Raw genomic sequence first — 116,254 nt, 5'->3', positions numbered from 1 at the left:
AGAGGGAAGAATGAATAAATATTTGAAGAAACAATGACTGAAAACTTGCCAAATTTGATGAAAAACATCAACATAGAGATTCAAGAAACTCTAAACAGGATAAATCCCAAGAATCCATGTCAATACACATCATAATTAAACTTTTGAAAACTAAAGACAAAAATTCTTGAAAGCAGCCAGAGAAAAACAATGAAATCCCTGTAGGGAAATACCATATGAATGGATTTCTCATGTGAGATCATGAAAAAGGAAATGTCAAATTTTATTTTTTAAGTCCTGAATGAAAACAACTATTGACTCATAATTTTGTATCTGGCAAAACCAGTTTTTAGAAATGAAAGGAAAATAAAAACATTCACAGATGAATGACGACTAGATTTTGTGACTAGCAGATAAATCCTGGAAAGACTGGATAGAAGTTCTTCAAATAGAAAGAAAAGGACAAAAGGAAACTTAAGCATCAGAAAGCAAAAGAAAAAATAGGTTAGAAATATGAGTCCATACAATAGACATTCTTTTGAGTATTAGTATTATAATTTGTTTCCATCATAAAATATGATTTATAAAACCCCAAAGAGGGGGAAAAAATCTCACAAAAGAAATGGGAGTTATACAGTGAGTTAACAACAATAGGTAAAGGTGAGGAAGGTAAAGAAGCCTAACTGGAAGTGATGTTTCTATACTTCATTTTAAGTAGTAAACAGTGTGATACAAAGTACAGAATTAGAAGTAGTATCCAGAGCAACCATATGAAAACTACAGAGATGAACTTAGAAGTGCTATAAATAAATCCAGATGAAATCCGACAACATGTTCAAGAAACCTGCAGAAAGGTAAGAAAGAAAATAAACAACAACGACGTCCAAAAGAAACAAGTAGGAAACAATAAAATAGCATCCTAAAGTGCTAATAACATATCAATATTTGCCTTTGTTGTAAACGGTCTAAATATGCCTATCAAAAGACAGATTAGCAGAGCAGATTAAAATATTTTTTTAAAAAACTAAATCCAACTATATGTTCCATATAAGAAATTCACTTTGTATTCAACCACAGGTAGCCTAAAGTAGGATGGAAGAGATACACCATGTACACATTGATAATAAAAATTAGAAGGAGTGACAGTATTAAAATCTCCTAAAGTAGACTTCATAGCAAAGAAAATTATCAGAGACAAAAGAAATATTATATAATAGTTAAGGGATCACTCTGTCAGGAAGACACAATATACTAATGTGTATAAACTAAAGCATAGAGCTTCAGATACATGAGGCAAAACTGTTAAAGCTGAAAGGAGAAAGAGAAGACTCTACAATTATTGTTGGGAACCTTAACACTGCTCCCATTCAGTAACTGGTAGAAGTATTAGGCAAAAACATCTGAGCAACACAATCATCAAGATCTAATTAACAAAACAGACCATCCAACAACAGTAGAATATAGTTTTCTCAATTTCTGTCGAACATTCACCAAGTAGAAAAGAAAAAAAAAAAACCATAAAATATACCATAAAACAGACCTTGACAAATTAAAAAATTGAAATCATAAAGCTTATATGTCCTGACTACAGTGGAATCAAACTGGAAATCTGTTAACAAAGACAACAGGAAACTCTCAAAATACTTGGAAACGAAGCAACACACTTCTAAATAATTATGGGTAAACAATAAGCCTCAATGAAAATTAAAAAGTATATAGAACTAAATAAAAATTAGAACACAAAGTATGTAGGAGGCAGCTAAAGCAGTATTGAGAGGGAAATTTATAGCACCAAATGCTTACATTTAAAATGAGGAAAGGTGTAATATAATTTAAATTATTTCCTCCAGAAACTAGAAAGCACAATAAACCCAAAGCAAGCAGAAGGAATGAAATAATAAAGAGCAGAAAATAAAATTGGAAATAGGAAAACATTACTGAAAAAAAAAAAGCCCAAGAAAACAAAAAGTTGGTTCTTCAAAAAAAAAATAATAATAAATTTGATAAACCTCTAGCAAGACTGACAAAAATAGAACACATATCACCTGTATCAGGAATGAAATAGGATATATCATTCCTGATAGTGCAGCTGTTAAAATAAAGGAATACTACATACAACTATATGTTCATAAATATGACATTGTAGAAAAAAACAGAACAATTCCTTACGCACCACAGACTGCTACAATTCAAGACGATGCAATAGAAAACCTGGATAGCCCCATGACCATTAAGGAAATTGAATTTTTAATTAAAAAGCTTTCCAAAATGAAACTCAAGGCCCAGATGGTTTCACTGGACAATTCTATCAGACTTTTAAAGGGTAATTAAAACTAACTTTATACCTCTTCCAGAAAATAGAAGAGGGGGAAACATTTTCCACCTCACTCAGGAAGACAGCAGAGCCAGACAAAGATATGGCCAGAAAAAAAGAAAACTGAAAACATTCCTCCTGAACTTAGGTGCAAAAATCCTTAACAGAATATTACCAAGTATTTTAATACACAAAAATAAGTATATACCATGAACAACTAGGATTTATTCTAGGTATGCAAGACTAATTACCAGAATAGTCAAAACAATCTTGAAAAGTACAATTGGAAGACTTATATCTTCTCATTTTAAAATGTACTACAAAGCTATCATAATTGAGATAGTGTGATACTGACATATAAGGACAGACATATTGGTCAATGGCAAATAACTAAGAGCCCAGAAACAAATCCTTACATTTATGGTAAATTGATTTTTTGCCAAAGCTATTTAGGCAACTCAGTAGAGAAAAAATAGAAAAAATACAAACTGCTGCTGGGTCATTTGCATAGCCACAAGCAAAAAGGTGGAAGCATTGCATACACAAGCAGTTAACTCAAAATGGACAGCAGACCTAACTGTAAGGGTTAAAACTACAACATTTAGAAAAAACTAGTCAGAATCCTTTGCGTCCTTGGATTAAAGAGTTCTTAGATATGACATCAGTAGTATAACCCTTAAATGAAAAATTTATAAATTAGACTTCATCAAAATTTAAAACTTTTGCACTTCAAAAGACACCATTAAGGAAATGGAAATACAAGTTACAACTTAGAGAATATGATGACAAATCATATTTTTTTTTTTGCAATTTGTCTCTTTTTATTATTATTATTTTTTAATTAAATTTATTTATTTTAATTAGAGGCTAATTACTTTACAATATTGTATTGGTTTTGCCATACATCAGCATGAATCCACCACGGTGTACACGTGTTCCCAATCCTGAACCCCCCTCCCACCTCCCTCCCCATACCATCCCTCTGGGTCATCCCAGTGCACCAGCCCCAAGCTTCCTGTATCCTGCATCGAACCTGGACTGGCGATTCGTTTCATATATGATATTATACATGTTTCAATGCCATTCTCCCAAATCATCCCCCCACCCTCTCCCACAGAGTCCAAAAGACTGTTCTATACATCTGTGTCTCTTTTGCTGTCTCCCATACAGGGTTATCGTTACCATCTTTCTAAATTCCATATATATGCGTTAGTATATTGTATTGGTGTTTTTCCTTCTGGCTTACTTCACTCTGTATAATAGGCTCCAGTTTCATCCACCTCATTAGAACTGATTCAAATGTATTCTTTTTAATGGCTGAGTAATATTCCATTGTGTATATGTACTACAGCTTTCTTATCCATTCATCTGACAAATCATATTTCTAACAAAATATTTAGAAAGAATAAAGAAACAAAGAATAAATCTCAAAACTCAAGAAGATAAACAACTTAATTTTTAAAAATAGGTAAGATTTGAATAGAGATTTTACCAGAGAAAAGAAAGATGGCTAATAAGCACATGAAAAGATGCTGCTTATTAGTAAAATAGAAATTAAAATGACAATGTAACACTACTTCACAACCACTAGAATGATGATAATAAAAGACAATAATAAGTGAAGGCCTAGACATGGAGAAGTGGAAATTGCTGATTGAAATGTAAAATGATGTAGCCATTTTAAAATGCCTTTTGGCAATCAAAAAAAACATATCAAACATAAATTTACCGTGTGACCCAGCAGTTTCATTCCCTGGCATATATCCAAGATGAACACTCTATTTATGTGAAGACTTATACTTGAATGGTCATGGGGGTCTTATTTTTAATAACTAAAAATGCAGTTAAAAAAAAACACAAAACCTAAATTTCCCTCAACTGGTGAATGGATGAACAAAATATAGTATATCCACACAATGGAATTCTATTCTGTAGTTTAAAAAAAAAAATAACTGAGAGGTGCTACAACATGGATAAACTTCAAAAACATGCTCAGTAGAGGAAGCCAGATGCAAAAGACCACATATCATATGATCCAGAACAGGTAACTCTACAGAGACAGAAAGTAGCTTAATGGTTGCCTGAGCCAGAGGTGGAACAGGAATTAACTGCAAGTGGACAAGAGGTTCCTTTTGGGGGTGATGGAAGTATTCTAAAATTGGATTATGGTGATGATTGTACTAAAAATCATTCAATTGTACACTTATAAGGAATGAATTCAATGATAAATCTACTATGCCTCAATAAAATTCTTTAGTAAATGAATATTATTCCAAAATGTTTTCTATGCATATATAGAGTGATAAAAATTCTTTTAAAATGTGTTCAGGTTTCCGAGGTGGCTCAGTGGTAAAGAATCTGCCTGCCAGTGCATGAGACGCAGGAGTTGCAGGTTGGATCCCTGGGTTGGGAAGACCCCCTGGAGGAGGAAATGGTAACCGACACCAGTATTCTTGCTTGGAGAATCCCAAGTTCAGAGGAGCCTGGAGGGTTACAGTCCATAGGATCACAAAGAGTCGGGCATAACTGAGCACGTACGCAACAGCAACCCGTATTAAGAGAGATTCTGACCCACTGTTGCATATCAAGCAAAGAATATTTTTCAGAATTGGAAAAACAGTTGTGAAAAGTCTGGACTATGCCCTGTGAAGAGTCATGAAAAAAGCTGAGAATCTTTAGCTTGATGAATGCTTACTTGAGGCAACATGAAAATTCTCCCCAAATAGCAAAGAGAGTACTGCATAAAAGAGAGGTTTATGCTTATTCTAATTAGCCATAAAGGAAAGAACCATGGTAGGCAGTTTCATAAAGAAAGCTTTTAGTTCAACATAAAGAATTGTCTGCCAGTTTTTCCCAAGTCACTATAACTTATGAGGCTCAACAAAGAGTCTTATGTTTTTGCTGAAGGATTTCTCAGAATCTTTAATATCAGGTGTTAAGAGGATGTAATAAAAATAATTTGTCTGAAGAAACTATTAGCACTGTTAATATCTCTGAGACAGTAGTTCATAGAACAGATGGAGTTAAAGCTGCTGAAATGGGGACAGAGTATTTTCTGAAGAAGCAAAGTCAGGTTCACATCAAGATATTTGAGGAGGGACTTGCCTGGTGGTCCAGCAATTAAGACAACACACTCCCAATCCAGGGGGCCTGGATTCAATCCCTAGTCAGGGAACTAAATTCCTCATACCATGACCAAGAGCCAGATTGCCACAATGAAGATCCCAAGTGCCAACTCAGACCCAGCCAGTCAAGTAAATGAATAGATAGACATACATCATTTTAAAAAGGTTATCTGTGGAAACTGGGTAGTGTTGCTGTCACTTTGGCACTTCTGAAAACTTGGTAACCAGGACCAGAGTATTAAAGCTTGGGAAAATGGAGCAACTTTTCTTGTTGTGTTTACAATGTGAGACTGATTCAAAACAGTTCTAGATGAGAATAACGGAGCAAAACAAATGGAAATGAGACTTTCTAGGACAGTTATTCTGAACTTTTCCCCCAGCAATACTTTTCCCCAGAAGTCATTATATTCCCATGTCTGTCCACTGAGTCATTCACTGTGTGCAAGGTATTATTTCTCAACTTTTTCCACCAACACAGCAACAGACAAATAAAACCCTGTCATATTCTATCACTTCTTCCTTCAACTCCAGATTTTCTTAGAATCCTGATATGGGACCATGTCCCACATTGAGCACTGCCATTTTAGAAGCTCAAACCTAGAGTACTGGGTTTACTAGAGTATTAACTTTTTTTTTTTTTTTTAATAAATAGGGCATTTAAAATTTGGGGGGAAAGTAAAACAGGAAAAAATATCAAAACAGATCCACTACTTTGAAGCTGAAGGAAATACCAGTAAGAAAGGAAGTTGTTTTCATAAAAAATACTGTTGTTATTAAATATTTGTAGCAATAAATACAGAGAAGGCAATGGCAACCCACTCCAGTACTCTTGCATGGAAAATCCCATGGACGGAGGAGCCTGGTGGGCTGCAGTCCATGGGGTCGCTAAGGGTTGGACATGACTGAGTGACTTCACTTTCACTTTTCACTTTCATGCATTGGACAAGGAAATGGCAACCCGCTCCAGTGTTCTTGCTTGGCGAATCCCAGGGACGGGGGAGCCTGGTGCGCTGCCGTCTATGGGGTTGCACAGAGTCGAACACGACCAAAGCGACTTAGCAGCAGCAGCAATGAATAAGATAATATAATAAGAAAAAGGTGGGCCAACAACATTGAAAATGAGGGTTGGAAAATGATAATTAGTGTCTATACAGTTGTCCACAGGTGGGCATAATCTAGAGTTAAAACATTATAGTCCCTAAGAAAAGCGTATACTGTACAAGAATTGTTCATCAGGACTTCTACAGTTTATACTTTGCTGTTTTGCAGAACCATGTTTACTGTCTTTAATTTGGTTTCCAAGGACCTATCAATACTGAGAAAGGGGTTTTTTGATTAGTAGATAAAATACTGTAATTATCAGAAAGATATATCTTATCCTGTGTGTTAATAAAATACCATTTTGTCTTTTATTATTTGTACTGAAAATTTTACTACAGTCTTAGTGAGCCTGAATAGCTGACAAGTCAGGCCCTGGATGAGATCACACCAGACATACCAATTCTTGAAGTCCTTATAAACAACAAATACACTGTTAATGAAGACATTTGAAAATACCATTTTTCTGTTATTCTGAAATTTGGCCCTAAATCAGCACTTCAAAAGGTGGGGTCATCTGCTCTAAATGGCAGGTAAAAGAATTCATACAGAACTTTGAAACCACAAAGATCAATCTCAATTATACATTTGTGTTTTTGGAGATGCCAGGCTAGCTGCAGCAAAACCACATAAGGTTTACTGAGTTCAGTGACATATAGGAAGACATAAAGTCTCAGGGACCTTGCTTTAATGTACTGAAAAACCCAGTCCTAGAATTGCCTCTATCATCAGAGAAAAGTGAAGGAGATCAGTTCATTGTGATGCTACTTCTCTCTTCCAACCAAGTTGCAGTAAAAAATGCTTGAAGATGGTGATGGCCAAGACCAGAGGCAGGAACTGGGGTCTGGGCAGAGTCTAGGGAACCATTAGAGCCTTGTCTTCTTGGTTTCCAGGTTGATCATATTTCCTTGGATTTGGGGGGTCTGCTTATTTGCTGACCCCTGAACATCCTCTGGCTTTAAAGGAACATAGTAGTATCCCATGATGGAGAAGATCAGGCAGACCACCAGCATGAGGCAGGAAAAGAAAATGAATTCGGCCCACTGTAGGAAGAAATACATATAAGAGAAAATATGGAAAACCTGATACTAAACTGATCTTTCTAAGATGAAGACTGAAGAGCAGACTGACCCAGGGTCACCAGTTTTGGAAGAGCTTTGGTAGGAAAAGACAGGACTAAGTGGCCTCTCCTCACATGGGCCTATGGTGGCCATTATTGCAGCTTACATGCCTATTTTCATGGCAAAGTCTATGTTTAAGACAGAGGGCTGAGTGGGGAATGTGGCAAACAGAGGGGTGGGGGAAGGGCAGCAGAGGAAAATGGAGGGAAATCCTTGGGTAGACACGTGCTCCTGCTTCTCTTAGTACATACCTGGGCCAGGCCACTGAACTGTGCCACAATAATCACGATGATATTCCCAAATGCTATAGTCAACAACCAGGCCGCCTAGAGTACAGACTTCATGCTAGAGGGAGCCTAGAGAGGACACAAATCTGTGAGTAAAGAAACTGTCTACACCACCCTCTTATACCAAGCATCTATCCAGAAAAGGTCTCCCACCCAAACTTCCAGATTTGAACTTCCCCCTCTAAGTTCAGCATTCACATTGATTCAGGGAATATGTTTATAGTAATTGAACATAGTAAAATGATTCAGGTAATAATGTTCATAGTAACAACAAGATGGCACTCTTAACCGAATATTTTAATTTATTATATCATATAAACTTCATTATAACCCTAAGGGAAAAGTTCTATTACTATTCTTATTTTACACATAAAAATAGCTTTAGAGAGCTGAAAATTCACTGCTGAAGGTTACACAATAGGTATGCAGCCAAAATTTAAACATGGGCAGTTTGATTCCACAGTCCTTATTCTTAATGTTTAAGTATCCCTTTCTGGATCCCAAACAGCATGGATCCAGCCTGCCATGTTCCTGGAGGTCAAGCTGATTCTCTGCTTAAGATCATAAGGAAGCTAAGGCCCCAAATAATGGAAGTCTTGGCCACGGTCACATAACTAAGACAGTGTCAGGATTAAAACTCCATCCTCTGAGCAATAGCTCCACCTCCACTTTCCACTTGCAAAAACCTACCTGAGATTTTTTGTATTTCCATACAAATTGTGAAATTATTTGCTCTAGCTCTGTGAAAAATACCATTGGTAGCTTGATAGGGATTGCATTGAATCTATGGAAATACAAAAAACCTCGAATAGCCAAAGCAATCTTGAGAAAGAAGAATGGAACTGGAGGAATCAACCTGCCTGACTTCAGGCTCTACTACAAAGCCACAGTCATCAAGACAGTATGGTACTGGCACAAAGACAGAAATATAGATCAATGGAACAAAATAGAAAGCCCAGAGATAAATCCATGCACCTATGGACACCTTATCTTTGACAAAGGAGGCAAGAATATACAATGGATTAAAGACAATCTCTTTAACAAGTGGTGCTGGGAAAACTGGTCAAAAACTTGTAAAAGAATGAAACTAGAACACTTTCTAACACCATACACAAAAATAAACTCAAAATGGATTAAAGATCTAAACGTAAGACCAGAAACTGTAAAACTCCTAGAGGAGAACATAGGCAAAACACTCTCCGACATACATCACAGCAGGATCCTCTATGACCCACCTCCCAGAGTAATGGAAATAAAAACAAAAATAAACAAATGGGACCTAATTCAACTTAAAAGCTTCTGCACAACAAAGGAAACTATAAGCAAGGTGAAAAGACAGCCTTCAGAATGGGAGAAAATAATAGCCAATGAAGCAACTGACAAACAACTAATCTCAAAAATATACAAGCAACTCCTACAGCTCAATTCCAGAAAAATAAACGACCCAATCAAAAAATGGGCTAAAGAACTAAATAGACATTTCTCCAAAGACATACAGATGGCTAACAAACACATGCAAAGATGCTCAACATCACTCATTATCAGAGAAATGCAAATCAAAACCACAATGAGGTATCATTTCACACCAGTCAGAATGGCTGCAATCCAAAAGTCTGCTGCTGCTAAGCCGCTTCAGTCGTGTCCGACTCTGTGCGACCCCATAGATGGCAGCCCACCAGGCTTCCCCATCCCTGGGATTCTCCAGACAAGAACACTGGAGTGGGTTGCCATTTCCTTCTCCAATGCATGAAAGTGAAAAGTGAAAGTGAAGTCGCTCAGTCGTGTCCGACTCTAGCGACCCCATGGACTGCAGCCTACCAGGCTCCTCTGTCCATGGGATTTTCTAGGCAAAAGTACTGGAGTGGGGTGTCATTGCCTTCTCCGTCCAAAAGTCTACAAGCAATAAATGCTGGAGAGGGTGTGGAGAAAAGGGAACCCTCTTACATGTTGGTGGGAATGCAAACTAGTACAGCCACTATGGAGAACAGTGTGGAGATTCCTTATAAAATTGGAAATAGAACTGCCTTATGACCCAGCAATCCCACTGCTGGGCATACACACCGAGGAACCAGAATTGAAAGAGACACGTGTACCCCAATGTTCATCGCAGCACTGTTTATAATAGCCAGGACATGGAAGCAACCTAGATGTCCATCAGCAGATGAATGGATAAGAAAGCTGTGGTACATATACACAATGGAGTATATGCAGCCATTAAAAAGAGTACATTTGAATCAGTTCTAATGAGGTGGATGAAACTGGAGCCTATTATACAGAGTGAAGTAAGCCAGAAAGAAAAACACCAATACAGTATACTAATGCATATATATGGAATTTAGAAAGATGGTAATGATAACCCTGTATGGGAGACAGCAAAAGAGATACAGATGTATAGAACAGTCTTTTGGACTCTGTGGGAGAGGGAGAGGGTGGGATGATTTGGGAGAATGACATTGAAACATGTATAATATATATGAAACGAATTGCCAGTCAAGTTTCAATGCATAATACTGGATGCTTGGGGCTGGTTCACTGCGACGACCCAGAGGGATGGTACAGGGAGGGAAGAGGGAGGGGGGTTCAGGATGGGGAACATGTGTACACCCGTGGCGGATTCATGTTGATGTATGGCAAAACCAATACAAGATTGTAAAGTAATCAACCTCCAATTAAAATAAATAAATTTATATTAAAAAAAAAAACAAACCTACCTGAGAATAAGAAAACTCAAGTCCTGTGACAGAGAACATGACCTCCCCAGCTGTAACAAGGGCATATTGTGGTAGCTGCCATGCGACAGACATTTTGTTGGCTGGGATGTATTCCATCTTCCAGGCCTGAGGACCCTGACTGGTTCTCTTAGTGAGGGAAACAAGAAATGGGCTTGTTAGGAGTCTCAAGTAAATATTCCTGGCCTATGGCATTTATGGTCTTGTATCCATCTCCTCATTGTATTGTCATTCTTGTGGTACCATGAAGAAACTGAGCAATTTCTACACAGTTTCAGGTTTTTGAAATTCCTTTTGGTAGCACCACTCACTTGGCTGGCTTCAGTCAATCAGATACCATTATTGCAGAGATCTTAAATGGCAGATTATTTGATACTATAGTATCCCATCATTTTTACCTACTGGGTATTTTGATTCTGGCTAACATTTTAAATGTAAAATGGCATCTGAATTATATAAACAATGAATTTTTAGAAAAGCATGTACTTAAAAAAGTTTAATTCTTTGTTCAATTTTTTATGTAAGTACAATTAAAATATTTCTCACATTTCCATTTAAATATTTATTTTACTAAAATTACTTTTATCAGAATATTATAATATCAGAATAATATCAGAAATTATTTTCTTGGTAACTCTTACAATGAAGATTTTCTTGATAAATTTTTAAAAATCCATATCAGATACCATCTACTACTTTGTATCTTATTTACTGGCCATTATTTTTAAACTCAAACATAAAAATTTTGTCAAAAAGATGCAATTTTCCTATAAAATTTTGGTCAAAAAGAATCTTTTCAGGGTCAATATTTTGTTACTAATGTTACCAAATATACATGATTCTACAATCTTTTTTTAAAAATACTTTCACTACATGAAGGTTTTTAGCTGAGTTGGTTTTCTTGTATATAGATTGTATTTAGTAATATTTATTATAATAAATAAAATGGAATTTTTGAAATTATATATTTTCCTTGGAGTAAAACCAAGTTATTAGGTAGTTAATGTTATTAGATAGTAGGTATAATATCTGGATATATCATAAGACTAATAATAGCAGAGACAGAAGGTAGACAAGTGGTTGTTTAGAACTGGGGAGTTTGGGAGGAAATGTTGAGTGACTGCTAATGAATATGTGGCTTCTTTTTGGAATGAGGAAAATGTTCTAAAATCATACAACTCTGAATTTATTAAAAACCACAGAATATATATTATTAAAAATATATTCTGTGTGTATTGAATATACAATATATATTAAATATGTTACCTTTACATTTAAAACCATTATATACTTTAAGTGGGTGAAATGCATGATATGAATTATATTTCAATAAACTATAATAAAAAATGGAATACTAAAGATATCATGCTAAACTAATTACAATTAATAAAACTTTATAGATGAATCTCATCACACTTTGAGAAATTTTCATCTTTTTCTTATTCATGGTCCTCTTTTTATATTTAATACAAAGTCAAAAGTCATGAATTAAAATTGGAATCAAGGTTGACATCAGAATTAAAATTCAGAGGTATCATGCCTAATTGCTGACACAATTGCTTTTGAGGGACCATAGCTACCTTTGTGGGAGAAGGTAATGGCACCCCACTCCAGTACTGTTGCCCAGAAAATCCCATGGATGGAGGAGCCTGGTAGGCTGCAGTCCATGGGGTCGCACAGAGTCAGACATGACTGAAGCGACTTGGCAGCAGCTACCTTTGTGTAGAGATTGACATTTGCCACCAGTCTTGGTATTTAGTCGTGTCCAACTCTGTGTGACCCCATAGACGACAGCCCACCAGGCTCCCCCATCCCTGGGATTCTCCAGGCAAGAACACTGGAGTGGGTTGCCATTTCCTTCTCCAATGCATGAAAGTGAAGTTGCTCAGTCATGTCTGACTCTAGTGACCCCATGGACTGCAGCCTACCAGGCTCCTCCATCCATGGGATTTTCCAGGCAAGAGTACTGGAGTGGGGTGCCATTGCCTTCTCCGTGTGATACGCTAGCAGATAAGTTTTCTAGGAGCTAGGGAAACCACATGTGAAGTCAGTCAAGAAGACCAAAATAATTTTTGTTTTCTTGGTGGCATAATGAGACTGGAGCAGACCACGTCACCTCACAGCAATGACTCAAGGTAAATTATGTCTACCATTCCCCAAGACTTTGGGCCTCTTGCCAGTGTTTTTTTATGTCCTTTAGTAAGATCTTAGGAGTTTTTTAAAGTCACTATAGAAGCTATCACCCTACACTAGAAATAAGTGAGACAGTCAATTCCTAGGTAGGTTGATAAGAAGTCCAGGGTCTCCAAGGAAATAGGGGTCTGGAGTTCTCAAGGAGGAGAAAAGGACAACCTTCCCCCTCCCCCCTTTTTTTTTCTTTAAGCCGGCTGATGATTGCACTACAAAACAACTCATGTTGCTCAAGGATATGTTTTTGCTTCAACTCTGTAACAACAATGTATCCTGCTTGAGGACCTGTTTCTCCTTGAGAACCTTCTGACTAATTCTGTCATTTTAAAATGTATATTATGGGAGTGGGTCTGGTAGGTCTTTCTGTTGTTAGTTCTAATCCCATTATCTTAAAATGTAAATTGCAGAAGTGGGTCTGGTAAGACCTTTACAACCTTGAGACATTCTTTTGATTTACTGTAATAACCAATTGAAAAAATATATAGCTTCCTTGCTAAGATTAGCAAGGGGGGAACTCTTCATCCCCCTTCTGATGTCTATGTCAGAAGCTTTCTCTGTCCCTTTTTCACTTTAATAAATCTCTGCTACACTAAAGTTCTTGAGTGTCCTGAAGCTAAATCTTCTTCTTCAGAGATCACGAATCTGACACTGTTCACCATAAGCCATCATACGTATGTGATGCTGTCTTGCCATAGAGTAAGATACAGATAGATATAGATTATATATAAATTTAGATATGGTATAATTACATAGATATAGATACAGATAAATGGAAGAATAGAGTGAGAATGGTCATGAGCTACTTACATTTGTAATAACAAACAGATAAGCTGCACCAAAGTCTAGTAGACCCAAATTCAGTGAAAAATCCTCATTTTTTGTTCTACAATGCACCACAGGATATCTGGAACAGGACAAATTTAGATTAGAAGAAACATTACAGTTTAGAAAAGCACTTCCATTTCTGGTGGAAGGAGTGATTCCGTCTCTCTCTTGATGGCGAATCAAGCAGCAAAGCTACCCTTTATCTTTGAGGAAAGGAGTCTCAGAGTGAATTATTTTCATACTAAGTTCTTTTCTATGCCTGATCTGAGATTTCATTGCCTGTTTGGTATGCTTTTTTAACCTTAAACCTGAATGCAAAATGCACAAATTGCCTTCTATTGGGAACTTCAGACTCTAAGTCTTCTCATCTAAGTCTTATGAATTTTTCTCTTCTGAGTATTATGAATTAGTGGAATAGCATAAAACAGTGAATCTGAAAGGATAAGCTCAAAGTAACAAGGTGTTCATAGGAATTACCAAAGGGTAGGAGTGGGAGCCAACGATAAACTGGAAAACCTCTGGGAGATGGTCTTGTTAGGTATTCAGTATGGCCTTCACTGAGGCAGGAATCCCTCAGAAGAAATGGAGTAGCCATCATGGTTACTCCAAAAGAGTCCAAAATGCAGTACTTGGATGAAATCTCAAAAACGACAGATGATCTCTGTTCATTTCCAAGGCAAGCCATTCAATATCACAGTAATCCAAGTCTATGCCCCAACCAGTAACGCTGAAGAAGCTGAAGTTGAACGGTTCTATGAAGACCTCCAAGACCTTTAGAACTAACACCCAAAAAAGATGTCCTTTTCATTATAGGGGACTGGAATGCAAAAGTAGGAAGTCAAGAAACACCTGGAGTAACAGGCAAATTTGGCCCTGGAATACGAAATGAAGAGGGCAAAGACTAATAGAGTTTTGCCAAGAAAATGCACTGGTTATAGCAAACACCCTCTTCCAACAACACAAGAGAAGACTCTACACATGGACATCACCAGATGGTCAACACTGAAATTAGATTGATTATATGCTTTGCAGCCAAAGATGGAGAAGCTCTATACAGCAGCAAAAACAAGACCAGGAGCTGACTGTGGCTCAGACCATGAACTCCTTATTGCCAAATTCAGACTGAAATTGAAGAAAGTAGGGAAAACCACTAGACCATTCAGGTATGACCTAAATCAAATCCCTTATGATTATACAGTGGAAGTGAGAAATAGATTTAAGGGCCTAGATCTGATAGATAGAGTGCCTAATGAACTATGGAATGAGGTTTGTGACATTGTACAGGAGACAGGGATCAAGACCATCCCCATGGAAAAGAAATGCAAAAAAGCAAAATGGCTGTCTGGGGAGGCCTTACAAATAGCTGTGAAAAGAAGAGAAGTGAAAAGCAAAGGAGAAAAGGAAAGATATAAGCATCTGAATGCAGAGTCCAAAGAATAGCAAGAAGAGATAAAAAAGCCTTCCTCAGCGATCAATGCAAAGAAAAAGAGGAAAATAACAGGATGGGAAAGACTAGAGATCTCTTCAAGAAAATTAGAGATACCAAGGGAACATTTCATGCAAAGATGGGCTCGATAAAGGACACAAATGGTATGGGCCTAACAGAAGCAGAAGATATTAAGAAGTGGTGGCAAGAATACACAGAAGAACCTTACAAAAAAGATCTTTACAACTCAGAAAATCACGATGGTGTGATCACTGACCTAGAGCCAGACATCCTGGAATGTGAAGTCAAGTAGGCCTTAGAAAGCATCACTATGAACAAAGCTAGTGGAAGTGATGGCATTCCAGTTCAGCTATTTCAAATCATGAAAGACGATGCTGTGAAAGTGCTGCACTCAATATGCCAGCAAATTTGGAGAACTCAGCAGTGGCCACAGGACTGGAAAAGGTCAGTTTTCATTCCAATCCCAAAGAAAGGCAATGCCAAAGAATGCTCAAACTACCGCACAACTGCACTCATCTCACATGCTAGTAAAGTAATGGTCAAAATTCTCCAAGCCAGGCTTTAGCAATATGTGAACCATGAACTTCCTAATGTTCAAGCTGGTTTTAGAAAAGGCAGAGGAACCAGAGATCAAATTGCCAACATCTGCTGGATCATCAAAAAAGCAAGAGAGTTCCAGAAAAACATCTATTTCTGCTTTACTGACTATGCAAAAGCCTTTGACTGTGTGGATCACAATAAACTGTGGAAAATTCTGAAAGAGATGGGAATACCAGACCACCTGACCTGCCTCTTGAGAAACCTGTATGCAGGTCAGGAAGCAACAGTTAGAACTGGACATGGAACAACAGACTGGTTCCAAATAGGAAAGGAGTACGTCAAGGCTATATATTGTCACCCTGTTTATTTAACTTATATGCAGAGTACATCATGAGAAACGCTAGACTGGAAGAAACACAAGCTGGAATCAAGATTGCCAGGAGAAATATCAATAACCTCAGATATGCAGATGACACCACCGTTATAGCAGAAAGTGAAGAGGAACTCAAAAGCCTCTTGATGAAGATGAAAGTGAAAGTGGAGAGTGAAAAAGTTGGCTTAAAGCTCAACATTCAGATAACGAAGATCATGGCATCCGGTCCCATCACTTCATGGCAAATAGATGGGGAAACAGTGGAAACAGTGTCAGACTTTATTTTTCTGGGCTCCAAAATCACTGCAGATGGTGACTGCAGCCATGAAATTAAAAGACACTTACTCCTTGGAAGGAAAGTTATGACCAACCTAGATAGCATATTCAAAAGCAGAGACTTTACTTTGCCCACAAAGCTTCGTCTAGTCAAGGCTATGGTTTTTCCAGTGGTCATGTATGGATGTGAGAGTTGGACTGTGAAGAAGGCTGGGTGCCAAAGAATTGATGCTTTTGAACTGTGGTGTTGGAGAAGACTCTTGAGAGTCCCTTGGACTGCAAGGAGATCCAACCAGTCCATTCTGAAGGAGATCAGCCCTGGGATTTCTTTGGAAGGAATGATGCTAAAGCTGAAACTCCAGTACTTTGGCCACCTCATGCGAAGAGTTGACTCATTAGAAAAGACTCTGATGCTGGGAGGGATTGGGGGCAGGAGGAGAAGGGGATGACAGAGGACGAGATGGCTGAATGGCATCACTGACTCAATGGACGTGAGTCTGAGTGAACTCCGAGAGATGGTGATGGACAGGGAGGCCTGGCGTGCTGCGATTCATTGGGTCGCAAAGAGTCGGACATGACTGAGCGACTGAACTGAACTGATGGCCTTCACAGCAAGCATAGTTTCAGTATATCTGTGCAGAAAAACAAGAGACTGAGGAAAGGAGGCAAAGGCTGAAACAGAGCAGGAGTATGTGTATATTTACAATTAGCTGAGATATACCTAATCTGTCCACCTATACACAAAGAAAGTATTTAAAAATCAGTTGTCAAGGTAGTTCCCTTACTCTCCTCTTTGCACAGTTCTGTAAGCAGACACACCATAGTCTTCATCAACAATGAGGGATGCATCTGTAGCCAGGGAGACATTGACTTCTTCATGCAAAGTGTTAACAAACCTAAGGATAATAGAGACATTGTTAGAGATCAGACAAAATCTCCCACCTGATAAATGGGCAGGGCCCTTTTCTGTTTTGTTTATTGCTATATGCCTAGTGCCTAGAACAGAGGCTGGCACATAAAAGGTACATGATATATATTGTTAACTGAATGAATAAATGAACTCACACATAAGTAATTAGTAGTCTTAGCTGTCCCTATCTTTTTCTTTCCTTGGGTGTTAGCTTTTTGTCTGCTACACTCTTACCTGATCTCGGCTAGGATAACACTATTGTGATCACTCACAGCAGTCTGAATCTCCTCAACTCACCACTGGTGCAACCAATTTCTCTCCCTTTCTAATGATAGAATTCATCAATTGAGACTCCATAAGAAAAATAATTATGTATATATAAATACATACTAGTATTTATATAAAACTGATACTTCATCCTCTTATAAATGAAGTCTGATTGCTTTATGCAAAACTCAGACTCCAGCTCACAGCAGGTTGAGCTTTCATTGTTTTGAGTCTTCAGACAAACTTGAACACTTCCAGAACCACTTTTTTAGTCTTTTGAACCTGAGCCCCTAAATTGGTCCCTCAGTTTGGGTTTTCGGCAGCATTTGTGTTAGTCCCTGGCCCATGGGATTAAAAGGGCAGTTCCCTCTAAAACCCTTGATGTTGATTCCTGGGCTTTCAATCATCCTGCACCAACCCAGAAATTGCTTCATTTCATCCTTTCTGGAGGTTCCCATTGCTCTTTGACTCAGGGAAGTCTTGGCCCCACTGTTGTATGACTTACTTGGATCTGTTTACTTTTTCTGAAGCATATGTGCTGCTGCTGCTAAGTCGCTTCAGTCGTGTCCAACTCTGTACGACCCCATAGATGGCAGCCCACCAGGCTCCCCTGTCCCTGGGATTCTCCAGGCAAGAACATTGGAGTGGGTTACCATTTCCTTCTCCAATGCATGAAAGTGAAAACTGAAAGTGAAGTTGCTCAGTCATGTCTGACTCTTCTCGACCCCATGGACTGCAGCCTACCAGGCTCCTCCGTCCATGAGATTTTCCAGGCGAGAGTACTGGAGTGGGTTGCCATTGCCTTCTCCCTGAAGCATATGTAAAAGCAGATTAATATGACTGTTCCAGCCTTCAGTGACTTTCAACTTTTCATTAAAAGTTCTCCTCTAAAATGCTGTTCTCTACAGCAACCATCTAATCTTGATGGCCATAGACACATGCATCTATATCATGTCAGATTCCTGCCCCAGTGAGCAGGTGACCTCTTCAGGGCTCCATCTCTGTAACTGTCCCATGGTGCCTAACAAGACATTCAGCTTTATCTAGATTCAAAACCAAGCCTTTTGAATCCCAGTATGTTACCTTTACTAAACCATGATGCTTGTATATGTTTATTTTAAACTTTACTTTAAAAACACAGTACTATAAAAGATGTTCAACTACCAGTAATGAAGGGAGGATTATTTGCTTACTTCTAAATTTCTCTCTGGTGATCACAGAGAGAAGAGTACTCAATTATTTTCTTAAGAGCCAGATAAGTGGATAATATGCAGCAGAAGCAATTTATGTGGCAGAGCACAGAGGGCGTTCATAGACATAGGGTCATCTTTGAGTACCACATGAAAAAGCAAGCCAAAGACTTGGTTTTGAATCTATGCCTCTTGCTTCCCTGGGAAATGTGTTCTGACACCAATGCTCCTGATATTCTAGGAGAGAGAATCCTAGTACGAGACAAGCAGAATGTGAAGCTTTTTTATGTGAAGCCCTACAACTCAGAAGAGACCCCAGATTCAAGAGAACAGAGAGGCCTGGGTCTCCTTGACATCCAAACCTCATGGCTGTCATCCCATCGGTTGTTTTGTTTTCTTCATCCTTCACCTACAATAGAGGGAAGTAAAAATTAGTTACAGGTGACTAGAGGGAACTGATAATCATAAAATTTGATCATCAGATATATCCTTGGTAAGATATTGATGAATCAGTCTTCATACTCTAAGATAATTAGAAACTAGGCCATTCTTCAACTTACCATCATGCTAGAAATACTTTCCCCATCTTCTCGAATGATCAGAGTGTACCACATTTTCTCCTCCACAGAATGCTCAGTGTAGACAGACACATTGTGATATTTCAGTTGAAAGTGGAAATTCTGGCTTTTTGTCTTCAGGTGGAGTTTGGAATAGTGTGGCATATTCTGCAGAATAAAGAGCCTGTCACATTCACCTTCCTCCCCACCTTGAACACGGCAGTCTCATAGTAACCCAGGGCAGGTGACCTCATCAGATACTTTCAACGTTACCCTTTAACCTCATAATTCCATTTTTAGGAATATACCATAGGAGTAATTAGAGGCATGAATGAAGATTTATGAGTAAGGATATTCATTATAGAAATATGTATAATAATAAAAAATTAAATGCCTATTAAGAAAATATTTTACTAAACAATGATATATCCATAGAATGGAATATTATGTATCTATTCAATTCACATTCTCAAAGTTTATCTGAGGACATTGGAAAATCCTTTTAATGACAATCGTGCTAAGGAAAAAGTCAAGGTCAATACAGCATATAGTGTTTCAAGACTTTTAAAAAAGTAGTTTGTTTACTCATTTATTAAAAACACGCTAAAGCTAACTATGGTTATCTCTGTGTGATGGATTTATAGGTGATTTTTTGGTCTTTTGACACAGTCCCCAGTTTTCAACAGTAAATGTATATTACTTTTATTATTTAAAATATTTTTAAATGAATATTTCAGAATATGTATAGTATAGAAGTGAAAATATGTAAGCCAAACTCTTCAACAGGGTGTGTGTTAGGAGGCAGTTTGAAATAATAATACAAATTACAACCTACTGAGAGCTTACAATGTTCCAGACACTATGCTAAACACTTTATATATAATTATTCTTATACAGTTTATGACATAAAAAGTATTGCCATTTTACAGATGCTAAAATTGAGACTTATAGATAAAATAACTTCTTCGGGGTCTTACAGTTAGGGAGTGGCAGAACCAGGAGCTGGACTGGGGCACTTTGCCTTCATAGGTGCATGCTGTAAACAAAGCACTGTATATGCTGCTGCTTTGGCACATAATCTGAATGTGTTTCTAATTCACTCATGTCCATACGTCACCTGAAAGGATTTGATGGACTCTGCCAACAGAGTATTATTTTTGTCACCCTGCACTGTTACTGTGATCTCATCATCTGCCAGATTCAAGACTTGTAGGAAAATCTCTTGGGAATTTGGCTGGCATGTGGCCATTTCCTTAGGAGAGAGAACATGTATTAGAAATACTAGAAAATAACCCTTCAAATACAGTGAGAACACATACTTCAGTCCTATTTCGATAGCCAAGTTTATCTAGTCAAGAGGACACAGTTTTCTATCTCTAAAGAGCATTTGGCTTTGAAGCCTCTAAAGGCAGTTTGGAGGAGGAAATTCCAGCTCAGTGTAGCAAGCACTGATGCCAGGTAACAAACTCCATGCTTTTCGACTCAGTTGTGGCCCCGTACATCACTTCCCAATAGTGGCTACTCAATCTGCCAAAATATATTTAAATGTCTGGTAAGGTATTAAAGAAACGGTTCTGTATCTTGTATACTGGTGTTTGGAAATTCCTAGACAATGTACTCTACATCACTTAGGTGGGAGGTGGGCTTCATTTTGCACTGCTGCTCTACCTCTGTATCTACTCATTTACCACAAACACCTATTATGCACCTTTTTAAAAACAGCTACTGTGGTAGGGCCCAGTGAATCAAGATTGAACAAGTCAGAGAAATGAACAAAACAGATTTCATCCTGCCCTCATGGAGCTTAAGATTTACTGTACTCACATTAATTTTTATCTCTACAGCAGCAGCAACTGCAAAGCCCAGGCATGCTAGAATCATACCAACAGCCATTTTCCTAAGCGATCTGAAGAGGAAACAGAGAGGCAGTCATACCTAAACTGCAGACTCTAAAGAATAAAATCTAAACTTCCTAAGCTTACTTAATTTGTTCTCAATTACTTTCAAAGTATTTCCTAGTACTCCCCTTCATATATCCTCCTTTCTACCTTTACTTGAGTCACACTGAACTGTTCTTTGTAACACGCCAATTTTTCCCTCTTTGTTTATGATTGTTTTTCTATCCACTATGTCATAATTACAAAAATAATAGTAATATAACCAGATTCATGGAACATTTACCATATACCTGTCACTGTATATTATTACCTTCTTTTCCTCTTCTTCAGAAGACTTTCTTGACCCTAGCCAGTCTCTTCCATCTCTGCATTTCCCTGGCACTTTGCTTCCATTCTTAGAGCACTTAACATAATTCATCATTTCCAATAATTAACCTTGCATATTTTCTAGCTCCTTTACTAAAAAGTAAATTCGTAAGGAGCAAGATTTGTGCTTCTACATTTCTGTAGCACTTGGTACTGAACTCAATAAACTGCTCAATGAATGAGTAAATGACAAAAGGTCATTTGAATATGGTAATGGCTATCAAAAGGAAATTGCTACTAAATCAGAAAATATAGAAGACTTAAGATCCTCCTCTGTCAAACTTTCCAAAGAATAACACTTCTATTTAGAATGGGGGAAAGCAGTAATTAGGGATAATTCTGTCCTCTTCTGAGGTCCCTCATTTGTTTCATAGGGACAGTAGGAGATTTAAGGGGATTAGTTTTCATCAAAGGCTTCAGACTTCTTTGAAGAGGCAACTTTCAAGAACAAAGCAACAAGTTGGTTTTGGAGCCTAATCTCGTATATTTTTGACTTTTCATAAAGTATAGCCCTAATTCTTCAACATCATGTATGTAAGTCTGCAGTAATGGATTGGACTCTCTGTGAGAAGTATTAATTAGATCTAATTCCTGTTCTCCAGTATTGTGATTGTACTTAGTCACTCAGTCACGTCTGACTCCTTGCAACCCCATGGACTATAGCCCGCCATGGGATTTTTCAGGCAAGAACTACTGGAGTGAGTTGCCATTTCCTTCTCCAGGGGATCTTCTTGACCCAGGAATCGAACCCACAGCTCCTGTATCTCCTGCATGCAGGCAGACTCTTTACCTGCTGAGCCATCAGGGAAGCCCTGTTCTCTGGCATTAATAGGCATTTAATTTATCATGGATAAACAGAGGCAGAAAAGTGATAAAACAAATCATCACAGAAACGATAGTGACACGTTATCAAACTGGACAAATATTGAGTCAGGCTGGAGCAACAAAGGGATGGTGAGCACTTACGTGAAGTTAATGCCACACTTGGAGACCAGACGATAAATGACAAGGTCAAACAGTGGGATGAAAATAACAATCAAAGAGGGACTTAGCACCTGTAATGCCATGGTAAAAAGATTAGTTCCAAGTGTTTTTCTATGATGAGTGTGAGCATGTGCTCTCATTCACATGTGTGCACACTCTCTCACATTCAAACACACTTTCATCAATGATGTACAGAATGACTCCACATCTTTCAGTCCCTTTACACCCAAGACTCTATTTCCCCTGCATAGCACATTAGCTTCCAAATATCCCAAGGAACCAGTTTCACTCTAAACCTACTTCTATCAATTGATTGGGAGCTCTTCCCTCCCATTTCATTTATCTCCCCCAGTTCCACAGCTAAGAGGAAAATGTCATAGTCAGGAGAAAGGAAGGAAAGAAAGAAGAATTGAGATTGTTGAAGAAGCAGTTAAAAATAACCAGGAGTCACCAAGAAGCAGAGACTCTGAATTTGTTGCTTACACAACTAAGTTGTACACTTTATTTGACAATATTGCCATGATACTTGACATGGAAATAAATCCAGTGTCTACACTTTCCTTGTGAGCTCAAAACTCAGTCTCCCTGGAGTTGAGTGGGAGCTACTTACTAACAGAGAATGTAGAAGAGAAGTGTAGGGCTTAAGAATATTTTCATCCCTATGTTTAGCCCTCCTCAGCATACAAGGAAAAAAACATCAAATTATGGTTGGTAATCCTCCTACTACATGTTGAGTTATAGATGAGGGAAGAAATAAGTACCTGGGAATATAGAGAAGTCTCTTACCTGTATCTGGTCAGGCTGAAGCACAAAAAAACCCTGAAACATGATAACAAATCACATTAAGATAATGGCCTAAAGACAAACAAAGTCTAATCAACAAAATCAACAATATTGATAATTAGCAGGTGAGAAGCATAACATAATATCCATCAGGTCTTTTGTTCAGGACCACTATTATCCTCGTAAGGGTGTGTGGGGGAACAGGCTAGAGATGGCTTTAGGCTATGGCTTCTGAAGGCAGATGGGCATAAGGGAGAATCTTATTTTCTGTGAGCTATGCTTTCTTTAACTTGAAAGAGACTAGAGTTAGTGTGTTTTTATTAATCCCATTAACTGCAGTCATAGGCGGTAATAATGTGAAGGACAAAAAGGTATGATGGTTAGGTGACGTCTCTCATTGATACAGTGTTTCTAAAGTTGTTCTCCAGAGGGTCAAAAAAAAAAGACAACCAGGTAAGTCCTGGACAGTCAGAGGAGGGGAAAAGGTGAAATTATATTAGGGAAGCTTCAAACAGGCCGGCTGATAAAACCCTGGCGTTATTCCTCTCCACCCTCTTCATAACTGAGATGGCAGGAGAACAGACAATAATCTAGACAGTGGGAACGAATGAGGGAAGAGTTTGTCAGTGTATGGAAATTAGAAAAATTTTTAATTATGTTTAAAATTTTCCCACTATTTCTGTATCTATGTACTAAATATCCACCTCTGGATCCTCTGTTGTGAGCCCTGCCTGAGGTGGGTCAATTGTGTTGTGTTCCTATTGCTCAGTCGCTAAGTTGTGTCCAACTCTGCCACCTAGTGGACAGCAGCACGCCAGGCTCCTCTGATCTCTGTCTCCCAGAGTTTGCTCAAATTCTTGTCTATTGGGTTGGTGATGCTATCTAACCATTTCATCCTCTGCCCCATTCTCTTCTTCTTTTGCGTTCAGACTTTCCCAGCACCAGGGTCTTTTCCAAGAAGTTGGTTCTTTGTACCAAATGGGCAAAGTATTGGAGCTTCAGCTTCAGCAACAGTCCTTCCAATGAATATTCAGGGTTGATTTCCTTTAAGAACTGATTGATTTGATCTCCTTGCAACCCAAGGGCCTCTCAAGAATCTCCAGCACCGCAATTTGAAAGCATCAATTCTTTGTCACTCAGCCTTCTTTATTGTCCAACTAGTTGTGTTGTAGCAGCAATCAAACCTGCTGTGCCCTGGTCAGGCTTAGATAAAATATCCATGGCCAGGCTTTATCACTTCATTTGCTATCCTCTCAATGCTTCCTGTATACACTGAAACCTTTCCATCCTTACATTTCTGATTTCTAAAGATAAGATTCTGTCTTTTATTTCCAGACTCTCTTTACTTTGTCTACTCACTCAGTATCTTCATGCTAAAGTCATCTCTTTTATAATTTTATGTCAGTTTTCAGGCAAAAACATAAAGAAATTTTTCCTTAGTGTGGATTAAAAAGAAAATGATAGACTTTGGAAAAAAAATGTCTTCTACTCACCAAATTCCCATTCATCCTGGTGGCTTGCAAGGTCCATCGTGAGCCCTACAGCAAACAGATGCTATTAGAGGAAATCCCTTTCCTTTGAAAGAGAAGGGGCTGGAAGAGGTAGTTTTCAAAAGAACTATTCTTACCTGCTGATCCAAAAGCGCCCAGAACATGGGCAATGGGATATAAAGGAACAGTACCCTGGTCAGTGCCTTCACATCCATAATGAGCTGCTTCTGCAAAGAGGAGGAAGAAGGAATAGGCTGAATTGGCAGTTAAGAATTTCTTGCTTAGTAGAAATGGCCCAGAACAGTAAGAGAAGAGGTCAAATACAGTAGGAGAGAATCAGTTTGGTTATTAAGAAAAACTTTATGGAGGCATCAGATGTTTCTGCAGTTCAACTTACTGGGTATTTCTCAGCTGCCCAGTCCAGCCAGTGCTCTCGCTTGGGATTGTCCCCAGAATGGTTCTTGAAACGGCTGGAAATGGCAAACTAGGGCAGAGCATAGATATCAGAAGAGAGGAAAAAGCAAACAAAAAACCCATCCCCTGCCTTTTCCACTTCACTTTATCTTCCCTTAGACACACATACTCTTGAGTGACTTAATCTAACCTTTTGATTTCATCACACATTGAATTTCAGAATATTTGAAATATAATTTCAACATATATAACTACATTTCAGAAAACTTTTGCCAGTTTTTAAAAATGATTATATTATTTTTAGCTTAAAGGTTAAATAGAGGCATCGAGTGATGTTTGATCAATCCCACTTTCTAAAAGTCACAGAAGCAGCGCAGAGGTCATTGAGAAAAGTGTATAGCCATGTTTAAAGGCCTATAGGCTCAGAACAGCATTTCTTTTCTTGTGATTGAAAAAGGCAGGCAAACAAGTCATGAACTTACCCAGATACATTTGACCACTTGATTCAGTATGTTTCCTTCAGGAGGTGATTTTCTGTATAGTTTACTTCCCATTGCAAACACAACTGCAGTAGATGAACAAAGTTCTTAGCTTCTCATTTAGCACATTTAGTTGTCAACACTAAGGACACACTGCTGAAATGTAGGAATGATTGACACATCTCATAAAGGGTGGAAACTGACTGATGCTCCCTGACTTTGGAGTCATAAAAACTATGGGAGCAAGGGAAAAATAAAATGATCAATGTGTAGACTTTCCTGTAATCACAGAAATGAAAGTCACCTCTGAATTTATACTATTCTTCTCCACCTCTACATCTGATACACTACCAGCTTTCACCAACCCTCTCTTTTGAGTGTGTTTCCTGCCTGTCCCTTCTCTGCATCACCAGCAGTATGACTCATTTTGAACCTCACAACTTCTACCCCGAATTTTCAAAATGGCCACCAACTAGTTTTTCAATCCCTGTTTGCTTCTCCTCCTTCTAATCTACTGCCAAATTAAAATGTTGTTTCCAAGACCTATCTAATAAGCCCAAACTCCTGATATGGAAGGCCTTCCCAAATTCATTATTATCCTGATGGATATTATTATCATTAACAATCTCTTGAAGGTTTATTATTATATGTAAAGTGTTAAGCATTTTACATAATAGTACTGATTTAACCTGACAAAGCTTTTACACATGAAAAAAATCAAGGATTAAAGAAGTCAAGCAATTTCTACAAAATTTTACAACTGTGAAGTGCCAGAAACTGCATTTTTTACCTTAGGCCTGTTGCCTCAAAAATTTATACTCTTAACCAACATAAAGCATGTCAGTCATTCATTCTTGCATCATATACTTTGCTGGACATTTTGTTGTTTAGTCAGTCAGTCTGACTCATTTGTGACTCCACGGACTGTAGCCCACCAGGCTCCTCTGTCCAAGATTTCTCAGGCAAGAATACCGGAGTGGGTTGCCACTTCCTCCTCCATGGGATCTTTTCAACCCAGGGATCCAACCTATATCTCCTACATTATAGGTGGATTCTTTACCAGTGAGCCACTGGATAAGCCCTTTGCTGGATACTACAGAGAATGAAGATATAAAAGACGTGACCCTGTCTGCAATGGAGCTCCTCTCAACTTCCCACTTCCTGCTTTTCCCTCATCACTCACCATTTGGTACTCTGTCCTCTAACTACTGTTCGTCATTCCTACTAATAATTCTGTTTTATTTCTGCTCTTGAACTCATTCTCTTTCCTTTAACCCTCATCTTTAATCACATCTCCAAAGCTATCTATAGATGAATTTAATTTTCTTAATTTCTCCTTTATTTTCCAAATTGCCAAAATAAGAAATTACTTTTACAATTATAAAAAAATAATTTTGTTCATGTTTGTCAATTTTAAGTAAAATCTGTGGGAAACCTCCACCATGGTACCATCTCCAATGTACTTTCCTCCTGAATGGATTTCCCAGCTCCAGCAAGATGCCTCTCTAGCAGCTACTCTATCAAAGATGCCTTCCTCAGTGACCAGTAGCAATTTCCAATGTCCTTACATCTAGAAGGCCTGAATCACTTTACTTTTCTCTATCTCAGCTTTTAAATTTCTCCAGTCATCTCAGTCAGATTCACTCTACCACTTTTACTTTATTCATCCTCTCAGTTTCACCAAACTTCCCCAAATAGTATGCTTTACCTACCACAGTCTTCTTATTGTTGATAGAAAAAATAGTTCCGAGAAAGAATTCTAATCCTGTGAGACATGTCTGCGATAAAGAGGCATCTAGACAAGTGGAAGTTTATGGACAGGAAGTAGACTGCTCTTGAAACTAAGAATGATCCTAAAAAGGGGCTGAAATTCTCAGGAATTCTGGTCTAAAAAGTGACAATGAGTGATAAAAAGAGACCTTGACAGGGTTACCCTTAAAGTTCAAGACCGCTTAACTACAGAAGGTAAATAGGGACCTTGAGTTTCTTTACCATCTCCTCCCATGAGCGGACACTGTTGCCTCTTACTTCACAAACAAAATGGAAGGCTTCAAATGTAAACTCCTCAGCTTCTTGCCACCACATCTATGAGTTTCTGTAAGCACATCTATTCCTTCCTCTCAGTTAGGTGAAGGCGATGTTCCTCCTCCTGTGTAAAGGTAGTTGTGCCATATGTGCTTTCATACTGCTTACACTGTCTCATCTTACATCTTCAACATCTTTCTTCACTGGAGTGTTTCTAATAATATTCAAGCATTCTCAACATCCTCTCCTGACTTCATGTCACTTACAGTTATAAATACTTACCATCTTCCCTTTCATCCCTCTATTCACTTCCCAATCTGCTTTAATTAGTCTTGAATCTCCACCAATCTACCATAACTGATATCATCAAATCAGTGATCTTTGTGTCCCTATATTTAAAAGACATTAAAGCTGGGAAAGCATTATCTTGCTTTCCCAGTCAGTAACATTTGTTACTCTGAATGATTCCCTTCTTGAAATCTTGTTATCCAAGGCAAAACTACTATCATTTTGGCCATTTATTTTTCAGTATTATTTATGGGTTTTTCCTCTTTGCTTATCTTTTTTTTTTTATTAACCCTTTACCTAGTTCAAACACAAAATTCCCCTCAACACATTTTTGTTGTAAAGGAAATACAACAACTTATAAGTAAAGGCTGACTTGTATAAAGGTATGCTTAATACTGAATAATCTCATTTAATATGAATAATATAAACATATCAAAGACTTGACAATCCATATACTGGAGAAAATAATCAATATTAAATTTTCACTACATTAAGACTCATTCGCATACAATTTGAAACATTATTCCAAAGATTTATGTCAGAGGTTGTCCCCTAGACATTTGATTCTGGCATTATTGAAATCACAGTGGTTCTTAACAGTTTTTTCCCTACCTGGACAGTCCTTCCCCAACTTTTCTTTAGTGAATCTTTATTTGAATAGTTACTCATACCTTTGCTGTACCTCCTTTTAGATATGTTTATTTCTGCATTTATCAAGTGAAGAAAATTTAATTGTTCACTTTTCTGTATCTTTACCAGGACAACAAAATTTCTTGTGAAACAATTACTATGACCTGTTTATAGTGCCTAGCTCATTTGCTTATCTTTTAAATACCTGGGTTCCCCAGGGTTCTATCCTTACTGTCTCAGTTCAGTTCAGTTCAGTTGCTCAGTCGTGTCCGACTCTTTGCGACCCCATGAATCACAGCACGCCAGGCCTCCCTGTCCATCACCAACTCCTGGAGTTCACTCATACTCACATCCATTGAGTCAGTGATGCCATCCAGCCATCTCATCCTCTGTCGTCCCCTTCTCCCCCTGCCCCCAATCCTTCCCAGCATCAGAGTCTTTTCCATAGAGTCAACTCTTCACATGAGGTGGCCAAAGTACTGGAGTTTCAGCTTTAGCATCATTCCTTCCAAAGAAATCCCAGGGCTGATCTCCTTCAGAATGGCCTGGTTGGATCTCCTTGCAGTCCAAGGGACTCTCAAGAGTCTTCTCCAACACCACAGTTCAAAAGCATCAATTCTTCGGCACTCAGCTTTCTTCACAGTCCAACTCTCACATCCATACATGACCACTGGAAAAACCATAGCCTTGACTAGACGGACCTTTGTTGGCAAAGTAATGTCTCTGCTTTTGAATATGCTATCTAGGTTGGTCATAACTTTTCTTCCAAGGAGTAAGCGTCTTTTAATTTCATGGCTGCAGTCACCATCTGCAGTGATTTTGGAGCCCAGAAAAATAAAGTCTGACACTGTTTCCACTGTTTCCCCATCTATTTCCCATGAAATGATGGGACCGGATGCCATGATCTTCGTTATCTGAATGTTGAGCTTTAAGCCAACTTTTTCACTCTCCACTTTCACTTTCATCAAGAGGCTTTTTAGCTCCTCTTCACTTTCTGTCATAAGGGTGGTGTTATCTGCATATCTGAGGTTATCGATATTTGTCCTGGCAAACTTGATTCCAGCTTGTGCTTCTTCCAGCCCAGCGTTTCTCATGATTTACTCTGCATAGAAGTTAAATAAGCAGAGTGACAATATACAGCCTTGACGTACTCCTTTTCCTATTTGGAACCAGTCTGTTGTTCCCTGTCTAGTTCTAACTGTTGCTTCCTGATCTGCATACAGATTTCTCAAGAGGCATGTCAGATGTCTGGTATTCCCATCTCTTTCAGAATTTTCAGTTTATTGTGATCCACACAGTCAAAGGCTTTGGCATAGTCAACAAAGCAGAAATAAATGTTTTTCTGGAACTCTCTAGCTTTTTCCATGATCCAGCGGATGTTGGCAATTTGATCTCTGGTTCCTCTGCCTTTTCTAAAACCAGCATGAACATCTGGAAGTTCATGGTTCATGTATGGCTGAAGCCTGGCTTGGAGAATTTTGAGCATTACTTTACTAGCGTGTGAGATGACTGCAGTTGTATGGTAGTTTGAGGATTCTTTGGCATTGCCTTTCTTTGGGATTGGAATGAAAACTGACCTTTTCCAGTCCTGTGGCCACTGCTGAGTTTTCCAAATTTGCTGGCACATTGAATGCAGCACTTTCACAGTATCATCTTTTAGGATTTGAAATAGCTCAACTGGAATTCCATCACCTCCACTAGCTTTGTTCATAGTGATGCTTTCTAAGGCCCACTTGACTTCACATTCCAGGATGTCTGGCTCTAGGTCAGTGATCACACCATCGTGATTATATGGGTCATGAAGATCTTTTTTTGTACAGTTTTTCTATGTATTCTTGCCACCTCTTCTTAATATCTTCTGCTTCTGTTAGGTCCATACCATTTCTGTCCTTTATCGAGCCCAGCTTTGCATGAAATGTTCTTTTGGTATCTCTAATTTTCTTGAAGAGATCTCTAGTCTTTCCCAGCCTATTGTTTTCCCCTATTTGTTTGCACTGATCACTGAGGAAGGCTTTCTTATCTCTCCTTGCTATTCTTTGGAACTCTGTATTAAAATGGGTATATCTTTCTTTTTCTTCTTTGTTTTTTGCTTCGCTTCTTTTCACAGCTATTTGTAAGGCCTCCCCAGACAACCATTTTGCTTTTTTGCATTTTTTTTCCCTTGGGGATAGTCTTGCTCCCTGTCTCCTGTACAATGTCACAAACCTCCGTCCATAGTTCTTCAGGCACTCTGTCTATCAGATCTAGTTCCTTAAGTATTTCTCACTTCTACTGTATAATTGTTAGGGATTTGATTTAGGTCATACCTGAATGGTTTAGTGGTTTTCCCTACTTTCCTCCATTTAAGTCTGAATTTGGCAATAAGGAGTTCGTGATCTGAAACATAGTCAGCTCCTGGTCTTGTTTTTGCTGACTGTATAGAGTTTCTCCATCTTTGTCTGCAAAGAATATAATCAATCTGATTTCAGTGTTGACCATCTGGTGATGCCCAGATTAATTGTGATTAATTGCTGTTAATTCTTTAGGTCTTATCTTCCATTTCATTTCTTTAGGCCAAGCTTTTCTGAGCCTCAAAGCCTTAAATATCCCTCCTATTTATTCCTATAGCTTCCTCTGTATTTCCCCAGTTGTGACAGTGATCATACTATACTGAAAATTCCTGTTTACATGTCTGTTTCCCTTCTCCTGCTAGACCGCATATATTCTTTGAAAGCATGAATGCTGTAGCTATCTAATTCACCAACGTGATGCCGATAACTAGAACAAAATCTAACACATAAAGGCTCATTAAATAAATGTTTGTTGAATGAATTAATGAGTGAAAAAATCTAATGAATAAATTATAGTGAAATGTCAGAGAACTGAATTATTAGTACCCAGAAAACTGAAGTAGTTGACTAACAATGACAGCTAATACCTGTTTGAGTGAGTGAAGTCGCTCAGTCATGTCTAACTCTTTGTGACCCCATGGACTATAGCCTGCCAGGCTCCTCCCTCCATGGCAAGAATACTGGAGTCGTTTGCCATTTCCTTCTCCAGGGGTTCTTCCTCACCCAGGGACTGAACCCAGGTCTCCTGCATTGCAGGCAGACTCCTTACCATCTGAGCCAACAAGTACTTGTTTAATATTTCATAATTTATAGAACATTTCCATTATAATATTTCTTTTGATCTTCATAATTACTCTGACATGTAAATAATATTATTGTGCAATGATTCAAAGAAAAGGGCATAGTACTAATCAGAGGAAAACTAATCAGAGGAAGATAATTTGGCTTTGAATAGAGAAGCAAACAGAGACTGTATTATCACAGGGCTCCTAGAATAATGCATAAATTTCTTGGAATTGAAATTTCAATCTGAGTAATACTATTAGCCCCATCCCTTGGTTGAAAATAATCAGATGGAACATTGAGCTTTTGGGCTCTTTATCCTCTAATGAGCTTTTTATGTGTTTGGACTGGATATCCTCCAGGGGGGATGTCACCCAAAGGCTCAGTGTGAGAACAAGTCTCCAGGTCAATAATTAGAAACAATCATGTCCAAGTTTTCCCTTAGACTGTGTAAACTAAGCAACACACACATTCCTCTTCCTCTTCCATTGCTGGGTTCTTGGTGGTAAAGAGAATAAATGCCATTTGATCTATGTAGCATCAGTTTCCCCCTATTTATACAAGTCCTATTTATTTATTTGTTTTTAATTTGAGTATAGTTGCTTTACAGCGTTGTGTTAGTTTCTGCTGTACAACAATGTGATGCAGCTAAATGAATACATATATCCCCTCCTTCATGAGCCTCCCTCTCACCACTCCCACCCATTTAGGTCATCCCAGAGGGCTGAGTTGTGCTGCCTACGCTATATAGCAGCTTCCCACTAGCTATCTATTTTACACACGGTAGTGTCTATACATATGTCAATACTACTCTCTGAATTTGTCCCACTCTCTCCTTCCTCCTCTGTGTCCACAAGTCCATTTTCTATGTCTGTGTCTCTATTCCTGCCCTGCAAAGAGGTTCATCAGTACCATTTTTTCCCTATATTCCATATATATGTTATATATATGCATTAATATACAACATTTACTTTTCTCTTTCTGACTTACTACATGCTTTATGACACACTCTAGGTTCATCCACATCACTACAAATAATTCAGTTTTGTTCCTTTTTATGGCTGAGTAATATTCCATTGTATATATGTATCTTATCTTCTTTATCCATTCATCTGTCAATGACATTTAGGTTGTTTCATGTCCAGGCTATTGTAAATAGTTCTGGAATGAACACTGGGGTACATGTGTGTTTTTGAATTGTGGTTTTCTCAGGGTATGTGCCTAGTAGTGGGATTGCTGTGTCCTATGGTAGTTTTAGTTTCTCAAGGAAACTCCATACTGTTTCCCTCATGGCTGTATCAGTTTCTATTCCCACCAACAGTGTGAAAGGGTTCCCTTTTTTCACACCCCCTCAAGCATTTATTGTTTATAGATTTTTTGTTGATGGCCATTTTGATAGGTTTCCCCTACTTATCCAACTACTCTTATTCTCTTTGCTCAAAGGAAACTTCTTGGGAGCATTGCAGAGCAGGGCAGAAACAGCTAAATCCAGAAACTTTAAAAGGCCCAAAGAATTTAAAACACCTTCTAATTACTAGATAAATAGTTATCAGATAAAATAAGCTGGTTTGAGTGGAAGGATTATTTTCTTTGCTTCACGATATACTGCAGTATAGATGAGTACGTCTCAACCATGCCTACAATTAGAATCACCTAAATACTTAAAAATTTACAGATACCAAGGCCGTATCCTACAGAGATCCTCCTTTAATTGGTCCTACATGGGGCATCCAAGGATCAGTCTTTTTAAAAGATCTCTAGGAAACTTAGTTATGTAACCTTCAGTATTTTTTTTTTTTTTGAGATTTCTGACTTTATTCAGTTAATTTATCTACAATGTCTAGGTGAAACCCCTAAAATGACATTTACCTAATAATGGCCATCATCAAAAATTCTAATAGGTTAGTGTGAGTACTGAATGCAAAAGTTTGTGAAAAGTGCTTACATCATGCTTTCCATGTGGAAGGCATCAGTGGTTATTAGTTTCCTTCACTGTACTTACCAAGAGCTATCAGCATAAGCAGTCCTGGAACTCCAAAAGCCAGTGCATAGCAGTCCTTCCCAAAACACTGCACATCTCCTACAGGAAAAAATAAAGCCAAATTATTCCTGAATCTTAAGTCTTTGATATTCTATTCCATAAGCTCAGGTTTTTGAGGTCATAGACATAGCCATCCTCTTTCCTCCCATCACCTAATCTGTAATCCTTCTTTTAGGGTAGACAATTCAAGATTAAAAGAAATACACTCAGATTTTCAAGCCCTTATAAAAGAGGATGGACAGTAAGAAGCCTTGAACAGATTTCTGGCTGGCCAGAATAAAACTTATACAGAGGTCCTCAGAAAAGATCCCAACCTCTCAGCATGGGTGTGACAAATGTAGAAATCAAGCTCCCTGCATTGATAGAGAGGTAGAAGACTGAGAAGTATCTAGTCCGTTCCTCTGCCTGAAAAAATAAATAAAAAGGACAAATCATCAGTTCAATGTGCCTACTCAGTCCCTCCCCACCTCATGTTCAGACTAAGTGAGAGGTACATACACTGATTCAGATATTGCCTCCATGGTTTGTGACTATCATATTAGATATTTTAATTAGATATCTTGCTGACCCCAGACAAATATTTCTCTATCTTTCAAACACTAGTATAAGCAAGCATCTTTAATATTTTTTATCACTTTATCTTGGCAAAAATGGTTATCTTTTATGAAAGTGAGTGCAAGCGTTAGTAGCTCAGTTGTGTCTGACACTTTGCGACTCCATGGACTACATATAGCCCACCAGGCTTCTCTCTCCATGGAATTCTCCAGGCAAGAATACTGGAGTGGATTGCCATTTCCTTCTCTAGGGGATCTTCCCAACCCAGAGATCAAACCTGGATCTCCTGCATTCCAGGCAGATTCTTTGCCATCTGAGCCACCAGGGAAGTCCTATCTTGTATACTACATCTATGCTTTGTGTTAAGTAAGTAAGTAAGTAAAGTCGCTCAGTCGGGTCTGACTCTTCGTAATCCCATGGACTGTAGCCCACCAGGCTCCTCCGTTCATGGGATTCTCCAGGCAACAATACTGGAGTGGGTTGCCATTTCCTTCTCCAGGGGATCTTCCCGACCCTGGAATCGAACCCAGGTCTCCCACATTGCAGGCAGACGCTTTAACCTCTGAGCCACCAGGGATGAATTGTGTTATATATGTATTTTTGCATTAAATGTCTGTTTCTTTCAGTAGGTTGAGAGTTCTAAGAGGCCAGAAATTGTATCTTACTATTTTCTGTAATCTCAACTATCATTACTATTATAGCACCTGATTTATATTACAGACTCAGTTCAGTTCAGTCACTCAATTGTGTCTGACTCTTTGTGACCCCATGGACTGCAGCACATCAAGCCTCCCTGTCCAACACGAACTCCCACAGTTACAGACTCAGTAAATATTTTTTAATGGAATTAAGTGAATGAATAACTGAGATAAAAATTAAATAGATTTTGTGGAATGTGTGGTAGGAATAGGACTAGAACATGATTCTAGTAAACTGTTGATCAAACAGGATAATTTTCCTAATGCTTCCCTAATGCTTATGGGAAGTCTGCCAGAGAGTAGAAAAGGAAGTCTGTGGGCTTGAAAGTGACTGGTGGAAACTTGAATGTGGGTTTGTCATATTTCTGGAATATCTTTGTGGAGAGCTTACAAAATTAAGTAACTTTCAAATAAAGTTGTTGACACTTTATTTATTATGCACATCTGTGCTTCATTCTGACTTCCCATATCTTTTTCTGACACATTAGCACAATCTCCATTTTCTATATATGGTGTATTATGCTTCCTCTTCTGGTCCCCACTTAAATCTGTTCTACTCACCCATGTGTATAGTTCATTATGCATAGAATTCCACTTGCCAGAGGCTGGTTATTTCTCCAGGTTAGCAAGCAGTTATATTCTATGGACCCTTGGGCAGATGAAGAATATAAAATAACTCAAATGTTCTGATGGGTTAGAGGAAAGAAGGAGGACAAATCACAGAGAAAGAACAGAAAAACAGATACATGATAAATAGCTATAGAAGAGGAAATAATACATAAACAGAATCAAAAAGGAAAACTGAGAGGTAAAAAGAAGTTAGAAATGTTGTCTGATCCAAGAATAGACTACTTCCCTTTCCTGGTTGTCACTGCTTCCTTAACAGACCCATTTTTACATTTATTCATACTGATTTTTCCCCACTGACAATGGAAAGTATTTAGGAAAAGAAGAAATGATTATCCAGACATGTTCATCTAGAGAAACTCATTCTGTTTTATCCCAAATGGTCATTTTCCCCTTTCATAGAATCCTGAAGCTAGAGATGCTCAAATCATCTCCACACTACTCACCATCTCCCATTCCCAAAGTGATGACCATGTATTTTCTAAAATACCTCAAGTGAGAGCAAACTCACTACTTTTAACTATTTGAAGTTTTTCTTTCCATCAAGCAAACAGCTGATTTTCTATAGCTTTCTTTTATTGATCTTTGGATTAATTACTGACATCCTTCCAATATCTATAGACAGTTGTAATATTCTCTTTAATCTTCTCTTATCCAGGCTAAATATCTCCTTTTCCCTCAACCTTTCCTCATAAGATACACCTTTTAGTCCACTTGCCACCTTGGTCACTTTCCTTTGAAATGTTTCCGTTTTTCTCTCTATTAATGACCAGTACCCAGCACTGAACACAACTCTTCAGATATGATCTGATAGTGAATTACTTCATTCTTGGCAAATGGCTACCTGTCATTTAATGCCTGCTCTACTTTTTTTTTTTTTTTTGCTCTACTTTTTTTAAAACATACAAATGACAGGACTCTTACATGTTTTTCTTCAAACTGGTCTCCACCAAAAGCTGCCACGCAGGGTTTGATACCTCCTGTTCCCAAAGCTATTAGACTCAGGCCGACCATTGACAGGACTCTGAAATGGAAAGGTGAGAGTACTAATCATACTGATACTAAATACAACTGTAGAAATGGAATATAGAGCTATAAGAGAAAAAATATGTGTACAAGGGCACGACCTCCCTCACATTTCTATACTAGGAGAGACTAGGGAGCATTTACAACCTTCATAATCCTTGAGTTTCTGCCAGAAAGTATCATTACATGGGAAGATTTTGTCTCTGATACTTTCATTTATGTCATGTGTGCAACATATAGAAGCAGATACTCAAAGAACTCCAGAGTTAAGGCACTGGTTCTCAGTTTCATTATAGTCAAAGGACACTTCCATAAAAGTCCTTGTGAACTTTTATCCCACATATCCTTAGTAACTACAAAATAAAATTTTAAGTTAGTCATAACTAATAGGAGATATGTCAGTGATTTCTGATGGGACAACAATAATAAGGTATCTAACATCCTAAATCTCAAACAAAATTCTTAACTCATTGGAAAATACATATATAAACATATGATAAACAAGAATATATATTATCTGCTTCTTGGACAAGACTAATTCTCTCTACTAACTGAACCAACAGAAATCAGAACCTATCAAGAGTTTGGCATCATAAGCATCAATAGCTTAATAAAGAGGAACAGAGCAACTGGAATACATGGACTACACAGAAACAGAAATAACCTGAGCTTTGAATGTGAATTCTACACTATATTATAAGGAAATATCACAGGCATATTTTTTTGACTGTCTCAAAGAACAAAGTGTGGATGGGTGAATAGGTGAGGGAATATAGAGGACATGAAGGTTTTTGTGTCTTCAAGCATATGAATAGTTTTCATGGAAAGGATACTAACTGGGCATCCTACAAGTCCCCAAATATTTAATAAAAACAAATGAGCTCAGATAACACAGGAAGGAGTTCAACTGATCAATTTTTTTTCTTAATCAATTTGGTAATAAAACAGTATGTTAGAAATAAAGGGACATCTCTGGTAAGAAGATAAACATCTGTAATGAATGCATGAGACATTTATCTGTCCAGTGGAGAAAAAGTGGTTCAGTTTTTATTCCATGATTTTACTCACATGTGTAAATTTTGTCCCCCCAGTATTGGTAAGGCACTCATAGACTTGATCACATGGCCAAGCACATACACCAAGGAGAGATAGATGATTGTCCTGTTGAAAGAGTTAAATCAATCAGTCTACAAACAGAATTCAGATATTTGAGTAATATAGACTCAGAATTTATACTGTTCTCAGTGCCAGAATAAATGAAGCAGGAGGAGGAAGAGTTGGAGGAGAAAAGAATTATCTGAGAAATGCAAACAGATTTTCCCTCAGAGATTTTTAATATTAATTACTAAGTTCAAGGCTACAAGAAATCATGCAATAAAGATACTTTTTATCTTTATTCAACCTAACATTTTCCCAAACTTATTTAACTATGAGAGCTTTATATTCCTACATACCATTCACCAGATCCTATGCAATCAATTTTCAACAAAATGGACTTTGAGAAATGCTAATTTAGACAATTCCAGAGATGACAACTCCACAGAAAATATCTGAGTGATGGATACCTGAGATCCATCTCTGGTCCAAGAGGATGATGTTATAGGGGACAAGTATAACATTATCCCTAAACATCTCTTGGTACTATTTTCAGAGACTTAAAATATATTGAAATGAATAGACCGTTAGTCTAACTCATGAAAATATTTATTGTATTCTTAAGAAAGAAACTATAGAAAGAAGTCAGAAAAGAGAAAGAGATGGTAAAAGAGCTGCAAAGAGGGACTTATAAGAAGATACTAAAAAGGTTGAAATGACTCAATCTGGAGGAGAGATGGATAGTATATCAAATTACTATTAATACATTGAATTTTACATTTTGTGGTCAACTATCTCTGTCACCTGAGATCAGAACAAGAATTGGTCTTAAACTTCAGAATGGTAGGTTAAAATTAGATACAAGAAAAAACCCCTCCTGATGGAAAAGGGGATAAAAATATTGGAAACATTGGTTATGAAGAGACAAAACCTTTCTGTATTGTCAGTCTGACAGAGATTCTTATTTGTCATGGATGACACAAGTATATTCTTGCTTGGAAGCAAGAGGCTAGAAGTGATAGTCTCTGCGCAATTATTTGATGAAACTTCTTGGAACATGACATCCTATTGTCCTTACTTGAATTTTCCCAACCATGAGTCAGCAATGACTGCTCCCAAGATGGGAGTGAAATAACAGAGGCTGCTGAAGGCGTGGTACACAGACATGGATGTGTCTTCACTCCAGTGCAGGTAATACAGGAAATACAGGGTCAGCACAGCTAAGCAAAAAAAAAAAAAAAAGAGAGAGAGAGCCAAAACAAAATAGATACATTAAAATATTTATGGAGGAAAAGAACATTTGATAAGATCTTTGAAGGTGATCTTGACCTTTAACAGTCCAATCTGTGAAGCAACTGAGGAGTGACTGTTGGGCAGTAGAAGGGCCCTTGGGAGTTGTGGTTGTAAAAGGGGCTGTGCTTAGTCTACAAACACAATACTGCCTTCAGTCTTTGTGCATATATCACCATTTAGGTCAATCTGAAAGATAAAATGGGGCTTCTAATATCCCTTCCTTCTCCTTCCCCCCAAAATTGGACATGACTTAGTGACTAAACCACCACTCTCTTTCCCAGCAACAGTGTAATCCATAGACCTGAAGGACAGAAATAAAGAATGGAATGCCCTTGATGAGAGTTTTTCCACTTATATTCTCATAGGCTGTATTCTGGTTTCCAATACTCCTTTCTGGTTTTGGTCTTTATGAGTTAGTAGGTGAAATCCCATCAGGCATTTGTGGGGACATCTTCACCAAAGGAAAGGACAAACTGGATGAAGGCAGAAAGAATAGACATGGGAAATAAGTGCATATAAGATAGGTTGTTACAAACATAGGGTGAGAGTGTGTGGAGAAAAGTAGGACTTGGGGACACAAAATTACCTTTCATGCCATAATAGGAAAAGCGCTCACAGAATTCGTTCACCACAATGAAGACAATACTCAGTGGATAGTTGGAGCCACAGATTTTCTAGGAAACAAAAAGACACTGGTTCAAGCATGAACAATATTTCCCCGCTTAGACCATTATACTGTTTCACAACAGAAAAAACCATTTAAGTCACCATGATAGGTCATGCAAAGCAATGGTCCCTACTCTTCATGAAATAGCCAGTATCATACTAAAAGTGCTTGCATTGCTGATCCAGTAGTCAGAGAAACCATTCTGAATACTCCTCTGTCCATCATTCATTTAATATGGAACTGCTCAGGCATTTCTTGATACTAGACACCAGGACTTGTTCATCTTTCCACAAGCACTAAATGGAAACCCTGGGGCACTGGGCAAGAGAATAATCATCCTTATTTCTAGGAATATAACAAAGAGTTGGCCTCTAGAGCATGTGATATCCAGGAAGTTACACTCAGATGTTAGTACCCTGCTTAGCTCCACTGTATAGATTAATCTTTCCGTCTCCACTTGCGCATTCATTGTGCTGGGAAGAATCTTAGCAATATGAAGACTTCCTGCCAGGCACAGAACCCAGTACATATTCCTAAAGGTAAGATGATTGGTTCCCTTGCCCTTGGGCAGAGAATTCCTAAATCATGTCAAATCAAATGTCCATTCTTTCTATGAAATAGAGATTCTGTAACATTTTCACACTAATCCTTTTGGGCATTAAAAGTGAAGTCGCTCAGTCGTGTCTGACTCTTTGCGACCCCATGGACTGTAGCCTACCAGGCTCCTCTGTCCATGGGATTTTCCAGGCAAGAGTGCTGGAGTGGATTGCCATTTCCTTCTCCAGGGGATCTTCCCGACCCAGGGATCGAACCTGGGTCTCCCACATTGTAGACAGACACTTTACCGTCTGAGCCACCAAAAGGACTATGCTATTCAATGCACTGTATCAGTCAGAATAAAAGGAATACCATGTTTTATTTCAAATCCCTACCCATTATGATAGTCCAACCAATATGAGAGATGGAGGTATGTGTCCTTGGTTCAACTGAATCTTGTCATGAGATTTTCTTTTAGTTGCTTTTTCAAATACACAAGATGTATGTATCTATATATATGTATAAGTAATGTATAAGATGTATATGTACATACATCTTTGTAAGCAGCCTTAAATTCTTTGGGACCAGAAGATATATGACTAACTAAATGAATGATAAATTAATAAATTAATGTACTCATTCTTTTATCCATATGGATATATAAACAGCCCTCCAAAATATGAATATATATTAATATATAATAAAAAGTTGCTTGAAAGACATAATGAATAGTCTTTTTATTTTTCCAGTTCACAGCTTAAGAATAATGCAAGCTGAAGTTTACTTAACACGCTTCTACTAGCTATGTAACACTGTCACTAGCGGTACTCAGATACTGATCCAGTCATTGTCACTACACCTGCCTTTCTATTTTAGTTTTATTATTCAAAAAAACTACCATATCTAGGATACTGCTTAATACTACTTCTTTGCTTGTAGTGAGAACTCAGTAATACTTGCTGTAGGCTCTCTTCTTATAGGATTTTGATATGCGGATTAAATCCCAAGTGTATAAAGTAAAACATTATTGTTACTTCCTTGCTTCTCTGTCCTTTTGCCTATTGTAAACTGGAACACAGTAAGAGAGGCCAGATCTATTCTTAAACTTCTCTTGGTATCCAGCATAGACTCTGTGTATAGGGGAAATTAAGGGCTGAGTTTTGGAGTTTTTTTTGGTAAAGAAAGAACAATCATGTACAGTTCTCTAGAAAGAGTACTTGCCAAGTTTTCATGGATATGCAAATTGTTTTTTCTTAGAAACTCAGAATATACAATGAAACAACAGCCAAGTCCTGGATACCCACTGAAGAACTCTGACCACCTCCTGCTGCCGCTTCCTCTCCTAAGTTAAAGAAACTCCTGTTTAGATCTGGTTTACAGGTTCAGTCTAACTCCAAGAGAGAAAAGTTTTTAATATCTAATACAGCTCAACCTGACGCTGCAGGGACCAAGGAGGAGAACCAACAGACTACATCTGTTCCTGTCAGAGGCAGAGATGAATCCCAGGACTCACAGGAGATAGTTTCTTTGGAAAGTTGGAGGATTGAGGTGGTACCTCTTCAGTAGAGACAGGTAAAAAAAGAGTGTCCTTGGATTCATTTTTCTGGAAGGGATTCATGGTTGGCTCCTCACTCTCTCTCTTCAAGCATTTGGCTTTGGTAGGCAGTTGGGACAGCTGCCAGCTACTGTGAAAAAGGAGGACTAGGCTTAACCCTGTGTCCAGTGAGTGTCCCGCTTCAGAAGCTGCCTGCAAAGCAAAAAGCTGTAGAAGAAAGGATTGGGTCTCAAAGGCTAATTTAAAAGAATTTTTACATAAAAGGTAGAGGTCAGGAAAGTGAGACTAACAAATCATGGAATGAGACAATATAATGCTGGAGAATTGCAAATAAGGGAAAATAGTTAAGAATACAATGCCTGAAGCATAGCCTGGAGCATAGATTTCTAAAATCGATTTCAGGGTGATAAGAGCTGCCATTTACTGCACAGCTACTGTGGGTTTTTCCAGTAGTCATGTATGGATGTGAGATTTGGACTATAAAGAAAGCTGAGCGCCAAAGAATTGATGTTTTTAAACTGTGGTGTTGGAGAAGACTCTTGAGAGTCCCTTGGACAGCAAGGAGATCCAACCAGTCCATTTCTAAAGGAAATCAGTCCTGAATATTCATTGAAGCTGAAAATCCAATATTTTGGCCACCTGATGTGAAGAACCGACTCATTGGAAAAGACTCTGATGCTGGGAAAGATTGAAGGCGGGAGAAGAAGGGGACAACAGAGGATGAGATGGTTGTATGGCATCATCGACTCAATGGACATAAGTTTGAGTAAACTCCAGGAGTTGGTGATGGACAGGGAGGCCTGGTGTGCTGCAGTCCCTGGCGTCACAAAGAGTCAGACATGACTGAGCGACTGAACTGAACTGTGGGGAAGGTTTATACACACACACATTATATCTACATATTCTAATTCTAACTATCCTCATTTTACAGGAAATAATGTCTCAAGAGGTTGTGTAATTAGTCCAAAGTCAGGTGGCCAGTAAGTAGCAGATCTGGAATTTTCACTATGCCATTACAGATAAATTAGTACCAGTAATGCTTAAGGTCATTACTTAAGAATGACATCAATGGAGATAGAAACAGAAGAACATAGACGAATTGCACTGAAGAAGGAAAGTTATTTCCAAGCTGAATTTGGACAGACCAAAAAATGTTGATTTTTGGTTTTCAATATTATAAAGTTCAGCTAGAAGGAAAATGGAGACTAAACCAAAAATAAGCCAGGAAACAGGTGAATCCATTATTTTATTTTAGAATAGGATATCCTAAGACTTTATCCATCATCAGAGATGGAAGGAATCCTAAATCTAAAGGAGAACGTGTGTTTAGCAAGGTGTATGAATACAAAATCATCACATAGAAATTAACTGTATTTAAATATCAGCAAAAACAGATAGAAGAGAGAATTTAAAAAATTATACCAGCTAATGGCATAAAAAATACCAAGGAATAAATCTATTAAAAGACATTGATACTAAACACTAAAACATTATTGAAAGAAATTAAAATGTCTAAATAAATGGAGAGACATACCATGTTCATGATTTGGAAGGCTCAGTAAAGATGTGAGAAATTCCCAAACCAATCTATGTTTGCAAGACAAAATTCAACAGGTTTGTGAGTGTAGAAAATGATGAGTTGATTTTTAGAATGCATATGGAGATACAAAAAGCCAAGAACAGCAAAGGCAATCTTGAAGAACAATAATGGCAGATTTGCACTACTCAGTAGGAAACCAATTATAAAGCTATAGTAATTATAACAGAATAATACCTCAACTGGAATTCTATCACCTCCACTAGCTTTGTTCGTAGTGATGCTTTCTAAGGCCCACTTGACTTCACATTCCAGGATGTCTGGCTCTAGGTCAGTGATCACACCATCGTGATTATATGGGTTGTGAAGATCTTTTTTGTACAGTTCTTCTGTGTATTCTTGCCATCTCTTCTTAATATCTTCTGCTTCTGTTAGGTCCATACCATTTCTGTCCTTTATCAAGCCCATCTTTGCATGAAATATTCCTTTGGTATCTCTGATTTTCTTGAAGAGATCTCTAGTCTTTCCCATTCTGTTGTTTTCCTCTATTTCTTTGCATTGATCACTGAGGAAGGCTTTCTTATCTCTTCTTGCTATTCTTTGGAACTCTGCATTCAGATGCTTATATCTTTCCTTTTCTCCTTTGCTTTTCACTTCTCTTCTTTTCACAGATATTTATAAGGCCTCCCCAGACAGCCATTTTGCTTTTTTGCATTTCTTTTCTATGAGGATGGTCTTGATCCCTGTCTCCTGTACAATGTCACGAACCTCATTCCATAGTTCATCAGGCACTCTATCTATTAGATCTAGGCCCTTAAATCTATTTCTCACTTCCACTGTATAATCATAAGGGATTTGATTTAGGTCATACCTGAATGGTCTAGTGGTTTTCCGTACTTTCTTCAATTTCAGTCTGAATTTGGCAATAAGGAGTTCATGATCTGAGCCACAGTCAGCTCCTGGTCTTGTTTTTGCTGACTGTATAGAGCTTCTCCATCTTTGGCTGCAAAGAATATAATCAGTCTGATTTCGGTGTTGACCATCTGGTGATGTCCATGTGTAGAGTCTTCTCTTGTGTTGTTGGAAAAGGGTGTTTGTTATGACCAGTGCATTTTTTTGGCAAAACTCTATTAGTCTTTGCCCTGCTTCATTCCATATTCCAAGGCCAAATTTGCCTGTTACTCCAGGTGTTTCTTGACTTCCTACTTTTGCATTCCAGTCCCCTATAATGAAAAGGACATCTTTTTTTGGTGTTAGTTCTAAAAGGTCTTGGAGGTCTTCATAGAACCGTTCAACTTCAGCTTCTTCAGTGTTATTGGTTGGGGCATAGACTTGGATTACTGTGATATTGAATGGTTTGCCTTGGAAACGAACAGAGATCATTCTGTCGTTTTTGAGATTGCATCCAAGTACTGCATTTCGGACTCTATTGTTGACTATGATGGCTACTCCATTTCTTCTGAGGGATTCCTGCCTGCAGTAGTAGATATAATGGTCATCTGAGTTAAATTCACCCATTCCAGTCCATTTTAGTTCGTTGATTCCTATAATGTCGACATTCACTCTTGCCATCTCCTCTTTGACCACTTCCAATTTGCCTTGATTCATGGACCTGACATTCCAGGTTCCTATGCAATATTGCTCTTTACAGCATCGAACCTTGCTTCTATCACCAGTCACATCCACAGCTGGGTATTCTTTTTGCTTTCATTCTTTCTGGAGTTCTTTCTCCACTGATCTCCAGTAGCATATTGGGCACCTACTAACCTGTGGAGTTTCTCTTTCAGTATCCTATCATTTTGCCTTTTCATACGGTTCATAGGGTTCTCAAGGCAAGAATACTGAAGTGGTTTGCCATTCCCTTCTCCAGTGGACCACATTCTGTTGGATCTCTCCACCATGACCCGCCCATCTTGGGTTGCCCCACGGACATGGCTTAGTTTCATTGAGTTAGACAAGGCTGTGGTCCTAGTGTGATTAGATTGACTAGTTTTCTGTGAGTATGGTTTCAGTGTATCTGCCCTCTGATGCCCTCTTGCAACACCTACCGTCTTACTTGGGTTTCTTTTACCTTGGGCGTGGGGTATCTCTTCATGGCTGCTCCAGCAAATTGCAGCCAATGCTCCTTACCTTGGATGATGGGTATCTCCTCACCGCTGCCCTTCCAGACCTTCAACATGGGATGGCTCCTCTAGGCCCTCCTGTGCCCGCGCAGCCACGGTGTGGGGTTGGTTCTCCCGGCCACCGTCCCTGGCCTCAGGTGAGGGATGGTGGGCCTTAGAAAGCATCACTACGAACAAAGCTAGTGGAGGTGATAGAATTCCAGTTGAGCTATTCCAAATCCTAAAGATGATGCTGTGAAAGTGCTGCACTCAACATGCCAGCAAATTTGGGAAACTCAGCAGTGGCCACAGGACTGGAAAAGGTCAGTTTTCATTCCAATCCCAAAGAAAGGCAATGCCAAAGAATCCTCAAACTACTGCACAATTGCACTCATTTCACACGCTAGGAAAGTAATGCTGAAAATTCTCCAAGCCAGGCTTCAGCAATATGTGAACCATGAACTTCCTGATGTTCAAGCTGGTTTTAGAAAAGGCAGAGGAACCAGAGATCAAATTGCCAACATCCACTGGATCCTGGAAAAAGCAAGAGAGTTCTAGAAAAACATCTATTTCTGTTTTATTGACTACGTCAAAGCCTTTGACTGTGTGGATCACAATCAACTGTGGAAAATTCTGAAAGAGATGGGAATACCAGACCACCTGATCTGCCTCTTGAGAAACTGTATGCAGGTCAGGAAGCAACAGTTAGAACTGGACATGGAACAACAGACTGGTTCCAAATAGGAAAAGGAGTACGTCAAGGCTGTATATTGTCACCGTGTTTATTTAATTTATATGCAGAGTACATCATGAGAAATGCTGGACTGGAAGAAACACAAGCTGGAATCAAGATTGCCAGGAGAAATATCAATAACCTCAGATATGCAGATGACAGCACCCTTATGGCAGAAAGTGAAGAGGAACTAAAAAGCCTCTTGATGAAAGTGAAAGTGGAGAGTGAAAAAGTTGGCTTAAAGCTCAACATTCAGATAACGAAGATCATGGCATCTGGTCCTAACACTTCATGGGAAATAGATGGAGAAACAGTTGAAACAGTGTCAGACTTTATTTTTCTGGGCTCTAAAATCACTGCAGATGGTGACTGTAGCCATGAAATTAAAAGACACTTACTCCTTAGAAGGAAAGTTATGTCCAACCTAGATAGCATATTCAAAAGCAGAGACATTACTTTGCCGACAAATGTCCATCTAGTCAAGGCTATGGTTTTTCCTGTGGTCATGTATGGATGTGAGAGTTGGACTGTGAAGAAGGCTGAGCGCCGAAGAATTGATGCTTTTGAACTGTGGAAAAGACTCTCGAGAGTCCCTTGGACTGCAAGGAGATCCAACCAGTCCATTCTGAAGGAGATCAGCCCTGGGATTTCTTTGGAGGGAATGAAGCTAAAGCTGAAACTCCAGTACTTTGGCCACCTCATGCGAAGAGTTGACTCATTGGAAAAGACTCTGATGCTGGGAGGGATTGGGGGCAGGAGGAGAAGGGGACGACAGAGAATGAGATGGCTGGATGGCGTCACTGACTCGATGGACGTGAGTTTGAGTGAACTCCGGGAGTTGGTGATGGACAGGGAGGCCTGGCGTGCTGTGATTCATGGGGTAGCAAAGAGTCGGACACGACTGAGCGACTGATCTGATCTGATCTGTGATCTGAATTATAACAGAGGGAACCAACACTAAGATAGACAAGGCAACCAATGTAACAGAGCAGAGTGCAGAAAAAGACAATTGAGGCATCACTGAGGACAAGCATGACACTGCAGTGCAGTGCGGAAAGTGACAGTGTTTTCAGTGAAAAAGAACACCATCTGGATACTCATAATATATTTACCCTTATTTTACATCATGCATAAGACTCAGTTCTATATAGATTATAGATCTAACTGTTAAAGTTTAAAAAATAAAGCTTTTAGAGGAAAACAACAGAACATCCTTATGACTGTATAAGCCAAGGTTTTTTAAATAAAACATTAATGGCAATCATAAAAGAAAAACAACGGATATATGGAACAGTATTAAAATTAATAACCTTTTTTCCCACTTCAGTCGGTTCAGTCGCTCAGCACGCTAGGACTCCCTGTCCATCACCAACTCCCGGAATTTACTCAAACTCATGTCCATTGAGTTGGTGATGCCATCCTGAGAGAGTCAATTCCCAGGCAGGTTGATAAGAAGTCTGGGGTTCCCCAAGGAGGAGACAGGGGTCTGGGGTTTTCAAGGAGGAGGAAAGGACAAACTTGTTCTTTTTTTTTTTTTTTTCTCTACATTCCTTAGTCTTAGTTATGTAAAATGTTTTTTTTTCTTTAAGCCCAGAACTGATAATCGATTACACAACAAACAACTCAGTTTAAACTTTGTACTAAGGATTATATAACAACAATGTATTCTGCTTGAGGACAGTTTCTCCTTCCTGAATACCTTCTGACTGACTAATCTTGATATCTTAGAATGTATATTATGGAAGTGGGTCTAGTAGGATCTTTCTATTGTTAAGTTCTAATCCTGTTATCCTAAAATGTAACTTGTGGGGGTGGGTCTTGTAAAGTTTTCACAAACTGGAGACATTCTTTTGATTTATTGTAATAACTAATTTTAAATGTATATAACTCCCTTGCTAACACTGCCGGGGGTGCAGGGGGCCACTCTCCGTCCCCCTTCTGATGTCTATGTCAGAAGCTTTCTCTGTCCCTTTTCTTTAATAAAACTCTGCTACACAAAAGTTTTTGAGTGATCAAGACTGGTCCCTGGTCCCAAAGCTAAATCTTCTTCTTTGGAGATCATGAATCCAACACTGTTCACCATAAGCTATCAATCTAACCATCTCATCCTCTGTCGGTCCCCTTCTCCTCCCACCTTCAATCTTTCCCAGCATTTTTTCCACTTAAAGATACCGTTAAGAGTAAAATGAAAACTCACAAAGTGGGAGAAAATATTCACATTACTTTACATATAATGTCAAAGGATTTGTGTCCATACTTATAAGTCACTTCAAAAATCAATAACAAGATTCACATTCAGATTTTCAAGTCTTTTGCAATTATAAATAATACTGCAATAATAGCCTTGCAAATAAGTTGAATGTATCTGTAGAACGAATTTGTGGAAGTACGATTGCTGTGACATAAAATGTTTTTTAAATTTTTAGAACTGCCGATTCATTTCCTATTTTCTATTGAGTTGTTTGTTCCCTTCTTGTAAGTTTGTAAGATTTACTTTTATATTAGTTCAGTTCAGTTCAGTCACTCAGTCGTGTCCGACTCTTTGCGACCCCATGAATTGCAGCACGCCAGGCCTCCCTGTCCATCACCAACTCCCGGAGTTCACTCAAACTCACGTCCATCGAGTCAGTGATGCCATCCAGCCATCTCACCCTCTTTCGTGCCCTTCTCCTCCTGCCCCCAATCCCTCCCAGCATCAGAGTCTTTTCCAATGAGTCAACTCTTCTCATGAGGTGGCCAAGTACTGGAGTTTTAGCCTTAGCATCATTACTTCCAAAGAACACCCAGGACTGATCTCCTTTAGAATGGACTGGTTGGATTTCCTTGCAGTCCAAGGGACTCTCAAGAGTCTTCTCCAACACCACAGTTCAAAAGCATCAATTCTTCAGCACTCAGCTTTCTTCACAGTCCAACTCTCACATCCATACATGACCACTGGAAAAACCATAGCCTTGACTAGATGGACCTTTGTTGGCAAAGTAATGGCTCTGCTTTTGAATATGCTATCTAGGTTGGTCATAACTTTCCTTCCAAGGAGTAAGCACCTTTTAATTTCATGGCTGCAATCACCATCTGCAGTGACTCTAGAGCCCCAGAAAATAGTCTGACACTGTTTCCCCATCTATTTCCCATGAAGTGATGGGACCAGTATGCTACTGGAGATCAGTGGAGAAATAACTCCAGAAAGAATGAAGGGATGGAGCCAAAGCAAAAACAATACCCAGTTGTGGATGTGATTGGTGATATAAGCAAAGTCCGATGCTGTAAAGAGCAATATTGCCTAGGAACCTGGAATGTCAGGTCCATGAATCAAGGCAAATTGGAAGTGGTCAAAGAGGAGATGGCAAGAGTGAACGTCGACATTATAGGAATCAACGAACTAAAATGGACTGGAATGGGTAAATTTAACTCAGATGACCATTATATCTACTTCTGTGGGCAGGAATCCCTCAGAAGAAATGGAGTAGCCATCATAGTCAACAATAGAGTCCGTAATGCAGGACTTGGATGCAATCTCAAAAACGACAGAATGATCTCTGTTCGTTTCCAAGGCAAACCATTCAATATCACAGTAATCCAAGTCTATGCCCCAACCAATAACGCTGAAGAAGCTGAAGTTGAACGGTTCTATGAAGACCTCCAAGACCTTTTAGAACTAACACCCAAAAAAGATGTCCTTTTCATTATAGAGGATTGGAATGCAAAAGTAGGAAGTCAAGAAACACCTGGAGTAACAGGCAAATTTGGCCTTGGAATACGAAATGAAGCAGGGCAAAGACTAATAGAGTTTTGCCAAGAGAACGCATTGGTTATAGCAAACACCCTCTTCCAATAACACAAGAGAAGACTCTACACCTGGACATCACCAGATGGTCAACACTGAAATCAGATTGATTATATTCTTTGCAGCCAAAGATGGAGAAGCTCTATACAGTCAACAAAAACAAGACCAGGAGCTGACTGTGGCTCAGACCATGAACTCCTTATTGCCAAATTCAGACTGAAATTGAAGAAAGTATGGAAAACCACTAGACCATTCAGGTATGACCTAAATCAAATTCCTAACAATTATACAGTGGAAGTAAGAAATAGATTAAAGGGCCTAGATCTAATAGAGTGCCTGATGAACTATGGAATGAGGTTTGTGACATTGTACAGGAGACAGGGATCAAGACCATCCCCATGGAAAAGAAATGCAAAAAAGCAAAATGGCTGTCTGGGGAGGGCTTACAAATAGCTGTGAAAAGGAGAGAAGTGAAAAGCAAAGGAGAAAAGGAAAGATATGAGCATCTGAATGCAGAGTTCCAAAGAATAGCAAGAAGAGATAAGAAAGCCTTCCTCAGTGATCAATGCAAAGAAATAGAGGAAAACAACAGAATGGGAATGACTAGAGATCTATTCAAGAAAATCAGAGATACCAAAGGAATATTTCATGCAAAGATGGGCTCGATAAAGGACAGAAATGGTATGGACCTAACAGAAGCAGAAGATATTAAGAAGAGATGGCAAGAATACACAGAAGAACCTTACAAAAAAGATCTTCATGACCCATATAATCACGATGGTGTGATCACTGACCTAGAGCCAGACATCCTGGAATGTGAAGTCAAGTGGGCCTTAGAAACATCACTACGAACAAAGCTAGTGGAGGTGATGGAATTCCAGTTGAGCTATTTCAAATCCTGAGAGATGATGCTCTGAAAGTGCTGCACTCAATATGCCAGCAAATTTGGAAAACTCAGCAGTGGCCACAGGACTGGAAAAGGTCAATTTTCATTCCAATCCCAAAGAAAGGCAATGCCAAAGAATGCTCAAACTACCACACAATTGCATTCATCTCACATGCTAGTAAAGTAATGCTCAAAATTCTCCAAGCCAGGCTTCAGCAATACGTGAACCGCGAACTTTCTGATGTTCGAGTTGGTTTTAGAAAAGGCAGAGGAATCAGAGATCAAATTGCCAATATCTGCTGGATCATGGAAAAAGCAAGAGAGTTCCAGAAAAACATCTATTTCTGCTTTATTGACTATGCCAAAGCCTTTGACTGTGTGGATCACAATAAACTGTGGAAAATTCTGAAAGAGATGGGAATACCAGAGCACCTGACCTGCTTCTTGAGAAACCTGTATGCAGGTCAGGAAGCAACAGTTAGAACTGGACATGGAACAACAGACTGGTTCCAAATAGGAAAAGGAGTAGGTCAAGGCTGTATATTATCACCCTGCTTATTTAACTTATATGCAGAGTACTCATGAGAAACACTGGACTGGAAGAAACACAAGCTGGAATCAAGATTGCCGGGAGAAATATCAATAACCTCAGATATGCAGATGACACCACCCTTATGGCAGAAAGTGAAGAGGAGCTAAAAAGCCTCTTGATGAAAGTGAAAGTGGAGAGTGGAAAAGGTGGCTTAAAGCTCAACATTCAGAAAACGAAGATCATGGCATCCGGTCCCATCACTTCACGAAAATAGATGGGCAAAAAGTGTAAACAGTGTCAGACTTTATTTTAGGGGGCTCCAGAGTCACTGCAGACCGTGATTGCAGCCATGAAATTCAAAGACGCTTACTCCTTGGAAGCAAAGTTATGACCAACCTAGATAGCATATTCAAAAGCAGAGACATTACTTTGCCAACAAAGTCAAGGCTTTTTCCAGGGGTCATGTATGGATATGAGAGTTGGACTGTGAAGAAGGCTGAGCGCCGAAGAATTGATGCTTTTGAACTGTGGAAAAGACTCTCGAGAGTCCCTTGGACTGCAAGGAGATCCAACCAGTCCATTCTGAAGGAGGTCAGCCCTGGGATTTCTTTGGAAGGAATGATGCTGAAGCTGAAACTCCAGTACTTTGGCCACCTCATGAGAAGAGTTGACTCATTGGAAAAGACTCTGATGCTGGGAGGGATTGGGAGCAGGAGGAGAAGGGGACGACAGAGGATGAGATGGCTGGATGGCATCACTGACTCGATGGACGTGAGTTTGAGTGAACTCTGGGAGTTGGTGATGGACAGGGAGGCCTGGCATGCTGCGATTTATGGGGTAGCGAAGAGTCGGACACGACTGAGCGACTGAACTGAACTGAACTTGAGAACTCGCTCACGGCTGTCAATATTGGAAGGTCCAGCTGCTCCATTCATGCTTCTCCTGTGGCTCTGACTTTGCCTCCCCCGTTAGTGCCCACTGCCGCTGCTGCTGCTAAGTCGCTTCAGTCTTGTCCGACTCTGTGCAGTCCCATAGAGGGCAGCCCACCCGGCTCTCCCGTCCCTGGGATTCTCCAGGCAAGAATACTGGAGTGGGTTGCCATTTCCTTCTCCAAAGTACGAAAGTGAAAAGTGAAAGTGAAGTCTCTCAGTCGTGTCCGACTCCTAGCGATCCCGTGGACTGCAGCCTACCAGGCTCCTCCATCTATGGGACCTTCCCGGGAAGAGTACTGGAGTGGCTTGCCATTGCCTTCTCTGTCCAGTCGCCAACTCAGCCTGAATCAGCTGCGCTTGCTGCTGCGAGTGCAGTCACTACGGACTCCGCCCCGCGCCAGCCGAGCGCCGTCCCACTGGGCGCTGATTGGCTTCCTGGAGAAGGGCGCCCCGCCCCTTGGCCGCAAGGCTCCTTGTCCCTGCGCCAACTTCACGCGGTGCGACGCACGTAGCCTCCGGGAGGCCACGCCTCTGAGGTAACGCGCGGGGAGACGAGTTCTTTGGTGGAGCGACGCGAGGTGGGAATGAAGTAGCCTACTTCAAGTGGCGTGGGAAGGAGGAGGCCCCGGGATACCCGGAGGGCAGGACCACAGGCTTCTGGACCAAGCAGCCCGGCTTTCAGGGGCTCTTTGAAGGAGAACCGGCCTTTTTGAGGAGATGTGGTGTGGAAACTGAGGAGGGGGAGGGCCGGAGCGTGGGCGTGAGGCCTGATGTCCGAAGCCTGGTAGCGCCAAAGCCGAGTCTAGAATCCGGAGTAAAGAAGCCCGTGGCCTCAGAGCGCAGTCTATGGACCTGACTGGAGGCGACGCTGTTACCTCAGCAGTTGTTATTTGGATGGGGGGGGCGGGGGGGAGGGATTGAAGTGGGGAAGGGGCTGTTAAGAAAGGTGAGTAAAAAAGGTTCAGAGTTAGGATCTGAAGATGCTTAGAATCAGTTGCAGCTAGATTACGTTGGGTTGCCTGCCTTCATTTCTTTTCTTCACAGACATCCTTGGCGGCATTAAGGACACGGCCTCTTAAAAAAGATTGAGTAGATCAAGGTCAGAGCGTGTGGCAGGGTAGTAGCAGTAATCATTGAAAAATAATTGTCTTTTTTTTCCCCCCGTCAAAAGTTCATGACTTTAAGGGTAAAGAAGAGAGATGTGCTATAGTAGAGGAGAAACACAAAAGAAAGTTTACAAATGGTTGCCTTAACAGTGGTGGCTTTTAAAGGTGATAGTGTAATCAGAAAACTTCCTTACTTAACTGCTGTCTTCGCCAAATTTTTCATTTATTGTTCCAGGCAGGTAGATGAACGTGGCTCCCTCAGCCCATCTGCTTCTCTAAATTCTGCTTTTTAAAAGTATACTTAGATTGTTTCCTGTGGTATTAAGCACTCAGGTTCTGGACCCAGAATCTTTCAAACTTTACCCTCATACTCTACAGTGTGACTTGTACAAACCAAAGTTTAGTATGCTCATCATTAAAATTGGGGGAAAAAATAATAGTACGTATACTTTACAGTTGTTGAGAGATTAAATGAGTTAGTGAAGAAGTGAAAGTTGCTCAGTCGTGTCTGACTCTTTGTGACCCAAAGGACTCTTTTCGAGCCCACCAAGCTCCTCTGTCCATGGAGTTCTCCAGACAAGAATACTGGAGTGGGTAGCCATTCCCTTCTCCAGGGGATCTTCCTGACCCAGAAATCAAACCTGTGTCTCCTGCTTTGCAGGCAGATTCTTTACCCGTTGAGCCACCAGAGAAGCTCAGATGAGTTAGTATAAGAAAGCATTTAAAATAATTTGTGCCATAAATAAAAGCTCTGAAAAGTTATTATTTTTGAGACTTTAGTGTCATGCAACATTAAAAGCCATCTTTGGTGGCTGCTTTCTTTTCTAAATCTTGAATTATTTTATGAGGTAGGAATTATGATTTTGTTTACAGGTAAGAAGACTTGTTCATGGAAGCCTAGTCCTCTGACTCTCTGGTCATTATTCGTATCTATTTGGCATTTAACATATATATGCATATTTTATTTTACCTATGTGTATATATGGGTGTGTGTGGACACTTTTATTTCCTAACCAGAATGTGAGTGGGGAATCTGTACTATATAAAATCCTAGACTTTTACATCTAACATAGAGCCCTAGGCATGTTTGGTGACAATGATGATATTTCAGTGATGTTTTATTATGGTAGCCAGAGAGCAGGAACAGTGTTTTAAGCTGACTTTACTTTAAAAAGGCTTCCAACCTTTTTAAATCTGAGGTTTCCATTTTATAACGAGGAGGAAAGTAGAGCGTCAAGAAATTGAAGTTTTGGAATACCCAAGTTTGTGCATTTAATCATTCTTTCAACCTGTATAAATAATAAGTACATACCACATTCCAAGCACTAGTCTAACCTCTGGGAATATAGCAGCGAACCAAAGAGATAAGAAGGCAGCCACCAGGAATGGTATGAGTTTTGCCCTTGTGAAGCTTACCTTCTAATGTGAATTTTCTCTAAACATATATTTAGATGAACAATATTGTTTTAGCCCAGGAAGAAACAAATAAACTAAATAAAATTAAAAATATATTGAGGTGATATTTCAGGTTGCTTCTCTTGTATCCATTCATGATAAATTACCTCAGGAATTTATGACAGCTATGTGCATTTGTTCTTTTTTCACCAATCTGTAACCATATCTCACTTTATAGCTTCCTATCATAAACCATTCAGAAAAATAACTTACATATGCATTGAAGATAAGTTGTAAATAAATGAAGATATAAGTAAAATAAAATCATAAAAAGAGTATAAAAATTTAGGAGATTATATTTTAGCTCTTAGGGTAAGGAGGACCTTTCTAAGCATGACACCAAAGGCAGAAGTCATAGAGGGAAAGATTGTTATGCTTGACTATATAAAAGTCACATGATGCTGGATGCTTGGGGCTGGTGCACTGGGACGGCCCAGAGGGATGGTATGGGGAGGGAGGAGGGAGGAGGGTTCGGGATGGGGAACACATGTATACCTGTGGTGGATTCATTTTGATATTTGGCAAAACTAATACAATTATGTAAAGTTTAAAAATAAAATAAAATTAGAGAAAAAAAAAAAAAGGAAAAAAAAAAAAAGAAGGCTTGGGGTGTTTTGTTATTTATTTTTAACATGTGAACTTGACTTTTGAAAATAACATTAAGGGGTGTGGGTAAAAAAAAAAAAAAAAAAAAAAAGTCACAAAGGTATGGTAAAACCATACAGAAGATATTATGGCTTAAACTGAAAACTTGTTAAAATGTATATATATGTACACACATACACGCATCCATGCATACATCTATGTTGTTCAGTCACCAAGTCATGTTCAACTCTTCGCAACCCCATCGACCACAGCACATCAGGCCTCCCTAACCCTCATCATCTCCCGGAGTTTGCCCAAGTTCATGTCCATTGAATCAGTGATGCCATCCAATCATCTCATCCTCTGTCTCCCTCTTCCCCTTCTGCCTTCACTCTTTCCCAGCGTCAGGGTCTTTTCCACTGAATCGGCTGTTCGCATCAGGTGGCCAGAGTATTGGAGTTTCAGTTTCAGCATCAGTCCTTCCAGTGAGTATTCAGGGTGGATTTCCTTTAGTATTGACTGGTTTGATCTTCTTGCTGTCTAAGGGACTGTCAAGAGTCATGCATATATATATGTACACACACACACACATACATACATATTTTATATGTAAGAATAGAAAAACACCTGTGCCAGAATTTTGTAGTTACTTAAAGGTAAATTTTCTTCACCAGTCTCAGAGGCCATGAATTTATGGGTGACATTATCTAATGGGCTTTTAAGAGAAAGTAATAAGTATAGGAGTGGAGCACTATCCTTTGAGGTTGGAGCAATGAAGATTACATGCCCTTTCTTTCAGTGAAACTGGCCAAGGTAGTTTATTGGATTAAAGGGATTCTTTTGATCTAATGTGACACATTTCTTTTTTGATTATAGTTATATTTGTTTGTTCATGTCTATTTAAGCGCCTATCTAACCATACGCTAGAATAATAGGAAGAAAATACTTTCATTATTATGAAGAGTAACTACAGCAATCAACTTTTTGCTGTTGTCGTTACTTTTATATCACAGTATATTCAGAACATGGATAAAATTAATGGCCTTTATACAACTTTCCCCTAAAATTACATAGCTAGTAAAAGAATTATGAATGTAATCTCTTTCTTATTTCCTGTTGTGACACACACTCTCATCTAGAATAATTTTCACCCTACTTTCCAGAAGTAAAGAAGCAGAGAAATTGTCATTTATTTATCAGATAAATACTAATGGAACATTTACTGTGTGTCAGCACTATTTTAGACACTGTGTAGTGGAGAGCTAAATAACATGGTCTCTCCCCTCATGCAGTCACAGAGTAGAAGCTGAAAATTTTTCTTTATAAACATTTCAACTAATAAATAAAAAGGGTATGATAGAATAGTGCTGTTTTGCAACCTTTAGTAAATTATCCATCACTGTAAACATATCAAAAAGAGAGACAGCTAGATATTAAGTACCTTATCATAATGGCTCATCATAACCTCACATATTACATGTATATGCCAAAAATTCAAGCAAGAATCATTTTGACCCTGGATCACCAACTACCAATTTGTAGAAACTCAGAAGAACATTTAACTCCACCCCATGAATGAAGTTAGCAAAGCTAGACTATGGGACGTTCATAGGACAATTGACATAGTTTCATCAACCAATAAATCGCGAAGGGGAGAAAAGGTAGAGTAGAAACCCATAGATGAAAAGAAATTTAAAAGGTAACCAATTATAATTTGTGGCTTTTATTTGGATCTTGATTCAAATAGTTTTAAAACTTCAAAAAAATTGGAAATGGGAGCACTAACTGGATGTTTATAAAATCAGGGAATCATGATTATGTAGGTTAGATAGTGGCTATATTTTATTTTTTTAAATCTATAATCTTTTGGGAATATACTTTGAAATATTAGAATCTTAAAAAATCAAAAGCTATTCTGGTCTTTAATAACTAGAGTAAAATGATGCACTTTTCTTGGGATGGTGTCATGGACACAGAGTTCTTAGTGTTCATTTTAAGATCTGATACATCAAGACAGGAACCATACTTCTTTTCATTATCTCAAACATATTTCACAATTCTTGACACACATAAAGATTTACATTTCAGATGAGACATTAAGACAGTTTGACAGCACAAGAGAAATTTCTTACCTTGACTAGCAGGTAAATACTGCTGAGAAATTGTAGGTAAGATAGAGCATAGTCAGGTTTTGTATTCATGAAGACCTCATCTGAACCTCAATTAGTCAGTAAATACAACCGTTCTTTAGACTCTCAGGTCCTAAATATACTATACTCTCTAGATTCTTTTATCAGAATAAAAAGTGATTTACAACATATTGTCTGAATAAAGAATTTTTAGGACCCTTTATTGATCTTGTTTAGTTTCCTTTTAAATTAACAGTAATGCCCTTCCTAAGGAGAGGCTCAAATTTTGGTTTATATATTTCAACACTTAGAGATGAGATATATTATTCTATCTGTATTTAAGTAAATATTATTTTATCAAAGTTTATAATCTGCTTTACAATCATCATTCTCATAATTAGTGAGCTTCTCCATTCCCAAGTTCTTTGTTTTTATTCATCATTTCTTATCTGGATTTCATCATCACAGCTTTTGCAAGAGGTTCTCTCTCAAACAGGCAGTCTTCCTTAAGTTTATGAAAGCTATCAGTGGTCTTAAAAATTCAACCATATTTTGGTATAATTTTTTCTTTAGAATATGTTAGCAACTGCTCCATTATCTTCTGCTATTGAGTGTTGCTGTGGAAAAGCATGACAATCTGGGATTTTTGTTTTTTCTCTTCTCAGTAGGTCACTGGTTCTTACTGTATGGTCCCTGGATCAGAAGCATTAACATCACATGGGAATATGTTAAAATACAAATTTTCAGGCCCTGTTTTATAGCTACTGAATTGGGAACTTTTATTTCCTTTTTCTGCCTGAACACTTGAAAATTTCTTACTTTGAAATTCAATAGCCTAATCCAAGATATCTTAGAATTGAAAGGTATCAAAATTTCCTGGATTCATCTTTCAGTGTGTACTCTGGCTGGTCACAAATACCTAGTAAACAAATTAATCACTTGGCTTTTATGACTGGATGGTCATATATCTCAGGATAGTTTTAATTTATGCCTGTTATCCCAATATGTTTATTACTAGTGCCCACTTTTACTCTCAAGACTGTCCTAGTTTGAATGATAGATGATTATTTGTGATCAGTGAGACCAATAGTTTGCAAAATACCTATGACTGATAAAGATGCTATATGAATTCTGTGAAAGCCCTGATAGGAGATTCAGAGTAGAGGCTCATAGGGGTTTTGAGCAAAATCGTGCCTATTTTGAAAAGTAATCATCCTCATTTTGAGAGAACTCTTGACTTGCTAGTGGGCTGTGGTAGAGACTGAATCCTCATTTGACTGTAGAACACCAGCTGCCCCACATGAATTGAGTGTCAATCTACCAAGCCATAGAGTCAGGCTTGCCCAGTAACACTCCTGAATCATGTGGTATATTTGAGACTGGGCTTGAGCAAGTGTAAATTGTATGAGCAGGCAGCTCTCACTCCTGGTGTGCTACTCCCATTGCATTGCCATCCTGCCCTCACTCTATGCTTAAGCCACATGGAGTGTTCTCCAGGGCCAGTTAATTGAAGAATAAAAAAATCAGCCTGATTTAGACACAGGTTTGAATGAAAGCTGGAGATGACTTCTGCAATGCAGCAGGCCCACCAAAGAACAGCCCTTCAGTAAAAGTATAGGAAATTCTGTCCAATGGAGAGAATTTTAAATAGGACCTCTCATTGCTCATTTTGCCTGCAGGAAAGCTGGCCTATGGAGCAGCTCTTATACTAAAGCATGGACGGGGCAAATGACTTGGCAGGGTAGTCAAGGACATGAACAAGATACTGATGACTGGTAACAGTTTGGTCTGGTGAAGGAGGTATGTGAAGGGATTTCTCAGAATGAACTCAGGTTGTGAGATAGGTCCTATGTAAATGCTCACCAAAGAGCCTTTACTTCAGAGAAACTTTGTTTACCCAGGTAAGCAATGATGACCCTCCTTATTTCAGATCTAGGGAACCTGTGATCAGTTATTCAGCACCAAGAATTCCTATGGGTCAAACTGTTATGATTACACATATCAGCCCTTCTGCCTATTAAAATAACCAGGGCAAATTTTTTTCTGGTAATTTGATGCTCTGTATCATCTATGCTACTACATGCTGTCATCATCCTTATTTAAATCATAGAATCTATTTCAATATCAGTATTTTCCACCTTCCTCTCTGATCTATAGAAGACAGCCACTATGGCATGTTTCAAATATGTTGTCATTACCTTCATTAATGTATTTCTCAATGTTCTTATGACGACCAGGTCCTTGGGGTAGGGATAACTGAGAGGGTAACACATAACAAATCCACTCTGGCATTCTTATCTCCCTAAATCTTTCTATTCCTTCCTCTATTGTGGATTCCTGGCATCTCAACTCAGCCTAGGTGAGAAATAAATGTAATTTTCAATCTACAAAATGATAAAATAATTAGAACTCTACCAACTGCTTTTGATAGTACATGAATGCAGAATCTCTGGTAAGTGCACCTATATAATAATTTTTGGGCTTCCCTGATAGCTCAGTTGGTAAAGAATCTGCCTGCAATGGATGAGACCCCGGTTTGATTCCTGTGTTGGGAAGATCTGGAGAAGGGTTAGGCTACCCACTCCAGTATTCTTGGACTTCCCTTGTGGCTCAGCTGGTAAAGAATCTACCTGCAATGTTGGAAACCTGGGTTCAATCCCTGGGTTGGGAAGATCCCCTGGAGAAGGGAAAGGCTACCCACTCAAGTATATACTTTTAGCCTAATTAAAATTATTTCCCCCTATTTCTAGTGTAATACCCTCATAATTCAGTTCCATGTATATTCCACCAGGGTTTTGCTGATAAGCAGTAGTGGAATTTGATAATTCTGGCATGCAAGGCTCTTGCTCCCAAAATTGACTGGGTAGTTGGCACCACAAGCATTTTAGGATCTGCTTCTCACTGAAGATGTGGAGGAGTAAAGGAGAGTTCGGCAGGGAATGAGCTGGCCTCATTCCCTGGAGATTTCCTGGTAATCTCAAGTGGGTCATTTCAGGATCTTCAAGCAAGGCTGGCACCATCAGTCAAGGGTAAAGGGACTAGACTTCTGGTAGCAGAGCTCATTGGTATCTGCAGTTAACAGATTCCTGGAGTCATCTGAATTCTCCTAGAATGATCATTCCAATTCCTGTGTTCCTGATATCCTCTTCTCTTTTCATTCTCACTTTTCCCTGTTTGTTCTCTTTTCTGTTCTTGTCTCTTTCTGTTGCTCTTTTTGTTTCACTTCTAAGCTGTGTGTCCTCATGCTTGAACTTTTCTCTCTGTATTTGCTCATCTGTTCTCTCAGCTGACCACATTCTTTTACAGGATTCTAATCTCACCCGTGTGTAATTTTTGCTCACACAAAAGTTTCCATACCTCCACCACCACTGACCCCTTAAAGCCTACACATCATTCAGTTTGAGTGTCCTACACCATATGACTCCCTGAACCTTTGTGTCCATTCTAAATTGAGAGATTTTGATGAGCCCTGCTTGGGCAATGTTCACCCTTGGTCCAAACTCCAAGGATAGTAGAGTCACTTATTACCCAGGGCTTTCCCTCTTCTGGGTTGTTGTTGGTCAGGTTCTCTAAGAGAGAGGTTTGGGCAGGGAGAATCTTGTGGAGAATGTAAAGGAAATATAAGATATGATCCTAATCTTTAGGGAACTTAATATCAAAGACTCAGAGCCTGCTGGGCCTCAATAGAATTCTGGCTCCTTTTGAGTTTCTGTAATTGAATATTGCAGAGAATATAGATGAAGTTAGCCCAACGGAAGTTTACACCAATAACGTTCTGACTTACTGAAGACCTGAACTTCCTTACAGATTAAAACTTAACATAGTGATTGTAGTATTTATGGAGTACTTTGTGTATCCTCAATGCTTTGCACACATTTTGTTTTAGTCTCTTCACTGAGAAACTCTATTGACAGTTATTATGACCATTTACTTTAGTCTCTGACATATTAAGAAACCTTGCAAAATACCCACAGTAGTAAATAGAGATTCAAAGTAGAGTTTACTACTCCAGAGTCCATGTTTTTTGTAGTAATAATACAAAGCTGTCTCCCTAACCAGAGCAATAAGAAATTTACCTTTATAATCCATCTCAAGTCCTGGCACCTCTAAGGGCACTAGAGTAATGCAGAAACCTGACGTGTTAAAGGCAAATGTTCTGGCTTTCTTTGGTATGGCATAACCTAGGAAGGAGTACTCATGCCACCATTCAAGCTACATGTTGCAGCACAATCTACGTACCACCATACAGGACTCCTAATTTCTCAGGGACTCCACAAGACCTTATAAACCCTAGATGCCAAGCATTAATCTCACTGTTACTAAGACCTCTAGTACAGACTGTTAAATAAAGGAAAGGTCAAAAAAAGGACAATTACATTGTATTTGAGTTTTTAGAAAGTAAACTCACAGGAATCCCTAGGTTTTCTTTTCTTTCCTATATATCTCAGCCAGGGTCCTGGAGAACCTACAAACTGGAACCACCAATGGTGCAGCCAAAAAAGACCCCCATAATGAGTGTTCACATAGCCAAGGAACTAGAAAAAGAACAAGATAGCAGAATAGAAAACGTTTTTTGCAATACCAACCCTACTGCAGCCAAACACCTCCATTATGGTGTCTATGGGACTGCTGCTGCTGCTGCTGCTGCTAAGTCGCTTCAGTCGTGTCCGACTCTGTGCAGCCCCATAGACGGCAGCCCACCAGGCTCCGCCGTCCCTGGGATTCTCCAGGCAAGAATACTGGAGTGGGTTGCTATTTCCTTCCATTTCATGGAGTGGGTTGCCATTTCCTTCAATTTCATGGAGTGGGTTGCCATTTCCAGAGTGGGTTGCCATTTCCTTTCCATTTCATGGGACGGAGTATGGAGTTAAACTTTGATCCCTGAACCAATGCTGGAATCCAATTCTCCCACTAGCGTGTGTTCACAAGGTCAGTGGTAGGTAGCAAGCAGTATTCTAATTCCACTACCTCTAGGGTAGTGTCAGCATGACCAAGCAAGGAGCTGAGAGCTTCCACCTTAAGCTTCCTCCTTAAGCTAGGAAGCAAAAGGAGGTGGTTGAAGCTGATACAAGTCAGCACTTGTTTTCCCTTTTGCCCTTGTGTTGGAAAGCCCAGAGGTTTGCTGAACTTCTTCCTCTACCAGGCAGCAAAGAGATGGAATGAAGTGGGCATATTGGCTGTCCACTTTCTCCATTCTTACCATCTTTCCATCCCTAGTTTAAGTAGAGCTCATCAGAGAACTGAAGTTCAACACCCACCCAGTAGCAAGAGGTGAAAAGGGTGGTGTTAGTGGCACTCTAGTCTCCCCTCTGCTGTCATGGGGCCCAGAAGGGAGCTGAACTTTAAACCCAACAGCAATGAGATAGTACTCATTGGTATCATAGGAGCCAGGATTGTCATAGGACTATTGGGGAGCCAAAATCCACCCCCCACCTGACCTGAGCAGTACACCTAAATAAGGTAAATTCTTGTCAAAAAAGAAAAAGATTAAGTAGCATGCATAGTCTAACAACAAAAATGTACAAGATATAATTGAAAATAACTCACCAATCTAAGAACCAGGAAAATCACAACTTTAATGAGAAAAGACAATTAGGAGATGCCAACAATGAGGATCACAATAAACTGTGGAAAATTCTGAAAGAGATGGGAATACCAGACCACCTGACCTGCCTCTTGAGAAACCTGTATACAGGTCAGGAAGCAACAGTTAGAACTGGACATGGAATAACAGACTGGTTCCAAATAGGAAAAGGAGTACGTCAAGGCTGCATATTGTCACCCTACTTATTTAACTTATATGCAGAGTACATCATGAGAAACGCTGGGCTGGAAGAAGCACAAGCTGGAATCAAGATTGCCGGGAGATATATCAATAACCGCAGATATGCAGAGAACACCACCCTTATGGCAGAAAGTGAAGAGGAACTAAAGAGCCTCTTGATGAAGGTGAAAGAAGAAAGTGAAAAAGTTGGCTTAAAGCTCAACATTCAGAAAACGAAGATCATGGCATCTGGTCCCACCACTTCATGGCAAATAGATGGGGAAACAGTGGAAACAGTGGCTGACTTTATTTTTCTGGGCTCCAAAATCACTGCAGACGGTGATTGCAGCCATGAAATTAAAAGACACTTGCTCCTTGGAAGGAAAGTTATGACCAAACTGATAGCATATTAAAAAACAGAGACATTACTTTGCCAATAAAGGTCTAGTCAAGGCTATGGTTTTTCCAGTAGTCATGTATGGATGTGAGAGTCGGACCGTAAAGAAAGCTGAGCACCGAAGAATTGATGCTTTTTGAACTGTGGTGTTGGAGAAGACTCTTGAGAGTCCCTTGGACTGCAAGAAGATCCAACCAGTCCATCCTAAAGGAGATCAGTCCTGGGTGTTCATTGGAAGGACTGATGTTGAAGCTGAAACTCCAATACTTTGGCCACCTGATGCGAAGAGCTAACTCATTTGAAAAGACCCTGATGCTGGGAAAGATTGAGGGCAGGAGGGGAAGGGGATGACAGAGGATGAGATGGTTGGATGGCATCACCAACTCAATGGACATGGGTTTGGGTGGACTCCAGGAATTGGTGATGGACAGGGAGGCCTGGCATGCTGCGGTTCATGGGGTCGCAAAGAGTCGGACACTACTGAGCGACTGAACTGAACTGAACAATGAGATGATTCAGATGTTGGAATTATCTGACAATGACTGTAAAACAGCAGTTGTAAAAATATTTTAACTAGCAGTTACACACATTTTTGAAACAAATGAAAAAGTAGGAAGCATCAGCAAAGAAATAAAGCTATAAAAGAGAAATTATGAAACTGAAAATTACAGTAAATGACACAAAACTCACTAGATGTGCTCAACAATAGACTAGAGATGACAGAGTAAAGAATCAGTAAACTGAAAAACAGATTAATCTTAGCTATCCTGTCAACAAGAGCAAATGAACAGAGACTCAGGGGCATGTGAGACAAGAAAGAAAAAATCTAACATTTATGTCATGAGAGACCCAGAAGCAGAGGAGAAAGAGAGTAGGGCTGAAAAATTATTGAAAGAAATAGTCAAAGGATGAAAATTTTTCAAGTTTGATTAAAGACAATAATCTACAGATTTAAAAAGATTAGGAAATCACAAAAAGGATAAACTAAAATAAAAAATTCAAGTCATGACACATCATTAACCAAACTTCAAAAAGCCAGAAAAAAAAGAAAAAGAAAAAATTTTGAAAGCAGTTGCAGAGAAAATGACACATTGTCTATAATGGAAAAATGGTTCAAATGACAGCAGGTTTTTTTGACATGTTAAGTTGGTTATGCAAAGTGATTCTACCCAGGCTGTGCAGCTCAAACTCATGACTGCAGCGTCTGCACCCTGGATAGTAAATTTTTTTTAACCTGAAACAAAAAATAAAGTAGTACAACATTTTCAAAGTGCTGGAAAAAAAAACTGTTAATCTTACATCTATATATAGGGAAAATATACTTCAGGAATGAACAGCAAATAAAGGCATTCTTAAATGAAGAAAAACTAAGAAAATTTGTCACCAGCAGACTCACCAGTAATGAATGACTTAGAAGTTCTGTAAACAGAGAGGAAATGATGACCAAAGGAAGCTTTAAGATATAGTTGAGTTTGAGGATGACTGAATTATCCCAGCTAAAATAAAATGGAGATCTTTGGCAACTTAAAAAGGTGTCAAAGAATTGGTGTTAATGTTTATGTCTATGGATGTGGACGACTCCAACATATTATATACTTCTACAGCCTTATCTCCCACTACTTCTATGCACACACTCTGCTCCACACAAATTAGGCTACTCATCATTTTCCCAATGTTGTGTTTTCCTGCCTCTTAACCTCTGCTTGTGCTGGAACCTTGCTACCTGGAATGCTCTCTTATCCCTCACTTCCATGTCCAAATTCTAGTCACCTTCAAAGTGAAGCCTAAAACGATATCTGTTCCATGAATCCTTCCTCAATTCCTGTGGCCAGAAGTAAACTCTCCTTATGAATTTTTGTAACATTTTGTAATTTCCTTGGCGTAGGTGACATTCTGTCTTCAGTAAACAGGACTGAAATAATATACATGAAAAGTAAATTGCTAAACAAATGAAATTAATTTATTAAACTGGTTTTTATTTACATGATAGCTATTTATGTATATGCCTTCTCTTCCTTCTGCAGGCTCCTTACGAGTAAGGACTCTATTCCCATTTAGTTCTCCCATAGCTTCTGATATAATGTCTCTCAGGTTAAAAGAAAAGAAAAAAAAAAAAGGTCCATTACATTGAATTAAACCATGGAACCAAAAGGATTCAGGAAAACTTACATAGAAATTAGCAGAACCCAAGTTTCCATGTGCTTCCTTTAGGTAAAAAAAATTTTTTTCATTTTAGTTTTATCTACTTGTAATGAAGAATGTATAATCAAATCACACTCTCCTGGTTTTCCTTTTACTTCATAAATCACCCATTCTCAAAATTTTCTGGATCCTCCTCTTCTAGATCTCTAATGTTGTGAAACTCCAGGAGTACTCCTTGAAGCCCTTCTGTATAACATTTATTATAACATTCTCTATGACATTTAGTCTATCTCCTCCCATGGCATGCCTTTAAATACCATTTATAAGCTGATGACTTTCAAGTTTACATACCCAGCCCCAGTTGGATACCCTATTGGGATCTGAAGTTCGACATGCACAAAACTCTTAGTTAGTTAATACCCCAAATCAATTTTTACCCTAGTCTTCCCTAGTCTCAGAAAATTGCACCAATATTCATCCTCATTACTTGAGCCTTCAAATCTGTCAGAATTTCTCTCTCTTTCAAATCATGTATGTAGACTATACTCAATTCATGTCTGTCCTTCCTTAATGATAAATTCCAAGTCAAACCACTTCTCTCCACCTCCACTGCTACCACCTTGTCCAAATAACAATCATTTTTACTTAGACTCTCTTTGTTTACAATATTTCCTACTTACAGACAATTCTGTACTTAGCAACCAGTGAACTGAGAGAATCAGATTATGTCACTCCCATGTTCTGAACCTCCAATGGTTTCACACGGGACTTAGAATAGCATCATAATGTCTTACCATGGCCACAAAGTGCCACATGATCTGGTCCCTAGCTTCCTGGGATGGCATCCTCTACCTGTTCATACTTGACTGACTTACTCCAGTCCTGTTGTACTGTCCATATTGCTCTTCCTCAATACTCATGACTTCCTCAAGCCCCATGCAGTCTCTAAGACAGCCAGTCAAGATAAGTGAGGTAAGCTTGCACACAGGTATAGCAGATTATTCATCTTTTTTTCCCTAACACCTATATGAATGGAATAAATGAAACTCAAAAATGAATTTTAAAAAACTCTAAATTTTTGAGGTTTAACCAACACGTGTTTAAAATGTAAGCCTATATTGTAACATAGTTGCCTAAAACATCTAATGTTACTTAAGGCTGCATAAAACAGAAGTGTATTGTTGGGAGAAAGACAGGTTCTAGTTCTTCTGGTCCAACCTCGTCTGGAATGTTGTATGTATTTGGCTTCAGATAACACATATTAAGAGGGATTCTTATCTACCATTGAATTTCAAGCAAAGGATATTTTTCAGAATTGGAAAAACAGTTGTGAAAAATATTCAGTTTGATGAATACTTAATGACTGATATAATGTCTCTCAGGTTAAAAAAAAAAAAAGGTCCATTACATTGAATTAAACCATGGAAGCAAAAGGATTCAGGAAAACTTACATACAAATTAGCAGAACCCAAGTTTCCATGTACTTAATGAATACTTAATGGAGGTGACATGAAAATTCTCCCCAAATAGCAAAAAGTCTGCTGCATAAAACAGGGGTTTATGCTTATTCTTGTTAGCCATAAAGGAAAGAACCAATGGTGAGGGGTTTCAAAGAAAAACCTTTTAGTTCAGCACAAGGAAGAATTGCCTGCCAGTGTTTCCCAACTCCGTGTTCTGCAGAACACTATACCATGTGAGGCTAAATGAGGTGTTTTATGTCTTTACTGAAGCATTTCTCAGAATCTTTAATATGCAAGTCTTAAGAAGAGGATAGAATATGCTTCATTTCCAAAATTTATTTAACCACAGAAACTTTTATTCACAGAGCACTGTTAATATCTTTTGAGACAGTAGTTCATAGAATAGGTGGAGTTAAAGCTGCTTCAAAAATGAACATATTATCTTCTGAAGAAGCACAGTCAAGTTCACATTAAGGTATCTGTTGAAAATGGAGTGTTGTTTTCACTTCTGTACTTCTGAAAACTTGGTAACTGAAACTAGAGTATTAAAGCCTGGGAAACTGGAACGACTTTCTTTGTTATGTTTACAGTCTGACTGACTCAAAACAGTTCTAGATGAGAATAATAGAGCAAAACCAATGGAAATGTTTGAACTTTTCCCCCAGAAATACACAATAGTCATGATATTCCCATGTCTGTCCACTGAGTCATTCATTGTGTCTAAGGTAATAGTTCTCAACTTTTTTCACCAACACAGCAACAAACAAAACCCTGTCATGTTCTACCACTCTAACCCCCAGATTTTGTTAGAATCCTGATATGCGACCATGGCCTTCATTGAGCATTGCCATTTTAGAAGCTCAAATGTAGTGTTAAGATAACCTTTTTTAAAAAATAAGTCATTTAAAATTTGTCAAAACAGTAAAAGTTATCAAAACAGATCCACTGCTTTGAGGCCAAATGAAGTACTAATAAAATGGAAGTGAAAGTCCCTCAGTTGTGTCCGACTCTTTGCGACCCCATGGACTATACAGTTCATGGAATTCTCCAGGCCAGAATTGGAGTGGGTAGTCTTTATCTTCTCAAGGGGATCTTTCAGGGCTTGAACCCAGGTCTCCCACATTGCAGCCAGATTCTTTACCAGCTGAGCCAAATATTGTTGTTATTACATACTTGTTGCAATAAGCAAGACAATGTGATAATAAGAGAAACCTTGCCTGACAACATTGAAAAGACAGAGTTGGAAAGTTATAATTAGTGTCTTCTATACAGTTGTCCACAGAATGGTATGATCTAGGGCTGAAACAATGTAGTCCCTAAAAAGAGTGTACACCAGAAGACTGGCTCATCAGGACTTCCACAGTTTATACTTGTTCTGTTTTCCAGAATCATGTTTATTCTCTTTAATTTGGTTTCCAAGGATGTTATCAGTACTGAGAAAGGGCATTTGGGTTAGTAGATAAAAGACTAATTATCAGAAAGATGTATCATCTCCTATTTGTCAGTAAAATTTAATTTTTCTCCTACTATCTGTACTGAAAATTTTACTAAGGTCTTATCAGACCTAGATAGCTGACAAAGCAGGTCCTGGACCAGATCACACCAGACATACCAATTCTTGAAGTCCTTGTAAACAGTACAATTAACTGCTAATGAAGAACATTAAAATGCCATTTCTCTGTTAATTCTGCAATTTTGCCCCTGAATCAGCACTTCAGAGAGCTGGACAATCAGTTCTAAATAGCAGATAAAAGAATTCCTACATAACTTTGATAACCACAGAGACCAATCTCAATTATACATTTGTGTTTTTGGAGACAGCAGGTCAGCTTCAGCAATGCTACACACTGTTTACTGAGTTCACTGACAGATGGGAAGACATAGAGTTTCAGGGGCCTTCCTGTAACGCACTGAAAAACCTAGTCTTGGAGTTGCCTCTATCATGGGAGAAAAGTAGAGGTGATCAACTTGGATATGATGCTATTTTTCTTCTAACCAAGCTGGAGTTAAAAATGCTTGAAGATGGTGATGGCCAAGACCAGAGTCAGGAACTGGGGTCTGGTCAGAGTCCAGGGAGCTATTAGAACTTTGTCTTCTTGGTTTCCAGGTTGATCATGTTTCCTTGGATTTGGGGAGTCTGCTTATCAGCTGACCCCTGAACATCCCCTGGCTTTAAAGGAACATAGTAGTATCCCATGATGGAGAAGATCAGGCAGACCACCAGCAAGAGGCAGGAAAACAAAATGAATTCGGCCCACTGTAGGAAGAAATACATTCAAGAGAAAAATATGGAGAACCTGAAACTAAAGGGATCTTTATAGGATGAGGAATGGAGAGCAGATTGACACAGGGTCACCAGTTTAGGAAGAGCTTTGGTAGGAGAAGACAGGGCTCACTGTCCTTGACTCACATGGACCTATGTGGGTATTATTGCAACTTACATGTCTATTTTCCTGGAAAAATCTGTGTCTAATTCATCTCAGGTCAGAGGGTTGAGTGGGAGACAGAGGGGTCAGGGAAGGGCAGCAGAAGAAGATGGAGGGAAATCCTTGGGTAGATACGTGCTCCTGTTTCTCTTAGGTACATACCTGAGCTAGGCCACTGAACTGTGCCACAATAAGCACGATGATATTCCCAACTGCAACTGTCAACAACCAGGCTGCCTGGAGTACAGACTTCATGCTGGAGGGAGCCTAGAGAAGACACAAATCTGTGAGTAAAGAAATTCCCTATACCACCCTCCTATCCCATGCATCTACCCATAAAACTTCTCCCACCCCAACTTTCAGATTTGAACTTCCCCCACAAGTTCAGCTATCACATCGGTTCAGGGAATGGTAATAATGTTCATAGTAACAACAAGATGGAGCTCTTAACTGAATATTTTAATTCATTGTATCATATAATCTTCATTACAACCCTAAGGGATAATTTCTATTACTATTCTTATTTTACACAAAAATAGCATCAGAGAGATGATAATTCACTTGCTGAAGATTACACAATAGATATTCAGCCAAAATTTGAACTTGGGCAGTTTGATTCCATAGTCCTTATTCTTAATGTTTCAGTATCCTTTTCTGGATCCCAAATAGCATAGGGATCCAGCCTGCCGTGTTCCTGGGAGTCAAGTTGATACTCTGTTTAGGGTCATAAGAAATCTAAAGCCAAAAACTATAGAGGTCTTGGCCATGGTCACATATCTAATTAAGGCAGTCAAAGTGTTGGTTGCTCAGTTGTGTCCAACTCTTTGTGACCCCAGTGACTGTATCCTGCCAGGCTCCTCTGTCCATGGAATTCTCCAGGCAAGAATACTGGAGTGAGTAGCCAATCCCTTCTCCAGGGGATCTTCCCAACCCAGGGATTGAACCTGGGCCTGCAGCATTATAGGCAGATTCTTTACCATCTGAGCCACCAGGGAAGCCCAGGTGAGGCAGTATCAGGATTAAAACTCCATCCTCTGAGCAGTAGCTCCATCTCCACTTTCCACTTGCAAAAACCTACCTGAGAATAAGAAAACTCAAGTCCTGTGACAGAGAACATGACCTCCCCAGCTGTAACAAGAGCGTATTGTGGTAGCTGCCATGCGATGGACATTTTGTTGGCTGGCATGTATTCCATCTTCCAGGCCTGAGGACCCTGATTGGTTCTCTTAGTGAGGGAAACAAGAAATGGGCTTGTGAGGAGTCTCAAGTAAATATTCCTGGCCTATAGCATTTATGATCTTACATCCATCTCCTGATTGTATTGTCATTCTTGTTGTACCATGAAGAGATTGAGCACTTTCTACACAGTTTCAGGTTTTTGAAATTCCTTTTGATAACACTGCACTCACTTGGCTGGCTTCAGTCAACCAGATACCATTATTGCAGAGCCCTTAAATGGTAGACTATTACACAATTTCAGGTTTTTGAAATTCCTTTTGATAACACTGCACTCATTTGGCTGGCTTCAGTCAACCAGATACCATTACTGCAGAGCCCTTAAATGGTAGACTATTTTAATACTGTAGTTTGGAGTCCAAACATTTGACCTACTGCATATTTTGATCCTGGTCAACATTTTAAATGTAAAATGGCATCTGATATATGAAAAATTATCAGAAAAGCATGTACTTAAAAAAGTTAAGTACAATTAAAATATTTCTAACATTTTCCATTTAAATATCTTACTAAAATTACTTTATCAGAGTAAATTATTTCTTGGTAACCCTTACATTAAAAGTTTTCCTGATCAATTTTTAAATACCTGTATCAAATACCACCTGCTATTTTGTCTTCTATTTTCTGGCCATTATTTTTAAACTCAAACTTACACATAAAAATTTTGTCAAAAAGATGCTATATTCCTATAAAATTTTGGTCAAAAGAATCTTTTCGGGGTCAATTTTTTGTTATCAATGTTACCAAATATACATGATTCAACAGTCTTTTTCCCCTAAAACTACTTTTACTGTATGCAGGTTCTCAGCTGTATTTGATTTTACTGTACAATAATTGTAATGAAATTTTTGAAATTATATATTTTTATAGGAGTAAAACCAAGTTATTAGGTAGCAGGTGTTATTAAATAGTAGATGTAATACACGGATATGTCATGAGATTAAAAATAGAGATAAAATATCAAGTTCAAAAGTCCTGAAATAAAAAGTTCTTGATGTTGAAATGCCTTTGATTTCCTTATTTGGAAATAGAGTTGTTGCAGATATAATTAGTCAAGTTATAATTAAATCATTGGTATGGGCCCTAATCTAATGACTGATGTCTTCGTAAGAGTCAGAGTCACTGCATTTAAAATGCAGTAAGGGAAGTGTTGCTTTCGTTGATATTGTGAACAATACTGGGCATATATTTGGGTTTTCTTAGCCTCAGAGAAGACCATGACCTGAGGTTGTAAATAAAAGTCACATTCTTAAATACTCACAGACAAATATAATAATTAAGTAAACAAAGTAGATTGAGTGGGAATGATACAGACTATAGTAAACTGTCTAAAGCATACAGCCACTATAGCACCAGCCAAGTGACATGGTAATACTCGTTACAAAATTTTCTGATCTAATAACAAAGAAATGTTAGGAATCCAGTTTCTTTGGTGAAATTGCTTGAATTTTAAATATTGTCAATTAATAATTATTATCATTTTTGTCAAGACTGCAACCAGACAAAACAGAACTACGTGAGGAACTGGGCCCTCAGTACCTCTAATTTATGATCTCTACTCTAGATGGTTATTAGATCCTCACATTCAGAAACAATATATATAGCCTCTAACTTGAGCAGTATACTATAGACAGGACAAAGAAAAACTGAAATAACACCAGGAATGCAAGTGTTATGAGTTGAGTTGTGTCCCCCTAAAACTCATATGTTGAATTCAAACCCCCATTACCCACCTGAGAATGTGACCTTATTTGGAAATAGAGTTGTTGCAGATATAATTAGTCAAATTATAATGAGGTCACTCAGGTGGGCCCTAATTCAATATGACTGGTGTCTTCATAAGAGAAATTTGGACATAGACAAACATACAGGGAGAATTCCATGAGAAGATGAAAGTGAAGACTGGGGTGATTCTTCTATACACCAAGCAACACCAAACATTGCCAGAAAACCACTAAAAACTAAAGGAAGCTAAATGAAATGGATTCTTTCTCACAGCTCTCAGAAGGAACCTACTCTACCAACACCTTGGTCTTGGACTTCTGGCCTTCATGACTGTAAGACAATAAATTTCTGTTGTTTAAGCCATTCAGCCTGTGGCATTTTGTTACAGTGGCCCTAGAAAACTAATACAGCTAGGCTGCTTTAACAGCAGAAAATCAATTAATGAACCATATCAATAGAAAATCACATGATTTTCAGTAGACAAGGAAAAAGCATATGACAAAATTCAATGCCTCCTCCCACTTTCTTGTAAAAAACATACAAACAAAAAGCACAACAGACTAGGAATAGAAGGGAACTTAACCTGATACCCAACCAATGACACCTGTGAAAACTCCACAGCTAACGTACTCAGTGATAAAAGACTGAATGCTTTCCCCCTAAGTGGATGTCTACTCTCAACACTTCTATTCAGTATTTTATTGATGGTTCAAGCAAGAGCACTTCATTAAGAAACAGAAGTAAAAGTCATTCACTGAAAGAAAGAAGTAAAGCTTCTTTATGCAGATAACATGATCTTGTATGTATAAAGTCCTAAGGGATCCACTAAAAATCTATTAAAACTAACAAACGAGTTCAGTAAGGTTGCAGGACGTAAGATCAGTATCAACTGTATTTCTACATATTTCCAATGAGCAATTTAAAAATGAAATTAGGGAAATGATTCCATTCAGTTCAGTTCAGTTCAGTTGCTCAGTCTTGTCCGACTCTTTGCGACCCCATGAATTGCAGCACGCCAAGCCTCCCTGTCCATCACAAACTCCCAGAGTTCACTCAAACTCATGTCTATCGAGTTGGTGATGCCATCCAGCCATCTCATCCTCTGTCATCCCCTTCCCCTCCTGCCCCCAATCCCTCCCAGCATCAGGGTTTTTTCCAATGAGTCAGCTCTTCGCATCAGGTGGCCAAAGTATTGGAGTTTCAGCTTCAACATCAGTCCTTCCAATGAACACCCAGGACTGATCTCCTTTAGGATGGACTGGTTGAACCTCTTGCAGTCCAAGGGACTCACAGGAGTCTTCTCCAACACCACAGCTCAAAAGCATCAATTCTTCAGTGCTCAGCTTTCTTCACAGTCCAACTCTCACATCCATACATGACCATTGGAAAAACCATAGCCTTGACTAGATGGACCTTTGTTGGCAAAGTAATGTCTCTGCTTTTCAATATGCTATCTAGGTTGGTCATAACTTTCCTTCCAAGGAGTAAGCGTCTTTTAATTTCATGGCTGCAATCACCATCTGCAGTGATTTTGGAGCCCCAGAAGATAAAGTCTGACACTGTTTCCGCTGTTTCCCCATCTATTTCCCATGAAGTGATGGGACCAGATGCCATGACCTTCATTTTCTGAATGTTGAGCTTTAAGCCAACTTTTTCACTCTCCACTTTCACTTTCATCAAGAGGCTTTTGAGTTCCTCTTCACTTTCTGCCATAAGGGTGGTGTCATCTGCATATCTGCGGTTATTGATATTTCTCCCAGCAATCTTGATTCCAGCTTGTGCTTCTTCCAGCCCAGCATTTCTCATGATGTACTCTGCATAGAAGTTAAATAAGCAGGGTGACAATATACAGCCTTGACCAAGCACTCCTTTTCCTATTTGGAACCAGTCTGTTGTTCCATGTCCAGTTCTAACTGCTGCTTCCTGACCTGCATATAGGTTTCTCAAGAGGCAGGTCACGTGGTCTGGTATTCCCATCTCTTTCAGAATCTTCCACAGTTTATTGTGATCCACACAAAGGCTTTGGCATAGTCAATAAAGCAGAAATAGATGTTTTTCTGGAACTCTCTTGCTTTCTCAATGATCCAGCGGATGTTGGCAATTTGATCACATGGACCACAGCCTTGTCTAACTCAATGAAACTAAGCCATGCCGTGTGGGGCTACCCAGGACGGGGGGGGGGGTGGTGTCATGGTGGAAAGGTCTGACAGAATGTGATCAAACTGGAGAAGGGAATGGCAAACCACTTCAGTATTCTTGCCTTGAGAACCCCATGAACAGTTTGAAAAGGCAAAATGATAGGATATTTAAAGAGGAACTCTCCGGGCTGGTAGGTGCACAATATGCTACTGGAGATCAGTGGAGAAATAACTCCAGAAAGAATGAAGGGATGGAGCCAAAGCAAAAACAATACCCAGTTGTGGATGTGACTGGTGATAGAAGCAAGGTCTGATGCTGTAAAGAGCAATATTTCATAGGAACCTGGAATGTCAGGTCCATGAATCAAGGCAAATTGGAAGTGGTCAAACAGGAGATGGCAAGAGTGAACGTCAACATTCTAGGAATCAGCGAACTAAAATGGACTGGAATGGGTGAATTTAACTCAGATGACCATTATATCTACTACTGTGGGCAGGAATCCCTTAGAAGAAATGGAGTAGCCATCATGGTCAACAAGAGTCCAAAATGCAGTACTTGGATGATTTTGTTAGTAACAGCAAAATAAAGAATAAAATACTTAGGAGTAAATAAAACAAATGTAAAACCTATATTCTAAAAAGTATAAAAGCATTGTTGAAAATATTTACATCTTGAAGAAGACCTAAAGATAAATGGAAAGACACTTCATGTTCACTGATCAGGAGACAATATTGTTAAGGTAGCAAAACTCCTCACAATAACCTCACAAATTCAACGCAATCTTTATAAAAATTCTCAGCTGGCTGCTGATTCCAAGTTGATCCTAAGATTATATGAAAATTCAGGGAACCCATAATAGCCAAACCAGTCTTGAAAGGGAAGAATGAGCAAAACTGAAAGACTTATACTTCCTGATTTTTAAATTGACTACAAAGTAATAGTAATTAAGAGATTATGGTATTGGAACAAGAATAAATATATAGGTAAATGGAATAGAATTGACTCCAGAAATAAACCCTCACATTTTTGGTCAGTTGACTTTTGACAAGAATGTCAAGACCATTTAGCGGGAAAAGAAGAATCTTCAACAGATTGTGCTGGGACAACTGGATGTTCACATACAAAAGAATGAAGTTAACCCCCAAGCTCATACCATATGCAAAAATTAACTCAAGATAGATTAAAGTCCTAAATGGTGATTTAGTTGCTAAGTCATGTCTGACTCTTTGCAGTCCCATGTACTATAACCCACCAGGCTTCTCTGTCCATGGGGATTCTCCAGGCAAGAATACTGGTGTGGGTTGCCATTTCCTTCTCCAGGGGATCTTCCCAACCCAGGGATCGAACCCAGGTCTCCTGCATTGCAGGCAGATTCTTTACCAAATGAGCTACATATAGAAGTCCTAAATGTAAGAGGTCTGTCTAGTCAAGCTATGGTTTTTCCAATAGTCATGTATAGATGTGAGAGTTGGACTATAAAGAAAGCTGAGCACCAAAGAACTGATGCTTTTAAACTGTGGTGTTGGAGAAGACTCTTGAGAGTCCCTTGGACTGCAAGAAGATCCAACCAGTCCATCCTAAAGGAGATCAGTCCTGGGTGTTCATTGGAAGGACTGATGTTAAAGCTGAAACTCCAATACTTTGGCCACCTGATGCGAAGAGCTGACTCACTGGAAAAGACCCTGATGCTGGGAAAGATTGAGGGCAGGAGGATAAGGGGATGACAGAGGATGAGATGGTTGGATGGCATCACCAACTCAATGGACATGAGTTTGGGTAAACTCCGGGAATTGGTGATGGACAGGGAGGCCTGGAGTGCTTCGGTTCATGGGGTCACAGGTCACAAAGAGTCAGACACGACTGAGCAACTCAACTGAACTGAAATGTAAGAGGTAAAAACAATAAAACTTAGAGGTAAATATAGGCATTAATCCTCAAGAGCTTATATATGGCAATGGTTTCTTAGATGTAACACTTAAAGCATATGCAACCAAAGAAAAAGTTGATAAACTGAACATCATATAGATTAAAAGTGTTTGTACTAATTCAGGGGGCACCATCAAGAAAGTTAAAAAGACAATCTTATGAATGGGAGAAAATGTTTGCAAATTGTATATCTAATAATGGACTTATATTTAAAATACATAAAGAATACTTGTATGCTAAGTTGCTTCAGTCTTGTCCAACTCTTTGTGAACCCTATGGAATGTAGACTGCCAGGCTCCTCTGTCCATGATTCTCCAGGCAAGAATACTGGAGTGGGTTGCCATGCCCTCTTCTAGGGGATCTTCCCCAACCAGGGATCGAACCTATGTCTTTTATGTCTCCTGCACTGACAGGCAGGTTCTTTACCACTACCATCACCTGGAAAGCCCTTACAAGTCAATAATTAAAAGACAACTCAATTAGAAATTGCACAAAGACTCTGAATAGACATTTCTCCAAACCTGATTACAAATGGCCAATAAGTACATTAAAAGGTGCTCAACATCATTAGTCATCAGGAAAATACAAATCAAAACCACAGTGAGATACCATTTCATACCTACTAGAATGGCTATAATTAATAAGACAGAAAAATAAGTGCTACAAAGAGAATATTGCCACTTTCAACTCATGGGAATGATAAATGTGCATTCACTTTGCAAAAGGGCTTCCCTGGTGGCTCAGATGGTAGAATCCACCTGCAATGCAGGAAACCTGGGTTTGATCCCTGGGTTGGGAAGATTCCCCAGGAGGAGGGCATAGCAACCCCCTCCAGTATTCTTGTGTGGAGAGTCCCCATGTACAGAGGAGCCTGGCAGGCTACAGTCCAAATGGTCGCAAAGAGTCAGACACAACTGAGCGACTAAGCACATGGCAGTTCCTTAGATGGTTAAACACAGAATTACCATGTGACCCAACAATTCCACTCTTAGTTATATACCCAAGAGAAGTGAAAATATATGCCCACACAAACACTTGTACATGAATATTCACAGCAACATTATTTATATCAGTCAAAAGGTGAAAACACCAAATGTCCATATACTGATGAATACATAAACAATATGTGTTATATCCATGCAGTGGGCAATAAAAAGAAGTGAAGTACTGTTATATACCCTGAAAAGACCCTGAAGCTGAGAAAGATTGAGGGCAGGAGGAGAAGGGTACAACAAAGGATGAGATGGTTGGATGGCATCACCGACTCAAGGGACATGAGTTTGGGTAGGCTCCGGGAGTTGGTGAGGGACAGGGAGGTCTGGCATGCTGCAGTTCATGGGGTCGCAAAGAGTCAGACATGACAGAGCAACTGAACTGAAGTGTTATATACTGCAATATGAATGAACCTTAAAAATAAGCTAAATGAAAGAATCCAGACACAAAAGACCACATAGTATATCATTCCATTTATACTAAATGTCCACAATAGGCCAGTGTATGAAGAAAGTAAACAAGTAGTTGTCTAGGGGTAAGGGGTTTGGGAGGAAATAGTGAGTGACTGCTGATGAATATGAGGCTTCTTTTTGGAACGAGGAAAATGTTCTAAAATTACACAACTCTGAATTTTTTAAACACCACTGAATATATATTATTGAAAATATATTCTACATATGTATTGAACATACAATGCATACTGAATATGTTAATACATTTTAAACCATTATGTACTTGAAGTGGGTGAATTGTATGGTGTATGAATTATATCTCAATAAGGCTATAATAAAAATGGCATACCAAAAATGTCATGCTAATTAAATTAATTACAATAAATAAAATGTTACAGATTATTCTCATCACCCTTCTAGAAGTGTTCCATCTTTTTCTTATTCACTATCTACTTTTTATATTTAATACAATGTCAAAAGTAATGGAATAAAATTAGAATCAAAATTGACATCAGAGGTCTAAAACCCTGATGGCTAAACAACTGCTTTTGATGGGCCACAGTTAATTGATCCCCCAAACTTTGTGTAAAGATTGACATTTGCTACAAGTCTTGGTATTTCAGACTGTGATATAATAGCAGATCAATTTCCAAGGAGCTAGGAGAACCACATGTGGAGTCAGTCAAGAAGACCAAAATAATTTGTGTTTTCTTGGTGCCATAATGAGACTGGAGCAGACCATGTCACCTCATAGCAGTGACTCAAGATAAGTTATGTCTACCATTCCCCAAGATCCTGTGCCTGCTACCAATGTTATCTATTTTAAGTCCTCTCTGGAGACCTTAGTAGCTTTTCTAAAGTCACTATAGAAGCTATCACCTTACACTAGAGATAAGTATGTGATACTGTCTTGCCACAGAGTCTTCTTTGGATCCAGGATATATATATAGATACATATAGATACAGATACATATAGATATATATAAGTTTAGATATGATATAGTTATATAGATACAGGTATATGGAAAGAAAGAGTGAGGATAGCCATGGGCTACTTACATTAGTAATAACAAACAGATAAACTGCACCAAAGTCTAGTAGGCCCAAATTCAGTGAAAAATCCTCATTCTTTGTTCTACAATGCACTGCAGGATATCTGCAACAGGACAAATTTAGGTTAGAATAAACATTACAATTTAGAAAAGCACTTCCATCTCTGGTGGAAAGAGTGATTTCATCTCTCTACTGATGGTGAATCAAGCAGCAAAGCTACCATTTCTCTTTGAGGAGTCTTAGAGTAAATTATTTTTTTGCAAGGTTTTTTCCACACCTGATCTGAGATTTCATCGCCTGTTGGGTATTTTTTTTTTTAACCTTAAACCTGACGCAGAAGGTACAAATTGCCTTCTGTTGTGTACTTCAGACTCTAAGTCTTCTCATCTAAATCTCATGAATTTTTCTCTTCTGAACCTTATGAACTAGTGGAACAGCTTAAAACTGAATCTGAATGGATAAGCTCAAAGTAACAAGGTGTTAATAGGAGTTACAAAAGGGTAGGAATGGGAGCCAATAATAAACTGGAAAACCTCCAGGAGATGGCCTTCACAACAAGCATGGTCTCAATATGTCTCTGCAGAACAACATGAGACTGAGGAAAGGAGTCAAAGGTTGCAAAAGAGGAGTCTGGGTATATTTACAATTAGCTGAAATATATTAGGTATATAATTAGGTGTAACTTCTATACCTAATCTGCCCACCTATACACAAAGAAAGTATTTAAAAATCAGTTGTTGATAAAAGTAAAATGTCCACAGGGTAGTGCTCTTACTCTCCTCTTTGCACAGTTCTGTAAGCAGACACACCATAGTCTTCATCAACAATGAGGGATGCATCTGTACCCAGGGAGACATTGACCTTTTCATGCAAAGTGTTAACAAACCTAAGGATAATAGAGACATTGTTAGAGATTAGACAAACTCTCCCACCTGATAAATGGGCAGGGGCCTTTTCTGTTTTGTTTATTGCTGTATGCCCAGTGCCTAGAATAGAGGCTAGCACATGAAAGGTACATGATATATATTGTTAACTGAATGAATAAAGCAACTCACACAGAAGTAATTAGTAGTCTTAGCTGTCCCTATCTTTTTCTTTCCTCAGGTATTAGCTTTTTGTCTGCCACATCATCACCTGATCTCAACTGGGATGACACTATCGTGATCACTCATGGCAGTTTGAGCCTCCTCAATAACCCAGCTTAGGTGCACCTATTTCTTTCTGTTTTCTAATGATGGAATTCATCAATTGAAGCTCAAAAAGGAAAATAACTATGTATATATAAATACATATTAGTATTTATATAAAACTGATACTTTATTTTATAAATGAAGTCTGATTTGCTTTACACAAAACTCAGACTCCCAACCCACAGTAGGTTAAGCTATCATTGTTTTGGGTCTTCAGACAAACTTGAACTCTTCCAGAACCATCTTTTTAGTCTTTTGAACCTGAGCCCCTAAATTGTTCCCTCTGTTTCAATTTTTGGTACCATTTGTGTTAGTCCCTGGCTCATGGGATTAGAAGGGCAATTCCCTCTAAAACCGTTGATGTTGATTCCTGGACCTTTGATCATCCTGCACTAACCTAGAAATTGCTCCCTTTCATCCTTACTGGAGGTTTCCATTGCTCTCTGACCCAGGGAAGACATATTTTGATCTGTTTACTTTTTCTGAAAATCATGGAAAGGCAGATTATTATGACTGTTCCAGCCTTCAGTGAAATTCAAATTTTTCATTAAAAGTTCTCCTCTAAAATGCTATTCTCTATAGCAACCATCTAATCTTGATGGCCATAGGCACATGCATCTGTCTATTTTATGTCAGATTCCTGCCCCTGTGAGCAAGTGACCTCCTCAGGGCTTCATCTCTGTTAACTGTCCCAGGGTATCTAACAAGACCTTCAACCTTATCTAGATTCAAAACCAAGTTTTTTGACTCCAAGTATGTTACCTTTACTAAACCATGATGCCTCTATAGGTTCATTTTAAATTTTACTTTAAAAACATAGTAACTATAAAAGATATTCAACTTCCAGTAATGAAGGGAGAAATATTTACTTCTAAATTTCTCTCTGAGGATCACAGACAGGAAGTACTTAATTTTTTTCTTAAGAGCAAGATAAGTGCATAAAATTCAGTAGAAGCAATCCATGTGACAGAGCACAGAGGGGCATACATAGACACAGGGTCATTTTTGATTACCATTGAGAAAGCAAGCCAAAAGACTTGGTTTTGAATCTGTGCCTCTCAGTTCCCTGGGGAAATGCCTTGACACCAATCCTCCTGACATTCTAGGAAAGAGCATCCTAGTACAAGACAATCAGAATGTGAAGTTCTGTAGACAGACACATTGTGATATTTCAATTGGAAATGGAAATTCTGTTTTTTTGTCTTTAAGTGGCGTCTCGAATAGTGTGGCATATTCTGCAGAATGAAGAATATGGGGTCTCTTCTGAAGCCCCACAGCTCAGAAGAGACCCCAGATTCAAGAGAACAGAGAGGCCTGGGTCTCCTTGACATCCAAACCTCATGGCTGTCATCCCATTGGTTGTTTTGTTTTCTTCATCCTTCACCTACAATAGAGGGAAGTAAAAATCAGTTATCAGTGTCTAGAAGGAAGTGATAATCATAAAATTTGATCATCAGATATGTCCTTGGTAAGATATTGATAAGCCAGTCATCATACTCTAAGATAATTTGGAAATTAGGCCATTCCTCACTTACCATCATGCTAGAAATACTTTCCCCATCTTCTCGAATGATCAGGGTGTACCATATTTTCTCCTCCACAGAATGATCAGTGTAGACAGACACATTGTGATATTTCAATTGGAAGTGGAAATTCTGGCTTTTTGTCTTCAAGTGGAGTTTGGAATAGTGTGGCATATTCTGCAGAATGAAGAGCCTGTTACATTCACCTTCTACTCCACCTTGAACACTGCAATCTCATAGCAAACCAGGGCAGTTGACCTCATCAGATATTTTCAACATTACTCTTTAACTTCATAATACCATTTCTGGTAATCTATCATAGGATGAATTACAGGCATGAATAAAGACTTATGAGTAAGGATGTTCATAATAGGATTACTTATAGTAATTAAAATACCAATAAGGAAATATTTTACTAAACTATGATATTTCCACAGAATGGAGTATTATGTATCCATTAACACCACATACTCAAAGTTTATCTAAGGACACAGGAAAATGCTTTTGATGCAGTTTATCTTAAGAAAAATTCAAAGTCAATACAGCATATAGTGTTTCAATACTTTAAAAAAATTTGTTTATTCATTTATACAAAACTGCTATCTATAATTCATCTCTGTGTGATGGACTTATAGGTGGATTTTATATCTGTTAACACACTCCCTAATTTTTAATAATAAATGTATATCTTATTAGAGCATTTTTAAATGAATATTTCAGAATATATATAATATAGAAGTGAAAATATGCAAGCCAAACTCTTCCACAGGGTGTGTGTAGGAAGCAGTTTGAAATACTAAAACAAATTACTACCTATTGAGAGCTTACAATGTCTCAGACTTTATGCTAAGCACTTTACATATAATATTTATCCTTACAACAGCTTATGACATAAAAACTACTGCCATTTTACAGATGATAAAACTGAGGCTTAGAGATACAAATAACTTGTTCAAGGTCTTATAACTACAGAGTGACAGAATCAGGAATTGGATTGGGGCACTTCGACTTAACAAATGCATGCTATAAACCACTGTATTATGCTGCTGCCTTGGCACATAATCTGAATGTGTTTCTAACTCACTCAAGTCCATATGTCACCTGGAAAGATTTGATGGACTCTGCCAACAGAGTATTATTTTCATCGCCGAGCACTGTTACCTTCACCTCATCATCTGCCAGATTTAAGACTTGTAGGAAAATCTCTTGGGAATCTGGCTGGTGTGGGGCCATTTCCTTAGGACAGAGAACACATGTTAGAATTACCAACAAACCACCCGTGAGATACAATGAGATCATATACTGCAGTACTATCTTGATAGCCAAGATTATCTAGTCAAGAGGACACAGTTTTCTACCTCTAAAGAGCATTTGGCTTTGAAAACTCTGAAGGCAGTTTGGAGCGGGAATCTCCACCTCACTGTAGTAAGCACTGATCAGAGCAGTTCAGTCGCTCAGTCATGTATGACTCTTTGTGACCCCATGAACTGAAGCACACCAGTTTCCCTGTCCATCACCAACTCCTGGAGTTTGCTCAAACTCATGTCCATTGAGTTGGTGATGCCATCCAACCATCTCATCCTCTGACATCCCCTTCTCCTGCCTTCAGTCTTCCCAGCATCAGGGTCTTTTCCAATGAGTCAGCTCTTTGCAGTAGGTGGCCAAAGTATTGGAGTTTCAGCTTCAGAATCAGTCCTTCCAATGAATATTCAGGATTGATTTCCTTTAGGATTGACTGGTTTGATCTTGCAGTCCAAGGGACTCTCAAGAGTTTTCTCCAACACCACAGTTCAAAAGCATCAGTTCTTCAACACTCAGCTTTCTTTATGGTCCAACTCTCACATACATACATGACTACTGGAAAAAACCATAGCTTTGATTAGATGGACCTTTGTTGGCAAAGTAATGTCTCTGCTTTTTAATATGCTGTCTAGGTTTGTCGTAGCTTTTCTTCCAAGGAGCAATCACCTTTAATTTCATCATTGCAGTCAACATCTGCAGTGATTTTGGAGCCCAAGAAAATAAAGTCTCTCACTGTTTCCCCATCTATTTCCCATGAAGTGATGGGACTGGATGCCATGATCTTAGTTTTCTGAATGTTGAGTTTTAAGCCAGCTTTTTCACTCTCCTCTTTCACTTTCATTAAGAAGCTCTTTAGTTCCTCTTCACTTTCTGCCATAAGGGTGGTGTCATCTGCACATCTGAGGTTATTGATATTTCTCCTGGCAATCTTGATTCCACCTTGTGCTTCATCCAGCCTGGCATTTCACATGATGTACTCTGCATATAAGGCAAATAAGCAGGGTAACAATATACAGCCTTGACTTACTTCTTTCCTGATTTGGAACCAGTCTGTTTTTCCATGTCCAGTTCTAACTGTGGCTTCTTTACCTGCATATAGATTTCTCAGGAGGCAGGTAAGGTGGTCTGCTAGTCCTATCTCTTGAAGAATTTTCCACAGTTTGTTGTGACCACACAGTCAAAGGCTTTGGCATCGTCAATAAAGCAGAAATAGATGGTTTTCTAGAACTCTCTTGCTTTTTTGATGATCCAACAGATGTTGGCAATTTGATCTCTGGTTCCTCTGCCTTTTCTAAATCCAGCTTGAACATCTGGAAGTTCTCGGTTCATGTACTGTTGAAGCCTGGCTTGGAGAATTTTGAGCATTACTTTGCTAGCATGTGAGATGAGTGCAATTGTGCAGTAGTTTGAGCATTCTTTGGCATTGTCTTTCTTTGGGATTGGAATGAAAACTGACCTTTTCCAGTCCTGTGGCCACTGCTGAGTCTTCCAAATTTGCTGGCATATTGAGTGCAGCACTTTAACAGCATCATCTTTTAGGATTTGAAATAGCTCAACTGGAATTCCATCACCTCCACTAGCTTTGTTCATAGTGATGCTTTCTAAGGCCCACTTAACTTTATATTCCAGGATGTCTGGCTCTAGGTGAGTGATCACACTATCGTGGTTATCAGTGTCATGAAGATCTTTTTTGTATAGCTCTTCTGTGTATTTTTGCCACCTCTTCTTGATATCTTCTGCTTCTGTAGTCTTTTCCTACTCCAGGGGATCTTCCTAACTCAGGGATTGAACCCACATCTCCTGCATAGCAGGCGGATTCTTTATCAACTGAGCTATCAGGGAATCCCCCATAAGCACTGATGCCAGGTAACAAACTCCATGCTTTTTGACTTGGCTGTGGCCCCATACATCATTCCCCAATAGTGACTATTCAACCTGCCAAACGGTATTTGAATGTTTGGTAAGGTATCAAAGAGATGATTATATATCTTGGATACTGGTGTTTGGAAATTCCTACATCATTCAGGTGGGAGGTGGGCTTCATTTTACACTGCTGCTCTACTCCTATATCTACTCATTTGCCACAAATACTTATTATGCACTTTCTGTAAAACAGCTACTGTGGTAGGGCCCAGTGAATCAAGATTGAACAAGTCAGAAAAATGAACAAAATAGATATGATCCTGCCCTCATGGAGCTTAAGATTTACTGTACTCACATTAATTTTTATCTCTACAGCAGCAGCAACTGCAAAAGCCAGGCATGCTAGGATCATACCAACAGCCATTTTCCTAAGTGATCTGTAGAGGAAACAGCGGCAATTATACCTAAACTGTAGGTGCTAAAGAATAAAATCCAAACCCCCTTAGCTTACCTAATTTGTTCTCAATTACTTTCAAAGTATTTCCTAGTACTCCCCTTCATATATCCTTCTTTCTACCTTTACTTGAGTCACACTGAACTATTCTTTGTAACACACCAAATTTCCCACCTTTATTTATGATGGTTTTTCTATCTATTATATCATAATAGAAAAAATAATAGTAATATAGCCAGAATTATTGAACATTTACCATATATACCAGTTACTATATATTACCTTCTTTTCCTCTTCTTTATAAGTTTTTCTTGACGCTGGCCACTCTCTTCCATCTCTGCATTTCCTGGCACTTTGTTTCCCTTCTTAGGCTTAACATATTAATTTAACATAATTCATCTTGTGCAATAACCTTGCATATTTTCTATCTCCCTTACTGAAGGATAAACTCCTTAGGAGCAAGATTTGTGCTTTTACAAAGCACTTGGTGCTCAATGAATGAGTAAATGGCAAAAAGTCATTTGAATATACAAAATGATTATCAAAAGGAAATTGCTATTAAATCAGAAATTATAGATGACTTAACACCCTCCTCTGTCAAACTTTACAAAGAATAACACTTCTATTTAGAAAGGGGGAAAATAGTTTCTATCCCCATTCTTATATGAGGTCTTTCATTTGTTTCATAGGGACAGTAAGAGATTTAAAGGTATTAGTTAATCATCAAAGACTTTGAACTTCTTTGAAGAAGCAACTTTTAAGTATAAAGCAACAAGTTGGTTTAGGAGACTAATCACATACTTTTGACTTTCCATGAAGTGTACTCCTAACTTTTCAACATCACATATGTAAATCTGCAGTAATGGCTTGGAATCTCTAAGTTAAGAATTAATTAGATCTAATTCCCATCCTCCAGTGTTAATGGGCATTTAATCTAATGTGGATAAACAGAAGCAGAAAAATGATAAACCAAAATAAATCATTACTAAGCAGAAAAGATACTGACTCTTTATCAAACTGGGCAAATTATGAGTCAATTTGGAGTAACATAGGCATAGTGAACACTTGTGTGCATGCTTGCTAAGTTGTTTCAGTCATGTCTGACTCTTTGTGACCCCGTGGACTGTAGCCTGTTGGTCTTCTATGTCCATGGGATTCTCCAGGCAAGAATACTGGAGTGGGTTGCCATGCCCTCTTCAAGGGGATCTTCCTGACCCAGGGATTGAACCCGTGTCCCTTATTTCTCCTACATTGGCAGGCAGATTCTTTACCATTAGCGCCACCTGGGAAGCCCATAGTGAGCACTTACGTGAAGTTAATGCCACACTTGGAGACCAGACGATAAATGACAAGGTCAAACAATGGTATGAAGATAAGAACCAAAAAGGGATTTAGCACCTGTAACATGATGGTAAAAAGAATTAGTTACAAGTGTTCTATTATAAGTGTAGCATGTGCTTTCATCTGCATGTGTGCATACTCTCTCACATCCAAACACACTTTCATCATACAGTGTACAGAATGATTCCGCATCTTTCAGTCCCTTTATACCCAAGATGTATTACCCCTGCATAGCACGTTAGCTTCCAAATATTCCAAGGGACAAGTTTCACTCTGCACTGGTTTTTCTGTCAATTAATTAGGAGTTCTTCCCTCCCGTTTGCTCTGATCTTATCCAGTTTCACAACCAAGGGAAAAATGTCACGGTCAGGAGAAAGGAAAGAGAGAAGAAGGAATTGGGGATTGTTGAACAAAACAAAGAGTTAAAAATAACTGGAAGTCACCAATAAACAGGGCTTCTGAATTCATTGCTTACACAACAAAGTGTTATATTTCCTTTGACAACATGATACTTGACATGGAAAAAAAAATCCAATGCTTACACTTTCCCTGTGAGTTCAAAACTCCCTGGAGTTTTTGCAGGAGCTACTTGCTTAAGGGAAGATATGAAAGAGAAGTGTGAGGCTTAAAGATAATATTTTCATCACTATGTTTAGCCCTCTTCAGCATAGAAGGAAAAAAAACCATCAAATTATGGTTGGTAATCCTCCTACTACACGTAAAGTTACAGATAAGGGAAAAAATAAGTACCCAAGAATATAGAGAAGTCTCCTACCTGCATCTGATCAGGCTGAAGCACAAAGAAACCCTGAAACATGACAACAAATCACATGAAGATATTGGCATAAAGACAAAAAAAGCCTAGATCAACAATCTTGTTAATTAGCAGGTGAGAAGCATAAGATAATATCCATCAGGTCTTTGGTTCAGAGCCACTATTATCCTTGTAAAGGTATGTGGGGGAATAGGCTGGAATAGAAGCTCAGACTATGGCTTCTGAAGGCAGATGGGCATAAGGGAGAATCTTATTTTCTGTGCACTATGCTTTTTTAACTTGAGAGAGAATAGAGTCAGGGTGTTTTTATTCATCTCAGTAACTGTAGTTGTGGTGGTAAAGATGTGAAGGACAAAAAGGTATCATGGTTAGGGTGAAGTCTCCCATGGACACACAGTGTTTTTAAAGTTTGACCCTTCAGAGGGTCAAAAGGAAGACAACCATGGTAAATCCTGGACAGCCAGAGGAAGGGAAAAGATGAAATTATATTAGGCAAGCTCCAAACAGACTGGCTTATAAAACCCTGGCATCATTCCACCCTGCCTTCTTCACAAGTGAGATGGCAGGAGAACATACAATAATCTAGGCAGCGGGAATAAATGAGAGAAGAATTTGTCAATGAATGAAAATTTTAAAAAGAGAAAATTATATTTAAAATTTTCCCATTATTTCTGTATCCATGAACAAAATATCCCACCTCTGGATACCTGCTGTGAACCCTGCCTGAGAGGCTGGGCCAACTGTGTTGTCACAGCAATCAGTTGTGCCCTGGGGTGCCTGGTGGTGGTGGTTTGGTTGCTAAGTCATGTCCAACTCTTGCGAGTCCATGGACTGTAGCCTGCCAGGCTCCTCTGTCCATGGAATTCTCCAGGCACGAATACTGGAGTGGGTTGCCATTTCCTTCTGCAGGGGAGCTTCCTGACCCAGAAATCAAACCCAGGTCTCCTGCATTGAAGGCAGATTCTTTACTGACTGAGGTAAGGGGGAGCTTTGGTGGGGCATAGTTGGAAGGAAACATCCATTCCCCAGGCTTCATTTGCTCCCTATCTACTCCCTATCACTATCCACTCCCTATCACTTCATTTGCTATTGTCTCAGTGCTTCCTGTATACACTGAAACCTTTCCATCCTTACCTCTCTGATTTTCAAAGATAAGATTCTGTCTTATAATAGTCACTTTGCCTATCCAGTAACTTCATGCTAAAGGTATAATCTTATGTCACTTTTTAGGCAAAAACACAAATAAATTTTCCCTTAGTGTGGATTAAAAATAAATGATAGACTTCTCTGGGAAAAATCTCTTCTACTCACCAAATCCCCATTCATCCTGGTGGCTTGCAAGGTCCATCGTGAGCCCTACAGCAAACAGATGCTATTAGAGGAAATCCCTTTCCTTTGAGAGAGAAGGGGCTGGAAGAGGTAGTTTTCAAAAGAACTATTCTTACCTGCTGATCCAAAAGTGCCCAGAACATGGGCAATGGGATATAAAGGAACAGTACCCTGGTCAGTGCCTTCACATCCATAATGAGCTGCTTCTGCAAAGAGGAGGAAGAAGGAATAGGCTGAATTGGCAGTTAAGAATTTCTTGCTTGGAGTAGAAATGGCCCAGAACAGTAAGAGAAGAGGTCAAATAATAGTAGGAGAGAATCAGTTTGGTTATTAGGAAAAACTCTATGGAGGCATCAGATGTTTCTGCAGTTCAACTTACTGGGTATTTCTCAGCTGCCCAATCCAGCCAGTGCTCTCTCTTGGGACTGTCCCCAGAATGGGTCTTGAAACGGCTGGAAATGGCAAACTAGGGCAGAGCATAGATATCAGAAGAGAGGAAAAAAAACAAACAAAAAACCCTTCCCCTGCCTTTTCCATTTCACTGTATCTTCCCTTAGACACACATACTTTTGAGTGACTTAATCTAACCTTTTGATTTCATCACACATTGAATTTCAGAATATTTGAAATACAATTTTAACATATGTAACTACATTTCAGAAAACTTTTGCCAGTTTTTAAAAATGATTATATTATTTTTAGCTTGGAGAAGGCAATGGTACCCCATTCCAGTACTCTTGCCTGGAAAATCCCATGGACGGAAGAGCCTGGTAGGCTGAAGTCCATGGGGTCGCTAAGAGTCAGACCTGACTGAGCGACTTCCCTTTCACTTTTCACTTTCATGCATTGGAGAAGGAAATGGCAACCCACTCCAGTGTTCTTGCCTGGAGAATCCCAGGTACGGGGGAGCCTGGTGGGCTGCCGTCTATGGGGTCGCACAGAGTTGGACACGACTGAAGCGACTTAGCAGCAGCAGCAGCAGAGGCATCGAATGATGTTTGATCAACCCCACTTTCCAAAAGTAACAGAAGCAGTGCAGAGGTCATTGAGAAAAGTGTATACCCATGTTTAAAGGCCTATAGGCTCAGAACCGCATTTCTTTTCTTGTAATTGAAAAAGGCAGGCAAACAAGTCATGAACTTACCCAGATACATTTGACCACTTGATTCAGTATGTTTCCTTCAGGAGGTGGTTTTCTGTATAGTTTACTTCCCATTGCAAACACAACTGCAGTAGATAAACAAAGTTCTTAGCTTCTCATTTAGCACATTTAGTTGTCAACACTAAGGACACACTGCTGAAATGTAGGAATGATTGACACATCTCATAAAGGGTGGAAACTGACTGATGCTCCCTGACTTTGGAGTCATAAAAACTATGGGAGCAAGAGAAAAATAAAATGGTCAATGTGTAGACTTTCCTGTAATCACAGAGATGAAAGTCACCTCTGAATTCTCCGTCTTCTATCTCATCTCTACATCTAATATATTATCAACTTTCACTGACCCTCTGTCTTCAGTGTATTTCCTGCCTGTCCCCTCTCTGCATCCCCAGGGCTATGACTCGTATAGGACCTCACAACTTCTACCCTCTATTTTCAAAAGGCCACCAAGTAGTTTCTTAATCCCTGTTCGTTTCTCCTTATCTGCCGCCAAATTAAAATCTTGTTTCCAAGACCTACCTAGTAAGTCCTAACTCCTGAAATGGATTTTCCCAAATTCATTATTATCCTGATGGTTATTATTATCAATAATGATCTCTTGAAGGTTTATTATTATATGTAAAGTGTAAAGCATTTTAATAGTACTGATTTAAACTGAAAACGATTTTACACATAAAGAAATCAAGGGTTAAGGAGTTAAGCAAGTTGTACAAGATTGCACAGATGGAAATTGCCAGAAACTACACTGTTTTTCATTATTTATTTTTGAAATCACTAAACTTTGTTCGGAGAAGGCAATGGCACCCCACTCCAGTACTCTTGCCTGGAAAATCCCATGGACGGAGGAGCCTGGAAGGCTGCAGTCCATGGGGTCGCTGAGGATTGGACATGACTGAGCGACTTCACTTTCACTTTTCACTTTCATGCATTGGAGAAGGAAATGGCAACCCACTCCAGTGTTCTTGCCTGGAGAATCCCAGGGACAGGGGAGCCTGGTGGGCTGCCATCTATGTGGTCACACAGAGTCGGACACGACTGAAGTGACTTAGCAGTAGCAGCAAACTTTGTTTGATATAATCTTTTAAATGATATGAAATAAATTGTATTAAAATATAAGAAGAACAAGTAAATAATAGATGTATAACTTAATGAATTTTTACAAGTGAACACACCCATGTAAATAAGACCAGATAAAAAAACATATTCTAGACCCCAGTGTTCCCTTCCAGCACTGACACCCCACCCTCAACCCACCTCTGCTAAGTTATGCCTCTTTCAATTCCTTTTTACAGCTTGGTAGTAAGATTAGAAACTACCTTCTTGAACTGAGGCCTGTCTACGCAAAAATCTGTACTCTTAACCACCATAAAGGACCTCATTCATTGATTCTTGCATCACACACTTTGCCTGACACAGCTGAGAATAAAGATAAAAAAGACATGACCCCTATCTGCAACCGAGTTCCCCACAACCAACTGCTTCCCACTTTTCCTTTCATCACTCTGTATTTGCCACTGTATCTTCTAACCACTATTCATTATTCCTAAAACAATTCTTTTCTATTTCTGTTCTTGAGCTCATTCTCTCTCAACGCATATGTTTATCTTTTAACCACATCTCCGCAGCTATCTGTAGGTGAATTTAATTTTCTTGTTTTTACTTCATTTTCCACATACCAGCAATGAGATATTACTTTTACAATTATAAAATCGTAAGGTTTTTTTTCAAGTATATTCAGTTCAGTTCAGTCGCTCCGTTGTGTCCGACTCTTTGCAACCCCATGAACTGCAGCACGCTAGGCCTCCCTGTCCATCACCAACTCCCGGAGTTTACCCAAACCATGTCCATTGTGTCAGTGATGCCATCCAACCATCTCATCCTCTGTCGTCCCCTTGTCCTCCTGCCCTCAATCTTTCCCAGAATCAGGGTATTTTCAAATGAGTCAGCTCCTTGCATCAGGTGGCCAACGTGTATTAAATTTAACTAAAATTTGTGGGAAACCTCCATTTTGGTACCATCTCCAATATACTTTCCTCTTGAATGGATTTCCTGGCTCCAGCAAGAAAGATGTTCCTCTAGCAGCTCCTCTACCAAAAATGCCTTCTTCAGTGACCAGTAACAATCTCCAATATCCTTACATCCAGAATGCCTGAATCACCCTACTTTTCTCTATCTTAACTTTCTACTTTCTCCATTCTTCTCTGTCAGGCTCACTCTACCACTTTTTCTTTATTATCCTCTGAGTTTCTCCCAAACTTCTCCAAATAGCATGCTTTACCACTTACCATGGCCTTCTTTGGAGAAGGCAATGGCACCCCACTCCAGTACTCTTGCCTGGAAAATCCCATGGACAGAGGAGGCTGGTGGGCTGCAGTCCATGGGGTTGCTAAGAGTCGGACACGACTGAGTGACTTCACTTTCACTTTTCACTTTCATGCATTGGAGAGGGAAATGGCAATCCACTCCAGTGTTCTTGCCTGGAGAATCCCAGGGACGGAGGAGCCTGGTGGGCTGCTGTCTATGGGGTCACACAGAGTTGCACACGACTGAAGTGACTTAGCATGGCCTTCTTATTGTTGATTAAAAAAAAAAAGTTCAGATAAAGAATGCTAATCCTGAGAGACAAGTGGGCAGATAAAAAAGGTATGTTGACAAGCAGAAAATTTTGGATGGGAAATAGACAGCTCTTGAAACTAATAATGATCCTAGAAAGGGGATGAACTTCTCAGGAATTCTGGTCTAAAATGTGACAATGGAGTGACAAAAAGAAGGTCAGGTGATCAACTTGACAAGGTCACACTTAAATTTGAAGGCCACTTAACTGATGAAGATGGGTAGGTACCCTGAGTTTCTCTAACATTTACTTCCACTAGTAGACATTGTTGCCTCTTACTTCACAAAGAAAATAGAAGGCTTCAAATGAGAACTCGCTCAACTGCCATCAAATCTATTAATATTTGTATCCATACCCAGCCCCTCCTCTCTCCAGTTACGTGAAGGTAATGTTCCTCCTCTTGTGTAAATACAATTCTACCATGTGTGCTTTCATATTGATCATACTGTCTTGCCTTACATCTTCAACATCCTTCTTTACTGGAGTGTTCCTAATAATAATCAAGCATGCTTAATATCCTCTCCTGACTCCATGTCACCTTTCAGCTATAACTTCTTACTGTTTCCTCTTTCATTCATTTTATTCACTTCCCAACCTGCTCTAATTATTCTTGAAACTCCACCAGTCTACCATAACTGTTATCATCAAATCAAAGACCTTTGTGTCACCATATTTAATGGACATTTTTCACCCTTATCTTGTCAGTAACATTTGTTACTCTGAATGATCCCCTTCCTGAAATCCTCTTGGTATCAAAGGTAGAACTACTATTCCTTTGGACATTTGTTTTTAGTCTCATCTGTGGGCTTTCCCCTCTTTACCTGACTTTTTTTGTTTAACTGCTGAATCCTTTACCTAATTCAAATACAAAATTTGAGTCAACACATTTTCATCTTAAAGGAAATACAACAACTTATAAATAAGTGCTGGCTTGTATAAAAGTATGCCTAACACTGAATAATCTCTTTAATATTAATAATATAAATATATCAAGAGTTGACAATCCACATATTGGAGAAACTAATTACTATTAAGTTTTCATTACAATAAGACTCATTCCCATACAAATTTGAAACATTATTCTAAAGGTTTATGCCATGGAGATTGTCCCCTAAAGATCTGATTGCGTTATTATTGAAATCACCCTGGTTTCAAAATGCCACGTTCTGTTTTATACCTCTTCATTTGCGGTTTTTTTCCCTACCTGGAGAGCCCTTCCCCAACTTTTCTTTAGTGAATCTTTATTTGAATGGCTTCAGCGCAACTTATTTATTGCCTTTGCTGTACATCCTTGTAGATATCTTTATTTCTGCACTTATCACAGTGAAGAGAACTTAATTTTTCACCAGGACAACAAAATTCCTTGTAAATACTTGCCATAACTTGTTTATTTCTAATGCCTGGTGCTTAGCTCATTTGTTTGTCTTTTAAATATTGGTATTCCTCAAGGTCCTATCCTTGTTCTCCTTTATCATACTCTTAGTCATTCCATCTATTTTCCTGACTTAATTGCTATCCATATACTAATAGCTCCGGCTCTATATCTATAGCCCAGACATTTATTCTGGACTTTAAACCTGTATTTCCAAATAAATATAGATTTAAAAGTTTGGTACTCCCAATTAGATGTTCCAAAAACATCTAAATGTTACATGTCCAAAACTAAATTCATTAGTATTGCCCCAAACCTAGTCTCCCTTAGAGCATACTCCTACTATCCACCCATTTGCTCAAGTCAGAATGCTGCATTCAATACTGGCTTATCTTCTCTCTTACTTTCACACATCTAATCATATCGAGTTTGTCAGTTCTGTCAGTGCTGAAGAAGGTGAGCCAAGGTAGGCACTCACCTTGAGCACAAAATTTAAGGAAGTACCCAAAATTCAATAATCAAGACAAAGAGTATCCTTTGTCTCACCCTTAATCCATTCTTTTTCCACATTACAGTCAGAAATACCACTGAAAAATAAACATCTAACGATCATACCTCTATTTAAAACCCTTTTGAAGCTCCCTACTATTCTCCTGATAAAGTTCTAATTCCTTAATAAGTTAAAAGCCTTTCATTATCTGGTTTCTGTCAGTTTCTCCTCTTTCTCCTCTGTTCCTTCAAGGCCTTCAAATATGTCATACTATTTCTCAACCCTTTGTCTTATAGATACCATGTCCTATTTCTGTTTCACTTTCAATCTCTTCTTTGATTAACTGCTGTTAATGCTTTAGGTCTTACCTTCCCTATCATTTCTTTAGGCAAAGCTTTTCTGAGCCTCAAAGTCTTAGGTATCCCTCTGTGTTCTTATAGCTTCCTCTGTATTTCTCTAGTTGTGACAGTGATGATACTATATTGAAAGATCCTGTTTACTTATCTGTCTCCCTCTTCCTGCTGGACCAAATAAATCCTTTGAAAGCATAAATTCTGTAGCTACCTAATTCAACAACGTGATCCCAGTACCTAGCACAGAATCTAACACATTAAATGTTCATTAAATAGATGTTTGTTGAATGAATTAATGAGTGAAAAAGTCAAATAAATGAAATTATAGTGAAAAATCAGAGAACTGATTTATTAGTACCCAGAAAACTGAAGTAACTAATGATGACAGCTAACACTTAACATTTAACATTCAATTAAACATTTCATAATTTGTAAACATTTCAAAAGCGTCTCTTTTGATCTTCATAATTACTATCATATGTAAATAATATTGTGCAATGATCCAGAGAAAAAGACATAGTACTAATCAGGAAAACTAGGAATATATTTGGCTTTGAAGAGAGAAGGAAGCAGAATGTATTATCACTGGGCCCTAAACTAACACATAAATTTCCTTGGAATTGGAATTGCAACTTGCCTGAGTAATATTATTATCCCCCAAACTCTGTTTGAAAATAATCAGCTGAGCCTCTGGGCTCTTTATCCTTTATTGAGCTCTTTATGTGTTTGGACTGGATATCCTCCAGCGGGGTGTCACCCACAGGCTCAGTGTGAGAACAGGTTTCCAGGTCAATGATTAAAAACAATCATGTCCAAGTTTCCCCTTAGACTGTTGAAACTAAGCAACGCATATATTCCTCTTCCTCTTCCATTGCTGGTTTCTCAGTGGTAAAGAGAATGCCACTTGATCTAAGTTGCATCAGTTTTCCCCTACTTATTCAACTCCTCTTATTCTCTTTGCTCAGGAGCAAACTTCTTGGAAGCATTGCAGAGCAAGGCAGAAACAGCTGACCCTAGAAGCTTTAAAAGTCCCAAAAAGTTTTTACATCTTCCAGTTACCAGATAGTTATCAGATGAAATAAGCTGGTTCAAGAGGAAGGATTATTTTCTTTGCTTCATTATAGATTGCAATGTAGATCAGTACATCTCAACTGTGACTACAATTAGAATCAACTAGATACTTAAAAAATTTTAGATGCCACAGCCGTATCCCACAGAGATCCTGATTTATTTGGTTCTACATGGCATCCAAGGATCAGTCTTTTTAAAATTCTCAGGAAGCTTATTATATAACTGTGGGCACTATTTTTTTTAAGGCTTCTAACTTTATTCAGTTAATTTATCTACAATGTCTAGGGGAAACCCCTACAATAACACCTAATAGGTTTGCATGAGGACTAAATAAAATAGTCTGTGTATAGTGCTTACTCATGCTTTCCACGTGGAAGGCATCAGTGGTTATTAGTTTCCTTCACTGCACTTACCAAGAGCTATCAGCATAAGCAATCCTGGAACTCCAAAAGCCAATGCGTAGCAGTCCTTCCCAAAACACTGCACACCTCCTACAGGAAAAAACAGAACCAAATTAATCCTGAATCTTAAATTTTTGATGTTCTGTTCTGTAAGCTCAGGTTTTTGAGGTCATAGACATAGCCATCTTCTTTCCTCCCAACACCTAATCCATAATCCTTCTTTTGGGCCAGACAAATCAAGATTAAAAGAAATTCTCTCAGATTTTCAAACTCATATAAAAGGAGAAGGTGGACAGTAAGAAGCCGTGAACGGAATTCTGGCTGGGCAGAGTAAAGCTTATACAGAGGCCCTCAGAAAAGATCCCAACCTCTCAGCATGGGTGTGACAAATGTAGAAATCAAGCTCCCTGCATTGATGGAGAGGTAGAAGACTGAGAAGTATCTAGTCCGTTCCTCTGCCTGAAAAAAAAAAAAAAAAAAAAAGCCAAAACAGGACAAATCATCAGTTCAATGTGCCTCCTTGGTCCACCCCCCACCTCTTCAGACTCATTAAGAGATACAATTCAGATACTGTCTCCAAAGTATGTGAATGTCATATTAGATATTTTAACACATATCTTGCTGACCCAAAACAAACATTTCTCTATCTTTCACACCCTAGTACAATCATCTTTAACATTTTTTTACCCTTTTATATTGGCAAAAATGATCATCTTGTATACTATGTCTATGTACTGTGTCCTATAGTGTTTATTCTAGTATTAGTCTCTGTATTAAATTTGTTTCAGTAGGTTGAGAGTTCCTTTAGAGCAGAAAAAAAAAAAACATTATTTTCTGTAATCCTCACAAGCATCACTAGCATAGCACCTGTCTTATCTTAGATTCAGTAAATGTTTATTAAACTGAATTAAGTTAGTGAATGAGTGGCTGAGTTAAATAATAGATTTTGTGGAATGTGTCGTAGGAATAGGACTAGAATATGGAACAGTTGAGTAAATTGTTGATCAAACAGAATAATTTACCTAATGCTCATGGGAAGTCTGCCAGAGACTATTAAAGAAAGTCTGTGGGCTGGGCAGTGGCCAGTGGAAACTTGGAAGTGGGTTTGTCCTATTACTGAAATATCTTTGTGGAGCACTTACAAAATGAAGCAGCTTTCAAATAAAGTTGCTGACACTTTATTCATTATGCACTTCTGTGCTTCATTCTGACTCCCCCGACACATCAGCACAATCTCCATTTTCCATTTATGGTGTGTTCTGCTTCCTCTTCTGGTCCCCATTTAAACCTGCTCCATTCATCTATGTGTAGAATTCATTGTGCATAGAATCCCACTTGCCAGAGTTTGGTGATTTCTCTAAGGTGAGCAAGCAATTATAATCTATGAACCATTGGGTAGATAAAGAATATAAAATTAAAAAAAAGAATATAAAATAACCCACATGGTCTGAAAGGTTAGAGAAATGCAGGAAGACATGATACAGAGAAAGAACAAGAGTAAAAAACAAACATGATAAAAGAAACATGATAAATAGCTATAGAAGAGGGAATAATACATGAAGACTGTCAAAAAGGAAAACTGAGAGGTAAAAAGAGGAAGCTAGAAATGTTGGTTGATCTAAGAATAGAGTATTTTCCTTGCCTAGTTGTCACTGCTTCCTTAACAGGTATGTTTTTACCTTTATTCATACTGTCCCCCCATCCCCCATGGACAGTGGAAAGTGTCTAGGAAAAGAAGGAATGATCATCAAGACAGGATCATCTAAAGATATTCATTCTGTTTTATTCCAAATGGTCATTTTCTCCTTCATAGAATCCCAAAGCTAGAGATGCTTATATCATCTCCAAACTACTTATCACCTCCCATTCCCAAAGTGATGACCATGTAACTTCTTAAATACCTTAAGTGAGAGTGAACTCATTAATATTTGAAGTTTTTCCTTTCACCAAGTGAAAAGCTAACTTCCTATAGCTTTCTCTCATTGATCTTTGGTTTAATTACTGACATCCTTCCAATATCTATATAAAGGGAGTAACTCAGAAGGTAAAGAATCTGCCTGCAATGCAGGAGACATAGGTTTGATCCCTGGGTTGGGAAGATCCTCTGGAGAAAGAAATGGCAACCCACTCCAGTACTCTCACCTGGAAAATCCCATGGACAGGGATGCCTGGCGTGCTGCAGCCCATGGGGTCGCAAAGAGTTGGACACAACTGAGTGACTAAACAACAACTTCCAGTATCTATAGATAGTTATAATATTCTCTTTTAAGTCTTATCTTATCCAGTCTAAATATCTTCATTTCCATCAATTTTTCTTCCTAAGCTGCATCTTTTTAGTCCTGGTCATATTCCTTTGAAATGTTTCCATTTTTCTCTTCATTAATGATCAGTACTGAACCCAGCACTGAACACTACTCAGATATGTTCTAACTACTGGATCACTTCAGTCTTAGCAAATGGCTACCTGTCATTTAATGCCTGCTCTAATTCTTGAAAATACAGAAATGACAGGACTCTTACATGTTTTTCTTCAAATTGGTCTCCACCAAAAGCTGCCACACAGGGTTTGATACCTCCTGTCCCCAAAGCTATTAGACTCAGGCCGACCATTGACAGGACTCTGAAATGGAAATGTGAGAGTACTAACCATACTGATACTAAACACAACTGTAGAAATGGAATATAGAGCTATAAGAGAAAAAAATATGTGTACAAGGGCACGACCTCCTTCACATTTCTATATTGTGGGCACTTCCCAATGGCTTCCTCCTGGGAGAGACTCAGGAGCACTTATCTTCATAATCCTTGAGTTTCTGCCAGAAAGTATCATTACATGGGAAGATTTTGTCCCTGATAGTTTAATTTACCTCATGTGTACAACATATAGAAGCCGATACTCAAGGACCTCCAGAGTTAAGACTGTTCTCAGTATCATCATAGTCAAAGGGACATGTCAATAGAAAGACCTTGTGAACCTTTATCCCACATATTCTTAGTAACCACAAAATAAAATCTTAAGTTAGTCATAACTAATGGAAGAAATGTCAGTGATTTCTGATGGAACAACAATAATAAGGTATCTCAGTTCAGTTCAGTTCAGTTGCTCAGTCGTGTCTGACTCTTTGCGACCCCATGAATTGCAGCACGCCAGGCCTCCCTGTCCATCACCAACTCCCGGAGTTCACTCAGACTCACGTCCATCGAGTCGGTGATGCCATCCAGCCATCTCATCCTCTGTCGTCCCCTTCTCCTCCTGCCCCCAATCCCTCCCAGCATCAGAGTCTTTTCCAATGAGTCAACTCTTCTCATGAGGTGGCCAAAGTACTGGAGTTTCAGCTTCAGCATCAGTCCTTCCAAAGAAATCCCAGGGCTGATCTCCTTCAGAATGGACTGGTTGGATCTTCTTGCAGTCCAAGGGACTCTCAAGAGTCTTCTCCAACACCACAGTTCAAAAAGCATCAATTCTTCGGCACTCAGCTTTCTTCACAGTCCAACTCTCACATCCATACATGACCACTGGAAAAACCATAGCCTTGACTAGATGGAGCTTTGTTTGCAAAGTAATGTCTCTGCTTTTCAATATGCTATCTAGCTTGGTCATAACTTTCCTTCCAAGGAGTAAGCATCTTTTAATTTCATAGCTGCAGTCACCATCTGCAGTGATTTTGGAGCCCAGAAGAATAAAGTCTGACACTGTTTCCACTGTTTCCCCCTCTATTTCCCATGAAGTGGTGGGACTGGATGCCATGATCTTTGTTTTCTGAATGTTGAGCTTAAGCTAATATCCATTAAATCTCAAACAAAATTCTTAACTCAATGGAGAATACATGTCTAGCCACATTATAAACACAAATATATATAACCTGCTTCATGAACAAGTCTAATCCTCTCTGACTGAACCAACAAACGTCAGAGCCTATCAAGATTCTCTGGCATCATAAACATCAATAACTTAACAAAGAGGGACACAGCAACTGGAATATATGGAACTACACATAAATGGAAATAATTCAAGCTTTGAATATTAATTCTACAATATACTATAAAGAAGTATCATGGACATTTTTAAAAACTCTGTTAAAGTACAATGTGTGGATGGGTAAACAGGTGAAGGAATATGGAGGGCATGAAGATTTTCATGTCTTCAAGCATATGTAGAGCTTCTGTGAAAAGGATGCTAACTGAGCATTCTACAAGTCTCCAAATATTTAATAAAAACACATGAGCTCAGATAAATCAGGAAAGAGTTCAACTAGTTAAATATTTTTTCTTAACCAATTTGGTATAATAAAATAGTGACCCAGCAACCCCACTGCTGGGCATACACACTGAGGAAACCAGAATTGAAAGAGACACGTGTATCCCAATGTTCATCGCAGCACTGTTTATAATAGCCAGGACATGGAAGCAACCTAGACGTTCATCAGCAGATGAATGGATAAGAACACTGTGGTACATATACACAATGGAATATTACTCAGCCTAATGAGGTGGATGAAACTGGAGCCTATTATACAGAGTGAAGTAAGCCAGAAGGAAAAACACCAATACAGTATACTAACGCATATATATGGAATTTAGAAAGATGGTAACGATAACCCTATATGAGAGACAGCAAAAGAGACACAGATGTATAGAAGAGTCTTTTGGACTCTGTGGGAGAGGGAGAGGGTGGGATGATTTGGGGGAATGGCATGGAAACATGTATAATATCATATAAGAAACGAATCACCAGTTCAGGTTTGATACAGGATCCTTGGGGCTGGAGCACTGGGATGACCTGGAAGGATGGTATGGGAAGGGAGGTGGGAGGGGGGTTCAGAATGGGGAACACGTGTACGCCCGTGGTGGATTCATGTTGATGTGTGGCAGAACCAATACAATATTGTAAAGTAATTAGCCTCCAATTAAAATAAATATAAATTAAAAACAAATATGACCGCAAAAGGCAAAATACATATATATATAAATATAAAAAATAAAATAGTGAGTGAAGTCGCTCAGTCATGTCCAACTGTTTGTAACCCTGTGGACTGTAGGCCACCAGGCTCCTCCGTCCATGGGATTCTCCAGGCAGGAATACTGGAGTGGGTTGCCATTTCCTTCTCCAGGGGATCTTCCTGACTCAGGGATTGAACCCAGGTCTCCCGCATTGCAGGCAGATGCTTTAACCTCTGAGCCACCAGGGAAGCCCAGTAAAATAGTAGGTTGTAAAATAAAGAGACATCTCTAGTAAGATAGAGAAACATCTATAATGAATCCATGAAACATTTACCTGTCCAATGGAGGAAAGTGGTTCTTTTCCAATGAGGAGGTTTATGATTACATGATATCTACATGATTTACATGATTTTACTTACGTGTGTAACATTTGTCCCCCCAGTATTGGTAAGGCACCCATGGACTTAATCACATGGCCAAGCACATACACCAAGGAGAGATAGATGATTGTCCTGTTGAGAAAGTTAAATCAGTCAGTCTACAAACAGAATTCAGAGATTTGAGCAATACAGACTGAGTTCATACTGTTCTCAGTGCCAGGATAAATGGAGCAGGAGGAGGAAGGGGTGGAGGAGGAAAGAATTATATGAGAAATGCAAATATAAATAATAATGGCGAATGAAGCAAACAGACTAGAAAAAGGCACAGTAACTCTTCACCCTATAGCATTAGGGACATTCTTTTCTCATGCTTTCTGTTTTTTCCTACCTACCCCACACAGAGAATCCCTGATCTTGTACAGATATATCATGAACAGATTTGATCTGTAATGAGAGATAATGTTTTAAGAAAGGAGAACCAGAAGAACAGGATATGTTTGACCTCAGGTTTTTCCCCAAGGAATGAGAAAGAATCACATAAACAGGAAAATAAGGGAACAAAGAACTTTCTTTAAACACAGTCACTGGGATAAAGAGGTAAAGGGTTTAATTTGAATACTTAGGTTATTGTAATCCCCACCACAGTTTCCTCATGGACTATTTCGCAAGGGTAAGAAAGGAGCCAGGGCCTTTGAACATACTGTTCAGTGATACATAGCTCATGCAGTTGATAGGGACTTACTGTTATGTTGTTCTTTCTTTCTTTTTTAACTTTTTATTTTATATTGGAGTATATTATATTGGAGTATTTTATATTTTTTATTGGAGCATAGCCAACTAACATTGTTTCGGGGGCACAGCAAAGAAAGGGACTCATCCATACATATATGTGTATCCATTCCCCCCAAACGTTATATTGTTTTTCAAAAAAAGATCTGAATGACAACTAGTAAGTGAAAGAGTGAGGAATTCCAGTAGGAACCTGCGTTGAGATACACACACTGAAACACGGCATGCAATCAAATATACAATGTGTATTATGTGTATTGGGACACCAGAATTCTCTTTACATTTAAGTAGAATATTAGTACTAGAAGGAACCTTAGAAATTATATAGCTTACTTCTGCAAATTTTAAAGTACCATGTGCTAAAGTGGAATACAAAAAAATGGAATGAAGATAGCAAAGAGAGGCTGGAGATGCCAGAAACCTCAGGATGTGGATTTCTCATTCTAAATGCCAAATATTCCTAGGTTGGCTCACCAGGGAAAGGATCTTAGAGGGTTTATAATGGGAAATAGGAGATAAGAAAAAGGAAGGGACAGGCTTTCCTAAAAGGCCTTGTAGTGTCTTCTGTAGAAAAGTTTTCTTCATTGGAACAAAAAGAATGAATAGAAAGAAACGGAATAAAAAGTAACTGAGAAAAGGCCAGCTATTATGAACACAAAATAGATGATGTATGCTAAATCATCACAGAGAAAAAACAAAAGGAGTCTGAGCTGGAGTGATAGTCTGTGTTGGGAGATCAGGGCAATATCAGATTGTTGGACTAAACAAGTGAGAGAAGTGTAATTGCCTTAAAAGAAAAACAAGCCTACCTTCTAGGTAAAAGATTCAAGGAATTAGTCTAAAATATGAAGAATATAAGTGAGGAAGCTAACAGCAGAGAACTTTAACAGAAAAAGAGAGAAGTCAAGAGAGACTTGGAAATTCTGCATTTGAAATGCAGTTGTCATTGGGGATATTACAGTCCTAACCACAGGACAGAGATCTGCTTCAGACAGACTTCAGTCTTCCATTTGCAAATGAGGAAAGTGAAATGCACAGAAGTCAAAGGACATTTTTAAAGTGCCATGCTAATTAGGATTAGAATTAGGTCTAGAACTTCTTTCTTACAGTCTGCATTCTTTCAGTTTTATGAACAAGTTAATGTGGAAAAAGGAAAGGGGAAAGAAAGAAGTTTTAAATTTTATTTCTCCATAAGAATATAAAAAGCCAGAGACATTTTAAATTAGAGTTTAGGAACTGAGAAGGAGTATGTGCAATAGGCAGAGACCTACTGTGACAAAGGAAGAGACCTAACATAAAGAGGGTCAGCTCTGACTAGACAAAAAAGATAGGGGGAAGGATATGCTATAGACCCACTCAGAGAAAGAGGAAGTGTAGAAAAGACATCCAAAAGTATTTGGCAAAACACACTTAAGAGAGTGACTTTTAGTGATTGCCATGATCAGGAGACCAGACTGACAGGCACAGGTCACAGGTATAAACCAACACTAGGGACTATGACTAAAAATGTTATTCTTTCTTAAAAGCAACTTGGCATCAAAAATAGCATCTGAGCATGTAGTTAACCTTCTCAGTAGATACTTATAGAAACAGTAAAAAGCCAGTATCCATGTTTAAAAAGTTGTTTTTCATTGTGTATCTATTGGCTACTTTCTCCTACATGTAGCCCTGAAGGAAGTTTCACCTCTCTCCTGACACAGTGAGTTCCTTGTACAAAAGTCAGGGACCGTGGGTGCCCATTTTCTCTTAACAAAGCTAGGATTCTGGGACTTCATATAGAGGAAGTACCTTTAATATATGCTGTGTACTAAATTCAGAAAATTGTGGTCTGAAGGTCTGAGCAATGTTTCTAATGTTACAGGAAACTTTTCATCCTGAAGCTAACTTCTGAAGAAAAGGAAAGGAGTTTGAAATATTTGTTTGTTCATGTTTTTGTCATCATTGTCTTTGGACATGTGAGCTCACCACACCCCCACACATCCCTAAAGAACAAGTTATTCATGTTTTCTCCAACCCACTTTCCTCTGAAAGAGATACCTATTCATCCCTCAAAGAATTTTGTTATTTTAAAAGCAACCACAATACCCACAACAAAATAAGTCATCTTCACACCTGCCCACACCTACCCTGCCCACAGTCTTCTGCCTGTGTTCATCTGAGGGTGATATATTTACTAACTGAAATGTTTTTTGTGGGCCTCCTATGTACCAGGCACTGTTTTAAGTGCTGTGGATAAAAAACTATAAATGAGGCTGTTTTCTAAGTGTTTGGAAGAAGATATTAGATTCATATACACATAGTTATTATAAGAGAGAATTTGTCATGTGAGGGTGAAAAATACGGAGTTCAGAGAATATTAGATTAATTCTGGTTAGTGGTGAAAAGTAAGGGGCAGAGGATATTCCATTGCATAGGTGGCATGTGAACTGAGCCTTAAAGAGTTTGGATGTGGAAGGCTGGGGAAGAAAGAGATTTCATGAAGTAGAAACTATGCAAACAGACATGGAAAAGAGATGTTCCTGGCTATTATTAGGTAAATATTAGTATTTGGTTCATCTATTGGACATTCTTGAAAGGGAGTAAGTATGACAGTAAGAGCAGAAAGGTAAGTTGGATGAGATTAGTAGACAACGTGTAAGTAGAAATGTTTAGCAGGGTAGTAATGTGAATGGAGATTTCTTCTAGGAAAATTAATTTGACAGTAGTGCAAGGATTCAATTATGAACAACGATTATGGGAAACAATGAAAACGTCACACATATCCATTATAATAGTCCAGTTCAGAGCCTAAAGACAACCAAAACTAGAGTAGTTGTGACTCAGTGTTGAGGTAGGAGGAATATGAGACATAATATAGAAACAGAATTGGTAGAATTTAAAAGCTGATTGGATGCAGAAGTATAGGGAAGCTAGGAGAGAGGATAAGGTGGAATATCCAGGAGATAAATGCTAATGTGCAGTTACAATGCACACTTGGGGCTTGAGTGATAGGTTAAGATTATAGAGTTTGAGGAGACATCAGCATATAGCTAAAACTGACACACAGAACTTGCTAAGGGAAAATCTGGAGAAAGGGAAAAGGGTAAAAGGTATACACTGGGGAAATGCCTACATTCAGGAAAGAGTGAAGTAAACAAGAAGCAAAAAAAAAAAAAAACAGCCAAATTTGGAAGAATCCAAAAAAGTAAAAGAACCAGAAAATACAGTGTTAGAGAAGCCCAGGAAGTTTCAAGAATATAGGAGCAATAAACAGACTAAAATGCTCAACATGAATAAGAATTTACAAAAGATCACTCAGTTTGATGGCATCATTACCAGTGATCTTAGAAAGAGGAATTTCAATAGGATAAAAAGATGACTTATACTATTATTGCACTTACCATAATCTGTTCTGTATTAAAGCTAGTTGACCATGAGCAATGTGAAGCAGGTATTATGTCTTATCTGCTTATCCCTCACAGTTCTTTGGACAAATAGAAGCTGCTCAATAAACATGAATTGTATTAAAATCAATGAAATTAAATTGAATCTAACTGGATTATATTGCACTGCACTGTATTATTCTGCCCTAAGATGTCACCACCCTTATGGCAGAAAGTGAAGAAGAACTGCCAGTCCAGGTTCAATGCACGATACTGGATGCTTGCGGCTAGTGCACTGGGACGACCCAGAGGGATGGTATGGGGAGGGAGGAGGGAGGAGGGTTCAGGATGGGGAGCACATGTTTACCTGTGATGGATTCATTTTGATATTTGGCAAAACTAATACAATTATGTAAAGTTTAAAAATAAAATAAAATAAAAAAAGAGCCTCTTGATAAAAGTGAAAGAAGAGAGTAAAAAAGTTGGCTTAAAGCTCAACATTCAGAAAACGAAGATCATGGCATCTGGTCCCATCACTTCATGCAAATAGATGGAGAAACAGTGGAAACAGTGGCTGACTTTATTTTGGGGGGCTCCAAAATCACTACAGATGGTGACTGCAGCATGAAATTAAAAGACGCTTACTCCTTGGAAGAAAAGTTATGACCAACCTAGACAGCATATTAAAAAGCAGAGACATTACTTTGTCAACAAAGGTCCATCTAGTCAAGGCTATAGTTTTTCCAGTGGTCATGTATGGATGTGGGAGTTAGACTATAAAGAAAGCTGAACGCTGAAGAATTGATGCTTTTGAACTGTGGTGTTGGAAAAGACTCTTGAGAGTCGCTTGGACTGCAAGGAGATCCAACCAGTCCATCCTAAAGGAGATCAGTCCTGGGTGTTCATTGGAAGGACCGATGTTGAAGATGAAACTCCAGTACTTTAGCCACCTGATGCAAAGAGCTAACTCATTTGAAAAGATCCTGATGTTGGGAAAGATTGAGGGCAGGAAGAGAAGGAGATGACAGAGGATAAGATAGTTGGATGGCATCACCGACTCAACGGACATGGGTTTGGGTGGACTCTGGGAGTTGGTGATGGACCAGGAAGCCTGGTGTGCTGCGGTTCATGGGGTTGCAAAGAGTCAGACATGACCAAGCGACTGAACTGAACTGAAGGAGTGATAATGAAGAGTGTGGAAGGAAGGCAACAAATATTAAGTGATTCTTTTAAATTTTTGCAGGTAGTGACAATAAGACAAAGAAGATAGAAAAAGAAAGGTTAATAATATTTTTTTGTTTACAGCCATAAGATATTTGCCATTATTTCTAGGACAAGACTACCTCTGAAGAAGAATTTGAAGGCAAGAGATGGCAATATTGAGGGTACAAAGATACCAATGAGAGTGACCTAGGTGATGGTGATACATATGTAAAAATTCATCCAGTTGTACATTTAAGCCTTTCAGATTTGTATACTTTATTTAAGTTATACATCAATAAAAACAAATTCAAAATAATTAAAATTACCTCATGAAGGATTGAGATTGAGGGTACAAGGAGAGATGGCCAAATTTCCTCTGAAATAGTCAGGAAGCTATTGTTTACCAAATCCCAGAGCTATACTTTTTACAAGGCAGTCATTTTAAAAATAAATTAAAATACTATAAATACGAATCTTTTATTCTGTAACTGAATGAAGACCATACCATGGCTTATGCTTTTTTCTGCATATAATGCCATCCTTCTGTCTGGATGGACTTGGTGACTACTACTACATAAGGAGCACACATAGACCTCAGGCACGTGCCATCTCTCTCCCAAGAAACTATTTAGTACTGTGTTGTGGCTGTAGCACTACATTAGGTGCTGAATAAATACTTTAGAATAATGGATATATCTAGCCCAAAGTGAGATAGAAACCAGTGTTTACTAAAGAGGATTCCTTGGAACACTCGGTCTACAAGATACCCTGAAAAAATATTCCACAGTCAAACAAGTTTGGGAAATGCTACATATTATAACCTTCTCTGGAGAAGGCAATGGCACCCCACTCCAATATTCTTGCCTGGCAAATCCCATGGACAGAGGAGCCTGGTAGGGTGCAGTCCATGGGATCGCTAAGAGTCCGAAACGACTGAGTGACTTCACTTTCACTTTCATGCATTGGAGAAGGAAATGGCAACCCACTCCAGTGTTCTTGCCTGGAGAATCCCAGGGACAGGGGAGCCTGATGGGCTGCCGTCTATGGGGTCACACAGAGTCAGCCACGACTGAAGCGACTTAGCAGCAGCAGCAGCATAACCGTCTCTTGGAGATTTTATAATATTAATTAGCATGTTAAACGGAGAAGGCAATGGCAACCCACTCCAGTGTTCTTGCCTGGAGAATCCCAGGGATGGGGGAGCCTGGTGGGCTGCCATCTATGGAGTCGCACAGAGTCAGACACAACTGAAGCGACTTAGCAGCAGCAGCAGCAGCATGTTAAAGGCTCTAAGAAGTCATGCAGTAAAGATACCTTTTTAGCTTTATTCATTCTAGCATTTTCCCAAACTTATTTGACTATGAGAGCTTTATGTTCCTACATAACATTCTTTAGATCCTATACAACAAATTTTCAACAGAATGCACTTTGAGACATGCTAATTTAGACAATTCTGTAGATGACAACTCCACAGAAAATACCTGAGTGATGGATACCTGAGATCCATCTCTGTCCCATGAGAATGATATTATAGATGACAACTATAACATTATCCCCAAACATCTCTTGGTGCTATTTTTAGGGACTTAAAAGATATTGAAATGAATAGACTATTAGTCTAACTCATGAAAATATTTATTATAGTTTTAAGAAAGAACCTACAGAAGGAGATTAGAAAAGAGAATCAGAGATGGTAAAAGAGCTGAAAATAGGGATTTTATAAGAAGATACTAAAAGAGTTGAAATGACTCAATCTGGAGGAGAGATGGATAGTATATAAAATAACAACATTTAATTATACATTTTCTTGTGGGTAGCCATCTTACCACCTGAGATCAGAACAAGAATTGGTCTTAAACTTCAGAACAGAAGATTAAAATTAAATACAAGAAAAAAAATAAAAATATTGGAAAAACTGATAATGAAGAGATAAAACCTTTCTATATTGTCAGTCTGACAGAGATTCTTATTTATCATGGATGACACAAGTATATTCTTGCTTGGAAGCAAGAGGCTAGAAGAGATATCTCTGCATGTTTAATCTGTGAAGCTTCTTGGAAATGTAACCTCCCATCATCCTTACTTGAATTTTCCCAACCATGAGTCAGCAATGGCTGCTCCCAGGATGGGAGTGAAGTAACAGAGGCTGCTGAAGGCGTGGTACACAGATGTGGAAGTGTTTTCACTCCAATGCAGGAAATACAGGAAATACAGGGTCAGCACAGCTAAAGCAAAAAAAAAAATGAGAGACAAAACAAGGTAGATATATTAAAATTATTTATGGGGGCAAAGAGCATTTGATAGGGTCTTTGCAGGTGATCTTGATCTTCAGCACTCCTATCAGTAGTAACTTCTGAGCAGCAGAAGCAGGGTCCCTCGGAGTTGTGAGGGTGAAAGGGGCTTTGCTTAGTGTGTGTGTGTGTTACTCAGTCACGTCCAACTCTTTGTGACCCCATGGACTGAAGCCCATCAGGCTTCTCTGTCCATGGAATTCTCCAGGCAGGAATACTGGAATGGGTTGCCATTTCCTTCTCCCACGTATCTTCCCAACCCAGGGATTACACCACGGTCTCCCGCATTGCAGGCAGATGCTTTATGGACTGAGCCACTGCAATACACCTCCCTTCAGTCTTCATGCACATAGCATCATTTAGGCCAACCTGAAAGATAACATGGCCTGATGTTATCTTTATCTAATATCTAATAATCCTTCCTTCTCCTTCCCAGCAACAATATAATCCATAGGCCTAAGGAACAAAAATTAACAATGGAATGCTGATGATGAGTTTTTCCACTTATATTCTCATAGGCTGTATTCTGGTTTCCACTACTCTTTTTTGTTCTTGGCCTGTATGAGTTAGAAGGTGAAATCCCACCAGGCATTTTTTGGAAGTCTTCGCCAAAGGCAAGGACCAGCTGGATGAAGGTAAAGAGTAGATAAGAGAAATAAGTGCATATAAGACAGATTGTTACAAACATGGGGTGAGAGTGAGTGGAGAAAAGTAGGATTGGGAGACACAAAATTACCTTTCATGCCATAATAGGAAAAGCGCTCACAGAATTCATTCACCACAATGAAGACAATACTCAGTGGATAGTTGGAGCCACAGATTTTCTAGGAAACAAAAAGACACTGGTTCAAGCATGAACAATATTTCCCTATTTAGATCATTATACTGTTTTGCAACAGAAAAAACCATTAAGTCACCATGATAGGTCATGTGAAGAAGCAATGGTCCCTACTCTTCATGAAATAGCCAGTATCCTACTAAAAGTGCTTGCATTGCTGATTTAGCAGTCAAACAAGCTATTCTGAATATTCCTTTGTCCCTCAAACATTTAATATGGAGCTGCTCAGGCACTTCTTGATATAGACACTAGGACCTGTTCATCTTCCCACAGGTACTAAATGGAAAGCCTGGGGCACTGGGGAAGAGAATAATGATCCTTATTTCTAGGAACATAACAAAGAGTTGGCCTCTGGAACACTTGATGTCCAGGTAGTTACACTCAGATGTCAGTACCCTGCTTAGCTCTACGGTGTGGATTAACCTTTCTGTCCCCACTTGCCCCATTCACTGTGATGGGAGGAATCCTAGCAATATGAAGGCTTCCTTCCAGGAACAGAGCCCAATACAAATTGTTAAAGATTAAGATGATTGATCACCGTAAACTTTGGCAGAGATTTCTTAAGCCTTTTCAAATTAAATGTCCATTTGTTCTATGAAACAGATTCTATAATATTTTCATGCTAATCCTTTTGGGCATTAAAAGGACTATGCTATTGCATGCACTATATCAGTCAGAATAAAAGGAATATCACGTTTTACTTCAAATCCCTCTCATTACGATAGCCCAACATGAGAAAGGGATGGAGATACGTGGCCTTGGTTCAATCAAATCATGAGATTTTTTATTACCTTTCCTTATTCATAAGATATACATGCATTTTTGTAAGTAGCCTCAAATTATTTGGGACCAGAAGATATACAACTAAATAAATGATTGATAAATTAATGTGTTCATTTTTTTTATCCACATAGATATATATGGATATACATAAACAACCCTCCAAAGTATTAATATGCATTAATGTATGATAAAAAAAACTTTCTTAAAAGACACAGTGAATAGTCTTCTTACTTTCCCGGTTCACAGCTTGAGAATTATACAGCCTGAAGTTTGGTTAACACGGCTTCTATTAGCTATGTAACACTGTCACTGACTGTGTTAACGTACTGCTCCAGGCCATGTCACTAAACCTGGCTTTATACTTCAGTTTTGTTATTCCAAAGAAACTACCCACCTCTAGAATACTGCTACTTCTTTGCTTGTAAGTAAGAATTAAGTAAATACTGGCTAGTATTACTATACCCTCTCTACTTAACAGGATTTTGATATGAGGATTAAAAAATAAATGGGAAATGTTTTAACAAGTATTAATATATAAAGTAAAACGTTATTACTTCCCTGTTTCTCTGTCCTTTCGCCCACTGTAAACTGAAACACAATAACAGAGACTAGATCTATTCTAAAACTTCTCTTGGTGTGCAGCATAGACTCTGTGTACAGGGGAAACTAAAGGCTGAAGTTTTGGAGGTTTTTTGGTAAATAAAGAACAATCACACACAGTTCTCCAGAAAGGAGTACTTGCCAAGTTTCCCTGGACATGCAAAGTGCTTTTTTTTCCACCCCAGAGAAATTCAGAATATACAATGAAATAGAGCCAAGTCCGGGATATCCACTGAAGAACTCTGACCACCGCCTTCTGCTGCTTCCTCTCCTTCAGAAACTCCTGTTTAGATCTGGTTTATAGGTTCATTCTAACTCCAAGAGAGAAGAGTTTTTAATACTCTAATACAGCTCAGCCTGAAGCTCCAGGGGCCAAGGAGGAGAACCAACAGAGTACGTCTGTTCCTGTCAGAGGCAGAGATGAATCCCAGGACTCACCGGAGATGGCTTCTCTGGAAAGCTGGGGGGTCGAGGCGGTACCTCTTCAGTGGAGACAGGTAAAAAAAGAGTTTCCTTGGAATCATTTTTCTGGAAAGGATTCATGGCTGGCTCCTCTCTCTCTCTTCAAGCATTTGGCTTTGGTAGGCAGTTGGGACAGCTGCCAGGCTACTGTGAAAAGGGGGACTGGGAGGGGAAGAGGGGGTGGCTTCAGCAACCAGTTTTAACCCTGTGGGTGTCGGGCTTAAGTAGCTTCTTACGAAGCAGAAAGCTATATGGAAAAAACAAAAACTATTGGGTCTCAGAGACTAGTTTAAAAGAATGTTTATGTAAAAGGTAAAGCACGGGGAAGTGAGATACTGTAAAATGCTGGAGAACTGCACATGAGTGAAAAGTAGTTAGAAATATAATGCCTAGAACATAGACTGGAGCACAGATTTAAACACTGATTTCAGAGTAATAATAGCTGCCATTTATCACACACCAATTGTGTATATGTGTGTGTGTGTGTGTATACACACATATATTATCTTTATGTTCTTATTCTTACTACCATCCTCACTTTACAGGAACTAATGTCTCAAGAGATTGCAATTTTTCCAAAGTCATGTGGCCATCAAGTGGCAGATCTGGAATTTTCACTATGGTGTTATGGATAGATTAGTATCAGTAATGCCTGTGGTTATTACTTAGGAATGGAAGCTATGGAAATAGAAACATAGGAATGTAGGAGAATTGAAATGCATTGAAAAGGGAAAGTTATCTCTAAAGTGAATTTGGAGAAATACAAAAAAAATGTTAATTTTTGGTTTTCAACATAGTAAAGTTCAACTGGAAATGTCTTATAAGCAATTAAAAAGGTGGAGCTAAAGAAAACAAAAAGAAAAGTTCAGTGATATACATTCGGGAATCATTCTTCTTTTAAAATTCATTCTCTGTGTTGTAACTTTCTTACTTCAAGATAAACCTATCCTTTCATCTGTAAATAAAATTTGATTTGTGTAAAAATTATGAACCAGTTATTTTCTAGGTACTATTACAAACACCATTTTTCTTAATATTCAGTGAATGGACTTCCAAATGACTCCAGAATACTTTTAGTTCTTATCAGAGGAAGAACAGGATCAGACATGACTGTTAAATAATTATTATTTTTGCAAAGTCAAAGAGGTAAAAGAACAAAACAGTATGGCGCCCATTTAGTTGTCAGTCAAATGGAAAAGGAAAGAATGGCTAGAGAGAAATAAGACAAATAAGGACTAAACCAAAAAAGAAGTCAGGAAATAGGAGAATGCATTATTTTATTTTAGAATATGAGAACCTATGATTCTATCCCTCATAAAATTCTTACATTACCTACTTGAGTAATCTATTGACAAATAAGACCAGGATAAACTCTACTCTTTCCTCCCTAAACTCTATCTCAGACTTTGACCATGTTTCTTTCTCAGCTTCTGTTACACTCCTCATCCTGTTTCTCTCCCGTCAACCTTTACCCAAAGAGCCCAGCTTCATTTCTGCTTGTGACATTAATGATTAAGCTGTAGTTATTCTTTCAGAAAGTACTGCCCTTTCTGACCTAGTTTGGTTAATGACTGGATACAAAACAAATGAACAGTCAGAAGTTACTAGCCAAGTTAACCACTAGAGGCACAGATGCCTTTAAGATCTAATTATATCAATGGCTCCTCCTGCTCTGGCCCTGTACCTCTGAAATAGCATTTGATATAGCAGAGCAGATGGAATAGCACCTGTATGCAAGGCACCAACTCATTCGTGCTCATAGGTGCCCTAAATACCAAACTTTAGCGTGTTGGCATTGGATCTTTGATACTTGTTTGTTTAAGTGAAATTTTTCATTGATTATGGCAATACAATGCTAAGCATTCATAGAATCAAATAATACCAGAGATGGAAGAAATCCTAATCTTGTGGCATGTAAACTTCCCTGATGATAAAAATCACTTATGGATATTTATATATATTTATATTTGTACATGTACTTATGTATCAATATATAAATTTCCAGGGTGACACACACACACACAAATCTAAAGAGGTAGCTAAGAACTTGTATTTTTAACAAGCATCTCTGGTAATTCTTATATTAGGGATTTGGTGAACACTGGTTTGAAATCCCTCTGCTAATCTAGCCTGAAGAATATTACAGATGAGCTCAGACTAGAATCCCAGACTCTAAGACCTATTCTAGAGCCTTTTCTATTTTATCAAGATGCTTCTTGTATAGCATCATTTTTGCTAAGTTGAAATCAGAAAGATAAAAGGGAAAAAAATCAAAGAAAAAAGCAATTCATTAACAGAAATGAGTAAAAACTCTTCACAGATAAAAAAGAATAATAGAGTAAAATAATCTAAAATATCAATTATGAGTAAAAATATTTGTGACTCAATGATTATGACAGAAGAGAGTGATATTTTACAGTCATGTACAGAAAGGAGGCTGAAAGTCTCAAATGATAGATACTTATATAGTCATAGAGAAGAGGCAAATATGAAATTAAAAGAGGACATGTTTAGCAAACTATGAATACAAAATCATCACATAAAAAGACTGTATTTAAATATCAGCAAAAACAAATAGAAAAGGTAATTTTAAAATTATACCAGCTCTAATAGCATAAAACATACCTCGGAATAAATCTATTGAAAGATGTTTAAGACATCAATACATGCTACAATTAAAAAATAAGTTAAAAAAGACATCAGTATTAAACACTCTAAAACATTATTGAAAGAAATTAAAGACCTAAATAAATGGAGAGACATACCATACTCATGATTTGGAAGACTCAGTAAGATGTCAGCAATCCCCAAATCAATCTATAGTTGCAACAAAAAAATCCAACAGGTTTTGTGAATGTAGAAAATTAAAGGTTGATTTTTAAAATTCATATGGAGATGCAGAAATCTAAGAACAGCAAGGCAATCTTGAAGAACAATAATGGAGGATTTGTATTATCCAGTAGGAAATCTATTATAAAGCTATAGTAATTATAACAGAGTGGAAATGACACAAAGATAAATAAGGCAACCAATGCAACAGAACAGAGTTCAGAAAAAGACCCACACACATACTTTGGCTTTATTTAGGCCAAACATGATACAGCAGTGTCATGGGACAATGACAAATGGGACAAATGACTATTTTCAATTAAAAAAAATACCATCTGGATACTCATATGGAAAAAAATGTTTACCTTTATCTTACATCATGAATAAAAACCATAAAAGAAAATAATATATAGATTACATTAATATTCAGTTCAATTTTGTCACTCAGCCGTGTCCAACTATTTGTGACCCCATGGACTACAGCACGCCAGGTTTCCCTGTCCATCATCAACTCCCAGAGCTTGCTCAGACTCATGTCCATCGAGTCGGTGATGCCATCCAACCATATCATTCTCTGTCATCCCCTTCTCCTGCTTTCAATCTTTCCCAGCATCAGGGTCTTTTCAAATGAGTCAGCTCTTCCCATCAGGTGGCCAAAGTATTGGAGTTTCAACTTCAGCATCAATCCTTCCAATGAATATTCAGGACTGATCTCTAGGATTGACTGGTTGGATCTCCTTACCGTCCAAGGGACTCTCAAGAGCCTTCTCCAACACCACAGTTCAAAAGCATTAGCTCTTCGGTGCTCAGCTTTCCTTATGGTCCAACTGTCAAATACATGACTACTTGAAAAACCATAGCTTTGACTAGATGGACCTTTGTCAGCAAAGTGATGTCTCTGCTTTTTAATACACTGTCTAGGTTGGTCATATAGAGAGATTAGATTAATTCTACATAGATTACAGATCTGTTGAAGTTAAAAAAAAATACAGCTTTTAGAGGACAATGTAAGAGAATATCTTTTGGACTGATTAAACCAAGATTTCATTTTTTAAGCTAAGATTCTTTTATTTTTTTTTTCTAATTTTATTTTATTTTTAAACTTTACATAACTGTATTAGTTTTGCCAAATATCAAAATGAATCCGCCACAGGTATACATGTGTTCCCCATCCCGAACCCTCCTCCCTCCTCCCTCCCCATACCATCCCTCTGGGCCGTCCCAGTGCACCAGCCCCAAGCATCCAGCAT

At 38.7% G+C, this 116,254-nt stretch overlaps 2 protein-coding genes across 3 annotated transcripts; both read right to left on the bottom strand.

The window, feature by feature from the left end:
• Positions 1-7,382: 7,382 nt before the first annotated feature.
• Positions 7,383-41,873, bottom strand: LOC102277582 (solute carrier family 15 member 2-like). Its single transcript, XM_070374796.1, is given in 22 exon segments — positions 7,383-7,559; positions 7,889-7,993; positions 10,636-10,782; positions 13,651-13,747; positions 17,090-17,200; positions 19,034-19,080; positions 19,232-19,396; positions 20,346-20,480; positions 21,053-21,134; positions 22,459-22,547; positions 23,263-23,295; positions 24,753-24,797; positions 24,887-24,976; positions 25,147-25,233; positions 25,646-25,728; positions 33,701-33,778; positions 34,054-34,144; positions 36,544-36,643; positions 37,714-37,806; positions 38,819-38,960; positions 39,620-39,707; positions 41,751-41,873. Coding segments are annotated over 22 exon segments (2,190 nt in total). The 5' UTR covers positions 41,856-41,873.
• A 25,779-nt stretch (positions 41,874-67,652) lies between these two features.
• SLC15A2 (solute carrier family 15 member 2) lies at positions 67,653-112,315 on the bottom strand. 2 transcript variants are annotated; one of them, XM_014477473.2, is made up of 22 exons: positions 112,152-112,315; positions 110,229-110,316; positions 109,285-109,426; positions 101,887-101,979; positions 99,047-99,146; positions 96,895-96,985; positions 96,539-96,616; positions 90,208-90,290; positions 89,443-89,529; positions 89,180-89,269; positions 89,046-89,090; positions 87,735-87,767; positions 86,928-87,016; positions 85,520-85,601; positions 83,101-83,235; positions 82,012-82,176; positions 81,814-81,860; positions 80,062-80,172; positions 79,293-79,389; positions 70,841-70,987; positions 69,925-70,029; positions 67,653-69,593 (listed from the first exon to the last, which is right to left on the bottom strand). In XM_014477473.2, the coding sequence occupies exons 1-22, from the start codon at positions 112,254-112,256 to the stop codon at positions 69,417-69,419; spliced, it is 2,190 nt and encodes a 729-aa protein (XP_014332959.2). In that variant the 5' UTR covers positions 112,257-112,315; the 3' UTR covers positions 67,653-69,416. The 2 variants fall into 2 exon arrangements, with proteins under 2 accessions (XP_014332959.2, XP_014332960.2); XM_014477474.2 differs by lacking the exon at positions 101,887-101,979.
• Positions 112,316-116,254: the final 3,939 nt, after the last annotated feature.

The sequence above is a fragment of the Bos mutus genome, chromosome 1 (assembly GCF_027580195.1).
Source record: "Bos mutus isolate GX-2022 chromosome 1, NWIPB_WYAK_1.1, whole genome shotgun sequence".
Taxonomy (NCBI): domain Eukaryota; kingdom Metazoa; phylum Chordata; class Mammalia; order Artiodactyla; family Bovidae; genus Bos; species Bos mutus.
The sequence above is the reverse complement of the archived record's forward strand: the minus strand, read 5'-3'. Positions and strand labels throughout refer to the sequence as shown.

What these genes read in the sequence shown, in the direction of transcription:
- SLC15A2 (XM_014477473.2), bottom strand. Translation starts at nt 112,256, where the DNA reads ATGAATCCTTTCCAGAAAAATGATTCCAAGGAAACTCTTTTTTTACCT. An exon ending in GGGCACTTTTGGATCAGCAG is followed by an intron (nt 89,091 to 89,179) that starts GTAAGAATAGTT and finishes TGTTTGCTGTAG; the next exon opens with GGCTCACGATGGACCTTGCA. An exon ending in AATGGGATGACAGCCATGAG is followed by an intron (nt 80,173 to 81,813) that starts GTTTGGATGTCA and finishes TATTATCCTTAG; the next exon opens with GTTTGTTAACACTTTGCATG.